At 35.8% G+C, this 144,179-nt stretch overlaps 6 protein-coding genes and 1 pseudogene across 12 annotated transcripts in view; 6 read left to right on the top strand and 1 right to left on the bottom strand.

Annotated features, from left to right (window-relative positions):
• Positions 1-32,864: 32,864 nt before the first annotated feature.
• On the top strand, positions 32,865-58,723 carry LOC123624863 (UDP-glucuronosyltransferase 2A1). Of its 5 annotated transcripts, XM_045533079.1 has the most exons (8): positions 32,865-32,916; positions 35,259-36,027; positions 44,480-45,109; positions 51,069-51,217; positions 53,754-53,885; positions 54,952-55,039; positions 55,499-55,718; positions 57,296-58,723. In XM_045533079.1, exons 2-8 carry the CDS (start codon positions 35,313-35,315, stop codon positions 57,573-57,575), a joined length of 2,214 nt encoding a protein of 737 aa, XP_045389035.1. In that variant the 5' UTR covers positions 32,865-32,916; positions 35,259-35,312; the 3' UTR covers positions 57,576-58,723. The 5 variants fall into 5 exon arrangements, with proteins under 5 accessions (XP_045389035.1, XP_045389036.1, XP_045389037.1 ...); XM_045533080.1 differs by lacking the exon at positions 53,754-53,885; XM_045533081.1 differs by lacking the exons at positions 32,865-32,916; positions 44,480-45,109 and having other exon boundaries at positions 35,265-36,027; positions 57,296-57,689.
• A 4,381-nt stretch (positions 58,724-63,104) lies between these two features.
• On the top strand, positions 63,105-75,508 carry UGT2A3 (UDP glucuronosyltransferase family 2 member A3). The gene is made up of 6 exons (XM_045533074.1): positions 63,105-63,849; positions 70,062-70,210; positions 71,316-71,447; positions 72,178-72,265; positions 72,665-72,884; positions 73,306-75,508. Exons 1-6 carry the CDS (start codon positions 63,126-63,128, stop codon positions 73,583-73,585), a joined length of 1,593 nt encoding a protein of 530 aa, XP_045389030.1. The 5' UTR covers positions 63,105-63,125; the 3' UTR covers positions 73,586-75,508.
• Positions 75,509-78,872: 3,364 nt separating this feature from the next.
• LOC123624862 (UDP-glucuronosyltransferase 2B4-like) lies at positions 78,873-89,657 on the top strand. Its single transcript, XM_045533078.1, has 6 exons — positions 78,873-79,596; positions 81,254-81,402; positions 84,534-84,665; positions 86,694-86,781; positions 87,683-87,902; positions 88,941-89,657. The coding sequence occupies exons 1-6, from the start codon at positions 78,873-78,875 to the stop codon at positions 89,218-89,220; spliced, it is 1,593 nt and encodes a 530-aa protein (XP_045389034.1). The 3' UTR covers positions 89,221-89,657.
• Positions 89,658-91,150: 1,493 nt separating this feature from the next.
• On the bottom strand, positions 91,151-95,674 carry LOC123624159 (annotated as a pseudogene).
• A 4,359-nt stretch (positions 95,675-100,033) lies between these two features.
• On the top strand, positions 100,034-112,173 carry LOC123624861 (UDP-glucuronosyltransferase 2B4-like). 3 transcript variants are annotated; one of them, XM_045533075.1, is made up of 6 exons: positions 100,034-100,802; positions 102,135-102,283; positions 104,933-105,064; positions 107,034-107,121; positions 108,028-108,247; positions 111,684-112,173. In XM_045533075.1, exons 1-6 carry the CDS (start codon positions 100,079-100,081, stop codon positions 111,961-111,963), a joined length of 1,593 nt encoding a protein of 530 aa, XP_045389031.1. In that variant the 5' UTR covers positions 100,034-100,078; the 3' UTR covers positions 111,964-112,173. The 3 variants fall into 3 exon arrangements, with proteins under 3 accessions (XP_045389031.1, XP_045389032.1, XP_045389033.1); XM_045533076.1 differs by having other exon boundaries at positions 100,079-100,550; XM_045533077.1 differs by lacking the exon at positions 108,028-108,247 and having other exon boundaries at positions 100,079-100,802; positions 111,684-111,963.
• Positions 112,174-117,692: 5,519 nt separating this feature from the next.
• On the top strand, positions 117,693-126,737 carry LOC123624858 (UDP-glucuronosyltransferase 2B4-like). The gene is made up of 6 exons (XM_045533073.1): positions 117,693-118,438; positions 119,924-120,072; positions 121,614-121,745; positions 123,776-123,863; positions 124,764-124,983; positions 126,254-126,737. Exons 1-6 carry the CDS (start codon positions 117,715-117,717, stop codon positions 126,531-126,533), a joined length of 1,593 nt encoding a protein of 530 aa, XP_045389029.1. The 5' UTR covers positions 117,693-117,714; the 3' UTR covers positions 126,534-126,737.
• Positions 126,738-142,427: 15,690 nt separating this feature from the next.
• The window catches only part of LOC123624868 (UDP-glucuronosyltransferase 2B4-like), a 12,966-nt gene continuing 11,214 nt past the window's right edge, over positions 142,428-144,179 (top strand). The window contains exon 1 of the mRNA XM_045533090.1: positions 142,428-143,196. Coding sequence (XP_045389046.1) covers positions 142,473-143,196 — 724 coding nt within the window. The 5' untranslated portion in view covers positions 142,428-142,472. The remainder of the gene's footprint in view (positions 143,197-144,179) is intronic.

Below are 144,179 nucleotides of genomic sequence, written 5' to 3'. Positions count from 1 at the left end.
ATAAAAGAAAGTAAAACACACATGCAGATGTATACAATTATACTTTAAATAAAGATATCCTATTTTTAATATGTGTTTGTTTTATTTAGATTGAAAAGCAAGAAGGAAGCTCTTTCTTCTTTCAGAGTTGTTTATGCTTTTAGGAACTGAGAAAATGATCTAACCAATCTCTTCCACTGCTATCCTGCTGGGAGAGCTGTTTTAGAGATAGCATAAGGCCCTAGGGATTCCAAATGGAGTAGAGTATAATTAACTCTTCATCATCAAATATCTGCATTGGGAGACCCTGAGAATAAAAGATTTCCTAGTAGCAAATAATTGTCTGATTATATCAAGGAACAGGGTATATTTCACCTTAGAGTATCTCTGTGAGATGCAAGAGACAGTCGGTACAATCATCTTCACTTAAATGCTAAAGTTGCCAAACACTTAGAGGATTAATGATTTGCTTAAGACTGATTAGGAGGAAAAGATTAAATACAAAAACTTAAAGTCATTTTTTTTTTGCATTTGACTGAGAGAAAAATGGAGACTACTTCTCTAGGTGAACGAGAATGTATTTTTCTTTTGATTTTTGGGAGTGTTGAAATAAAAAGGCATGAACATTGAGATTATGGTGGTATACATGGTGATAATATGATAATAAATTTAGAAATACTTAAGCTAGATTGGACACTTTCTACATGTGAGACAGCATAAAACGTATTTACACACATGAAGTTATTTCATTTATAAAATTTCAACAATGACAATGATTCTAAGAGAATCTGCTAAGATGAAGAGTCCTCCACTCAGTAACAAAGTTCATTTGCCCCAAACTATGTAATTACTAACTCTGAAAATTTCTAATAATAATATGAATTTCAAAGCTACTATTATTAGGTTGGAATGTAAATGTATGATATGGAAATCATAGTACCTCTAAGTATTCAAGAAATGTTAATCTTCTTTATTCATTTTCTTTAATATTGCACCTTGTCCACCATTTCTGTTTATTACATCTTTTTTTAAATTTCAATGGATTTAGGGGTACAATTTTTTGTCATTACATGGATAAATTGCATAATGGTAGAGTCAGGATTTTTAATGTACCCATCACTAGAATTGTGTGCATTGTTCCCAATAAGTAATTTCTGATCTCTTACCGCCCACCCCCTTCCTCCCCTTTTCTTAATTTCCAGTGTCCCTTATGCTACTTTATGGCCATCTTCCTTACAATTCCAGGCATAGACTAAGTTTGAGTCTTCCAGTTCTCTGATTAAACATGATCCCCATTTTCCTCTGTTTCTAATACTTTAATGGCACTTCAAATTACTCTCCCTACTCAAGACTCAGTGGCACTAAAGTCTTGAGTGCTGAGCACATAAAGCCAATCAGATAAGCACAGTTCTGCTTTTATTGAATATATAATGTAATGTCACATAAATTAAACAGGCAGCTCTAAGGCTATAAATATACTTTTAGCATGGCTACAAGATGCTTTGGAAATGCATAAAGGATACACGCTCTAATCATGAAGGATTTATTAGAAGAAGTGACATGGCAGCTGAAGGACAATTAGTCATCAGTTGGGGAAAAATGGAGCCTTATGTTCTAGGCAGAGGGAACAATATGTGTGAAGTTGTAGGTAAGTGAGTTCAAGTTAAAATAATTCAGAATATGTGGTGCAAGAAGTGAGAGGTAACGCTAGAGTCATGCATATGTCTGATATTAAAGAAACTTGAGACATTCATAAAGAATATGAGATTTTTGCCTTTCAGATTTAGTAACAATGAAACCATTCTTCAGGAGCTTTGTAAATACCAGATTTAGTGGAGTATTGGGGTATGTGCAGGAAGAGAATTCATGTTGTCAAGGAATGAGGAGTAAACCAGAAATGAGGAAACAGAAACAGCGTTTGTTTTTTTTACCCCTATGATTGAAAGATAGTAACTGGGCAGGATATCATAACATGAATGCTACTAACCTTGCCACTAGATGAGATTGATAATAGGAGTATCTTTCTCCTCTTTCTCCTTCTATACTTCCTTCTCCTTCTAATGCTACTGCTACTACTGCAACTCTACTAGACACTCTTCTAAGCACTGTAGATGAATTAGATCATTGATTCTTATAAACTGGTGATTTACCAACATCACTCTGGCTTACGAGTGTACCATTTACTAAAAGGGACAAAACTAGAATGAATAAAGCAGTTAAGAAGCTGTTGTTATCTGAATGAAAGAAGATGGCTTCTTAAGATGAACAGTGAATATGAGAAATGAGCAAATGAAAAGTGATTACCTGGACAGATCAGAAAAAGTCATGGAGACTCACTGAGGCATGTGAAGGAAGTGAGAGAAGACAAGGTTATAATCTGTGATATAGCCTGGTTGCCACTGACAAAAATAGCAAAATAGAAATCTTTCCCCCACCTCTTTGTTTGAGGCAGGGTATGAAGACAATGATAAGTTCAATTTTGGATGTGTCAAATTTGAAATGTTACAGGATATCCAAGGAATACGTCCAGGAAGCAACTTAATAGATAGACCTAGAACTCAGGGGACTACTCTTTTCTTAAATATAGAATTAGATACAAGAGCTTTCCTAGGGAAGAGGGTGCAGTGTTATCAGAAAAGAGGGTCTGGGATTTGGAGGGAGTGTGATCTCGATGCATACGATATTTAGGGAATGGGCAAGAGGAAATGAGGTCACAAATCACTCCCCAAAAGAGTTCCAAGATGTAAAAGAAGAAACCAGTACAACTGAAGCTAAGGTGCAAAGAACATTTCAAAGGAGGGAGTGGTCAAATGGTCAAGTGCTGTAGAAAAGGTGTATGCAATGCAAAAGAAAGTATTGCCTTTATATTTAACAGCAACATGATTATTCTTTGATGGCTTTGTAAATAGCATTATTTGTAAATGAGCATAGAATAGGGAGAAGGTAGGAGAGGAATCCATGTTTCCATGGGTTAGTGGAGTGAAAGGGAAGTAAGACAATAGAAACAGCAGGTATGTAAGTTCCTATAAGTAAGTTGGCTATCAAGGAGTAAAGAGAACTAGTACTTTGCATATGGTTAAAATTTAGTGAATTATTAGTAAACAAATGACAAGAAATGCCATGTGTTACTAGAATCTGTTTTGATTTTCTTCATTGTCATCACTTTTGATGTTGGCAAAGCTTCTAAGCTTAGCTCTTGGCACTGTACAAATTGCATGATCAACTTCTCAGGATTTCAGATTGATCCTGGCCTTCAATTGTTTATGCAGGAACTGGACAGTAAGTTCCTTAGCAATTTCAGTCATGCATAGGACTTCTACCTGGGTTTATTTTATTTATATGTCTGTTATTGGGAAATTACATTGTATTTTAATGTGTGCCTTTCCTGGCCACTCTATTGTGATACTAGAGACATTGTCTAGGCTTGAAACCAATATTCTTAGTAAGCTGCTGAGTGTACACCATAAAGCAACATGAAACCAGATATTTTACACTTATCCCATTTAATCCTCATATCAACAATGTTGATTGAATATTGCATCCCACATTTATTGGATTGGAACTCCAGTACTATGACTGGGATTCCATATAAATTGTAAAAACGTAATTTGTACTTAGCACTAAAGCACCAAAGCCACTGCTCTGTTTCCACACAACACATCATAATTCCATAAGGAATTATGGATCTGCTAAGCATCGCCTCTCAGGGCTACTATATTTTCAAAAAGTCAAATAAACTTTGTCCTCCACTCTATTTTAATTTTTCAGAACTGTTGAGACATTCGTAGAAATGTTCAGACAATAGCTAAATATCTAAGTCTTTGTTAGGCTGAGAATATTGATATTTATATGTGCAGATCCACATGTAGAGAATTTTAAATCTTTGACCTGGATGAGGTTATTGAAGGAAAATTTACAGAGTAGACAAGAAGAATGCTGAAGCTCAAGGTGAGGCTTATCACAGTTAGGTGTAGACATTCATTTATCTGTTTTTTTAATGTCTGAATTCTAATTATGATTTTTCCCTTATCATTGATCTCTTCCCTCTTTATCTTTTACCATATTTTATTTTTCTTCATGGTACTTCTCTCCACATGCTATAAAATCTATTTCCTTTGTTTATCCAACTTTATATTAGACCGTAAGCTCCATAAGAGTAGATATTTCGTCTGAGAATTTTCCAGTACTATCCACACTATTTGGGGCTATACTGCAGTAAAGAATTCCAAACACCAAATTTCAATGGTATCTGAACATATAGACTCCAAGGCCTCCATGTCAGTGGAAGAGAGGACTGGAGGATTGAGGAGTTTGTTTTACATCACCTATGTCCCTTTTGCCAGAACCCAGTCATACGCTCCCAATCAAACTGCAAGGGGGCTGAAAATTACAGTCTTTCCCCATGTACCTAGAAAGAGGTAAAGGTGTTGTGAATCACAGCATTTTCTCTGTCCCAGCCCCTGCTCTAACGCCAGCACCTGGAATAGTGTTTGGAACCCAGTATTTCCTAGCAAATATTTATTTAATAAATATGTCATATCTTGTTATATGGAAAGAAGAGAAAAAACAAACTCTAACCGTGGACTTTTTAAACTTTACATTTCATATACTTTCTTTTCACAAGCAGATATCCATGAACTTTAGTGAATATTAACAGGAAGTATTACTGTACCAATGGCACTGAATCACAGCCCAGTGGTGTCATGCATTTATTTCTAAGGTATAACAAACACAAGAATCAACTTAATATTACCTGTTTGTGTGGTATTTATAAATCCCAAGAGCTTTGGTAAAAGCAAAAAATAAACAAAGAAAATGAGTATCTTTAATTATATACTTCTCAGTGATGCTCAGGGATATCCTGGCGCCAGCTGCATATCACTGTCTTCTCATTTTCGGACAGAGCAGCTGTTGAAAGTGTACCTAAGGGCAGGTCAGTGGATACCCCATTCTGGTGGAGACTAGCCAGAAACCCAACCCACTATATCCTGAATTCACTTGCCCAGATATAACCCTTGGGGAATTAAATTATTCAAACTGAAATCTGTCGGAACTTTAAATTATTTTGAGTCTTGAGAGGAGTATGGCGATGTGGCTTGAGTCATGCAGCACGCAGCTGCAACTTCTGTTTTTTTCCTGTAAATGATTAGAAACAACTGAATGGTATCAGATCATTACCTGTCCTCACTGTTAAGTGTGCCCCTGACTGACAGACAAAATGGACTCCCTGTGCCAAACTGAGGTGCTTAAAGTTAAAACAGAACAGGTGAGGGAGAGGTCACGTACTCCGTGTTGTCAGAAAGATGTAATGAAAGTGTCACAAGATTTCTCTTTCTACAATCAAGCCAAAACAGTTCCTGTTGTTGAATGCCAAGATAAACTGTGGCTGGAATCCCCCTCACCATTGGCTACAAGTTGGAATCCTTCATTTGCAAAAACAGACCTGATCAAAAACTGGGGTGAGAACTTCTCTCCATTTAAGCCAGACCCTGCCTTTGCTCTTTGGAGAGCACACTTTCAATTGTGCTGAAGGCTATGTCTTCCCAATCGGCAGAATTTTTTTTTTTTCTTTTTTTTAGAAAATAAAGTTCTTCCTTTTTCCTTCAAAGTTTTCATGGTCTTTTTTAACATCATGAAATGTTTATGCAGTCTTCCTTGAAATGTAGCAAGCTGTAACAAAATTAAATATGCACTGGCTTTGTATACAAAATGTTGAATCCTGTTAAAGTTCGTTTCTTCCTATGTAAGTGAAGCCTTAACTTCCCCACTTGGCGGCACTGATCTCATTCTTTTGAGGACTGGGTTTGCTCAGTGGCCATCCTGGGTTGCTGTCCCGGGTTGCCATCCTCACTCAAGCTTTGTGCTCAACTAAACTTAATTTTTATTTTCTGACTCTCATTAAGGTTGGTGCCCTGAATTCTCTAGTTTCTTACCATGTAATTTGGCAAAGTATTTTATGTTATCTTCCTCCCTTTCTGCACTCTAAGCACACAGGTCTGATTTCTCTCTTCCACCATAGAGTCTTTGTTACATGCTATTCCCTGGCTAGAAATTTCTTTCTTTCTGCAAGTTAACTCTTGCTCATTCCTCAGGGGAAATGTTTCTAAGCAGATTTATTCTGTAAATGCTGCCATTTTTATTGCTATGCCTTTGCTTCACAGCACTTATAATGATAGAAAATTTTCAATTGAGTGCTGTGGTTGACGTAGGGGCCGAGGGAAAACTTACCCTTTGCCCTCTGAAGGTTCACCAAAAACCAACCAACAAAAGGCAGATTAATAGGAGAAAAGGCATACAAAATTTTATTTTAACATGCATGACATGGGGGAATCCCAGGAGAATGATTACCCAATAACTCAGTGCGGTACCGAAACTTGTACGTGCTTTTTTTCATAGAGGAGAGAGGAGATGGGGAATGAAACCAATTCTTCTGGGGCAGTAAATTATTAGGGAGAATGAATGAAAGGTGGGAGACAGATATGACAGGTGAGAGGTAGAGTTGCAAAGGACAAAAGCTTGTCTTATTACGCAGATTAAGTCACCCAGTTAATCTCTTAATAATCTTTTAGGCATAGAAATATCTTTTCTGTGGTTGATCTGTCTGGATTATTTGGTGAGATCCTCAGGTTTTAAGACAATTGCATTTTTTTGGAAAGAGGCTTTCTTGATCAGATCAGGAAATTATAGAGAGAATCACTTCCTGTGCTTAATGGGGAGAAAAGGTTAGAAGGATCTTGATTCTGAGGCAGCGTCTAAGATCTCTCAGCATGTCAAAGCACCAATATTTGGGGTCTCTCTTTTTGAGCTACAACATTGTTCAGTATCTCACCCACTTGCTTGTAAGCACCACAACGATAGAAAAGCATGTGTTTTTTCCTCTCATCATTAGAATCCCCAGTTCCCAGTGTCTGCCAGAAATTAAATAATAGCATTCAATAAATATTTTTGAATTAATTTTACTTTCAAGACGTCGTGCTTTACGTTAGTATGTATGAGTGTGATGAAAATAACAACAAAATCTACTGTTATGAAACACAAAAAACTAGCCAAGGTCCTGTACATTTTGCCCTTTGTTCGCCGGTATTTTTAACATAGTGGAAAACACGATTGGCAAAGCTGTTTATTTTGTCTACTAGAAATGTTAAACTTTTCACAAGCTGCAAGAATGGGAATAGACGTGTTTACATTGGGTGAAGCAAGGATGGTTGGAATCTGGCAAACATTATTGAATTTAATACATATTAAAGAAATTTCCAGAAATTTCTTCCTCCAGGACTTTTTTTTTTTTCTTCAGGGAGAGTATATGTGTGTGTGTGTGTATACATATATATCTTCTAGAACTTCTTCATCACCATAGATGAGTTTTATATAAAGAGTCATATTAAAGCACAAAGAGCCTATAGCTAATGGGATAAATTGTAAACCAGGTAAGTTTTCATGCGGTAGGAGCAGGATGGAGGACGGGTGATCACACAACATATCGCTAAACTTATTGTAACACAGTAGCAGCCCCTCCTCCCATAGATATGGAAGTGTAAAATTGAGAGTGGGGAATACATAACAGAGGGTATGGCTTGAAAAAAAATGGCAAAAGATGTTTTCTGCCTCTTTAAAACTTCCCACACTCTTTCTGGGAACTGAGACCTATATCACTGCCTCAGGCAGGTGGTCTGGAGGGGCAAGGGAATGTCTTTTTTCCTTTTTGTTACCGGAGATAGCTCAGCTGAACTGTATAGGCTTATCACATTTCCCAAAAAAAAACACTTTGCTGGAGCAAAGTGAATAGTCATGAATAGTCAGTTGACAAATGAAAAGTGCCAATGCTATATAATAAATGAACAGCACATAACACACAGTATTATAATCTGATGCTGGTGTATCTGAGTAACGACAGTACTATTACCATATTGACTTATTTTTAAAATTTCATGAATGCTACATTTTATTTTAAATCTAGTTTCCCCAAAATGGACAACATGCAGAATGTCTTCAGGAGGAAGTTAGTGGATGTTTAGGGTGTTCCTCTCTTCTGGAGCACAGCCGAGGAGTGGTCCAAGGTAGGTCATTTGAGGTCCAACCAGATGATGTTCTAATCTCCACCTATCCCAAATCCGGTGAGCCCGTTTCGTTTAGCTGTTCTAGTTATTTAGGTCATGATTCATATATGTAAACCCACTGATCTGCTGCTTGCTAGTCAGGTCTAACCTGAGTTCATTAAACATTTGTCAAGGGAACACTGTTGGTGGTTAGTGGGAGACAAATTCTTTTTCTATTCTGAAAGGCTAGGAATTGAATGGAGGCTACATCTGAGACAAAAATTAATGCTGTTGTCTTGTTTTTTTTTTAAATTCAAATAACATTATCAAAGCTGCATATATATGTGATTTTGGTACATTTATATATATTCTAGAATATATATAGTGTATATTAGAATATATATAAATCTTCTATACATTTTGATGTTTAAATATTTTGTTTTCATATTTAAACAACTGCTGACCTCAGTATACAATCTCAGAAAGGAGAATTTCAGAGGGCTTGGAAAGAATCAGTAGTTTTTATTTTTCCAGGTCTATTACTGACAGAGTCTCTGATTTACCCAATGATAAATATACAAAGAGAGTATGGAGAAATGAGGCTCTCTCTCTTGCCTTTTATGCAATTAAATTACTTGGACCCTATCATCAATCAACTGTTTAGTTCCTAACCTTCTAAAGTCAACTTTCCTTAATATCCCTATCTCGTTTCTTATAGGAAGAAGTTTTTAGTAACTGTATTGACTACTGATCTTCCTTTTAGATTATACATATCAAAATTATTTCAAAGTAATGTTTAACAAGTTCTGAGATGAAAGTCCTGAAAGTGGGGAATCTAATCTACCAAAATCATAAACACTGCATGAGAACAAAGGGTTCCTACTAGGAAATAAACAAATAAATGCACAATGAAGACCTCTATAGATATTAGAAAAACAAGCTCATCTTGGCAAAGCATCTTTTTTTTTCATTACTACTTTGCATTGCTCTCCTAATAGTTCACCAAACCAAAAATTAAGATTAAAACCACTTTGTATTTCCTTGTTGAGATAAGTGTTTAGAGAAGGGGGGAAAGCAGACACTGAGAATGTACGTGCTTTTTTGTTTTTGCTATCTTTAGATGTATTCAAAAGAAGAAAAGCATTTAGATAATCTTTGAGCCAGATAAGGTGGCTCTTGTATGTAATCCCAGCCAGCTATTCAGGAGGCTGAGGTGGGAGAGGATTATTTGTGACCACAAGTTTGAGACCAGCCTAGGTAACCTAGAGAGACCCTGTCATCAAAAATAAAAATAAATTAGACAGGCATGGTGACTCATGCCTGTGGTCCTAGCTGCTTGGAAGGCTGAGGTGGAAGGATTGCTTGAGCCCAAGAATTCGAGGCTGTAGTGAACTGTGATCATCCCACTACACTCCAGCCTGGGCAACAAAGACTCTGTCTCTAAAAATAACTACCCGATTAAATAAATAATTAAAAAAAAATCTTTGGACTGTCTCCTTACAAAAATAGTTCATCTACAATATGCTCTTCGAATCTGAATTTTTTCTGACATAGTAAAAGCTAGATGGCTACACATAGCTTGATCATGTGCTCTTTGGTATATTTTTTGTTGTTGTTTTTCCCTTTATAAGCTGTTGTTAACATGTCTTAAAGTTATTAATATATCAATGCCTTGTTAATTTTATTAAAAAGATCCAAATTAACTATCTCCTTATATGAGCTAAACCTTGTGTTCTTTTTCTTTTTCCAAAATCATGGAAAACAAACTTTTCCAATACAAAGCATACAAAATAGCTAAATTGGCATTTTTTTCAAGCAGACTTCATGAGCCACAATGTGAACCGCTCACTGATAGGAGATTAAATGGGTTACATTGTACTTTGGATTTAAGTTTTTATTTATTTATTTTGTAACAAATTATTGCTTAAGCCTAAGCCAGATCAAGCAGCAAAAGTTCAAGGATGTTGATATTGATTTGGCTCATCTTTTTTCTTTTTCATACTGTAATTGTCAATGATAGATTAGGAGAGATTGCCTAATATAGGTATTCATGATTCAGGGACAAGAAAGAGAAAGAGTTGACCACAAGAAAGGACTGAAAAAGGGGCCCTAAAGTACTCTAGCATCTGGAACCACTCAAATGTGCATCCACATGTAGAGCACTCTTCAAAAATATTGCTGTATACATGGCTTAATTAACTGATAAATTAATTAACTTAATTTTTTAGTTACCACCTACTATAATTTAATTTAAAGACTATCTTTCCATCTTTGGTAAAGAGAAGAGAAATGGGAACAGTAAAGAAGATATTTTCTTCACATGTCTTATAATTATTTTTTGGCAGTACCTCTGTAACTTGATCATTGAGTGCTATAGACAAGTGCATCGTAGCCTCGTACGCTGTAGATTCATTTCTCAAAAGACTGGTGAGACAGGATATCTTAAAGTGGCTTGATCCACTCTACTCAATCAGAATCTACTGTCTTTTGTTTGTGAGTGGCACAACTGTCAGCACATATAAATTCTCAAGGTTCTTTTCATTTTCCTTCTTCACTCCTCTTTCTTGAGTCTTACTTGTAGAACATTTTAATTAAAACTTACGTGTACACAATATATATGTGTATGTTCAAGATAGATAAGGATCTCTTCTCGGTAAGGGAAGAAGAAAGACAGGAAGTAAAAATAAAGAGAACATTTTTGTTTTAGATATTGTTATACAACTTCTTTACCTACATCTATTTATCCTCTTACATGCTTTTGGACACATAAGTTTACACTTTCTTCCATGTTTTTTCCTTAGGAACAACCTGGGTCAGTGAAATATTGGATTTGATCTATAACAATGAGGATGCAGACAAATGTAAACCGGATGCCATATACAACCGAGTGCCTTTCATGGAACTTATAATTCCTGGAATTATTCCTTATATTCCTGGAATATTCAGAAAAAAATACAACTTATAATTCCTGGAATTATAAGTTGTATTTTTTTCTGAATATTCCTTTTCAATATAGGAATAAATCTTTTTGTGATGTCTGGAGGAGTCATGATGGAAAACGATACAGATGAAGCTTGGACAGTCATTAATAAATCACAAGTGTCTATAATGGAAGAGTCAGAAATTGGCTATACCAATGCCTATATTATACTCTTCCTCCACCCAAGGATAATATCTGCATAAGAGCAGGTTTTATGTAGCATATTTTTTCTTTAAAAGACAGGTGGAAGTCTTCAAGGTTTAAGTATTGAGTGATCACTATGTAGAGAAAATTCACTGTTTGATTCAATATAGAATCATATATAGAGCTAGTTAGCTGATATTTGCAAATTGAAGGAAAAAGTTTGTGGGAATATTTGGGCTTTCATTATTAATTTTTTTTAAAAATATTGGTCTGAAAATTTGAATATGGGAAAGATGGAAGGGGATTTGAAATCCTGTAGTACAATTTTCTCATATAGTAAATAAGGAAAAAAGGAAGATAAATGAAGGAAAAATCTGGACAATTTGACTCTTGACCTACTGCTGTTTCTGCTTCATCACAGTGTTATATATCTGAGGATTTTATAGACACTTATGAAGATGATAGTCCACTGTTGTACCTAGGTAAAAATCAGTCTAACAGAGAGTTTATCATTTTTTTATCTCATTGTAGATTTTAAGAGTATATGAAGTCATATGACCATTTCAAGCCATATAGTAGGGTTTATAGAAAGTTTAACATACATTGTAAATGAGCTTTATAATTCTACATTTATAATGTAATTTTTTAAATTTTTGTGATTGTAGGTATTGAGCAGTTGAAAAACACGCAGTCTCCTAGATTGGTGAAAACACACCTACCTGTTCAACTTCTCCCTTCTTCATTTTGGGAGAATGATTGCAAGGTAGCAAATTTTAAAGAAAAATAATAGTTATTTGCTTGTAATTTTATTTTTTTTTACCAATTACACAGAGATGCATGATGAAGGAGTACAACCCTGGGATAAATCATTGCAAAAGTAATAAAGTGGCCCTTGTATCCCAGGGATCAAAATAACACCAGTGGACACCAATGCTGTAGGGAGCAATTACACTCAGTGCCCAAGTGCTAAGAACCTGTCAGTGTCATCAAAGATGGCTGTCACTTTCTAAGTCCTTTGATTCACTGTCAACTATGTGTTAGATATTCAAATAATCCCACAACTGCTTCTTCATGGTTTGACATAATTATAATTTACAAATATGGGTTTATTATTGGTCATAGTTTATAAATTGTATGTAATTATATATTTAGGGATTAAGTTTAGGCTTCTTTTTTAATAAACATTTTTATTCAAGTATATCATTTAGGAAGAAAAGTCCCTAAATCCTAAGTACATACCTTGCGTCCTACATAGCATATAGTCCTGTAGAATACCTCAAGCAGTGGGAGAAAGACAGATACATTTGAAAAATAATTACATATCAACAAAGTAAGTGCTAATATATGAAGTCAAAAAGATTCTATCAAGGTTGGTGCAAAAGTAATTGTAATTTCAGACTGAATTTTAAATCATTATAACTAGGCTCAAATACATCTTTATTAATCAAAATAGAAACCATTACAATCAACACATTTTTGCCTACGGGAAATAAGTCTTTGTTTATTCCTGTAGCGTAAAATTTTGTGCTTTTGGATTTGACAAACTCTTGGAAAGTATTTTCTGCATCCTGTCAGTTGTGGCAGTGTTTTCCTTGCAAAAAGTTGTTGAGATGCTTGAAGAAGTGGTAGTCTGTTCGTGAGAGGTCAGGTGAATATGGCAGATGAGGCCAAACGTTGTAGCCCAATTCTTTCGACTTCTGAAGCGTTGGTTGTGCGACGTGCAGTCGGGCGTTGTCGTGGAGAATTGGGCCCTTTCTGTTGACCAGTGCCAGCTGCAGGCATTGCAGTTTTCCGTGCATGTCATCGATTTGCTGAACATACTTCTCAGATGTAATTTTTTCACCGGGATTCAGAAATCTGTAGTGGATCAGACTGGCAACACACCACCGAACAGTGACCATCCTGTTTAGAGGATCACAGTTATAGTGGTGAATCCCACACTTATCTCATACTTCACATGACGGCATTGGTGGAATTCGCTCTCTGATTACACTGTGCTTCGGTGCATGATTTCTGTGGTGATTACATTTCTACTCCAACAATTCCTGTTTATATATCCTGTGTCTGAAGGAAAGTTGGGTCAAATATTTGTCTCAGTGGTTTGACCTTTCTGTTATTGTTGGTGGAACAGCAAGTACAGGAAAATAATAGCTGGTACCACTCTGGTGGTCTTACAGTAATGGTCTTGCATTATTCAATTACATAAAAAGTGGTGAAAAAATGATGTAGCTAAGATAAGAATTAATCTCTTATTAAGAAGGAGGTTTAATGTAAGCCGATTAAAAGATTGAATTCCCAGGAAGAAAAACAATCTACACACAGATTATTTCAAAAGGAAATGAAATATATCCATGCTGTGGAATTGAAGCTGAGTCTTTTAAGCCAAAGGGGGTAAATCTTTTCCTTCTTTCTTGGGTCAAAGTTCATTGCTTATTTGTTCTCAATTACTTTATTACACTCACTTAATTACACCTTTTCTATCCTTAGACAAATACCTCTCAGTGCATTCTCCAATGTAGAATCAAATGTCCTACTTATTTCAAAATTGGTGCTTTGCATCAAATTCTAAAATTTTAGAGACTCATATTTTAAGTATGAAATTCCAAAAATTATTTAGACTTTCTCTGTTGGTAGCTTGGAATATTATATAGTTGACTACACTCTTTCCTCAAAAATACAATTATGTCCATCATATTTTTTTCATTATCTTAGATTTGTTTAACTGTGTTCTCCTATGCAAATGAAATATGCAAATAAGAAAATTATTCTTCCTAGATAGAAAAAAAAATTGAAATGGGAAAGCCACCCGTCTGTTTTTCGGCAAAAAGAAAATTTCACCCCCTATTGAGCAAATTACTATGTTTTGTCGCACGATGATTTAATAAAATTTAGAATTTAATTAATGATTAAATGAAAACCCACACTTAAAAATGTAAAAATAACAGCATATTGTTTGGCTGAAAGATCTTTTGTTCACATTGGGTCATAACTTGTGCTTTCTCTACTAAGACATCTTTGGCAATAAGCCAGCACTAAACCCTGTATTTTCTCTAGCTAACAGGTGAGAAGAATTATCATTTAAATTACAGAGTTTTGTTACTAAGAAAATAGATTCTTCATAGAATACATGCTTTTTTAAAAAAGAAAAAATTACTTTGTTTTATTTACTTATTTTTTTCATGAATTTTTTTTTATTTCAGCATTTTACGGGGATACAAATGTTTAGGTTACATATATTGCCTTTGTCCCACCTGAGTCAGAGCTTCAAGCATATCTATCCCCAACACTGTGCACACCGCACCCATTAGGTGTGAGTATAACAATCCCCTCCTCCCCCCTCTCACCTGCCCAGCACTCGATGAATGTTATTACTAAATATGCACATAAATATTGGTCAGTTAATACCAATTTGATGGTGAGTACATGTGGTGCTTGTTTTTCCATTCTTGTGATACTTCTTCACTTAGTAGAATGGGCTCCAGCTCTATCCAGGATAATACAAGAGGTGCTAGATCACGTTTGTTTATTGTGGCTGAGTAGAACTCCATGGTATACATATACATGTTTTATTAATCTACTCATATATTGCAAAGATGTGTAAACAACCCAAGTGCCCATCAATAGACTTTTGTTGTATTTTTTCTGATCTAATACTCTATATTTCAGGTGGGAAATTTAATCGTTTTTTATATTTTGCAATTACAGATACATTTGGATTTATTTTAACTGTTTTATTTTTGTACTTTATATTTGTGCTGGTTTTATTATACTTGTTTTATTCCGGCTTCTCTTTTTTCTTTTTTGATTTCTTACCTTCTTTTGGACTGATTTTTCTCTATTCATGTTTCTACCTCTACTTGTTTGGAAGTAGTATGTTTTACTATTTTTATTTTGTGAGTAGCTTCTCTCAAAATTTTCCATGTATAATTAACAAAGTTTAAAAATAATCAAAATCTTTAACTTTCCTTTCTGAATAATATAAGAAACTCAGATTCCTTTTCAATGTCCACACGTCCCTTCAATTGAGATTTTGCTAAACACAATTCAAATTCCACAGAGATTTTCTCACGGCACTTAAGAATGTTATTCTACCATGTTCTGTCTCCATTGTTGCTTGAGAAATCTGTTGACAGCCAAATTGTTAACCCTTTACAGTTCATCTTCCTCTTCCTTTCAAGATTTTTTTTTTTTTCATTTTTGCGGTTTGCAGTTTCACAGCATGTGCCTGCATGTGGATTTTTTTTTTTATGTATACCATTTGTTTGATGTTGTACATCTTGAGCCTTAGAAGTCACAGATTTCCTCATTTTTGGAAAATTCTCATTCACAATTTCTTTAAATATTTTATCTCCATAATCCTTTTTATTCTTTCCTCTCAGAACTTCAGTTACACGTTAGAATTTCTTATTTTATCTTATTCCACATCTGTTACTCTTTTTTTAAATGTTCTTTCTTGATGCATTCGTTTTTTTATCATTTCAGCATATTACAGGGTACACATGTTTAGGTTACATATATTACCTTTCCCTGCCTGAGTCAGAGCTTCAAGCATGTCCATCCCCCAGACGATGTGCACCGCACCCATTAGGTGTGAATATACCCATCCCCTTCTTAGTGCTGTACAATTTTACTGTTTTATTACTTACCCACCTGTCGTAGTCCACTCAAGCTGCTATAACAACATACTATAAATTCAGTGGCTTATAAACAATAGAATTTTATTTCTCACAGTTCTGTAGGCTGGAAAGTCTGGGATCAAGGTGCAGACATTGTTGGTATCTAATGAGGGCCCAGATTCTGGCTCATACAGCCTTTTAGCTGTGTGCTCACGTGGTAGAAGGAGTGAGTAGTTTCTCTCTGGACTCTTTTTTTTTTAAATTTTGTTATTATTTGTTTTTTGAGACAGAGTCTCACTCTGTTACCCGGGCTAGAGTGAGTGCTGTGACGTCAGCCTAGCTCACATCAACCTCAAACTCCTGGGCTCAGGTGATCCTCCTGCCTCAGTCTCCCAAGTAGCTGGGACTACAGGCATGTGCCATCATGCCTGGCTAATTTTTTCTGTATATATTTTTAGTTGTCCATATAATTTCTTTCTAAATTAGTAGAGACGACGTCTGGCTCTTGCTCAGGGTGGTCTCGAACTCCTGAGCTCAAATGATCCACCCACCTCGGCCTCCCAGAATGCTAGGATTACAGGTGTGAGCCACGGCGCCCGGGCTCTCCGGACTCTTTATTAAGGCACTAATCCCACTCATGAGGACTTTGCCCTTACAACCTAATTACCTCATAAAGGCCTCACCTTCAAATATCTTCCCTGAGGGTTAGAATTTCAACATATGTTCTGTAGATGTCTGTTAGACCCATTTGTTCTAGAGCTCTGTTTAAGTTCATTATTTCTTTGCTTATTTTTTGTTTGGAGAATCTGTCCAGTTCAGACAGTGGGGTGTTGAAATCCCCCGCTACTATGGCATCAGTGTTTATCATGCTATTTCGTTCATACAGGGCTTGCTTTATATATCTGGGTGCTCCTATGTTGGGTGAATAGATATTAAGAATTGTTACGTCTTCTTGTTGGATTTTTCCTTTCACCATTATATAGTGACCATCTTTTTCTTTACTTTTGCTATTTTAAAATTTATGTTGTCTGAAATCAGAATTGCTACCCCTGCTCTCTTTTGGCTTCCATTTGCCTGAAAGTTTGTTTTCCAACACTTGACCTTGAGTCTTAAAGCCTCTTTGTGGGTGAGATGCATTTCCTGGAGACAGCTTTGCTTATTTTTGTAAAAGGACAAGCAGAAAAGATAATCCAAGAACTAACAAAATTGGTTATCTAAAGAATATGGGTGGGAATGAGAGGAAGGGTTGGGGGGCATGAGAGGAAATTTTTCTCATGGTATAATTTCTACTTTGGGATCATGTTTCTGTTTTATATAAACAAAGAAATAAAATGTAAAAATCAGCAAGGATGATGGGAAATCCTATAATAGAATACAAACAAAAACAAATGTATCTAACTGTATTTCAAATGAATAACATAACCAAATTGAAGGGGAAAATAAAAAGAACTCATCCAAGTAAAAAAAAAAAGAATTTCAACATGAATTTTGAGGCGATACAAACATTCAGAACATAGCACTATCTACTGGACTTTTATTTCAATTGTTTGTAATTTTAAAAATTTTAGTTTTTTTCTTACAGCTGCAGAGTCATTTTGATAGCTTAATTTTCATTAATATCTTATTTCTTAAATATTTTATACATAATTAATAAATTCTATATCTTATATATGCAATATCTGACAGTTTGGAAAGTTTGTATTCATTATGTTTGTTTCTGCAATCTCTATTTTGTAGTAGATTATTTCCTCCTGAGCTATATAATTTTATCATGAAGTAATAATTGTGTGAACTTTATATGTTGGAATCTTAAGGGACTCATATTTAAGACAGTTTTTTTCAAAGAATATCTACATTTCCTTCTATTAGGCATCAATGACCACTACCAGCGTAGAGGAATGTTATTACAACTTTAATATCTGGGTTCCAATTTGCAGTCCTATGTAAGCAGCACATATTTAATCATAGACTCACATGCCCACAGGCTTATGGTTATAAATTCTAAAGTGTATTATGATTATCACCTCAGAACCTTGTTAGGGAAAGTCAGGTTTCATTGTAGGGTTTCTCTGATTTCATTAGCTCTGCATTGTTTGCATTGATATAATAAATTCTATTTTGTTGTGGAGAGATCATCTAAACATTTTATTTGCCACGCTAAAAAATCCTGTTTCTGTGTTTTCATTTTTCCCTTCCTTTGGTCACTGCCAAAGTTACTTCACAATGGCCCCAAATAAAAGATTCATGCATATCATAACAAAAAAATTAAAAAGCAAGAACCCCATAGAATTTAAAAAATGAAATTTGAAACAACACTGGCTTCATCTTGTGGAACTTACTGATGAATTGTGATGGTTTTTGTTACAAGCAACACACTCCCAAAACTGTGCCCATGAGACCAGACTCCATTAGTGTTTAGCTGGAGCAAAACTGGGAAAAGAAAAGGAATAGTTTTATATTAAGGGAGCTCTAATAACTACAAAGCCATATGTTCTGCTTCTCTCTAGGCCCAGCCACAGTCTTCATTTTCAGGCAGTGTCAGAGAAGGGTAACTAACATCTGTGCATATATGGCTTTGACAAGCAACTGGCACTGGTATTTGTGCTCTACTTACATTCCCTTGTTAGATAGCTGCTAAAGATTATAACATGAGGCCTAATAAATCAAAACCATAGCTTAACTCAGCAATTCATGGTATACTTTCCTTTGGAAAGCAAATAAATTTTCAACAAAACAGAAGTTACAACTCCCAGAGGATACACAGGATCTATATTAAGAACTTCTATGTCTGAGGCACTATAATGCTTTCAAAATTCCTGAGAGAAAATTTGGTAACAACAACAAAAAAAATGTGAATAGTGCAGGGAACGATGGAAACTTTGGATGTTTATGGTATATGAGTTTTTGAGGTTGAGATGTTATGAGAAAAGAGGATAGTAAAAAGTACCAAAGAAGGAGAAGAATACACACATTCACCAAAATTTTATGTCTATATAGATACATAGTAGTAGTAGGCATCGTTGTCTTGCCTAACCAAAAAAACTTCCCTTTATTGAGAAAGAAGAGAATATATTGCCCTTGCCCCCCCACCCCTACCCGAGTCAGAGCTTCAAACTGCCTTTAAACTCATGTGTTTATATTATTTACATTTAAAGTAATTATTGACATTTTAGGACTTATATGTACCATATTCAATTTTAGTTTTTTATTTGTTCCCTCTGTTTCTCATTCCTCTTGTTCTTTGTTCTTCTATTCTTTTCATTTACCTAAACTTGTTTTAGAGTTCCATTTTGATTTATTTATAATATTTTGAGTATATTTCTTCATATAGTTTTCTTAGTGACTATCCAAAGTATCACCATAAATATTCATAATTTATCACAGACGATGAGTGTCAACATTTTACCACTTTAAGTGAAGTGTAGATATCTTATTTCAACTTGAGTCCCTTTACCGTATTCATGTCTTAAGTATAGTGGCCTAAATGATTCCTGTATATAAATTGAGTACCTCATCAGATGATGTTGGAACTTTTGTAAAACATGAATAAAGAATCTCCTCAGGTGAAGGATAATCTACTATGTTTACTTCCATTTTTACCTATTCACTTGTTCTGTTTCCTTCCTGAAGAGTCCTTCTTTCTCTTGTCATTTTCTTTTTTTTTTTTTTTTTTTTTTTTTTTTGAGACAGAGTCTCACTCTGTTGCCCGGGCTAGAGTGAGTGCCGTGGCGTCAGCCTAGCTCACAGCAACCTCAGACTCCTGGGCTTAAGCGATCCTACTGCCTCAGCCTCCCGAGTAGCTGGGACTACAGGCATGAGCCACCATGCCCGGCTAATTTTTTTGTATATATATTTTTAGTTGGCCAGATAATTTCTTTCTATTTTTAGTAGAGACAGGGTCTCACTCTTGCTCAGGCTGGTCTCGAACTCCTGACCTCGAGCGATCCACCCGCCTCGGCCTCCCAGAGCTAGGATCACAGGCGTGAGCCACCGCGCCCGGCCTGTCATTTTCTTTCTGTTTGGAGAGTTTATGTTGTAAAATTTATGTGTAGATCAGAAGATCATTGGAATGCTTTATATATAACTCCATTATTGCTTAAATCTGTGTTCTCCTCTGTTTTAAATAACATCCTTACAGATACACTACCCCAAATATGTTTGTGTTGATCCCTCAGATATATTCCAAAGAGCTATTTCCATCGGTGAATGTAGAACAAAGTGTGATAACCAGGGAAACATCTTTGTCTAAGGGAATGTTTTCATTTAAAGGATTTGCAATTTTCATCAAACCATCATGGATTAATATATGTTGTAATTCAACAGGGTATATTTATGTTTCATAAAATAGTAAAAGTAAATAATTTCCTTCAAGAATATTGGTGATACATTAAACATTTATTCATTTTTCAAGTAAATATTTATAATCACCCACGTATGAGAGATTAAATGTAAATTTATATCCAAAAGTATTACTGTTAAAAAGATGGCTTAGGGATAGTATATGTTTAATTTTAATGTTATTCTTCTCACCTAAATTCCAAATAAAGTACAAGTTTAGTGAATTCGTGGAAAACAAGTATCCTGTGAGTATCATAGGATCTTTGTTTATAAATTCTGGGAAATGATACTTACCAGCTTCCCATTTCACAATTTGGTTATGCTCATGACCAGTTGTTTGTATAACTTCCAAAAATAATTCATCAAATAAAATATGCTTTGACTATTGATCCATAGTGATAACACTATGACCTAGGACCATTAGAGACAAATGAGTTTAGACAAAAAAAAAAAAAAAAAAAAATTAGCCCTTCTCAGAATACGTCTTTAAAAATTGGACTTTGTTTAATTATATGCCACTTTTCCAGTTGGGAATAATTACTGAATTTTAAAAAATGACATTTTAATGTATTCACATACAAGGAAAGTCTTTCTTTAGGACTTCTACCTTTTTCGTTGGTATATATTAGCTTTTCCTTTACATGGCAATACTTAATTCTTTCATACTTTTCTTGTTTATTTTTAGGGATTGCTGGTGACTGGAAGAATCACTTCACAGTGACCCATAATGAAAAATCTGATGCCATTTCTAGAAAGCAAATGTCTGGAATTGCACTTCAATTCCACACAAAGATTTAAAGTGCCTAAGTTGCAAATCTGAAGAAAGGACAGATGACCTGTAGTTTATTAAAAAAGAGAGCAGTTAAGACTTGACTTGGGCAATCAAATGGATTTATAAAAAAGAAAAACGTCCTTTTCAAACTTTAATTTTTCAGCATCATTAACTGGGTCCCAGTGTTTTTCCTTTGACTCTGAAGTTCCAAATTCCCTAAAGCTAAGGTCCATTGTTACCTTTTTGTAGGCTATTTCTGCTATTTGTTTAGGCTAGTACTGACAAAGAAGAAATGACTTACCCTACTTTATCTCTCACATATTTTGACTTTGAATTAAGTTTCCCTCCCCACTACCATGGTCCAAGAAATGCTGTTTACACACTGACACTATATTTATTAGCTCTGCCCCAATGTCATTTTGCTAAATATTTGACCCAGGACACTTTGCTCCACTGCTATCTACTGGGTTTCAAGTTGTTCCCTGAGTCATAGCTCATCTTCTTGAAGTATCTCTATTTGCATAACAAGGTTCATGCCCCAGATCATGTGGTTCAGATTTTGGAAGTGTTATTTCTATACCATAGCTCATTTCCCAGTCTCTAAAGAACAAAGAGCTACATTAGTCCCTGTAGGGTTCTTCCCTGGGAACTGGAGCTGCACTCTGAGAGCCAGCCCTGAAGGCTGGGATGTGCTCCCTATGGAGAGTCTTCCCCATCCCAACAAACCCTTCTAAGCTCCTGAGAATCATGATTTGGGAACTAAAATTACTTCATCATATGTCTGAACAGATTTGGATCCCTTAAGAGCACCTTCAATATGCCAGATAACATGATAGCCCGTGCTGAAAATTGACTCATCTGGTGCCCAAGGGAGACTCTTTAGGCTGAATCTTCACTCTGCCCTCCTGACCCACTGTCCCTTCTACTTACTATCCCACGCTTATGTATATCTGCTTGGTCTCTTTGATAGATGTTACCCTGGAACATTTGTTTCTCAACTCCAGCTTTGCCTTACATGAAGTTATTTATATCTTCATATGCAGCAAGATCTTTTGCCTACAGATCTTAGTGCATGTGCCAAATTACATGCCAACCTACAGTTCCCACACTGAAGCTGGGTTAGAGTGCCCTGGGCCCTGACTTGTTCTATGCTGGGAGTGGGGCATATGACCCATTATAGACCCCCCCAGAGCCATAACTGAGATAGCTGTGGGTTATAGTATTTTGATTTTACAGGTGAATCTCTGGTGGCAATCTGGAATAGCTCCTTAAGCCTGTAACTTCTCTCCTTTCCAACCCCAACAAAGGATTGATCTAGTGGCAAACTCCAATCACTAGAAGTGATACACTTATAATTATTGAGATAGTTGCTTCTACAGATTTATTATAATATGTATTATAAATAATTTCAGGGTATGAAAACTGTGTTTATGTTTCTCAGAAACATTTTATAGGAGTTAATCTTAAATACCTAGGGATATTGTGACCTAGCTCCAGGTTTCTCAAACACTCTTGTCAACAAGAAAGTAAACTCAGCCAAATCATCGATCTATTTGCTTTATACTATTTATTAATAGTAAGTTAATGTGGTCTGAATACATACAGACTTCTGCTAGTGTATGATAGGAAAAAATACCTCTGAACTAGCCTTTAGTCTATGTAAAAGATAGGCTACACCAATTGCCTTCACTAGGAAGACAAAATAATTTTTACTTTCCCTAGTTTTTCTTTATGGAGATAAATATCTGTAATTGGACTTTATTCAACAAAAAAATTGGTAAGTTTTAATTATTCTCCAGGTATTTTTCTATGCACCAAGTGTGGATATAAAAGTATTAGATTTTCCTTTACCTTTTTAATAGTTTGTTCCTCTTATACATTCTTTGTTCTATGATTCAAATGTTACCACCCTGATTCACTCAGTCGTCAATTCATGCTTGACACTACAAAGTAGCACTCCTGCTAGAATTCAGAAGTACTTGATGTCCTTTTAAATCATTCAAAAAACTGTCACCAAATCAATTTTTCTAAAGCAATGCATTTATCATTATTTCTCCTACTCAACAATCATCAGTATAATTTCCAAACAAAGACACTTACAATAAACTCACTCTAATGTTTTTCTCTAACTGAAGTGTCATGATATAAGGACAGGGATAGTCTCACTAATCAACTCAAGTGCTGTTTTCCAATAAGCCAAAGCATAACTTAAAAAAGCTTTTCATCACAACATAGTCACTCAGATTCAGACACTCAAAGGGAAGTGTCATGTATTCCAATATGTTTTGTTCCTAACTTATTCATTTCCAAGAGTCCTTCACTCCCCTTTCCCACTCACCCCCTGTTCTATCTGATAAAAATTACATTCTTTGAAGCTTTTAAGGGTTGGGTACTATGCCTCATTTTACCATTAATCAGCAAAGCACACCTCTCCATATCTTGTGATTCTTTTCATACACAGAAAACTAGGTAGTATAATATTTTCCAAATGTTTGATAGTAAAAATTTATGAGAAAACAATTATTCACATGGAGATCTTCAGATAACTGAGAAAGGACAGAAGGAAAAAGAGAGAGGCTGATGGAATTGGCAGACCCATGAATAGGTTGATTTTAGTAAGCATCCACACAAATCTCTCATTTATTATTTATGATCACTAGAACTGTTATTTATGTGTAAAATTTCTGCGTTATTGATTGAGACATTATTTTCAGCAGCAAATAATCTTTTTTAGCTGCTATGTAATGAATACAATATAATTTATTATATTTTGCTACAGTAGACTTATTGATGACTATTTGGTGGCTGTTTGTATGTGCCATTAAGACTTTTAAATGACTTATATTTTGACATCTTATGTCTGCTTTTGTGGCTATATTAATTTTCCACTCTCAAAACTTAAGGACTTGAATATCTTTGCAGAAATTGGAACATGAAAATTCACAGCTTTTGCCTCACTTGTTAATAACTCGGAATATTGTTTTTTTTGCATGGAAAGGGGGCTACATCAGGGGGAGATTGCAGGTGACCCTGAAGCTCAAGCAGCATAGAGCAGAAGATAAGAGCACAGAGTCTTGAGTAATTAGAGCCTTTTTGGAATCCGATCTCTGACGCTACCTAACCATGGAACCTTGAGCAAGTAACAACTTCTCTGTGCTCAATTCCTTATCTGGAAAACGTAGACAATGAGTAGTTCTTGCAAAGACGAAATTGAATAATACATAAAACAATTAGAACAATGCTTAGCATACTTCAATGTGCTCTTTCAATATTAGCTGTCATAAAGGAAATCATGGTTAAAATCTTAAAATTTTATTTATCTAAATGGCTTTAAGGTATCAGATTTCCTGTCCCACAGTGTTACCTGACTTCAAAATGTGCAAATGTCTTTTAAGTTACTGCAAGATGAAGAGGTCTGTCTTCATTACTTTACCATTGTTATTTCGTTGTTTGCTACCAAGTTAAATTTTCCATCTATGTCAAGTATTCCCATGTAAGACATTACTGTCCAGTACTAAATATTTTCAATGAAAGTCAATGATCATTATTCAAAAGAAAAGTACAGGAAAGCTGTATAGATTTGAATAATTCTGCAAATGAAATACAAATTGTGATAATCCAGCCTTTGAAAAAAATATAAAGGAACATATGATACAGTCACATAGGTGGATTGGAATTTCTCAGTGGGAATTTTATTATGTGGGGAAATCTACATTGTTAAATTTAGCATTTGGGTATTATGTGCATTCACACATATGTCCCTACCTTTGCAGGGGCACTGCCTGAGAACCTGTGAAGACTAGATTTCACAAATTGTGAATGCTTTTCCTCTATATACCACGTCATATTTGGTGCTTGTTTATAATCTTAAATAGTGATGGCAATAGCATAGTTCAAATTCATCTAGGGTAATTTGAGTTTCAACTATTGAGTTTAAAACTTACTAATTAGAAAGGAATGTCTCTGGTAAAACGCACAGAGTCCCAATGAATGATTAATAAGATAGTTTTGTAATTCAGCCTTTTCACAAGATGGGCACTCACTGTACTCTGTCCTGTTCTCTTCTATTCGGGGAGGAAGAAAACAAGCTGTCATAAATCTTATGGGAAAACTTCTCATGCAACTTTGAATATGGAAAGAAAAGGAGAAGAGAGAACAAAATATTTTCTCACAGCTTGGATGTCCTTCCTTCCTCTAGACCTATTAGCAGGAGTACCAAAATTGCTGTGCATATTAAAAGCATATGTAAAGAAAGAAATATTCTTGTGGTTTCTCCCTCGAGGTTCTCATTCAGAAAGCTGAGAGGAGGTCCCAGATTATGCATTTTATATATACACCAGAAGATACTCAATGGCTGTATTATCTATTGCAAATTTCAAGTAATGAAGATGAGCTACTCTTGTTTTTCAAATAACTGCTACATAGAGAGATAGACAGATTTAACAGCTAGCAAGGCAGCCCTTTTGTACTGATTGTATTCAGGTTTAGAAATGCAATAAATAAACAAAATGGACAAATAAAACCAATGGTTTAATGTACTTTTAATGAAAGGGGGAAGTTCAGTGAATCAACTCTGAGCCTTTAGCCAAATATACACTGTGTCTCAAATATAAAAGGAATGGGTAACTTTCTCAGGAGTTTGCTCAATGTGTAAACTATTCGTTAGTTTTAACAATTAGTATAGATTGGGTTTCATTGAGGACATTTTTCTTATTTCCTGGATAATTATTCCTTCCATTGTATGAAAGGTAAGTTTCTGAATAGATTAGGATTTGTAAAATATACTCTCCCATTATTTTACCTGAATTGTTCTTATTGCCATATTTTGTGGTCTTCGGCTTGGAGAATGCTGGGTATTTGCAACACAGCAAAAATGGGGGAAAAAAAAAGTAAACCAGAAAGAGATAAGAATAGATAATAAGATAAATAGATATGGTAAAGTCTTTTCAAAGCATCCCAGTGGTCCAGGTATAATAAAGACACAAAAGTTCTACCCTAATATCTGAATTTTCTATGGTCAGTGAAGTTTTACTTTTGTTGTTGTTGTTGTTGAAGTATAACATATACACAGAGGAGTGCACACCTGAGACATACCCTGATGATTACCAGAGAAAATCCTTAACAAATTTAAGGACAAATGAAATTATTGCAGAGTAGGTGAAATGAAACAGAAAAAATGTTTTCGTATTATGTATATGATTCTATCTTTACCCCTATGTTACTGAGGCAGAAGATGGGTATAATCTATATTTTTCCCTTAACAATTTACATAGTTAGCAGTTTGGAACACCATCTTTATGACTTGTAAAATGGCAAGCAAAGTTAAAATGAAATATGAAGTTATTTTAAACACATTGATGTTCCTCTCTACTTTGAGGACTTTATGCACAGAATATATAAAAAGTCTTTCTTCTATTTGTTTTTAATCCCTATTATAATATCAAATTTTTGAAATATTATAATATCAAATTTGAAATATTGTAATATCAAATTTTTGCAATGGAGTGGCAAATGAGAATTTCATGCTGGATTTTGGCTTTTGAAGTATTTTTTTGGCCAGCAGAGTTTTCAGCATTGTCATTATGCTGCAGTTTTTGTTTGTTTGATCTTTTCTTTTTTAAGAATTTGGATATCTTTAGCTGTTGGCATTTAGCTTTCAGTTCAACACAAGCCCCACTACTCTCTCTTGCTTGCTTTATATTAATACTTATGTGACTTGCCTAGGGCCCTAAATCATTTTGTTTTTTTGTTACACTAGAAAATTTTCATCTAAATTCTTCTCTAAGGTACATGGTTCCTCTCAAAGCAATTTGATATTAGATTCAATCCTATATTTGAAGCTGAAATATATTATTTTGTTAAACCATTCAAAAATTTTCTCTGTTATCAAATACACACACACACACACACACACAAATATAAAACTAACAACAGGTGGAAAAACAAGGTACAAAAGTAAAATAAGCTTCTTCTTTCAATAAAAAAAAAATCCCAGATTAGCATCTGGATGCTTTCAATAGCTAGGCCCATGACCTTGACCAGTTAGTTAGCAGGTCTGATTCTATTCCCAGATTGCTGAAACTATTTCATAGCATTATTAATATAATGGAATAAAATAAAATATTAATAGTATGTCATGTGCAAAATCTCATATACAGTACATAAAAAGCACATAAGAAATAGTAATTGCTAGCATTAGTATATTTTGAAATTATATAATGAAGTGGTACATTAGAGTTGTTGTTAATAAGATTGTGGTCTTTGGCATTTCATGTCAGGGTGATATAGGTCGGGTAACTTAACCTTTGTCTCAGTTTCCTTCCCTGTAAAAATAAGCACAACTATAGTACCTACTTATGGGAGTGTAATGAGGAAAGTTAGTAAACATGTCAGACTCTTAGAACTGTGATTCACGCATAGTGGGTCTCAATAAATGTTACTCATTTCATTAGTGAATATTCAGAGAATCAATACGTTGTTATCAGTAGATACTGGCCTGGTACAAGCAATGTTAACTCTGAAAGCAACATAATTTTGTCTACAAGCAAGCAGGAGACAATTGTCTAAAAATGAGCATGACATGATGGGAAACACACACACAAACATAGAGCAAGTGGATTTTGCATAGAAGAGAAAGACTAGGAGTATCAATTCACAAGCTTCTGATCAGTATAAAGAAGGAAGAAATACATTTGAAAATAATATATTATCAAAGTTTTGATGTAGTTTCTTACATCAGTAAATTTTTTCTGGAGTTTAATGAACAGAAATGTATTTTTAATTTTTTTAATTTAAAATAAAGGTGAGAACCCCAAATTTCTTACCGAAAATAAAAAATTAGAAAAAAACGGATCTTAATCAGAGAAGCATATACAGAATATTGACTCACAGTTGTTTCTATAAAATCCATGTCACACGCACACCATGGAATGTAAAATTAAATATGATTAGTATAAAGGTGCACTTAAAAACACATTGAGCAACAACAAAAAGAAATTACGAAAAGAAAAGAAAAGGCAAAGGGTGACAAACTCAGACTTGCCTAGAACTGGGAGGCGGTTATAAACTCCTCCTGCCTTAGGCAAGCAACACCTTATTTTGTAGCTGTGTTGATTCTGCCCCATTCAGCTATCACAGGTGTGTTTAGTTCAAAGCATTTATACAATGAAATTTCCCAGAGAGTGAGAACATTCTGACATTGATAATAATGAGGTACTGTGTGATATGGTTGCCAAAAACAATGTTATAAAAGCCAGCTTTATAGATCCTGTAAAGTCTAAAGTGAAACCCAAGGAAATAAACAAGAGTCTAATTTTATGTTTTATGGATTATTAGAGAAAAAAGAACAGTCATGAAAGCCAATATCATTTGGTTATTCTTTTTCTCAGATGAAAATAATCTTACAGGATTCAATGTCACTAAAGAAGTATAAGTAATTTTCAAACTGAATTCATGCAGAATTTTTCATTTTGTCCTGTTCTCCAAAAACCAAGTAAAATTATTTACAACTCAGAATACAGTTCATTAATGTTTTGTAAACATTATAAAATGAAAAAAAAAACCAGTTTATTCTTTTTCCTTTCCTTGTTAAATTTCATTTCATCCACAATATCACTATATTCTTGCCCCTTTTATCCCACTACATGTTAAAAATAATTCCAATGACTTTACCACATTTTCCGGATAATTTTTAATTTAAAATCAATGCATGAAAACCTTATAGCAATAAGTTAGAAAATAAATTTCCATCCTTAAGAAAAAACACTTATCATTTTTTTAAAATGCATTTTTTTAAGACAGGATCTCTCTCACTCTGTTGCCAGGGCTACAGTACAGTGACACTCTCATAGCTCACTACAACCTCAAACTTCTGAGCTCAAATGATCCTCGTGCCTTTGCCTACCAAATAGCTGGGAATACAGGTGCACACAACCACTCCTGGCTAATTTTTAAATATATATTTTGTAGAGACAGTGTCTTGCTGTATTGCTTAGGCTGATCTGAACCTCCTACCCTGAAGTGATCCTCCCACCTCAGCCTCCCAAAATGCTAGGATTACAGATACATTTAATGAGTTAACTTTTGGAATTTTAAACTGAATGTGATAGCCTAAGGTAAAATACACAGTCAAGTTAGAAATTCTGAGTGACAAAACTTAGCACCATGAATTGAGCAAAAATACTTAGGATTGGACTGCTTAAGTAGCTACGTGACTGACTGTCAACTCACTTCATTTTTTTGTGTCTAGTTTCTTATTCCTCACAATAGGAATAATCACATCTAGTCTGAGTTCGATTCTCCACAATCACCAAATCACTCCCTTCAATAAGAGGAGTGTTAACACATTAACTGCCATGTGAAGCAAAACCTGGGCAAAACCTTGCAGTTGGTTCATGCAAATCTTACGTGTTGATGTTGTTATTGTTACAATTCATATTGACAATTTAATTCGAAAAATGTGGATTAAATTAGATTTCAGCCTGACAAGTCAAGAAAAACATTTTACCCTTTATGAACTACTTTTCAAGTTTTCACAGTACTCTTTACACTATCAATTTTCAAATTTCTATATTACTTTTTTATTGAATAAAACACAGAAAACAAGAAAAACAAATTTTTTCATTAAATTAGAAAGGATCATTTTGTTTTCAAAGTTTTTATTTCATTTTTGTAACAAAACACTGTGGCCCCAGAGGAAATAAATTTTTTTCTAGTGTGTCAGTCAATGTATGAAACATTACCAAATGTGATTCTTCCATAAGTATGGGTGCCGTCTGGGAAAAAAGTCAAAATGTCTCCACAGGAAGAAGATGTTGCAGGTGTTCAAACAGGTGGTTTGCATGGAGGTAAAAGAAGAGGTGAGGTTTGGTTTGATTAGACCTCACATCATGCAGATTTTGGTGTAAAGAAATTTTCTAACTATAAAAACCAGAGAAAAAAAGAGTAGAACTGTGGTAGTGTGCTTTCTTTACTTAGGTTCTTTTTCTTCAAGGACATTTATTGTCAGTAGCCAGTAGCAAATAGGAAGTGAGGAAAAAAGTCAGGAAATGGAGATTAAAAAGAAGTTAGGAAAAAGTATAATGAGCACTCAAAAGGTATAAAAATCTAAGTCAGATATTGTTGCGTTGAAGATTTAAAGTCTTATATAAAGATCCCCAAAGATTAGGATTACCCAGGTAATCTCTGTACAGAATAATGATTATTCTATTTATGTTTCATTAGAGCTTTGAAAATAAGTTTTGTTGCAAAGAATCTCTACACTAGTTCTATCCAAACTGCTTGGGTTTGAAGAATCTCAGTTTCTTCTTCCCCTAGATATACACAAAATTATTCTAAAGTGCTTTTCAAATAGTAATAAAAATACACACATAGAAATATGTAATAATTTTAACAAATATAGAACCCTACACTGGAAAAGTCAGGAAAGGTTCATAACATCTGGTCAAAATACTAAACAAAATACTAAGTGATTCAATTAAGAGTGGATATACAACTTGCTGTATAATAAAATCATAAATATCTTTATTACTTATTGTAATATTTTGATATTTTTCATCTGACATATATTCATACATATCTAAAATACATACACACACAAAAGCAATTCAATAGTATTTTAGGTTATCTACTTTTTTTTTTTTTTTGAGACAGAGTCTCACTTTGTTGCCCGGGCTAGAGTGAGTGCCTTGGCGTCAGCCTAGCTCACAGCAACCTCAAACGCCTGGACTCAAGCGATCCTCCTGCCTCAGCCTCCTGAGTAGCTGGGACTACAGGCATGCACCACTATGCTCGGCTAATTTTTTTCTATATATATTTTAGCTGTCCAGATCATTTCTTTCTATTTTTAGTAGAGACGGGGTCTTGCTCTTGCTCAGGTTGTTCTCGAACTCCTGAGCTGAAACGATCCACCCACCTCAGCCTCCCAAAGTGCTAGGATTACAGGCGTGAGCCACCGCACCTGGCCGAGGTTGTCTACTTTTATGTAACAAACTATCTCAAAAAATAGCGATGTAAAACAAAACCACATTATTATCCTCAAAGATGCTGTGGATCAGGAACCCAGACAAAGTGAAGAGAGATGGCTTGTTTCTGCTCGCTAGTGTTGGGGGACACTGTGAAGCTTTGCTCCCAGGTCATCCTTCCAAGGGCAGACCTCAGCTGTCGGCACATGCACCCTTCGCTTGAAGGACAGGCAAGTGGTGACTTTTTGCTTGAAAGATAGGTTGGGGACAGAGCTTCAGCTTGAGGCTTGGTTTGTCCAAATACATTTACGTGAGGCCCTTCTGGTGGTGAGTGGGTATGGGTGGGAGTGTGGGCTAGGGTTTCCATTTGTCCTCTTGTCCTGGCCTCACAAATGTTAAAAATGGGCCAGTTCCAGGCTGTTTTTTATTTGGTAAAAAAGCAAAAAGTGGTCAATTATAAAACGACTCCTCTTCCCTCTTCTTCTAACAAACTTATGAATTTATTTTTCTGACATATGAGTTAGTAGAGATGAAAATGTTAATTTATTTTGGCCTACGTGTACCAAAATTTGTCTGAATAAAAGGTGCAGGATATACAGTCATCCACAGGAGTACCTTCCACCCTTAACACACCAGCTTAAAACTCCGAGCACACATTCCAGAGGGACACTGTTGCACAGTGGATAGGGCATATAGAATGGCTTTACGTACAGCACTGCATGGAGTTAATCATTTCTAGGAAAAGTGTTTTGTTCATGCTGGTCTGAGGACTACAAAACAGGTACAACTAGAAAATGTTCCAAAATATGTGATTTAAAATGAATTTCTTGATGACTATTGATTTATAGATGGTCAATTACACTTAAATGAAAAGCAAAGCAATTTCACCATTTACTGTTCTCTTGATAAAAATAGTACTAACTTAGATTAATCCATATGCCGATGCTTTTCAGAGACCAGACAGAGTGAAAAACGGAAAAGAAACAGTGATATTGGGGTTAAGCTAGTCAGTGTAGGTCTGGCTTCAAATATCCCTGAGCTCTATGAGGGTCCTTTCTGAGAGACAGAATCCTAAGGGTTGATTACTCGGGACTTTCAAAGCTTTTATTGTCACTGTTTATGTCTTATTTTTGAGAAATGGTTAAAAGACTTATCTTTGGGTTTTTTTTTTAAATCATTTATTTCCAGCAAAATACTAGAAAGTTTGTTGATAAAATATAGTGCCCCCTTGTAAAAGTTGAAGAAAGAAGGATAGCACACGAGGGCTGTCCGGAAAGTATCCAGCCATATCATATGAAAAATTATATTATGAACGAAGGCTGGTTACTTTCCAGACAGCCCTCGTATGTATGTGTAAGAAGTTTGCAGATCTTTTGGGTTAGTTGCTTTTCAGGATAACGTTAACTTGAAAGAGGAAGTGCTTTTGTTAGGTTTGTCTGTGTGGATGTTCCCTGGTCCCCCGGTTCCCAGTGTCAAGAATGAGTAACGGTAATGGTTGCACAAAGAATCATAAGAGTGATTTGCTTTCTCAAGGATATTGCATAATGAAGGTGTGCAACTTTAAAACATTTATTGATCCTGATTTCTACCTTTTTAATAAATGGCAAAGAGCACTACAACTACCCACTCCTATCATTATAAAGTTCAGCTAAATAAATAAAGACACTTATTAAAAAATTATTTGTATAGTTAATAAGATAATTTTATGTTGCCTAAGTTTGAGGGATATTAATTTCACATACTTTTTAATGATCATCCTAAGACTATTAATTATTGTCAATCATTATTTTAGATACATACAGATATACTTCATTGTTGGGGAGGAGTAAATTCTGTGATAGCAAAGGCAGAATTCAATGTGAATAGTTGGCCAGGAACTAATAGATGGTTAAGCCTTTAACAAAAGGTTAATGTGCTTCATAATGTAATGGGTGGAGAATGCGATGTATAAACAAAAATTTGTATAATCTTTTCTCCATTTAAGATCACATTTCTCATCATATTATACTTACCCAGTGAGGATTTATTTAAGTGCAACTTTTTCATAATGTCAAATGAGTGCTATTAAAGTACCAGTAGGAAACTTCAGGTAAGAAACTTGAAAACCTCATGATAATCAATGTATAATGTACATTTGGACTTATTTTTTATTTTCTTCTAAAGGAAATATTAATTATTACAACGTTGTGGGTTAACTTTTGGTTTGTTTCAATGCTTCCAATTAAATAAGTTTTTCAGTTCTATTTCAAAATAATTTGAGGGGTTTTATTCTCCAGATTTTATACTTCAGAAAAATTTTATAAATAATTGAAGGAACTGTATGATAGAGCAGAGAACTGAGAGTTTTGTCTAAGTGTGATCTCATTGGCCTCTTTAATGGTTCATCTCATACCTCTAGTTCCTACCAGTGGAGAGTTAATTTGTTCCTTCAGTAGTTGACAGAAAAAGTAACAAATAATAAATTTATACTGAAATATGATGAAGACAAGATGATTCTCACAAATGACCACTATGGTTTTTTAAATAACATGTGTATAAAAGGATGCAAGATGTCAACCTTTGGTGGGTACGTTCTTTTCTTAATACTGTGGAACGGACTTTTAAATACTTATCTATTTTAAATATACTTTAAATACATATGAAATAAATTTTATGCAAAATCTAATTTACTTATTAAAAAAGAGATAGGAAACAAAATTTCTCTAGAGAAAATTCTATTGTGAAAGTCATAACCAACTTCGGTAATGTAAATACCTTGCTTGCTCCCTTGGTGTGTAATTAAACAAAGTACATCTTTCATTATCATTGTCTAAGATAACAATATTTGAATATGCTAGCTTCCTTTCAAATGTTAGCTTTTGCTCTGAACTCACTAGATTTCACCAATATATTAATCCGTTTTTTAGCTATAGTCTCTTTGAAAAATTTTCTGGCAAGAGCAGAGCAGCTTTCAAATGATCAAAGTTTGCTGTCAAGCAACTGTGGACCAGGCTGACACCAGCAGGCAGAAATCATGCACACACCATCAAATCTTCCCCAGAAAGCCTTGAAATCCATCCACAGCAATTGTGTGATCTCTCTGTTAAGCTCTAACAGTACTTTGTAAAAGTAACTGTTTGAATGAAACAGCCAACACTTCACCACAGATTATCTTTGGTGATAGGAGAACTCAGAAGAGATAATTTTATGACATCACTAAAAATTATAGAATTTCTCATTTCAAGAGATTTAGTAACAAAAAAGACTCACTCTGCTTATTCACAGACATCTGTATACACATGCACAATTTTCATAGAAATCATTTTACTGTGATAACTTGATCCAATATCATCCCATGTGTGGTACACATTTGATGTGTCAGCATGTTTTAAGCAGTCCGTGGTTCATATAGATCCCTTACAGTTGATAAGGAGGCATGATGCACTCTATCCTAATGGTTGATACATTAGGCTCTGGAAGCCAGACACACTTGAGAGTGTTACCACCAGTTCCTTTCTTATTTTGCTATATGAACTTGGCAAATTACTCAAGGTCTTTGTCAGTAGCTCCTTCTTCACTAATGTGGGAATAAGTATAGTACCTGCTGAACTGGTTATTTTTAAAATGAGAAATAAATGAGATTAACGTATGTAAAACACTTTCCACAATGTCTGACATACAGCAAGGGCTTAATAAGTGCTAGTAATCATTAAAGTCTGAGTCTAGATGTAGAGTAGATGTTATTCACACAGGCTAGCTAGCTTTTGAGTAGCACTTTTGGTAGAAGGATGCTTGAATTCGTAATTCTCTTTAAATAGCCCCTATTCACTAGTAACATTACCCATAATCTTTTGCATATATTACTTGTACATATTTTATTTAAATATGACATTTTCTCAGTGACTAACATAAAATGTTTTCCTAAACATATTATTAAAATAGTAGTAAATATTACATGTACTATATGTACTAATACTTCACATTTTTATAAATATTCTTTGTAATAATCTTATCTATAATAATGATCCTAATGATTTTAATTTTTACCAACTGAATTATATGAATGTATTAAATATTGAAAAACTTACAGAATTAAAATGCTTAGATCTCTGAATGAATTTTGGTCCTATCTGAAATTTCAGTACCTACACCTGAATTTAGAATTGAGATATACAGTGGCTTCATGTAATTTAATGGTCAAAATTTAACAATTATGAGACACAAAGATAGGGTTGAAGGATCAAGTTTGAGAGAAGGATTAGACAGCAGGAATTATAACCAAAGCTTAGGCAACAGGGTGAGAGGTAAAACACATTACCCCTAACCCTGTAATTGCCATAGAATATGGAGCTAATATGACTAATATTATTTGCTTGAGAGAATACTCTTAATGGGTATGAATGGTTTTCACCAAAACTAATAATTTTTTGTCTTTCCTTTTTGCTTGAAAAGCAGAGAGACCCATTTGTTTCCTGTCTCATCCAATCTTCTGTGTCAAGCCACATCATGTTAAACAAGCTTCTGCTGTTGTCTCTTCAGATGAGTCTCCTAGAAACTATTCTTGGTGGGAATATTCTGATTTGGCCAATGGAAGGTAGTCACTGGCTAAATGTTAAGATAATTATAGATGAGCTGATTAAAAAAGAACACAACGTGACTGTCCTAGTTGCCTCTGGTGCACTTTTCATCACACCAACCTCTAAGCCATCTCTCACCTTTGAAATTTATAAGGTGCCCTTTGGCAAAGAAAGAATAGAAGGCGTCATCAAGAACTTTGTTTTGACATGGCTGGAAAATAGACCGTCTCCTTCAACCATCTGGAGATTCTATCAGGAGATGGCCAAAGTTATCAAGGACTTCCACATGGTGTCAGGAGAGATCTGTGATGGTGTTCTTAAAAACCAAAAGCTGATGGAAAAGCTGAAGAGTAGCAAATTTGAAGTTCTGGTATCAGATCCAGTATTTCCTTGTGGTGATATAGTAGCTTTAAAACTGGGAATTCCATTTATATACTCCTTGAGGTTTTCTCCAGCCTCAACAGTAGAAAAGCACTGTGGGAAGGTACCATATCCTCCATCCTATGTTCCTGCTGTTTTATCAGAACTCACCGACCAGATGTCTTTTACTGACAGAATAAGAAATTTTGTCTCCTACCATCTACAGGACTACATGTTTGAAACTCTTTGGAAACAATGGGATTCTTACTACAGTAAAGCTTTAGGTATGTAACAATTTTTATTTTATTATTTGAATTTGAACAAACATAACTTTGTGTCACCTCTTCTTTAATTCCCTGTGTCTATTCTTTTGTGACTCTACATATTAATGCACTATATATTACTAGCACTTGATAGCAGGAAAGAAACTAAAAGACACTACACTTCAGAACTACAGGGTGCTGTTTTCTAATTTTATGAACTTGAAGGTGCCAACTAAATTCTTTTTTCAAAAAACAATTTCAGAATATTACAGGAGTACAAATGCTTTGGTTACATATATTGCCTTTGCACTGCCCAAGTCAGAGCTACAAACATGCCTAAGCCCCAGACCTCATGTATCATACCCATCAGGTGTGAATTTACCCATCCTCTCCACTCCCCTCCCGCCTGTCTAATGCGCTATGAATGTTACTTCCATATGTGCACATAAGTGTTGATCAATAGTACCAATGTAATACTGAGTACATGTTCTGCTCGTTTTTCCATTCTTGCGATACTTCACTTAGAAGAATGGGTTCCAGCTCCATCCAGGATAGTACTAGGGGTATTAGTTCCTCATTTTTATGGCTGAGTAGAACTCCATGGCATACATATACCACATTTTATTAATCCACTCATGTACTGATGGACACCTGGGTTGTTTCCACATCTTTGCAATTGGGAATTGTGTTGCTATGAATACCTGCATGCAGATGTCTTTTTTATAGAATGGCTTTTTTCCTTTGGGTAAATAACCCAGTGATGGAATTGCTGGATCAAATGGTAGTTCCACTTTGAGTTCTTTGCGGTATCTCCATAATAATTTCCATAGAGGTTGTACTAGTTTGTAGTTCCACCAGCAGCGTAAGAGTGTCCCATCTTTCTGCATCCATGTCAACATTTGTTGTTCTGGGACTTTTTGATAAAAGTCATTCTCACTGGAGTTAAGTGATACTGCATTGTGGTTTTAATTTGCATTTCCCTGATGATTAGAGATGTGGAACATTTTTTCGTATGTTTGCTGGCCATTAGCCTGTCTTCTTTTGAAAAATTTCTGTTCATGTCCTTCTCCCACTTTCTAATGGGATTGTTTGATTTTTTTCTTGTTGATTTCCCTCAGTTCTATATAGATTCTAGTTAGCAGCCCTTTATCAGATGTGTAGCATGTGAATATTTTCTCCAATTCTGTAGATTGTCTATTTGCTCTGGTGATAGTTTCTTTGGCTCTGCAGAAGCTTTTTCAGTTGATCACGTCCCATTTATTTATTTTTGTTGTTGCTGTGATTTCCTTGGGGATCTTCTTCATAAATTCTTTCCCTAGACTGATGTCTATAAGAGTTTTTCCAACATTTCCTTCTAGAATTCTATGGTTTCATGTATTAAGTTTAAGCCTGTTTTCAATAGTTTTCATTAGTTGATTTTTGTGAGAGGTGAGAGGTGTGGATCCTGTTTCAGTCTTCTACATGTGGCTATCCAATTTTCCCAGCGCCATTTATTGAATAAAGATTCCTTTCCCAAATGTATGATTTTGTCTGCTCTGTTACAGATAAAATGGCTATGTGAGGATGATTTTATATCTGGGTTCTTTTATGGATAAAATATAGTGACAAATACCTTAGTTTAAAAATAGGACTGGGTCTCATGTAGATATTACATTGAAAACACAAATGCCTAGAAACTTCAGTGGCGTGTGGAGAAAGCTGGGAGAGATTAAACTTTCTGTAAGCCTATTATTAATATCAACATGTGTGTATAGGTTTAAGAATATACATATATATTCATAATCTCTGATTATTGCTTAATAAACATTAATGCTAATAAATAAATAAAACATTTTAAGGCTTTATCATCATTTTTTGATAATGCATGTATGTCTCTCCGATGGTAACTTCATTTCTATGTTTTCTGCTCTCCTATTGCATGCAGATTGTTTGCTATGTTTCTGCTTTCATACCTAACATATTACTTAAATTGTCCAAGCAATGCACTTACATGGTGTAAACATGATTATCTTCCCAGGTATCTATTTCATAATTCAGTTACGGCTCATACCTTATGTATGGTCTTAGATATTGTGTATTTAATATTTCACTTAATTTTCATGATAAACCTCAAAAATACAGACCTAAACTCAATGATAATCAGATAGAGGTGGAATGTTTTCCACTTTTGACAAGTGGCATTTCTCTGAACGTTATTAAATTTTTTATTGATATGTAAAAGATGTATGTATTTTTAGAGTAAATGTAATATTTTGATATAATGTATGAATGTAATTGGAATATCAATCATCTTTAATATTTTTATTTTCTTCATGCTAGGAACATTTGAATTATTCTCTTCAACCTATTTTGAAATGTACAATAGGTTATTTTTAAATATAGTCACCCTGCTGATATATCAAACACTAAGTCTTATTTCTTGTAATGGTATATTTGTAACCATTTGTCAATCTCAAATCTTCCTCCTCCACTCTTCCAGACTGTTATTCAGTTTTGAAGCTTTAACTTCTCATCAACATTAACAAATTGATTTTTGCGCTTTCATTTATTGTAATGAAATAATAAAACCAAGATTCAAACAATATTTAAATAATTGAACATTTTCATACACATACTGCAGAGTTGGCAACATTGTTTGCTATATGAAACTTGTAAGGCCTAGAGATGTATATTAGCTAATGAATGAGAATCTTAAATACTATTAAAAATCATTTAAAGATGATAAAGTGCAGTGTACAAAACCGTGGGTTCCGTGAATGTTGGAAAGAGAAAAATTTGAGGTTTCAGTGTACTGATAGCTATCGACATACTGGCTTCTTTTCTACAAATCTCTATTTTAAAAAGTTGTAAAGTTGATCTATATAAATTAAAATAAATTTGGGTAGATTAATATGTGCATGAGGATGTGAGATACAAACGTGGATGAATGAATATGACCAAAACCTGCTGAGACTATTGTAACTAAAGTAACACTGATAAAAAGTTATTATCTCCTCTGAGTATGTTAACTAGCTTGCCCAAAATTCAAAAACAGAGTTTATCTTCTTGGATGTAAAAGAAGACCTAGTTTTTCTGTCATTGGGAGAAAAAGAGCATAACTACAATTATAGATAAACATGCATGTGTCCTGGGAAGATAAGAGTAAAAAAGCAGCAGCATAGGGCGAAAGCTGAATCTTAGTAACAATGAGGAGAGAGGAGAAAAAAATGAAAATGGTCTGAAGCAATGAAACTGTCAAGACTGCAAACCCCCCCATGTCCTCATGCATGTGGTAGACAACAGTGACATCTCAATATGTGCAGCACCTTAATTCATGTAAGAGCAAACTGTATATGGACAGTTCCTCGGTCACAATATGTTTACATTTTTAGCCCATCACTTCTGTTTTTATCAACTACTCATCGCCAACCTTGGGATTCTAATTCTCATTATTACAGTGCTCCTTATTCATATTTTCCCATGCTGGCAGTCTCAGAATTACCTGTTCCAGTGGATTTTGCCTGTAAATTAATGCTGGTAATAAAAACACATTGTTCTCCCAGTCCTAAGATGTGAGACTAATCTTTCTTAACGATTTGTTCATGAGAATGTAATGAAGATTATATTATAAAGATGTTCTTACCCTCCAGCTTTGATATATCATGTTTCTAATCAAATTACACTCTTCTGGCTTAGAATGACTATTTAAATTTGTCTTCCCTTAAACACAATATTCTTATTGATGCCAGGGACCTGAACACTTACATTCAAAAGACCAGGTAAGAAATGAAAGTACCAAGATGGTGGAGTAAGTCATTTTTTTGTGCAAGACTTTGTACATGTGGAATGAAAAATGAGAATGATAAATGGAACTGACTTGTAAAAACAATGTCATTCAATTTGCAATTTGGATTGATTTTCTACTTTTGCTTAAAATGCTCTAATCAAAACTATTGCAACAGATCAATGTACACTCAGTTCTCAAATTTTCATACCTGAGTAAATATACAGACCTACTCTCCCTAAGATTACTTCACTGCAGTGGAATGTAATTAGAACCTCAGAATGAGTCCTTAGTCTCTGCTAATTGCTAGGAATTGGATGTTATAATGTCAAAGTTTCTCATTTTGTTTCAGATCATGGGTATTTATCTCAAACCCATAGATATCATAATAGTAAGAGCAGCATGTATTAATCTCTTCCTAGGCACTAGATACTGTGATAAATGCTTTATTTGTATTCTCGCTTAATATTTGCAATAAACTTTTTGCAGGTTATGGGAGGAAAAAAACCTGTTATCACATGAGAATACTGAGGCTTGAAAATATCAAGCATGTTAAAATCATACAACTACTAATTTGAGAAAATAGTATTCAACCTAAATTTTACTCACACCAAAGCTTCTATGTCATATCCCTAGTTCTAGAAATGTTTTATTCTCTTTTTAAAATTTCAGGTGGACACCTTAATTGTTGAGAATATTTTAGGTTAAACCTTTAATTGATACTTTTCTTCTTGACAATATATTTAGCTTTGGAAATCTGTTATTCTACTTCTTGTCTATTTTTGATTTTCTGAATGGAATTTTATTGAGCTATGTTATTACTAGATAACTATTCCTTAAGGTCTCCATGTGACTATATTGTCTGGGGTGGATTGCCTGGGCCTATCTTTCTGGCTCTAAGACAGCTTCCTAAACACCCTCTAACTGAAGGTAAGAAAAGTCTTCAGCAGATTTCAAATATGTTTGTTTAAAATCCAACCAGGCAAATTTTGGTTTTGTTTTCATATTAACAAAAAAAGCTACCAAAATTTTGGACAGATTTAAGGAGAGAATAATGTAACATTTTTATGACAGTAAAGATACTTATAATCCATAAGCATTACATACTGTTACCAACAGCGATTTACCCTTCAATCGCTATAATAACTAGCAGACATTTTGTGAATAATACTTATATATTAGATTTATATAAATATGTAAGAATCTATAATATTATTATATATAAATAATTAGGTGAATAATCTCTAAGAGCAAATGACATTATTATAACAATAGATTCCCTTGAAAATATATTCAATTCAATTAAATAGGAAAACCAGCAGATCTTCAAAAAAAATGACCATAATATCCAGCATAAACTAGAGGCTCTCTGAGCACAAGTAAATAACATAAAATAAAGTTCTAGAAATGTGTATATCCTTATGGTGCTTGATTTTCAGTAGTAATTTTAAAGAAGGAAACAACATATTAAAGTCCTTCCCCTGAAGAGTAATAATTTCTATTTGGGTCGTTCTTTGTTTTTCTTTTTTCTCTTTCTTCCTAATCTTTGTCTTGCTTTCTCCTCTCATTCCATCTTCCCACCCTCTCTCATTTTTTTAAAAATTTAAGTTAATCTTGAAGGGTCAGAATCTTTCAAAAAACCCTCTGGTGGCATTCCCTTTGCTACAATAACCCATAAGCTGAAGAACGGCCACAGGCATTGCATTGGAGAAGGGATTGTCTGTGGGGCATCAAAAATTCCCACAGATGGCAAACATTCTATCTGTTTTGCTCCCACTTATGAATGTGTATCAGAAGAAAAGGAAATGGAGGTTACCATTTTAATTAGTATAATCTTGAGTATTATATCTGTATATTTGTTAAAGTAAATCATTTGTGAACTTAGTACTCTACACGTTGTTAATAACATCATTTGTGATGTGCCTCAAGACTGAGCATGACTGACTTTTGTTGGAAAACTCACAGTTTGGGAAATTCTGCATCGAAGCCTAAGTGCCCCCATCTGCCAGTGTGGGAGGAGGGGAGGAGAGGAGGAAGGTTAAGGCAATGAGATCTGATTAATTTGATTATTTAAAAATAAGATTCTCTTCCTATACTATCATATACAGCTAACATTTATTGAGCTCAGATGCTGTTCTGAATAATTTGCATGTATCATTTCACTTAGTCCTCACAAGTACTGGAAAAAGGTGTCATTGTTCTCACCATTTTGTAAATGAGGAGCCTGTGTAACTTGCCTGAGGTTACAATCTAGAAAGTGGTGAATCATCTGATGTCAGACTCTGGTACTAAAACAAAGAAAAATATGAAAGTACATCTAAATTTCAGCTTTCCAAGAAGTAAGTAAATGTCAATCAAGAAAGTCACATAAATCTGAAGCTCTGATGGGAGGCTAAAATTTTAAGGTTACTGAGGAGTCAATCAATCATTTTCCTAAAACAGGATGAAGACTGGTTTGCAGGCTTTAGTGGCGTCTGGGAGACAATGAAAAAAGCACAGGTAAATCCCAGCTGTCTAGTGCAATGCTCAGGAAGCCACAAAGGAAAAGGATACCTTCAGGCAAGGTCATATCTTTGGGGGCAAAAAATTTTAAAGAAGAACTTCATATAAAAATGTTGTTTTAAGAATTTTTCAACTCAAACTAGTAGCGTTATACACATTTTATTTTTCTTCACTATTTTGTTGTCCTGCAGAAATCACTTGAGTGACAAACTGACTCTTTGAAAACTTCAATATTTTTCCTAATTCCAGGAAATTTAGGAGTACCTACATGCATTGGAGATTATGGGATATATTTTGATAAGTTTTTAAGTGTTGTCATAGTAATTATTAGTAATGCATAATTATTATATTTTGCTTATATGTACCTCAGTAGTTGAACAAATCTAAATATTTTACAGATTGATTTCTCTTTATGCCGTGTATGATGTTGTGCTTTTTGTTATTAAAAGGTCATGACAGCAACAGATTTCTTGACAAAAATATTATTGAAAATTCCCCTAATGAGGCTTATTTTAATGGCCATCAAGATTAAAGTCTTCTGTGGCTGTTTTATTTCAAAACTCTAATTAATTTTAAAGGCACAGCAACTATGTTCAAATTGAAGCTGACCCTTGACAGGGCATAAATGCAATAAAACCACTACTCTCTCTCCTCTTTCCCTTTGTTTGTTTTCCTGGCCCTTTTCTCACTCAGGGCCTGAAATTACACCATTCAAGGGCAACTGTATATGAAGCAAAAACCCACCACTTAATTTTTATTCTTAATTTCTGATTTCTATCCTTCTACTCTCTTACTTTGTTCTTATTTCTCATTTGAATGGTAGCTTCTAATGATTTAAAAATAGTGTCATTATATTATCGCAATTCTTCAGTTTGGGATTCACTAAGATCCACAGCTGATATCACTTTACCCATGTCTACGTAGTTGTTCTATAGGCGGCCCACTGATTTACCATCAATCTTTAGGCAAATTTATTACACTACTAAAATACTACATCCTTGTTCTGAACCAAGCAATTTGTAAAGTAGCTTTGCAAATATTACTGATAATCTACAAAATGATATAACAAATTAGTGTAATTATCTCTCATATCCCTTTGAGAACACTGAGGATGAAAGGGTTCAAGTAATTCTCTAGGGTCTCATATCTTGTAAAAGGACTGTTTTTGAATCTGGGGAGATTGAACTTCAGTGTCTACCTAATTTAATCTACCTCACAGCTAGGAGTGAAAATAAACAAAAAAAGTGTGGGTGTGATTCCTCAGGGTGGCAGACCCTGTCCCCTTGATTTGTATATGAAAATGTCGTATGTTAGAAACCAAAAAATTTCCTTTAACAATGGGGTAGGAGACACTGACTAATTTGCTGTAGAGAAGAACCCTGTCCTCTATCAAATGTGTAGCAATTTACTCAATAAACCAATTAATCTAAAATATCTTAAAATGTTTGAGCAAACCTCTTAGTGAAGCGTTTTTTTTTTAAACTTTTCTTTCTAAATATGATCCTTGAGGAAGTGATAATGTTGGTCCAGCAATGAGTCCAATTAATGTTTTTATTATGATCCCAATAGTTCTACTTTGTCATATGCTTTTGTGTCTGCAACTCATCTATGGTTTTGTTATCCATGAAACGAGGGAAATAACTTTTGCCACACAAAATCATGAAGAAGACTGGATATGATAATCTATGCAAAAATCCCTAATAATGGAGACATGCAACTTGAAAGTACCCTAATTTGACAAAGTGCTTTTTTCAGTAAAAGATTGTTATTTTTCTTTTAGTCTAATTTTGGGAAAGATATATTATATTGAAGACACATTGTATAATTCATAGTTATTATCACTGAATATACAGACACTGGATTTATTACCTCCCTGCTTCTTTTTCTTTAACATAGGATCAGATTTCATTTCTGTTGTTGGAATAATCATGCCAATCCATAGAAGAATTTGAATTATATTGTTTTTCTTTTAATCTGTAGATTAACTGATGTATGATTGAGTATAACCATATCATTAAATATTATTTTATTTGAAAAATAAATCTACCCAAATGTGCTTTGAAGATTTCTTTTTGTCTTAAAAGATCTACGGTAGGATGGTTTCCATAGTGGATATCACCATGCCTAAGAAGTTTGTCCAGCTGCTGGTTTTTAATCTGACTCTGATTGAAATTGTTCTCAGTGGGAATGTGCTAATTTGGCCTACAGATGGTAGCCATTGGTTAAATATTAAGATCATTCTAGAAGAGTTGATTCAAAGAAATCACAATGTGACTGTACTGGCTTCATCAGCAACTCTGTTGATCAATTCCAGTCTGAATTCTCCTGTGAATTTTGAAGTGATACCTGTTCTTTTTAAGACGAGCGATATAGATTCCTTAGTTGAACATATGATAATGCTGTGGCTAGACCACAGACCAACTCCTCTCACGCTGTGGACTTTCTACAAAGAACTAGGAAAACTCATAGACACTTTTTATCGAATTAATATACAAATCTGTGATGGCATATTAAACAACCCCAGGTTAATGGCAAGACTTCAGAAAGGTGGTTTTGACGTGTTGGTAGCAGACCCAGTAACAATCTGTGGTGACCTGGTTGCTCTGAAATTAGGAATTCCATTTATGTATACCTTGAGGTTCTCTCCAGCCTCAACAGTAGAGAGACACTGTGGAAAAATCCCAGCACCAGTCTCCTATGTACCTGCAGCCTTGTCAGAGCTCACTGACCAGATGACCTTTGCTGAAAGGGTTAAAAATACCATATCTTACCCACTGCAAGACTATATATTTCAAACCTACTGGGGAGCATGGAATTCATACTACAGCAAAGTTTTAGGTAAGTGCTTCTAATTTTCTCTTGTTAGTAACTCCAGATATCTTATTTATTCTTATTGTTCATACAGCAAAAAGTTTCCATCTCAATGCATGTGCCAAGCTGAAGTAAATGTACTTATTATATTTCTGTACAATTCCTTGATCATTCTTTTAGGATAAATTCCTAAAAATTGAAATGGTGGGATTAATATATATGCTAGTGTTGCTCTTTTTTGTTTCCTTTTTAATTTTTTGAGATAGCATCTTGCTCTGTCACTTGTCCTAGAATGCAGTGGTATCATCGTAGCTCATAGAAACCTCAAACTATTCGGCTTAAATGATCCTCCTGCCTCAGTCTTCTGAGTAGCTGGGACTATAGGCATGCACCACCACACTTAGCTAGATATTTTATGTTTGTAGAGATGGAGTGTCCCTATGTTGCCCAGGCTTGTCTTCAACTCCTGGGCTCAAGCAATCCTCCTGCCTCAGCCTCCCAAAGTGCTAGGATTACAGGTGTGAGCCACCACTCCCAGCCCTATTGTCTCTTAATGCAAATAATGTAGTGCCTTTTTAGGTAATAGCTTTTCAATGTGTAAATTAATCTTCAAATATAAATGAAAGTATCTTTTACCAGGATAAATTATGGTACTGCCAAAAAGTACCCTGGCAAATATTTTGAGGTGATACATGACTTATTTTCCCTCCTTTGTTCTTCATTATTTTCTTTGACCGCTGATAACTCTAAAAAGCATAGATTTGGGCATTAGAAAACCTGAGTTTATACCCTAACCTGCCTCTCACGATCTCTCCATCCTTAGGCTTCTCTGAGTGCTTCATTTCTCTGTTTCCTTTGGCAAGCCTCACGTTTCATTGCCTCAGAGATTACTCATGAGGTTCAAACATAATACTTCCAACTGCCAAGGCCACTTCTGATTTGTTGTTTATATTTTTTTCTCTTTCTTTCCTGAGGCTTCTTTCTTTTATTTTGTTTTCTTCTCTCCTGAATGCTTTTTTTATCCAGATTTGTAAATAATAGCCAGCGGCATTAATTAATAGCAGGAATTCACAGCCCATGCTGCCAATGGTACTTTATTACAGAGGTAATGTGCAAAATATTGTTCTTTTATACATTTTTGGCTTGCTTTCCTCCCTGCCTCCTTTCCTTCCTTCCAGTTTTTCCTTCTTTCTTTTTCTTCTTCCCTTCCTTCTTTCATTCATTTCTTCCTTCCTCCTTTCCTCCTTCTATGTGTAATAAAAGTATTTATTGAACATCAGCCAGGTGTCTGCCATTTTTCTGGGTACCAGGAATACAACAATGAGCAAAACAGACCAATATCTCTAGCTCCATGGAGCTTACATTCTAATAAGAGGAGACAGACAGTAAATAAAATAAATATATAAAATATACAGGATGTTAATATTAGACTGTGATATGTGCTATGTAGTAAAGTAAGAAGAATAGATAGTTCTGAGAGTGGGGTTGTGCTTTTATACAGAGCAGCCAGCAAAGGTACCAGCTGAAAGGATGACTGACCTTTGATCAAACACTGAGGGAAGTGAGAATGAGGTCCAGTAGGATCCCTGGAGGAAAAGCATTTCAGGCATAGGTAAGAACAAGTGTAAAGACCTGTGTGCGGCAAACCATAAATGCAGGAATACCCTTACACTAACTTGATCTTACTCTTAACTTTCACTAGTAGAATTTGTATAATGTTTCTTTCTTCTCTTGATACTGGAGTACTCTTCATCCAATTTCTGTCAAACTTCTAAACTTCTTCATAGAATTGGTCTAGAGGGAAGATATTGAACATATAACATATAAATAAAACATGCCAGGTACTTAAAATGTGAATGTTTTTGAATGTATGGTAATCAGATTTGTATAAGTAAAATCTTATTTTTATATTTTCTATAATGTAAGTTAACTACATTTCTTTATTCTGGATTTCAAATTTCATATGTCTCAAAAAGACATTTTGCTTTAAATTTAGATGTTATTCACATGATTGTGGCCCAAGACGTTTGAAATGTGTTCTATAATTCTCCCTGCTCCTATGTATATAACATGTACTGACTAATGCAGGTACTGAATGAGATAACAGTCTATATTGAAAAACAACTGAGGTTCTGGTTTCAGGTTCCACTGTTAACTGTGTGATCGCAGACAAGTAACTTGAACTCTTTGAATTATGGGGCTTTCTGCTCTTTAAAATGGGGATTTGATTTCGCTGTACTCTTCAGGAGCATTGTGTGGATATGCCTTGTCAATTGTAAAGAATTATATTAAATATTATTGACACTGAACTAGTCCAGATGCTGCATTGACAAAACTCCAATTGCACTGCCATAGGGCTCTGTAAATAAAAAGCAGTCAATATACATCTGCAAAAAATAAATGTTCTCTGCTATGTACTAAGTCTTCCTTTTGAAAGGAAGCCATGACAAATTAGTGTGTGAAAAAGCCCTTGCAAAGCAGAAAGTTCCCAACTTCTCATCTTTGCAGGATAATAATTTAGTTTCAGAATTACCACCTTTTGAGAAATTAAATATTGCATTTACTTAAGTCCTTTATGCTTCTCATGTTACTACGCATATTTGAGCGAAAAAGAACTACCTTGAATATTTTATCTCAAATTGAGGTATACTGTGAAGAAGAGCTGGTAAAATCCAATTTGTCTTTTGTTTTCAATTATATTCCTAAAGTATTAGGAACACCTGGTAAATGAAAGTGATACAGGCACCTTATATTTTACATTATTATGTTTGAACATGAGAGATTTAATAACATGTCAAATTTCTGTGGGGTTTCCATTACAATGTTTGTTTTTCAGTTCTGTGTGGGAAAATAGAGTTTGAAAAATGATATGTTGAATTGTGGTAAAGAAAAATCTGAAATGTCTTGAAGGAGATAGAATTATATAGCAAGGGCATATTTAACTGCACTGGTTAAAAAGCCTGTTTTCTGTATCAGCGAGGAAATCATAAATCTTATGGATGAAGTAGATAAAAACAATCACCATTTTTAGAAATGTTTCCAATAGCTAATGGAACAGGGATCTTAGGGAATATGAAAATCATTGCTACTTCTATCCAGAAGTGAATCTATTAATAAATAGATGCCGGCCAAATGCTCTGTGTGACACTTTCAAATTGCACTGAACTCTCCCTCCTCTTCTGAGAGACCTGCTGAACAGCAAGCACATAGATAGTTCTCACTGCAGGATTTGGGACTAACCTCTGCTGCAGCTACAGAAAGGCTAAGGCCTTGCTTGAACACTGTACTAAAAATGGTTAGGCAAGCAAGGCAACTGGATGGCTCCATTTTTGCCTCTGTCTTTGGGTTCCCAGTCTTTCTCCATCCTTCAGTGCAGTGCACTGAAAATCAGGAGAGCGGAAAGCCCGGTATTAATCTATACAACGCTTGGCATCATAGCCTACTTTTAACCTTCAGTGTCATGTTATCCCTCGTAGAAGATTAAAGCAACCTTTGTGCAAAGTAATATGGAGATACCTCAAAGAGCTGCAAGTAGAACTACCATTTGATCCAGCAATGTCATTAGTGGGCATCTACCCAAAAGCACAAAAGACACTCTATAAAAAAGACATCTGCCCTTGAATGTTTATAGCAGCACAATTCACAATTGCAAAGATGTGGAAACAACCCAAGTAGCCACAAAAAACAATGCTTATCCTGGGTAGAGCTAGAGCCCATTTTACTAAGGGAAGTATTCCAAGAATGGAAAAACAAGCACCACATGTGCTCACCAACAAATTGGTATTAACTGATCAACACTTATGTGCACATTTAGTAGTAACATTCATCGGGTGCCAGGCAGGTGGGAGGGGAGGAGGAGATGGGTATAGGCACACCTAACGGGTACAGGGTGCACTTTCTGGGGGATGGGCATGCTTGAAGCTCTAACTTGGGTGGGGCAAAGGCAATATATGTAACCTAAACATTTGTACCCCCATAATATGGTGAAATAAAAGATGAATAAATGAAAGATTAAAAAATAGAAAAGAAGTCAAATAATTTGATATTGAAACAGGTAACACTGGTTTTCCTTTATAAAACAGAAAAATAGTGTTATTATTTTACAAAATGGAAAAGTAGAGAATGCTATATTACTGTTTTCTATATCTAGAGAGTTCAAGAATCCTTTTATGGAGAGCAGATGCAAGTTATTAATAGCATTTAGGTCATATTTTTAGCTCTGCCACTTAGTCATCTGGTCTTTAGTAAACATCACAGTATAGTAATTTTTACCTGTACACATGTACATATATGTATAATTGGTATCTGATGACTTTCAGGCATTGTTAATATAATTTTTCTTATTACATGGCTGGATAATTTCCTGACAGCCCTCTATAATGTAATATTATGTATGTATGTGTCTGTTGCAGAATTTCATTGCTCCCTAGGTTTTAGGTTTTACATAAAGCTTGTATTCCTTGATAATTATTTATACATTTTTATAGATCCTTGTTGTGCAGAAATGGATTATTCATTTTCTTTGGTTTAAATTACACTACCATCAATGGTTAAACATGAAAAAGGTATTATATTTGTTTGTTTCTTTATATTTATTTTAATAACAGTACACATCTGGCTACCTATCACCAGTGGGGAACTAGAACTTTATTTATGGTTTATGCATATTTTATACTTCTCATATATCTGTTCCCATAATTCTAATCCAGTTGTAACCACTATATTAAATTTATGTTTATAATTTTCCTTTTAAAAAATAATATGTAATGTTATCATGTGTCTGTGTACATAACATTACTAAGATTCATCCATTGGTTGCATGTACTAATAGTTCATCAAATTCACCTAGAGATTTAGTAATCAAGGCAGGATATATTATAGTACACTTGGAACAAGGCATCTAGAGGACAGCAATACATTGTCTTAGAAGATGTGAGGTGAGTTCTCATCCACTCTGGCAATTTCAAGGTAAGTGTCCTTGGGCATTGCTTCTTAATTATCAAATTAAGGCTTTAGGCTATAAAACCTCATACAGAAATTGAAACACTACTAAGTGGTGACTCTAGAAAGAGGTTATTCACCCTGGGATGTATGTGATCACTGATTTTGATTAGAATCTTTAATAAGAAAGTATTCTAGGATTTTCTTCTCTCAGTTACAAAACATGTTTTCTATATGTAAAAATGGTTGACATGGTCATTTGCAGATGCTCATTCTTCTCCACAAAACTCCTAAAACTAACACTTAGAATCTGTTCCTTTAAAAAAATCATTTAAAGGTAACTCTAAGGTAAGTGGTGTTACTGGTTTATGTCTATTTGTATGTCACATCCCAAAGGGGAGTTGTATTGGCTATGAATTATTCAGAAAATTCACACTAAGAAAATAATGGCAAACCAATTTAAGTGATGGGATTTGACTCAGGAAGAAAGGATAGACTGAGGATGGAGGGATCCTTCAACAATTTGTGTGAGTCCACAATTTATGTGAAAGATGTATTTCTGACTGGAAACTGGAAAACCGTTAAGAGAAGAATTGGTCCTGATATGGTGGAGGTAATCTATTATCTGCCATTTAATTGGAGAGAGAAAATGAGTATTAAATTCATCAGTAGTTGGAATTATACTAATAATTAAGGTTTTGGTTGATTTATTGTTGTGAAATGACACTTACATATTACTTTTCTTTCACTAACCAAAAATCCTCTCTCCTTTCCCACATCCCAGTCTCCCTTCTTTCCTTCCTCTCTGTTATTTCTCCTTTCCTTCCTTCCTTCTTCCCTCCTCACCCCCTCTTTCCATCCCTCACTTCCTCCCTTCTGTCTTTCTTTAATTTCTTCTTCTTTTTAACATATAGTTATAATAAGTACTCTTATGCATCCAAATTAATTTTTTCCTTAACAATTTTTCAGGAAATTAGTAATACATTTTTCACTCAGGAAACGTGTATGCTAATTCTCTCAACACAACTTTGTTCATTTTCTTCAGGAAGACCCACTACGTTATGTGAGACTATGGGGAAAGCTGAAATTTGGCTAATCCGAACATATTGGGATTTTGAATTTCCTCGTCCATACTTACCTAATTTTGAGTTTGTTGGAGGGTTGCACTGCAAACCTGCCAAACCATTACCTAAGGTAGGTGTATGACAGTGGAGGATTTTATGTACCTTATAAAAAAATACCCGATTTTCCTTTAAAGTTTATAGCCTTAGTAATAGATAAATGCTTCTGGAAATCTTCAGTTTACCACTCCTAATCTATTTTCCTCATTATGCAGGTCTTCTATGAGTAATATTTATTCTTTAGTACCTTAAATTGAGAATTTAAACTGAAGAATGAAATAATTCCAATGGTGTGTTACAAAAATATTGGTGTGTCTATAATGTGGATACTGGATGGGAAGGACAGAAAACAAACCATGGAAATCACTAAGGATACGGCCATAGTCTTAATAACAAGCCTGATAGACTTACAAATAGGAACATTTTACCAAATTTGAGAGATAAAGATGCGTCCATGAGAACCCTTGAGTAAATTCCACAGAATTTGGTGAGAGAAAGTCAGTGTTGAGGGAAGACATGGAATGAGGTAGGGCTCCTAGATTTTAATCTTGAGGGTTTATTGGATCTTGGTGACATTTTCTGTCAGCAAACAATTGGTGGTGGAAAAACTCCCTTGAGTTGACGATGATGAGTTTAGTTTTGACCTATTTAAGGAGACAAAATAATTTTTAGGTGATTTCTAGAAATCATTTTGGTAGTACAAAGTCTCAGTCTCAGCAGAGAGCATTAGAAATAAATTCAGAGTCATCAGCATAAAATAGAAATCATAAAACTGAGAGATTCAAATATCATATTGGTTCTATAAGACCATAATATTAGGGGTTTTTTCTGGAGTGAAAAAAATTGTATATATACCACATGCCAAAATCTTCAAAGGATAAATGTGAAATGCCAGAAATGTTAGACAGAAAAAGTATTGAGAAGCAAAAGACAGTATTAGATACACATGCTAAGAACAGTACATTTAATGATCAAGAGGGAGTTAGGAGGCAGATGCTCGTTTATTTCGTTTGTAGGCAAACATAATCTCTTTAGACAGTTGCAGGTTAAATGGTGTTCTCAGAAGAGTTCTTTATTTCTATTTTATTTTAGTATTCTGAATATGCGTTTCTTACCATTAAGGTATGACTGCAAGCAAGTTCTGTTGAGTCTTGTTATTAGAGGAGATGATATACCAATATCTAAATAAAAACAGATAAGAGAAATGACATATCTGTGATATCCATGGCTCACTGTATGATAACCCATGCCATGCTGTTATCTTTATCCTCCCGTCCCTACTTCTCTCTCTGCCTGTCTGTATCTCTCTCTCTCACACACATACACACACAAACACACACACACACACAGAAACACAATTTCACAGAAACAATTCAGACGTATTTTATAAGAGGGAGAAGTTTTTTCATTCCAAATTCAAATTATCTATTATTGTAGACTTTGGGAAATATTAATACTCATCTTGTATTGTATTTATGATGGTAGAATTATGCCAGTCATCGAGTACACAGAATAAAAAGCAATGAGAGACAGTCAAATCAAAAATGTACATCAGTATGGTAGGTGTATATATTTGGTTTGTGTGTTATTTTACTCAATCAGTAATCTGTATGGAAGATGAATCAGAATGGTAAAACACCAGTTCCTGGGATTTCAGAGATATTCTCCTGACGTTAACTAAGCTAAAAATAACAGTCAACTTCCACTTAAGATATCATCCTCCCCCTAATAATTTCACTAGTCATAAACTGAGAAATACAGTGATTCCAGGGTAATCACAAATATAATAGTTGCCAGGGAATTCAGGCTTTATCTCTAGAAAGTGGCACAGAATATTATGTGAAAGGCCCCAATTCCAGACTTTGTAGTGCCCAGAACACTAAGTGATGACCCAGGGAATTTCATTTGCAGAGGAATTTATATTTTCCTTCTGTCCTAAGGCTCAAATTAGGGCATATAGCTACTGTCACACTCATACATGAGTTTGTACATTAGGGAAACAAGAGAAGCACTGCCTCATAAATGTCATTATGATTATAGTTGAAGATTAACTGTGTTATTTTCTTCTTCTAAATTATGTTACTATATACATCATATTTCTAACAAATTTATTCTTAGCCTTATTAATGAGGGAAGGTATAAACTTGAGTAAATGATCTTGAATGTCTAACAGGAATAGGTAGATCAAATTATTAATAATTTATTAGATATAACTGTCATGTTAATAATTTTAAAAGCCTAGCTCAGGACTCTATCTTGGAATTCCTTTCAAAAATACTTGTATGAGTTTGCGAACAACTCTGTTGGTTAGCTGAATTAAGCCTTGGGAGTAACAATTCCGTCTGCCATAAGAAGAGCTGCCCCTTGGTGTCCATTTCTATAAAGGTTTAGGTTCCATGCTTTTACATGTAATCACTGATTATATATTAAAGCCAGAAACTTCAGAAACATATTTCCTCCTAATGAGACTAGATGCTTCTCCATGTCAGAAGACAGACCAGTCTATCTCCTCTGACATTTCTTAACTTTACCTATTTAAATGTGTAAGTAAAGCTTTTTTTCCCCCATGATGCTGCACCGTCATAACAGTAAGAATGTTATGTTTACAGGAAATGGAAGAATTTGTCCAGAGTTCAGATGAACATGGTGTTGTGGTGTTTTCTCTGGGATCAATGGTCAAAAACCTCACAGAAGAAAAGGCCAATATTATTGCCTCAGCCCTCGCCCAGATTCCACAGAAGGTCAGTACCGCCTCTTATCCTGGTAGGCAGCATTTTACAAATTGAAGAGACAGTGTATTGGTGCTCTTTCCAGACGAAAATTGAAATTCAGTATCCACTGAGTATCACTGGCACCAGCTATAAGTAAGATTTTTAAACCATTAAAATAATGTGTATAAGCACATTAAATCATTTGCTTACTGAGCCTGGCATTAATATTACAATATGCTTTTTTGTAGTCATTTATTTTCATATGAAACAGATACGAAGGCTAGCTCCCACTGACTTTTTACTATTAGAAATCTTCTGTTCTGCCCTGACTGCTCCTGACAGTTCTGAAATATGTTAGCTCCATAGTCCTGGAAAAGAGAGAGTTTATATACAGAGTGGAGAGAAATTATGCTTAAAAATATACTTCAAAGGTATAGGTATTATTAAGGTTCCTTCAAAGTGTAGTTGGTTTAGAAATAGAAGCCTAGGTTCACTTAGTGTTTCTGTGAATGAATTGAATAATCTTCAGCTAAAAACAATTAAAATTCTAATATTGTTTTCAAAGAAAATGCATTTTCTAATGTTATTCAATATCAATTAACCTTAATTTTTATCACTACCATTCCATATTACTTCTCTTTTTATACTCCTATTCATGAAACATCCAAGGATTCTTTATATTTATATATTGGTTAAAGTACATAAATCTTATAATGATTTTTAACCCTCATCTTCTGATTAACTAGTTCTGTTTATTTTCTTTTTCTTTACTCAAAATCTCACTTCTAAGCAATGTTAAATGACTAATATCAAAATAATATTACTATATTTAATAGCCTATTACTACAAGCCTTTACAAAAAGGTAGATATAAACAAACCTCTTGTACATCTCAATGTTTGCAAACTACCATTTATGTAACACCTTCTCAACTATCACCTAAGCTGAGTGGCTATGTAGTATCTAAATTATTCTACAGTCTTAAAATGCCCTCATTGTGTGGGCATTGGTTACTGAGCCTTGACAGTACTATGGAAACACAAGCTTTTTTGTAATCATTTATTTTACTTGCAAAATTAAAGCATCATCTTCCATAGGTTTTATGGAGATACGGAGGGAAGAAACCAGCCACATTAGGAAACAATACTCAGCTCTATGACTGGATACCCCAGAATGATCTTCTTGGTAAGATATAGGGAAAGAAAAGCTGGACAGTTGGACAATAGACAAGTAACTGTTTAACAACAAATAAATTCAATACTTTTTTAGTAATTTAAAATTTGAAACCCACTTTTAGAGGAGATATTATTAAATAATTAGCCATTAATTTTACAGATTCATGCTTCCTCTGGTTCACAAAAGAGCATCTTCAGGGAAGACTCTCATCAGTCTTCAAGTTTCATTCTCAGTTCATATATCGCCTCCTCAGTAATGCATTCCCAGAAAGTGCAGAGGGTGTTAATCCCTGATGTCCCTGGGATCATAGTTTTCTGAAATAGCAATGCCCCATGTACTCAGCTTATGTAGAAAATATTTCCATCTTCAGTGAGTTATGCCATAGTTTTTTTTTCCTTTTGTCTCTGAGATTCTACTAATGTCTTATAAGGAAATGTACACCCACTTCTTACTCTATCCACAAACTAGGTCATCCCAAAACCAAAGCTTTTATCACTCATGGTGGAACTAATGGGATCTATGAAGCAATTTATCATGGGATCCCTATGGTAGGAGTTCCCATGTTTGCTGATCAGCCTGATAACATTGCTCACATGAAGGCCAAAGGAGCAGCCGTGGAAGTGAACTTGAACACAATGAGAAGTGCCGATTTGCTCAATGCCTTGAGAGCAGTCATTAATGAACCTTCGTAAGTACTATGGCTTTTAAAGGCTCACCTAACATTGATTATGTTATGCATGATACCAGAAAATGTCCAGTGTTTTACACCTTTATAATTGATTTATTTTCAAATAACAATTATAGTATGAGCAATATAAAAACCATTTGTTTCATTGCCAAACTGTTTAAGTGATTTGCTAAAATTGGAAAAAACAAGAAACCTAAGACTTCAAATATTCTTTCAATATTTTTTCCAAAATAAATAATGTTATGATTATATAAATTCTCAGATTTTTTCTGAATAATCTGCTTAATTTTATAAATAAGTGAATAAGTAAATAAATGAATATTTAAATATTATAAACCATTCAGTAAGTGCAAAATGGAATTGATAGTGTGCCCAATATTAATCATTCAGAAATAATTGTTATTAATACTGAGTATATATCATCAATTAGACTATTACTGGAATGTTAGTTAGCCGATAATTTGTTTCATTTTATTAAATAACAGAGTAAGTCCGTTCTGTGATTCTTTTTCACTTTAATGCATATAATGCTCATTAAATTTTATCATGATTTGAAAACTATTGGTGTCAAAAGACAGAATCCTAAATACTCTTAGAAATTTCCAACTAAATACCTAAAAATTATTTAATTGAAAATACCTATATATTAACCCTAAACCCAGTACCACCTCAGAAATTATCTGGAAACACAAGAGTATAGGGTATGGTACCTACATATATGGACATGTTTGTATCCATTCTGTTATTCCTTAAAGAAATTAAGGGCCATACAAAATTGCATTTGAATTCATAAACCACAGTAATTGTAATTATTCAGAATATTTTAATATATATCAGTCTTAAAAACATTACTGTATGATATAATATGAATTAATGAATTTATGAGCATGGTTGATGATTATCCTACTTCATTTATAGGAAAGCATGCTTTATTTTTATTTGGATTCACATGTACAAACTTATTTATCAAATAGACAAACTACAGAATGGGAAAAATTTTTGCATACCTAAGTATTTTTATTCAATCTTGACATTGCAAATAGAGACACTATCCTTTCCCTCAGAAACATACAAATGTGTGCAAAAAAGTGGATATCACAGTGCCAAGATCTCAGAATTGCAAAATGACTTACTAATATTGACTACCAATTTCTTTTGTCTGTCATGTGAACTAGCCAGCCATTAGGGAACATGCTTATAGATGTTTTAAAAGATGTTGTTCCACAATATTAGCTTATGTACCATCTTGGTCTTGAAACAATCCTGGATGCTATAATTCACACAGTATCACAATTATTTCTGGAAAAATTATGCTATACATTCACACCTGGCTTCTACTTTTTTCTATGTCTGCATTTGACCACATTGTGTTAACACTATATAAAATTTCCTCCACACCCTCCCATTTATAGCTCTTAAAATCCTATGCAATTAGCAAAGTTCACGCAAGAATTATACTTTTTCTCAACGTATCTATGTCCTTTAACTTGCATAACAAGGAACATGCATCACATATTTAGTTTTAGTAAAACAAGCCTCCAAACTGTCTAATTTCTGTCTATGAATTTGCCTTCCAGTTATAAAGAGAATGCTATGAGGTTATCAAGAATTCACCATGATCAACCTGTAAAACCCCTGGATCGAGCAGTCTTCTGGATTGAGTTTGTCATGCGCCACAAGGGAGCCAAACACCTGCGACCAGCTGCCCACAATCTCACCTGGTTCCAGTACCACTCTTTGGATGTGATTGGGTTCCTGCTGGCCTGTGTGGCAACTTCCATGATATTAGTCATGAAATGTTGTTTGTTCTCTTGTCAAAAATTTGGCAAAACCGGAAGGAAGAAAAAGAGAGACTAGGTCAAGAAAAAAAGAAAATATATCTTTCTAAATTTGGCAAAGTCCGGAATGGAGCAATCCTGTTAATTTGAACCACAAAGAGCTTAACAAAAGCACATCTCCATCCTGTTTTCAAATTTTCCATTTCTCTACCTTAGCCTGAAGATAAGCCTAGAATTCAATATGATCACTAACTAATAAGTGTGTTCCATTCTTCCTTTGTCTTTAAGTAGCTGGCTTTACCCTTTTCCTTTTCCTTTTCTGACTCAGGCACATTATCTAATTTTAAATATATTATATTCATAATATTAATATTTTCCTTATGTGTACCTTAATTGCTGACTAACAGTATGCTGAATCTTGGGTAATGCACAAAGTATAAGTAGAATTTGTCAGATATCAGGAAGCTCAGGAGAGTCAAATTCACAAGTTTCTGGAGACTATACAAAGCAGGGACCCATCATAGGAGATTAGTGTGCTATGAGAAGAGTAATGATTTTATTTTTAATAAAAATAATCTGATTGCTCAATGTTACGGGAATTAGAGCATGACTTTATAACTGTGATAGTGCATCACTATTAAATGTCTAAAAATTTTCATTGAACACATCTAGATCATCATGGTCTAATGTGCCTGCATTTCTTCAACAAATATTCTTGTGTTTCTTTTAGTGGAAGTTTGAGCACTGTCCTCAAAACACAGATCAATTCAGACATTTTTTTTTCTCAAGGAGAAAGTCAGCAATATGTTAAAGGTGAACAGATCATTTTTAGAGGACAAAACAATAAGAAATATAGAAAAAATATAAGTTTGATAGAATTTTTAGTTCATAGTACAAATGATAACCTTAAATGTCAATTCATTAACATTTGATTAATGTTAATGAACCAAACCAAAAAATTATGAATACACAAAATCTGTAATCAATACTTATAATCAAAAGTTTAATTTTCTGTCAAAAACTAGGAAATATTTACTTGGAATTTGAGATCATTATTTTCTTGTCTTTATCTTCTACATATTTCAATTCATCAATAATTGTTATACTAAGTATATATTAGTCTACCAGCTTGCCCAAATTTTAAATATATTCTATTTGTAATATGTTACAGTAAATATTTATCAATGCAAAGCTCTAATTGAAGGCAAACATTAATATTTGGATCAACTCTGAATTAATTTGACAAATATATTAAATATTACATTTTCTTTACCATGTATAAACTTAATGACATGTCTAACTAAAGTTTTAATTCCAGTATTTGATATATAATTGAGAAGATCAATAATATTGATTGGCTTAGCGAAAATTTTGAAATCCCCCTTCATTTCTACGTGATGTATTGAAATTTACTTCCATTTAAAAAATAACTACAGGACAGGAACACAAACTTCTTAAATGTGTATAATAATGAAAATGCAAATAAATTGTTAAAAAACTTTTTGTGAAGACTCAAAATGTATTTGTTCAATGTTAGCTTTTTAAAAAAGTGATTTCCTTCTTGTGTTTTGAGAATTACAAGTTTCATTACATTTTGAGAAGAGCTCTTTATGTTTGCCATATGCCCAGTTTGTTTTCTGCAATTAGAAAGGTGCCAATGGCTAAGATCCAGTGAGTTGTGGACTGGCCGTCCCTGGGGATAAGCACTGCGTAGACTCTCAGACACCCATTTGGTGTCTGACGCTGGCTACTCATTACACATGAGACTTACTGCCACTCACTAGACTCTGCTCACTGGATTTATCTCCTCCTACTCTCTGGTATTCTGCTGGTCTCTTCCTTTGCCTAAATATCATTAGAAGCCAGTTGCAGCTGGGGAAATTCCTGGGGGATATAAATTACATCAGTCACTGTAACTTCAGTATGTACCTGGATTGAAAATGAAACAAACACACAAATAAACCAAAAAAAGCTGAGACTGGATTTCCCTTAACAGTCATGAAACTGTTCCCATGAAGAAATTCTCAATCCTAACGCAGAGGCCAGGCCACATCAATGAAAGTACTGCCACATAGCTCTTACATTCTCAGCACTTAGAGCTGCACAAGAGGCTGTTTCATAATTTCACTTATTTTCTTCCTAAATATTCCATGTGTCCCTTAATCTCTGGCAGCAGCTTCTCATGTCAGGGTTCTTTAATTGGTAGGATGGTTCAAAATTCATCAACTCCAAATCAATATGAAGACATGTAATGTCTCAATAATTTCCCTCAGCTTTCCACTGACCTTTATTACTGGACATCAGAGAATTAAGATGCATGCAAGTAATCTACTCAATATTAGATGTAATTTTGCCTACACTTAACATGTTTTAGCAACATAGTTTATCTTTAGTATTTTGGATAAATCAACAAATAGCCGGGACAGTAATGCCTTTTCTGACTGAATTGGAAGCAGAGGAGCTCAAAATAATTCCAATCTAATAAATCACAGCCATATGCTTGGGTAGAATTATGACTCTCTTGAGGACTACAGCCTCCAAACTACCTGACTACAGATTGTAATAATGAAAACTTATTACAAGCTTATCCAAGGGAAAGAATAATAGGATTGATTCCCACTTTCAACTTCTAGAGTTCTGGACCCTTGTATACAAACTAAAATAAAAAAAAGAATTCTATGTCAGGCCATGATTTCAAACATATACCACGTCCTTTAAGATAGCACTTCGTATACTTGAAGTATTGTTTCCTAGTCAGAACCTTAAAGAGCTGTAATTTGGTATTAGAAACTTGCTAAAATGAGCAAATTCCATGGAAATTAGACCCTACTGCATTTTTTGTCTATAAATATATTTCTTGATCATACTTAATGTTGACTCAAAAGGTTTTTGAGACTAACCTGATATTCCTTTATTAAAAAGCTCCAACAAATCCAAAAAAAAAAAAGAAAAGAAAAGCCTATATGGCCAATAACTACTCTAGCTATTATCCGAATAATCAAGACAAGTATAAGGAAACTAAAATTTATTTTGCAAATGTATTTGTCCTACTAATTTGTCTTTAATAGATACGGGAAACTGGAGAGAGAAAATCATGTTTCACAAGAAACTGTAGTAAACCCATTATTAAATTCTAACCGTGACTTTTGTGTTGAAGTTTTAATTATTTGCCTACAATTTGGACTTAATCCTGAATTTTTTTCTGGCTACAAGTCTCCAAATAATGTTTTCAAATTTTTCTTCCATTTTTTATGACTTGGACTCAATAAAATTGCTACTACGTCTTTCTTGAAGTCTTGCAAGTGTACGTTGTGTCACACAAACTCTAAGCAAGAAAACCTGTCAGATTGTCATGGCCTACTTCCTCTTTAGCTGATCATATTTTAAGTTTAATATCTAGACATCTCATCTGGATGCCCTCCAGGCTCTAAGGAAACCACATTAAAAACTGTTCCAAATATTAACTTTTGTTTTTATTCTGTTTGAAAGCTCATGTGCAATGCCAGCTCCTGGAATGGGGCACAGCACTTTAATCGAAGTGATCTATACACAGGACTAAGACCCTGACTAAACAAGATACAGGATGATGTTTCAATTTGCTCTTTTCCACTTATCCTAATTTGTTTTTTCCTTCACTCCTTTGTCTATCTCTAAATAACTCCAATCCAAATTTCTCACAAACTATCAGCTTAGCTTTTTTATATATGAAATTTTTAGTTTCAAAGTGAGGACTGAAGGAAATTAGAAATATTTTGCTCCACAGTATATTTCTTTGATATAGTTTGAGATGGCTGCCATGAGTCTCACAGATTGAAGTAATATTAAAAAAATGTCTTATGTCAGGGGACATTTACATCTGTAGAGAATCTTCATTACTACATCCAGGTCTGGCCTTACCTGATCTAGGAAAAATTACCTGGGAGTCTGACACCTTTAAAGGTCTGAAAAGAAGCATTTACCTTCTATATTCTCTGTGAGCTGCTGCCTATAAGGTTTCATTTACATAGCAAGATCACCAAGCCTCTTCCTTTCTCCTTTCCAAAAACCTCTTTTACTACTTCCAAGATCCCATTCTTTAAAACAGTTGTACTTCATTGAAAACTGAGTGTTTCCAAGTATATACATTAAATAAATTTGTATCATTTTGCTCTTATTAATCAATCTGCCTATGTCGGTGATTTTTCAGTGAACCTTTATGGGGTCAGGGGCCTTTGCTACCTGTAGTTTGGTGAACCTTGGGGGGGGTTCAGTGGCCTTTGATCCCTATGATACCTACCAAAATACTCCCCATAGCTATCCAAATGTATTACTATTAAATTAGTGGGTATTCCAACTGGACATGGGATATGCCATACATATTCTCCTAAACCATTTGGCACTTTGGGGTTAGTATGGGATGGATGTGTGTTTGTGTGTGTATGTTTCCGTGTGTGAAATATTAACACCAAAGATGTTTTTTCCATTTCATAACCTATCTGGGTAATAAAGGTATCTCTACTTTGTGTATTTTATTAGTAAGGTTAGGAATGCTGAATCAACATTTTTTTTTTTTTTTTAAGGCAGAGTCCTGCTCTGTCACCCTGGCTAGAGTGCCATGGCGTCAGCCTAGCTCACTGCAACCTCAAACTCCTGGGCTCAAGCAATCCTCCTGCCTCAGCCTCCTGAGTAGCTGGGACTACAGGCATGCACCACTATGCCTGGCTCATCTTTTCTATATATTTTTAGTTGTCCAGCTAATTTCTTTCTATTTTTTTTTTTAGTAGAGATGGGGTCTCGCTCTTGCTCAGGCTGTTCTCGAACTCCTGAGCTCAAACGATCCGCCCACCTCAGCCTCCCAAGTGCTAGGATTACAGGAGTGAGCCACTGCCGCACAGCCTGAATCAACATTTTACTGATTGTAGTGGGAGGAGAAACTTGCCTTTGGCCCCAAAAGTTTGCAGAAACATCAACTCACAGTTAAGGCAGATTAATAAGAGAATGGTTAATTTACCAATACCATGCACATGGGGAAAATCACATCGTGATTACCCACTAAACTAATGAAGTTCAGACATTTTTATACCTGTCTTTTGTCGGGGAGGGTAAATGTGGAGCACAGGTAATTCTGTTTAAGGGTGACTAATGGTACTAGGGAGGACAAATGGATCTAGGAGACAGATTGACTTGTAAATGATTCTCTTTGAAAACTAAATTAACCTGAGAGACAGGTATTGTGTTTAAAACAACTTGGGCCAGGTCTGCTTGCATTCTTCATCTTCTTTCCTGCCATATATTGAAGTAGCAGGGAGAGGAAGGGAAGTCAGTTGCTCCCTTTGATCTTTTGTTCAGGTCAGTCCAGTTTATGCAGATAGAGGAAAAGCCTCCTCTAAGGGACAATTAATCTCTAAGAACCTTTAATTCAAAATACTCTTTATGCCAAGGAGCCTTATTTTGAGGTAAAATTTTCAGAGCTCCTTCATGATATATTGCATTTCTGTTTGATTTTCTCAATAAATATTTAACTTGCCATCGAACAATGACCTTTAATCTTAAAAGTTAATTTTTAACTTCCTTGTCTAAATTACCATTTCAGTTCTGTGCCCATTAAACACGCAAGGTCTGTAGAGCAGCGTGCGAGGGAGCTGCTGTCATGACGCCTGGGAAGTGGGCTTTGGCGATTCTGCTGACGCTGCTCTGCTGGGCTGGCTGTGGATTCTGTGGGAAGGTCCTGGTATGGCCCTGTGACATGAGCCATTGGCTCAATATGAAGTGCATTCTGGAGGAACTGATAGAGAGGGGCCATGAAGTAACTGTGTTGACCCCACAACAGACTATTCTCATTGACTATAGAAAGACTCCTGCAATGAAATTTGAGGTGGTCCATACGACAGAAGACAAAAATTATCTTGAGAATTCAACTAACAAATTTCTTGACCTAGTTCTTAATGTGTTGCCACCCTTACCAGCCTGGCAATCAGCAGTAAAACTGAACGATTTCTTTATTGAATTGAATGGATATTTTAGAGGTCGGTGTGAGAGTGTCGTCTACAATCAGACACTCATGAAGAAGCTGCAGGAAACCAACTACGACATACTGATTACAGACCCTATAATGCCTTGTGGGGACCTGGTGGCTGAGGTGCTTGCAGTCCCTTTTGTGATTTCACTTAGAGGTTCTATAGGAGGCACTATGGAAAGACACTGCGGGAAACTTCCAGCTCCACTTTCCTATGTACCTGTGCATATGACAGGACTAACCAACAGAATGACCTTTCTGGAAAGAGTAAAAAATACAGTGTTCTCAGTTTTCTTTAACTTATGGATGGATTATAATGACTTTCATTTTTGGAAACAGTTTTACAGTGAAGCGTTAGGTAAGTGAGTCTTCCTTTCATTGTAATCTAGTTAACAAAAGAAATACGGAGATGCAGACATCCCTGATGGGTGGAATGTCCCCCTCAATGTCAAGCAGCTTTTGCTCAGAGAACTGACACGTCCACAGGTTGCTCTTTGGCAAAGTCCTGTCCCACTCCCGGGGTTCTCATGTCTCCACCCTAACCCTCAATAGATTTGGTACTTTCTTTAAATAGTCCCAATCTGTAGCACAAATTTGTGGGAGGCACAGATTGTGATTCTTGATTTTATACAATTTCTATAGGAAACGGTGCCCACCATTATTATTGCTCTCAAAAACTTCAGAAGAGTCTTCAAAAAGTCCTCTGTGGACCATTTCATCATGGCTGGTTATATTGAAACATTTCCTAAGATGCTTTGCCTTCTTGGATGTTTGCTACGCAAAAACTAGAAAAATAGATTTGAAAATATTTTGTGTTTTGTGGAGTAAAAGATAGTAGAACTTTTATTTCACTGATGTACACTTATTTGACTTATTTTTCATTTGACTTACTTTTAATTGTTTGCCTTTTCTGCCAAAAAGAAGTCTTTATTTTGTAATTTTTATACATTCAGCTGTGATCTGAGCTGGTCAATGCAAGGTAGGTTTCTCCTCCAACTATATTTGAAAAATATGTAGAAACATAAAGAAGAAACAAAAAATCATATGACACAAAATATTATCCAATTTAATCCACTGAATTCTAAAAGATAACACTGTTTTATGGAATTAGTGTTCAGAGGAACCCACATCAAATATCCTCAAGTTTAGACATAATTTAAATTTATATGCATTGATTTTTTTCTAATTAAGTAAGTATTCATTAAGCACTGCCTAGCTATAGACAACCTGATAGGTTCTATAGATATAGGTAAATGATATAAGGATTCTGGGCTCAAGTCTACCCTCAAAGATGAATTGAAAATATATAAATTTAAATAGGTAACTACCAAACTTTAATATGATAGGATTATAACTAAAGCACCTTGGTAAGATTCAAATTTTCAATAGCATGATAAAAGTGTTGTCAAAGGGGAATAAAGACAGAAAAGGGCATTTTTTCCTATAAGCAAAAGAGAGTTCTGGCCATGGATTCAGGAAATCCCCAAGAATTCTTTAAGAACCTTTTCACTTGATCTTTGGGTAGCTTTAAATAATAGATTTTTTTGATAATATTTATATTGTACTTCCAACTGAATCTATTATCATATATTTTATAGAGTTATAAATTATGATTATTAATCAGATTTATGTATATTAAAAATACTAAAGGAATAGGAGTATTAGTCCATTTTAATTTACTGTTTTTTATACATCCTTATATTCAGGCATATTTCATTTTATTAGGCTTTATTATGCTTCACAGATATTTCATTTTTGATAAATTAGGTTTGTGGCAACTCTATCAACACCTATCAACCCTATCAACAATGGTGTCTGTCAACACCTTTTTCCAATAGGATGTGTATACTTTATGTCTCTGTGTCACATTTTGGTAATTCTCATAATTTTTCAAAGTTTTTCACTATTATTATATCTGTTATGGTGATCTGTGATCAGTGATCTTTGATGTTTCTATTATAATGATTTTGGGGTACTACAACCCATGCCCATATAAGACGATGAACTTAATTGATAAGTATTGTATGCATACTGACTGTTCCACCAACTGGCCATTCTTCCATCTCTCTAGTCCACCTCAGGCCTCCCTATACCTGGAGACACAGCACTATAATATACAATGGGCTCTAAGTGTTCAAGTGAAAAGAAGAGTAGCAAGTGTCTCACTTTAATTCAAAAGCTAGAAATGATTAAGATTAGTGAGTGCTATAGTTTTTAGATATGGTGTATTTATCTCCACCAAATATCATGTTGAAATTTGATCCCTTTTTTTTTTTTTTTTGAGACAGAGTATTGCTCTGTCACCTAGGCTAGAGTGCCATGGCATCAGCCTTGGTCACAGCAACCTCAAATTCCTGGGCTTAAGCAATCCTCCTGCCTCAGCTTTCCAAGTAGCTGGGACTACAGACACATGGCACCATGCCTGGCTGATTTTTTCTATTTTTAGTAGAAGTGGGGTCTGGCTCTTGCTCAGGCTGGTCTCGAACTCCTGACCTGTAGCAATCCTCTCACCTTGGCCTCCCAGAGTGTTAGGATTACAAACATGAGCCACCATGCCTGGCTGAAATTTGATTTTTAATATTGGAAGTGGGGCCCAAGGGCAGTTATATGGGTCATGAGGGTGGATGTCTCATGAATAGATTAATGGACTCCATGGTTCCATTAGGGAGGTGAGTGGCTTCTCACTCTATTAGGTCCCAGGAGAGCTGCTTGTTAAAGAGTGTCTGCTATCTCCTCCCTCTTTCTTGCTACTTCTCTTGCCATACTACTGTTGCCCTTGCCAGCTCTCATTGCCTTCTACAAGAGTGGAAGTAGCTTGAGGTCCTCACTAGATGCAGATGTCAGTGCTATGCTTCTTGTACAGTCTTCATAACCAGGAGGCAGATCAATTTCTTTCTTTTTTTTTATAAATTATTCCATTTTAGGTATTTCTTTATAACAATGTAAAATGGACTAAGATCCTGAGGAAAGCATGTCAAAGACAAGAAAACCCTAAAGTTACATCTCTTGTTCCAAACAGTTAGACAAATTATGAACATAAAGAAAAAGTTATTGAAGGAAAGTAAAAGTGCTACTCCTGTGAACATACAAATGATGAAAAAGCAAAACATATTTTTTACATGTATGGAGAATGTTTTAGTGATATGGATGCAAAATACAACCAGCCATAACATTTCATTAAGTCAAATCCTAATCCAAAGCAAGTCTCTAATTCTTTAATTACATGAAGGCTGATAGAGATAAAGAAGCTACAGAAGAAAACTTTGAGGCTACAAGAGATTGGCTCATGAGTTTTAAGGAAAGGGGTTGTCCCCATAACATCAAAGTGGAAGGTGGAGCAGCAAGTGCTGATGTAGAATCTACAGCAAGTTATCCATAAGATCTTTCTAAGGTAATTATTAAAGGTAGCTAGATTAAACAACAAATTTTCAATGAAGCTGAAACACCCTTCTATTGGAAGTAAGCTTCAAAAGACTGATTGACCCTATTCTTTGGGGCTAAAGCACCTGGTGACTTTATGCTGAAGCCAATGCACATTTACCATTCCAAAAATCCTAGGGCCCTGAAAAATTATGCTAAATATACTCTTCTTGTGATCTAGCCATTATATAAAGAGCCTGACTGACAGCACACCTGTTTACAGCATGATGTACTGAATATTTTAAGGCCCATGTTGAGACCTACTGCTCAGAACAAAAGATTCCTTTCAAAATTCTCCTGCTCATTGGCAATACACCTGATCGCCCAAGAGTTCTGATGGAGATGGACAAGGAGATTAATGTTTTCATGCTTGCTAACATAAAATCCATTTTTCAGCTCATGGTACAAGGTGTAATTTTGAATTTGAAATTTTATCATTTAAGAAATACAGTTTGTAAGAATATAGTTATCATAGATTGTGATTCCTCTGATGGATCTGAGCAACATCTTTCTGGAAAGGATTCATCATTCTAAATGTCATTAAGAACTCTCATGATTCATGGGAGGTGGTCAAAGGATTAACATTAACAGGAGTTTGGGAGGAATTGATTCCAACTCTCCTGGATGATTCTGAGAAGTTCAAAACTTCAGTGGAGGAAGTAACTGCAGATATGGTAGAAATAGCAGGAGATCTAGAATTAGAAGTGGAAGCTGAAGATGGGACTTAATTACTGCAATCTCATGGTAACACTTGAATGGATGAAGAGTTGCTGCTTATGGATGAAAAAAGAAAGTTGTTTCTTGAAATGGAATCTACTCCTGCTGAAGATCCTACGAACATTGTTGAAATGACAGCAAAGGATTTAGAATATTATATAAACTTGGCTGTAAAAGCAGCATCAGGATTTGGGAGGATTAACTTCAATTTTGGGAGAAGTTCTGCTGTGGGTAAAATGCTATCAAACACCATCACATGTTACAGAGAAATATTTCATAAAAGGAAGAGTCAATCAATGAGGCAAACTTCATTGCTATCTTATTTTAAGAAATTGCCCTAGTCACTCCAACCTTCAGGAATGATCACCCTGATCAGTCAGCAGCCATCAACAACAAGGCATGACACTCCACCAGCAAAAAGATTAAAAACTCACTGAAGGCTCAGATGTGTGTTAGTAATTTTTAGCAGAAAAATATTTTTTAATTAAGATTTATATTCATTAATATGTTTACATTCATTAAAGTGTTTACATTTTTTTTGGACATGGTGCTATTGCATACCTAATAGACTCCAGGATATTGTAAACATAATTTTTATATGGACTGGGAAACCAGAAATTTGTGTGACTTGCTTTTTGCAATATTTGCTTTATTATGGTGGTCTGGAACAGAACCTGCAATATCTCTGAGGTAGGGCTGCATGACATTACAAATAAGACATAATATTTTTTAGCTACCTTCTCTTTTCTTTGATTACCTGTATTCTTGTTATTGTGAACTAACCCTTTATATATCAAATGCTTCTAATTGCTTAAAACTGAGTCATTCTTAAATGAGGCCTAAGATCATGTAAATTAAAATCACCTAGGGGTTGGTTATCCAGGATGTATGTGAAGCATAAAGAAGAAGAAATCTAGAAGACGTAAATGTACTTGCTTGGAAGTTGCAAGATGGCTCTGCTTTAATTTCTGGCAATTTCAAACTAATCATCTTCACTTGGATTTTATGACCTCAGACATAATTTCAAACACTAAAATGTTATGATTGTGAAAGGAGGCTTTCCACTCTGTGGTATATAGCACCACCAACTTTGATTAGAATTATAAAGAGAAAAGAATTCTCATTGAGTTTTTCCCTATCAGTTGCAAAATATGATTTTGTTTTTGTTTTTTGTAAATAGAAATAATTGACTTGGTTATATGCAGTTAGTCCTTCTTAGATTAAAAACCTAAGATTAATACTTAGAACGTGTTTCCCTTCAAAACACCTCATTTGAGGGCAATACTGAGGTAAGTTTGTGATAGTCATAGTATGTCCATGTGTATCTCTCAACCCAGAGAAGGACTCCTCATGGGTAAAAATTAGTCAGGAAATTCTTACTAATAAAATAGCGATCCTTCAATTAAAGTGACAAAATATTGTACAGAACATTAAGGTGGACCGATCTGGGCAAAATCCTTCAAAGATATATCCCTGACTAGAGATTAGAAACCATAGAGGTGTGATAGGTTGCAAATGTTATGGGACTAATCTATCATCTGCAATTTATGTGGAGTGAAAGAAAAGAATAATAAATTTATTTATAGTTTGGAGTTGTGGTTTTTTTTATATTGTAAAGATGCATTTACATATCATTGTCTTTATTTATTTTTTCTTTCTCTCTTTCTCCTTTCTTCCTTGCCTTCTTTGTATTTCTCTTTTTCTTCTTACATTCTTTTATTTATTGTTTCACTAATTCCTCTTTCTATTTGACTTCTAAAGGTTATGTTATTCTAGAGGACATAAATTTATTTTTCCTTTGATAGTTTTTTTTTTTTTTTTTGAGACAGATTCTCGCTCTGTTGCCCGGCTAGAGTGAGTGCCTTGGCGTCAGCCTAGCTCACAGCAACCTCAAACTCCTGGGCTTAAGGGATCCTACTGCCTCAGCCTCCCGAGTAGCTGGGACTACAGGCATGCGCCACCAATGCCCGGCTAATTTTTTCTATATATATTTTTAGTTGGCCAGACAAGTTCCTTCTATTTTTAGTAGAGACGGGGTCTCGCTCTTGCTCAGGCTGGTCTCAAACTCCTGACCTCGAGCGATCCACTTGCCTGGGCCTCCCAGAGTGCTAGGATTACAGGCGTGAGCCACCATGCCCGGCTTTCCTTTGATAGTTTATTAGAAAATTAGTGGTACAATTTTTTCATTCAAATTATACACCGCTAATTCCTTAGCCATGTGTTCCTTAGCCATGGCATGTTCCTGTAGTCCCAGCTACTCAGGAGGCTCAGGCAGGAGGATCATTTGAGCCCAGGAGTTTGAGGTTGCAGTGAACTACAATGATACCATGGCACTGTGGCCTGGGCAACAGAGCAAGGCCCTGTTTCAAAAAAGGAAAAAAAAAACAATGATATGCTAATTCCTTTCACCCACTTGTTATTCATTTCTTTTAGGAAGAACCACTACATTATGTGAGACTCTGGGGAAAGCTGACATGTGGCTAATACGAACATATTGGGATTTTGAGTATCCTCAACCATACTTACCTAATTTTGAGTTTGTTGGAGGATTGCACTGTAAACCCGCCAAACCTTTACCCAAGGTAACACTATTATGTTGAGGGATTTTCTGTACTTTGTGATATGATACCTGTGTTTCCTTAAAAGATTACAGCCTTAATTTCAGAAACACGAGCTGAATGTCTTCAGTTTGTCACTCCATATTAATCTTCCATGTCATAGGGATCCTTGTGGGTACTATGTAGATTGTTTAGGCATTATATTGAAAAATTAGGCAGAAGAGTGACATGAAAGAAGTGCATCTTAAAATATCAATGTTACTATACTGTGGATAGTGAATTAGAGTAACAGGAAATTAGAACCATGGAGATTATTAAGGAGACTGCTCTAGTTTTCCTTGCAATTAAATTGGGGTTATGAATAAACATTTATCATAATGGTAGACAGACAAACATACTTTCATAAGAGTTTGGGGTATATTTCACAGGGTTCAGTGAGTAAGAAGAAGTGCTGAGGGAAGAAAAGGCAGTAATAATGACTCCTAGATTTTCACTTTGAGTGTTTAATGACAGTGATGGTTTCTACTGAAATGGGAAACACTTAAGGTAAAATGTGTTTGTGATAATACAATGAGTTCTGTTTTGTGACTATCCACTTAGAAGAACCAGTGGGAGTTTCAGGTGAAATTTTAGAGAAATACCTTAAACAAAACAAGGATTTTTTTCCTCTCTTGAGTTCTGGTTAACTCAGAGTGGTATTCTTGTATTTGAATAGTTACTAGTTATACTTTAGTGGTGAGAATTGATACCGGGAGATCTATTTTTCCATCTTGTTGATAGTATTCCTCAAGGAATATTTTTATGCATTAGCAAACCATTATGTTTTTAGGATTTGATGTCAACCAAACATGAAAAGAACTGTGCTCTTATCACTTATTTTTTTGTACAATGATTTGATTGTGTTCCTTTTCTAGTAATTAATAATGTATTTAGGCCATATGTTTCACATACAGACTTCTTCTTAAAGAGACTAGATGGCAAGTCATGCCAGCCTACACGTACAATGTACCCGAACACCTGACAACTCCCTCAAATCTTTATTTTACAAATGTACCAAACTCTATCTTATTCTTTGTGATATTGCACCTTTGTAGTGCAAAAAAAAAAAAAAAAATGTTTTTCTCTGCAGGAAATGGAAGAATTTGTCCAGAGCTCAGGTGAAGATGGTGTTGTGGTATTTTCTCTGGGGTCGATTGTCCCAAACCTTACAGACGAAAAAAGTAATCTCATTGCTTCAGCCCTTGCCCAGATTCCACAGAAGGTCAGTCACTACCACCTCCAATCCTGATAAGTAGCTATTCAAACTGTGAAGAAAAATGTGAATTTCCATTTGAACTTGAATCTCATTTTCCACTTAGCATAATAGGCATTAATTAATATTAAGTAAAGATTTCATAAAACATTACAATAGTGTATTGGGTGCAATCGATCATTGTTCTACTGAGCCTCCTGTTGTTATGGAAAGACCTCACTTTGTTGTCATTTGTTTGCAATAGAAATGAAACATTGAGTTCTTACCTCACATTTTAGGATTTGAAATTTTAGGGCCTGTGTTGACTATTCCAGAGAAAGTTCTGAAGTGTCTTAGCTCCATGGAACAAAAAAAAAATGAGGAAAGAAATATAACAAAGAGAGGAATTATGCTTAAGAATATTGTTCACATATTTAGTTGTATTAGATCTCTATCCAATAGGGTTAGGCATAGAAGTAGAAGCTTAGACTTATGCACTCTTTCTAATTAATTAGAGTTTCCTAGAGTTAAAAGTCTATTATAATTTTGATATTAGAGTCTAACTGCATGTAATAATTTATGATATTCAATTAATTTTAACTTTGTTATTACCATAATTATATGTTTCTACTCTTTAGATAACGGTATTTATGAACTATCCAAAAATCATTTTATTTTTTATTTGATTAAATTACGTAGAACTCAATAATGCTATTATTCTGTAGCTTAACTTGTGAAATACATGGATTATATTCCACAGGTTTTGTGGCGATTCGAAGGAAAAAAACCAGCCACATTAGGAGCCAATACTCAGCTCTATGACTGGTTACCCCAGAATGATCTTCTCGGTAAGACTATGAGAAAGTAAAAACAAGCAATTAGATGAGAGACAAATTGAATATCTTTTTAACAGCTACTATATTCCAACAAATATTTAAAAATTACAGAAGTATATCATTTTACCTCCAATTTTAAAGTAGATATAATTAAAGGATTGGCCATTTATTTTGGAGGTTCACATTTTCTACTGTTAAGGTAAAATTTTTCAGGCAATGCAGTGGAAATTAATGCCTCCTTTCCTTCAGATAACAAATTTATCTGGCAGCAATGCTCTATTTGCTCATCTTTTGTTGAAAATGCTGCCTTCTTCAGTGAGTTATCTCATAGTTTTTTTCCCTTAGGTCTCCCAAATTCTTTTGACACTTTATAATAAACATCTTACCGTTTCTCATCCCATTCCCAACTAGGTCATCCCAAAACCAAAGCTTTTATCACTCATGGTGGAATTAATGGGATCTATGAAGCTATTTACCATGGGGTCCCTATGGTGGGAATTCCCATATTTGGTGATCAGTCTGACAACATCGCTCACATGAAGGCCAAAGGAGCAGCCCTGGAGGTGAACTTCAACACAATAGCAACTGCAGATTTGCTCAGGGCTTTGAGAGCGGTTATTAATGATCCTTTGTGAGTACTCTTGCTTTTAAAGGCTTACCTGTCATTCATTATGTTATACATCCTACCAGAAACTGTTAGAGATCATACTTGCACACTTTTCAAGGAATCTTTTTCCACACTCTTAGGTCATTCATCATCTTGGCTGTGGAATAGTTCCTTCTTGGAAAAGTTAGATTTAGATTGACAATTGGCTAAATAAGATTTTTTCCATGTCTTCACTTTACCGCACTTTGTTAAGAATATATTTATTTTCAATGTCCCCCATATCTGTTAAATGCTATGCAACCAACAAAGTTCATGTCACAACAAGATTAATCTTTTCTTGCAACAAGCTTTTGGCTTGAATAACATATATCACATTTTACCTACTTGTTTTTAATGAAAACAAAACCAAAACTTTCTAATTTTCGTAAGTGCTTTTGCCTTCCAGTTATAAAGAGAATGCTATGAGGTTATCAAGAATTCACCACGATCAACCCGTAAAGCCCCTGGATCGGGCAGTCTTCTGGATTGAGTTTGTCATGCGCCACAAGGGAGCCAAGCACCTGCGGGCAGCTGTCTACAACCTCCCCTGGTTCCAGTACCACTCTTTGGATGTGATTGGGTTCCTGCTGGCCTGTGTGGCAACTGCTATATTCTTGGTCACAAAATGTTGTTTATTTTCCTGTCAAAAATTTGGTAAAACAGAAAAGAAGAAAAAGAGGGAATAGATCTTTCCAAGTTAGGCAAAGGCCTAAATGTAGCAATTCTGTTAATTCCAGCTGCAAAGAATTTAAAAAGAATGTGTCATCTTCTTTTACTTTTTATATTTTCCATCCTATTATTTTATACTAGCTATATAGCCTAGAATTCAACAGATCATCAAGTTACGATTGTTTTCTATTCATTCTTTTTCTTTCTCCTGGTTTCTTTACCCTCTTCTCTTACTGGGCTGACACGTGGACACTGATGATTCTAAAACGTCTTATTCCTGACATCATTATTTTCATGATGTCACCAGTTTTTTAATTGATAGGTTGACTGACAATATGTAGATTCCTGTGGAGTTCACAAACGTGAGCTGATTTCAATAAATGTAGAGAAGTCAAAAGAGTAAAATTCACAAGATGCAAACCATACAAATCAGGGAAGTATCCCTCCAGATTAGTTTGTTATGAAAAATATAATGGTCTTTTTCAATAACAATAATAAGCCCTTCTATGTTCCCAACATTACTGGGCTTAGAACATGAATTGTTAATAATGGTGATAGGATATTACACTAAAAGTATTTACTATATTTCCAGAGAGCTCATTAAATATCATGGCTTACATTTGTGCCTTTGGTCAACCAATATTTCTTTTGTCCTTAACATGAAAGAGCCACTTCTCATTAGTGCCACCAAACAATAAAAGGAATCAATCTTTTCCCGGGAAGAGAAAACATCAACAAGATGTTCAAGGCAAATAAATTATTTTGGAAGAAGAAACTATTAGAAATATAAAAATAATTAATTTTATGAAACTTTTAATTGACTTTATGCATGGTAAACTAGATTTAAATGTGTATTCCTTAAAAATCACTAAAATTCATAATTTCTAATATCTAGTTATAATCAAAAGTATAATTTACTGTGGGAAAATAAAGAGGTATTTACTCTGAAAGTAAGATTATTATGTGCTTTTTCAGTCTCAATCTTCAGGAAATATAAATTTATCAAATAATTGCTTACATGATAGGAATTTAAGATGTTAGAACTCCTGCTTGACCAAGAATGTGATATATTGAATATTTAGCCATGTAGAGCTCTACATTAAACTGAATATATTTTAAGCAATCTTACATTAATTAAACAAATATATTACATTTTTTAATTTTGTTTACACCCTCATAATCTTAATGATATGTCTACTTAAAGTTTTAATTTCAGTATTTGTTTTATCAAAGTGATAATTTGTTTACTGAAACTTTTGAAATTCTCATACATTTTAATGAAGTATACTCACAAGTTATTTCCAGTCTAAAAATAGCTATATAAAAGAAAACTGTCTGCAGTTTGTGTGTACCCCAGGGGTATCCTCAAATTTTGGCTAAATAAACTTTCATTGATTGAGATCTTTGCCTCAGCAACTTATCATGGGGCTGTCAACCAACATTTTAAATTAAATAGTACAACCATACAAAGTTATGAAGGAAATCAATATGTTTTACCTCAAAATATATTTCTTGGGCATAGTTTGATTTGGCTGCTCAGAGGCAGCAAGCAGAAGTAACCCTGGAAAGCCCTGCTTTGTGGGGAAATGGGCATCAGTAGAAAATCTGCATTGATAAAGCCAGGTTTTCTCTGAGGCTTTCACTTGTCCTGATTTAGGGAAGATTGACAGAGAGTCTGACATTTTAAAGATATAAAAGTGTCACTTACCATCTATTCTCTGAGGGCTGCTACCTGTGAGATTTCATTTACATAAGATGACCACCTTTGCTAGTCAGGCCTCCTCTTCTAAACCTCCCATTACCAGCTTTGCCACAAAACAGCCTCCCTTCTTTCAAAATGGTATATAAGTTTCTGCACCCCATTGGGGGTTCAGAGTAATTACTCTGTGATTCTTCCTTGTGTATACATTAATAAATGTGTATGCCTTTTCACAAATTAATCCCCCTTTTGTGAACTGATTTTTCAGTGAACCTTCACAGGGTGAAAGAGAAGATTTCCCTCAGTCAGTGAAAGTATTCTTGTATATGATTTCTGAATTTGCAGAAGATGGTTTCTTGGATCACCTACAGGGTGCAATAAATAGCTCCACACTCAGGGGAGCCATGTCTCCTTCTTACCCTGCCCACTATCAGATGTTATGTACCAGGAGACAGCAAAGATCCACAATCCTGCTAGTGTCTTGGACACCAAGTGAGGTAAAATCTCTCTTATCAGGTATCCTATATTTCACCTTGTCAAGCCTCATGTTTGTAGTTGTTCCTTATGCCATTTGCCACCTGGTCATTTGTGGCATTGTTTATTTTTATAAATCTATTTCCAAAGCATTGCAATTACATAAATAAATATAAACCTTCCATCTAAAACATTAACCCAATTCCACAGGAAGTAGGTCGATGACTATGTCACCCCTCCTCCCATAGATATGGAAGGATAAAATTGACAGTGGGGAATATGTAACAGGGAAAGACCTAGAAGAGTGTGAATGTATTACAAGATGTCTCTTTAAAACCTTCCCCACTCTTTTTGAGAATTAAAACCTCCATCACTGCCATAGGCCAGTGGTCAGGAGGGGCAGAGAAGTGTCCTTTGTTCTTTGTAACACAGGAGATGGCTCAATGGAACTGTCTGGGTAGAGGTCACTAGATTGTCTTCACTGGAGATGGGATTGATCAGAAGCATCAACTGTAGTTAAATAGCAATACCTTGAATATCCTCCCTTTAAATGCACTGTATTTCTGCTAATAGAGAGGAAGCTGGCATTATAAGACAAGAGTCTCCATCCTCCTCATTTGCCAGCAAATTAATAAACCTCCCTTTCCTTCTCTTCAGAACCCCTGTCCTCGTTCTTCTGATGTGGCCTTGGGACAAGTACTGAACTTCTGGTAACACTTGTAGTCCCAACTAATCTGAAAGCATAGGCTGGAGGATCAATTAAGAGGAGGATTTCAAGCCTGGCTTGGGCAAAATAGGGAAACACCCACCTGAAAGAATAAAAAAGAAATAAAATTAAAAGAAATAGCTGAAATAATCTTAAAATAAAGAAGTAAATTGGAAGACACACTTCCTACTTTTAAAGACAAATACAAATCTATGACAATCAAGACAGTGTGGTAGTTTGTGGGACAGGCATGGAGGTAAACATATAGATCAATGAGATCAGATGAAATCAGTTTAGGAACCCAAATAGATATCCACACATTCATAGTTTTTGGTTTTTGCTCCTTTTCTTATTGGGGGGTGGAGTCTGACTCTATTGCCCAGGCTGGAGTGCAATGGCAGGAACATAGCTCTCTGCAACCTCCAACTCCTAGACTCACACCAACCTCCCACCTGAGCCTATCAAGTAGATAAAACTACAGGTGCATGCCACCATGCCTGGCTAATTTTTCCTTTGTCTGTTTTGTGGACACATGGTCTCGCTATGTATCCCAGTCTTGTCGGGAAGTTCTGGACTCAAGTGATTCTCCTGCCTTGGCCTCCCAAAGTGCTGGGATTATAGGCCTGTGCCACCATGCGCACTCTCATATATGGTTTTTGAAAAGAGTGACAAAATTATTTAATGGGAAAAGAACAGGTTATTTAACAAATTGCTGGTTAGAAAATTGATTATCCACAAACAGAAGTATAAAGTGAACCCCCTACTTAAGATTCTCAAAATCGATCAAAAACTTGTTTAAGGGCTAGAACTATAAAACTCTAAAAATAAGACATAAAGATTAATCTTTGTGACCTTAGATTTGCTATTAGTTTCTTAGATATGGCACCAAAAGCAAAAGCAATCAAACTAAAATAGATAAATTTGACCTCATCAAAATAAGCAATTTTTTGCTTCAAAGGACACCTTCAAGAAAGTGAAAAGAAAACAACCAGAACTGGATAATATATTTGCAAATTATATGCCTAATGAGGAACTATTATAAAGATATATTTTAAAAAATACAACTCAATAATTAGAAAAAGAAGCAAATCAAAAATGGGCCAGGGATTTGAATCAAAATTTCTGTCAAGAAAAAATATACAATAGCTGAAAAGCACAAGAAAAAAAGGTCAGCAACTTTAGAAAATAATGAGATAATCAACTTCAGTCCCAATGGTTATAATCAAAAGATATATAAACAAAAGTTCTTGCAAGGATGTGGAGAAATTAAAAGCCTCACACATTGCTGGTGGGAATGGAAAATGGTACAGCCATTGTGGAAAACAGTCTAGGAATTCCTTGAAAGGGTGAACATACAGGTAGCATATGACCCAGTAATGCTACTTCTAGGCATATACCCAAGAGAAATCAAAATACGTCCACACAAAGCCTGCACATGAATGTTAATAAGCAACAATGAACACTATAACAATGTTAACAAAAAATAAATAACATTCATGTTTATTAAAAGTATAATAAGAAGAGTCTATATTGATAACATATTAATAATTTTGGCTTTTATGAAAGCAAAAATTGAACAAAATCAATGTCCATCAATTGATAAATGAATAAATAAAATGTGTGTATCCGTATAATAGAATACTATTTGGCAATAAAAAGGAACGAAGTCCTTCTATAAGGGACACCATACATGATCCTTTTTAAATATTATGCTAAGTGCAAAATGCAACTCATGAAGGACCACATAGTTATGATTCCATTTATCAAATTGTATGGAAAATGAAAATTTATAGAGACAGAAAATTAGATTATTGGTTGCTTAGGGCACGGGGATGGAGAAATGCAGGGTGGGGAGATAAAAGCTAAAGTGCACAGGGTTTCTTTTAGGGAGATAAAACTATTTGTTGTAGTAGATACACAATTCTACGAACATATTTAGGAAACATGAAATTTGAAACAATAATGGTGAATCATATGATATATACATTACCTATCAACAAAGATTTATAAAAACAAATCTTGGAACCATGATATTCAAGAAATACGGGCTCAGCTACATAATTGCTTTATTTCTACTTCTGTATCAAGGGAGTCCACACCAAGGAGCCTCTCGCTTGCCACAATTTTTGACACTATTCTAAAATACATTACGTAAAAAGATTACTTGCACTTGCAAGGTCATCAAAATTAGCTGGATTATAGCACTTATGAACGTAAAAGGGAGATTAAACACACTGGAGCAAATATGAACTCATCTACCTTTGGTATGTCCACCTGCCAACCACATGCTCAGACTGTTCAGTTAATGTACCTACTTTGAAGCGTAGGAGTTAAATTTTAACTTGATTGATTTATGCTTGGCTATAAGCATGAGAAAGGGCAGAAGGGAACAGCAGCTTTAGAAGAACCATTGCCCTGCACCAGGATGGCTCTGCGATGGACTTCCCTTCTTCTGCTGATACAACTGAGTGGTTACTTTAGCTCTGGGACTTGTGGGAAGGTGCTGGTGTGGCCCACAGAATACAGCCACTGGATGAATATGAAGACAATCCTGGATGAACTTGCCCAGAGAGGACATGAGGTGACTGTACTGACATCTTCAACGTCCGTTGTTATTGATCCCAGCAAAACATCTGCAATTAAATTTGAAGTTTATCCTACAACTTTAAGTAAAGATGACTTTGATGGCTTTTTAAGGAGACTGCTCCATAGAGTAATATATGATCGTCCAAAAGACACATTTTGGTCACATGTTTCACAAATGGAAGAAATCATGTGGGGATTTTCTGAAGTTATGAGAAAGCTTTGTAAAGATGCAGTTTTAAACAAGAAACTTATGACAAAGCTACAAGAGTCAAAGTTTGATGTCCTTGTTGCTGATGGCATTGGTTTCTGTGCTGACCTGCTGGCTGAGATACTTAAAATACCCCTTGTGTATAGTCTCCGCTTCTCTCCTGGCTACATATTTGAGAGGCATGGTGGAGGACTTCTATTCCCTCCTTCCTATGTACCTACAGATATGTCAGAATTAACTGATCAAATGACATTCATGGAGAGGGTAAAAAATATGATATATGTGCTTTATTATGACTTTTGGTTCCAAATATGTGATATGAAGAAGTGGGATCAGTTGTACCTTGAAGTACTAGGTGAGTCATGTTTTTAATTGGTGGTTATTAATTCCTACTTTTCCTTGTACCTTGGAAGGAGAACTTGTATGAATATGAAGTCAGAAGACTATTTGTTTTGTAAATACAATTATAAAATGAAAATATAGACGATCTATCAATCTCACAAATATTATGGAAAGATTATAGGATCAGTTAGAACCTTGTGGCCATAATTTATATAGGACACTCCATTAAGTCATAAATGTACAAACTAAAGGAGTTAGTATTTTTTAAACAATCTCATATCTACTATACTATACATTATTTTCATGGCGAATACAAGTTAATAGACATATCAAGAAACACCTTGATGAAGGCAGATGTGTAGATTGAGGAGTTATATATTTTTCTAGCACAACCATCAATGTAGCATTGAAAAACTTGTTTCTCCTTGTGTACCTTATTTTCCTCAATTAGAAACTAAAATATTTTTTCTATATAAACAGAAGAATTCCTTCACAGTTGAGAGACGGGTCTATCTCAGAAATGGACATCTAAAATTTGAGGTTTCCAACATTTCTATGTTCCTTCACTAGGGCTTGGAGATTATCTGTTTCAAGGCCTAAAATTTTACTGATGTGTGAACATCCAAGTTTGTGTCTATATTTTATTAAATTATATAAATACATTCAGTAAAATATGATCCAAATGAAGGGGTAGCAAAAGCTATCCATTTCTATAATTTTTGAAAATTTCTAGCTGTTCTTCCTAAATATATTTATTATTAGGACTATTTTTTCTTTTCTTTTTTTTTTTTTTTTTTGAGACAGAGTCTCACTCTGTGGCCTGGGCTAGAGTGCTGAGGTGTCAGCCTAGCTCACAGCAACCTCAAACTCCTGGGCTTAAGCAATCCTCCTGTCTCAGCCTTCCAAGTAGCTGGAGCTACAGGCACTCACCACCATGCTGGGCCAATTTTTTCTATTTTTAGTAGAGATGGGGCCTTGCTCTTGCTAAGGCTGGTCTCAAAATCCTGAGCTCAAGCAATTCTCCTGCCTCAGCCTCCCAGAGTGCTAGGATTACAGGTGTGAGCCACCATGCCCGGCCAAATATATTTATCATTAAAATACTAATATTATTAAAATCTTCACATGAACCAAAAAGTAGTAGTAGGTACTAGGATTTCAACCATATATTCAAAAAACTCTTGATACACTTGGAGAAGTAAAGATCATGAGACTAGCTTCATATATTGTAGAAATTAAACTGAGTTCTTATTAGAAGGAATTTTTTATGGGTTTGGTGAGATTAATTCATAGTGGAACTCAAAGACTTGCTTAAATATATATTTGCTACTACTTCAGCTTTAGAAAATAAACAAATGCATGGGTAATTCCATAGTGGCTTATATTAATAATTATTGACGATTGTGAATATACTGATCTGAGGTTAGAGACATATCTCCTCTAAAATTCTCTTAACACTTTGCTTTCCTTATACACACAGATGAGCAACATATATAGTACATAGGAATTAAACTATTCTGTATCTTGACGTGTGTATGTATTTGTTTTATCAAAGTTCAAACAGTTCATCTATCTTTGGCTACATTATTGCAACTTCTTTCGGAAAATTACTTTTATATTCTCATGACAACTCTCTTGCGTCATCTTTCTTTTCTTTTCTTTCTTCCCTTCAGGCAGACCCACTACGTTCTATGAGACAATGAAGAAAGCTGATATGTGGCTTATTCGAAACTACTGGGATTTTGATTTTCCTCGCCCACTCTTACCAAATTTTCATTTCATTGGAGGACACCATTGCAAACCTGCCAAACCCCTGCCTAAGGTGAACATATTCCTATTTGTTTGGTTTTGTTTATTTAAGAGTTGAGGCTCTTCACCATTATTCTAGCTTAAAAGGAACACCATTCCTCACCAATATAAAGCTGTTCCCAAAATATTGACAGCAAAACTTAATGTTTACTGGTTTCACTCCAGCATTGAAATCATTCCTCATTGAGATCCCAGAGTTTTACCTCTTAGAGCATAAAAGAGATGATTTACCTTACCAGAGCAGGTGTTTCCTGCCTTAGGCCAAGTCTATAGGTTAATTCAATTAAGCTCCCAGGAGAAACTTTTGTCTCGACATCATTATTGCCTATTAAAGAAGCACAGGGAAAATGTACAGTGCATATGTAATATAGACCAAATGAATTCTACAACATGTATTGAAAAGTAACCTTAGATTTAATTTGCAAAAGAATTCTGCCAGCATATAAAATAATATTCCTTATGATGGAACATAAGAACCAAATACATTTTACTTTAATATCATACTTTTAAGACTGAAGGAAAAGCAAGCGTTTTTAGTGCACTATTATATGAACTTTTTTGTCTACCTTCTTATTAGCACCAACATAAAATTGAAATCTTATTCATAGATAAAACCTAATATTTATGTTTAATGCAAATTGCTTATGGTAACTTTCACAGGGGACAAAAGGAGAGGTAAGATTAAGGAAAATTCTGTGTAATTTATCCCTATTAATAAATTTCCCCATTTACTTTATGGAAATATGATAGTGCCAGTAGAGAGGGAAGAGAGTAGGAGAAGGAAGACAAGTGAGGAACAGGACAACTAGTAGTAAAATAGTGACAATTACTAATAATACCTGTTGCTACTAACTTGAATAATGATTTAAACTCAAGTCAATAGTTGTGAAATGTATTCTCTAATTATTTATACAGTAATTGTTCCCACAAATTGCTTAGTTTTCCCTTAAACATTAAGTTCTGAGACAATACACGTGTATTTTAAAATACTAAGATATTCGGCAAAATATATCAAGCATTTTGAAAATGGATATAGCTGTTAGTTTCACAGTACACTTATATGAAACTATGTAACCAAAAATAAATCAAGGTGGGCAGATTCAATATTTGTGGCAGATATTCCTAAAATAAATACTGGAAGTAATTTAAATATCTTACGTTAAAAAATATAAAGAACTTATGCTATGTGCATGCAATATTACTACAATAATTTTACAAAAAATAATTAGCCATAATTCAAGTTTTTTTTGAAACTGAGGTGCAAATGATGAAGAGAACAAGATCACATATTTTTCTATGATTAAAATGTATATTAAGTTTTCTAAACATATGTCACATAAATACATTGAGCTATATAAACAGAATAAAAATCATAATGAAACCACACGAACTTTAAATTGGGAATATCTCTGGGCAGAGAGTATGGGTGAAACTCAATACCTTTTTTTTTTAATTTTTCATGCTATTACAAAATTTTCTACATCGATCTTGTATTATTTTTATAAGGTTGTCACAGAACGAGATCAGTAATGACTCTGTAGAGAGGTTGTATTACCGGTATACTGAATGGATGAAGAAGAGTTTTTTTGGCTGTGAGACAAAACATTGAGCACAAGTTACACAAAATGTGGCTTCAGGTAACTTGAATCACACAGAATACCTGGATGTCCATATATTACATGGAATAGTATTAGTACAGTGAATCTCATATTAAAACTGATGTCATTTGGTTAAAACTGTATTTTTCACAGTTGGGAATTATTTTTGTCAACAACAGGTTTAAGCAGAAGCTTCATCCCAAGGATTAACATGTAAAAGTATACTTGTAACACTGGAAGGAATTGATCATCATTTTACACAAATAAAGAAACAATTACTTAATTTAATATGAAAGAAACAAGAAAAAAAAGAGTATATGATTTTGATGTGATATCCAGGAAACATTTGGTTCTATAAATTTTTTTTTTTTAATTTTTTCCTCTTTGCTTTTTTTGGTTGGTTTGTTTGTTGATTCTTTGCTGGGAGAATATATTGAGCAATTTAGAATTATTCCTGTATAGAATGTATTAAAATTTAAAAATTGGCACAGAATTGAAATCACAAGTCAGAGTAATTCTCAATCAATTCCAAGTCAGCACATATTCACCAGGAGTTTTATATACTGTGATTGAGCTGCTCAAGAGAGTGACCGGATACCCATGACAGAAAGGCCTGGTGATTCTGTCCATTGTGGCAAAGGGGCTCTCTGTGGGACACAGTGAGGGGATAATGACAGTCCCTCCCAGCTGGTTATAAATAGCACATCAATTTAACAATGTAATTTGAGGATAAAAAATTGCCTCATATTTAAATAATGACCTAAGAAATGTGACCATTCAATTATATAACTACATACCATAAAATTCTGTATTATAAATGAAATCCTTGGGGCTATTTCACTAAAATTCCAAACCACATTATCATAATCCTGAAATTCAGTGATTCTTAACGCTCAGCTATTTAGTGTGTAAACATTTGTGTGTGTGTGTTTGTGTGTGTGTGTGTGTGTGTTTTAGGGGAAAAGACGTGGAAACTGACAAACTTTAAGTGAGGTATAAAAGATTATAGAACTAAAGAAATATGGATATAAAATCATCCCAACTCTTAGTAAGATTTCCTCCTTGTCATAATCAGAGAATGATTCTAATGGCTGCAAACTAAAAAAAAATCTACGGAAAAATGCCTGAAATGAACAATAATGATTTAGAACTACAACCACATAGAATTAAAGCCAAGTGAAGCTACCTTTAATAACCTATATTGGTAAATATAATAATATAAGTGAAGAGTCTGGGTGTGATATTTTCTAACACTCTCTCTCCAAACTACATTGTAATAGCTCTGCTTTATTTCTTCTTCCCACACACATGCATACATACACATGCAAACACATATTTGCACAAATATCCATAATAGAAGCCATCTATCTCATAATACATATTTCTTTCCAAATAATCTTAGTGATTAGCTCAGTTAAAAAACAGCCCTTACTCTAATAATTCTTAATAATACTTGATTTTCTCTTCTTAGATGTTTTTAACAATCCTCTCAAATATGTTTCTTATACTGATACCTGTTTGTGATGGCCACATTCTTTCTTCACAGGAGATGGAAGACTTTGTCCAGAGCTCTGGAGAAAACGGTGTTGTGGTGTTTTCTCTGGGGTCAGTGATCAGTAACATGACAGAAGAAAGGGCCAATGTGATTGCTTCAGCCCTTGCCCAGATCCCACAAAAGGTTAGATAAAGTGCCTGATGGTGGACAGCTACTGAATGACTCTGCTAAACTTTGTAAAGAGCACAGCTACAGAAATTTTCTGTTCCAAAGCGTTAACTGTTAGGATAGCTCTAATTGTCTCAGATATCAGCTCAAAAACTAAAATATACATGGAAAAAGCTACAATAGTAAAGAGGTGGGTTTTCATTTATAATAACTTTGACTTTAACAGTGTGATCATAACAAACATACTGAAGAGGTCCAGTGAAGTTTTGGTATGATCATGGTATTGAAAGCATGTGCACAGAAATCAGCAAATTCTGCCCTGTCATTTGATGCTATTGCTGGCAGACTTCCCGAGGGCACAGTATACACTACAGATATTATCAGAAAGGAATTAAATTTTAGTGAGTATCTGCACTAGCACAATAACAATAAGCAGGTATTGAAAAAAGTCTGCAATGCATCGCAGTTTAGGCTTCCTATACGATCTGACCTTTTGTAACTCCTGTAAATTTGGAATAAGCCTATTTGGTGTGCTGTTCAGTTTGCTGTTCAGGGAAAGGATGATTGGGCTGAGAAATCACTACTCCAGGTACCCACCTAGCCAAGTAGATTTAGAGAAAGAGAAAAACTTGCCTGCCTTTCTGGACTGGGCCCTGATCTAATGAAAAGATGCAGATGGGATCCTGCCCTTAGGGCAGAACCTGTGCATTATATAATGTAGCCCCACAAAGACTCTGATCTCACCACTAGGTTAACAGCTCCTTCTGTTGAGGAAGGAGAATGGAATAAAGGAAGGAGTCAATCAGAATGAAGCCAGGAATGGGAAGAGGTTCAGATGCCACCTCCATAAAATAGAATAAGCACTTATTTTCTAATATACACAATACACTTGCAGCCTATGTGTATTCGTAAATTACTTTTTAGTTTCCCATCTGACATAGACTTCTCCTAATGACCTTGCTACTTTTCAGCTAAAAACTCTAAATTATTCTCATGCTCACATAGCAAGTAGAAGGTAAACACTTTTAAATTAAACTCCAGTTTATAAGGATTGCCTGGGAATTCTGCAATCACTAGCTTCTTTTGGTACTAGGCATGGAAATGGCTTAGCTATAGCCGACCATAGGAATCACTGCTGCAGCCTATCATCTATGTGTCAATGATCTATTAAGCCAAATTTAGCAAAATGCAATTTTAGACTTTTTCAACAGCTGTGTTGTTATTCATATATTTCCCACTGTCTCTATTTTCCTACATTGATAGAATTTCCAAAACTAGAAATAGTGATAATACTCTGAGTTTTTGTCAAAAATTGCCACTTAACCTTTTTCTTGGAAGAAGTGTTAACAACTTCTAACAGTAGTCATGCAAAGTATCAATGCAGCATCAGAAACTTTCTCACAAGTAGCTCATCTTATAGATTTTTTTGTAAGTCAAATAATGTCAAACTGTAAAGAAATTACTCATATAACAAATATATATAAATGAACTTCTAATCATATCTCTCAAATGCTTGAGGTGATAGATACCACATTAGCATGATTTGATTATTACACATTGTATTCCTGTATGAAGACATCACATGTATCTCATACATATGTACAAGTATTATGTGTCCAAGATAGTTAAAAATAAAACATTTAAAAGAGGAAATAAAAATATTATTATTAAATTTAGAAGATGACAGCTAGTATAAAATACATAAACAAATGAAAAGATCATTACTGATGCATGTTTTTTATATTACAATTATATTTGCTGTCAATTTCTTAAATACTTGAATCTACCATTAAAAATACCATTTTTCTACATTACTTAGAATTCTTCTATACAAAATTGACTATAACACTATGCATTTGAAATCTGATTATTCTATTTATCTAAAAGTTTCAGTAGTTTTCATTACTTAACAACCTTGTTCTCATTTCTTCATCTTTTATATGCAGGGGATTTAACTAGATGGTTGATAAACCCTTTAGAGTTTTACCTGCCATAACTTTAGAATTCCACCCATGGAACAAGGTATTTTCTTTATCCTAACAGGTTCTATGGAGATTTGATGGCAAGAAACCAGATACCTTAGGACCCAATACTCGGCTGTACAAGTGGTTGCCCCAGAATGACCTTCTTGGTAAGACACTGCAGAAAAAACACTGAATATACGACTAACAGCCAATTAGAGTGATAGTAGGTCAAGAGCAACTAAATAGTGAATATTTATTTCAGAAAACTCAAATATAAAACCTAAGTATTTTATGGTTATTTTCTAGCCCTAGGGGGAAAGAATACAGTATATCAGTTGGCATTTCGTTACATACACCTGTATTCTTTATGTCCATAAATAAAATATTAATATGTTTATTTCAGGTGTAATTGCCTCTCAGAAAATTCTTCAATAGCTTCCTGGGTTGTCTGTCTCCTATCTCTAGAAAGTTACCCCATCGTTTTCCCTACAGTAGGTTTATTTCACATGACACTGAAAAATAACAGGTCCTCTTCTATTACCAGTGACTCTGCATTTTCTATTGGAATAAATCCCCAGTCCTTATTACAGTGTGATAACAGCTCCACAGTGAAGTGTGGCCTGTCCTTCCTCTGATTTCGATGCTGCTCCCATCACACTCCCTGCTGCCTTGGACACTTACATGTCACACTCAGTGACTGCACTGTTTCTTTAAGAGAACATGCTCTTACATGACTAACCTTTTTCTTTATTTTTTTCCCCTGTTTATATTATTTGTACATTTTCTTTATCCAGAATGCACTTTTTCATTTGTCCACCTGGAAATCTTGCATTCATTTTTCCATTCTCCAATCACACACCATTTCTTCCATGCAGCCTTCACCTTCCTCTCCAGCAAAAGTAGGTGCTGCTTCCTCTGAAATATGAATGCAATTTCAGGGCAGTTTCATGGGCATTCTAATCTGTTATCTAGAAAACATTGCCCCTCTCAGTGTCCTATATTGTGCATTTCTCATTTTATTCCTAAGACTTGTAATGAATAATTTTGCTGAACTTCACCCAATTCTAGGTCATCCAAAAACCAAGGTCTTTATAACTCATGGTGGAGCCAATGGCGTCTATGAGGGCATCTACCATGGGGTCCCCATGGTGGGCATTCCTTTGTTTGCGGATCAATCAGAGAACATTGCTCGCATGGAGGCCAAGGGAGCAGCTGTTAGAGTGGACTTCCACACACTGTCAAGTACAGATTTGCTCAGTGCTTTGAAGACAGTCATCAAGGACCCTATGTGAGTACACTAATTCTTTTAAAAAGTGGTATTTATAGATATGTTCTCTTGTCAACAAGGAAGATGAGATTCATCCCTTCTATTAGTTGAATAACTTTGAAAGAATTTAAATGTTTTAAGTAACATGGAATCTTATTTTTCACCAGTTATTTCACATTGCATTGAACTCTATAAATTTAATGGGTAACCAATTAGTGCAAAAATGTTCTACATAAAAATAATTTCAGATATATAGATAAGTAAAAAAAGATGAATTTTTAAAAAATAAGACAATTCACAGTTAAAAGGAATAATGAACTTAGAAATATGATACAATATTTTAATTCAATTCCTAAAATTTCTGAATGTATTACTTTTTCTTATTCAAAAATTTACTTTTATATTATCATTATTTTAATACATTTGATAATGAGATATAATTTACAATGCATAAAATTTACCTATTCAGAGTATAAATTTAAATATTTTTAGTATGTTTACAGCATTTTGAAGCCATCACCATAATATAATTTTAGAGCTTTTTTATCAACCCAAAATAAACTTCATGAGGCATAGATGTCTTTTCCCATATACCCCTAACCATAGGGAAACACCAAATTTTTTTCTCTATGGATTACCCTCTCTAGAAATCTGCTATAAATGGAATCATACAATTTATAATGTTTTGTAAAGAGCTTTTTCATTAGGCATAATTTTTTTAGTTTTATTCATGTGGCTGGATGTATCAGTATTGTATTCCCTTTTATTGCTGTATAATTATATTCTTTTTTTTTTTTTTTTGAGACAGAGTCTCACTCTGTTGCCCGGACTAGAGTGCCGTGGCGTCAGCCTAGCTCACAGCAACCTCAAACTCCTGGGCTTAAGCGATCCTCTGCCTCAGCCTCCAGAGTAGCTGAGACTACAGGCATGTGCCACCATGCCCGGCTAATTTTTTTCTCTATATATTTTTAGCTGTCCAGATCATTTTCTTTCTATTTTTAGTAGAGATGGGGTCTTGCTTCTTTCAGTGTTGGAATGTTTATGTTTTTTTTTTTCCAGGTATAAAGAGAATGCTATGAAATTATCAAGGATTCATCATGATCAGCCCATGAAGCCTCTAGATCGAGCAGTCTTCTGGATCGAGTTTGTCATGCGCCACAAGGGGGCCAAACACCTTCGGGTTGCAGCCCATGACCTCACGTGGTTCCAGTACCACTCTTTGGATGTGATTGGGTTCCTGCTGGCCTGTGTGGCAACTGCTATATTCATCTTCACAAAGTGTTGTCTGTTTTTTTGGCGGATGTTTGCTACAGCAGGAAAGAAGGAGAAAAGGGAATAATTAGATTTGGGCTTGAAACTGTAATTGCTGCTAGATGGGAGTCCTTCAGTTTATTCGAGCAAGAAGAGGTTGTGATGTAAGATTCCCTTCCTCCTGTGGCAACTTGATTTTTCACAATCTAGTTTGTCAAATCAAAGTTTGTTTACAAAAAATGTGATACTTGTTTAAAAGTGAGAAATACTTTATGGTGAAGAGAAAAGAAAAACTGGGGGAAAATAAAGAAAATTAAACACAATATGGGTTTACATAGACATGTACTATTCTAATTTAGAAATTGCTGTATGGAGTTTTTTAATATATCAAAATTCAATTTGTTTTATCATTGTTAAGTGAATAGTGAAAATATTTAATGGATAGAAAAGAGAAAACAGAATTCCTCTACTTAAAAGTCCCTGGGGATGTTTGCCTGAAAAGAAAACCAGCTTGGAGATCCCAGATCCTCTCCCCTCACGATGTGTAGTCCTAAAACACACCCCAACTGCTTGCTTGCACATCTACGCTTCTGCGAATCTAGATCCAGCCATAGGCACTGCTACTAGGAGAGGAGTGACGTAGAAGCCGGGTGGTGAGAAAGAGGTCTCTCTTTTCACATCTGGGTGCAGTGAGGACATCAGGACCTACTTTGGGCATCTCCATCCCATTCCTCAGCAAGCTACACCACAGAGTTCTATTCAACACCACGACACTCAAGGCAGGAAGAGTGCCAGAAAAATCCAACTGAAAGTGGAATGCAAATTAAAATCTTCACAGCTTGTTGAGCAATCAGATCCATAATGCCATCCAAAGCGCTTTCAATCTTGATGTGGGTCTTCATTCAGAAGCCTTAAAGTGTTAGGTAGATAGTGAGGGATTCCGGATCTCCTAGGAACAAAAGTGGGTGCTATTTCCCCCATCTTGGTCCTGCTCAGCCCTTCCTCTCCATACCTGGGGGAGGAGGGAATACCCCATGAATCTGGCAATCAGAACTTGGTGCTTCAGCTGTAAAACTATGCAGAGGACTCTCTAGTCCATGGGTCAAGCCACATGGGTACCATAAAGTCCGGAAAATGACCTAGATCCCACATGCATAGGTAAGGCTCAGGTCAGGTGACTCCCAACTGCCTAATCAAAGTGGTTCCTTGATGATGGTGACCTCTGAACCACAAGGGAGGTCCCTATCTGCACAGTATAAAATAGGACACAGACCATAGCCAAGATCTCTCTCTCTTTGCCCTTCTTTTTGACTGCCCTGCTGTGACAAAGGGTCCAGTAGTCATCCATGGCATTTGTACCATGCTTTGTATACATATATCATGATCTTGCCCTATAATCCTGTCTTTCTCTCCTCAATAAACCTCATTGTCATGCTTGTGTAACTTTGGTGTGTCTGGTCTTTCTTCGACCATGGGTGTGCCAAGAACTGATGGTCTCAGACTGAAACCTAAGGGAAGGACTCATGATGTCCATGTCCAATCCTAACATGGCATTCACTTGTGAAGCACGGAGGTTGTATTCAACATTTGTTATGTGATAAACTAGAAATTTTTTTAAAAAGAATTTAATACAACCTAAAAATATTTCTTATTGGTCTTTGTTGTCCAGACTACCAGGGGAATACACCTACTTGATCTGAGGAGGCTATAGTGTGTGTGTGAATTAAGCCTTCATGGATCATCCATTCCAGCTTACAGCATATCACCAACACACATGTGACAAATAACCCAACAAGGGGCTTCTGGACCCACATAATAATTCTCACTAATCATGCAGGAAGCCCAATCCAATGGAAGCGCATATGGAGGAAAGCCTGAGATAAGACTTTGGCCCTTCCAGTTCTATTTTATTGAATGTAAGCTCACCCCCCTCAGACAGTGAGAGGCTGACTTGTCAAGGGAAGCTAGCATCATAAAACAGTGCATAATAGAAGTAACTGAACCAAGAAGAGACATTTGCTTCAATGATGTCATAGCCACTGGTGGCCACTAGGGAGTCGGACTGGTCATTCCTGTGTCAGGAGTAATGATTGTATAGGAGCAGGGCATCAAGAGTGTCATTCCAGAAACAGTGCTGTGGAGAAGAAATATACTCTAAATAACTGATTTTTACCTTCTGACTTCAGTACCTGGTAAGTTTGATTTTTTTTTTTTTTTTTTCTGAATTCACCTGTAATTGGCTCCTTTAAGTCACCTTTCCTGAACAAAGAGTCTGTTGTCTGGATCTGATCCCAGTCTTCTTCCTTAGCAACTTCAGGTAAATATAAAGCTGTAGTCAGACACTTTTTCATTGAAGAATTCAATTTGAATTTCATGGATCTCAGCTTCCCAGTCTACGTAATCACCAGCATCCTTAAAGTTAGTAAGGAGGGAGACAGAGCAGACAATTTAGGCAGACCCTCTTGAATGAGGAAGGGGAATCAGCTTTCCTTAAGTGCACTGGTTAACATGTATTCCCTGTGTCCTGAATGAAGACGATGGTTAAGAAGACCCCAATGCAGCCAGGAAGCCTCCTATCCTTCCCTGTCTTCCATGTCACAAAGAGTGGACAGGGGTCCAATGGAAGTTGTGGCTGAGGGAAGCTGTAGAGATGGCAGTGGAGTACGTTGAAGCATTAGCAGCACTTTTCTGTAATCATCCCCAGATTCTTAGTGGTGTTGGCAGCTCCTTTGGGCCAGGTAGAGGGATCAAAGGTCCTGATGCTGGATTCATTCCTGTGACCAAAGAGTTTTCAGGTCCCAGAGTTAAGTCTGATACATTCTGTCATCCACTGCTGCTCTCCACATGCTGGTGCTTTTGAAGACGTCCTGAACTAGAGCCAGGGACAGTTGTCCACTGTGTATTGCACTTCCAGATAATTTGGGCTTCCTGACCCTGCAACAGCCTGCTGCCATCCTGGGCTCCTGTGGAGGAACATGACCTCTTTTTCCCAACTTGATTCCATGCTCAAGGTCTCGAATGCTGCATAATCTACAATTAGAAAGTTTGTGTTGCCAAAGGAACAGCTACAACAGTAGAGGGAGCTATTTTGTCTCTGGAATGAAGTTTCTTCCTTATGATTCCATTCTTTCTTCAGGTACGTTTTCTTCTGGCCCAGATAGGGCTGGGGCAGACAGGACCTCTTGCACTTTGCCTCCTACTCTTCCTGCTTCAAGGAATCATGTGCCTGGGTGGGGGCTCCAGTGAAAAGCGGGCCCATGGGTGGAGCCTGGTGAAGAAGGCTGACTGGCAGAGGAGAAAGTGCCCCATTTTAACCAATTTAAAGTATACAATTCAATGGCACTTAATACTTATGTAATGTTGTGTAACTTTCACCAATATCTAGGTCTAGAGCATTCTCATCACAACCTTAAACCATCACTTAATATTTCTCTTTCCTTGTAGGGGCTGGGCCTAGAAGAAAGGATGGATGGAAAGAACGTGAGCAACGTGAATGAAAGGTCAGGTGAAAATGCCTGCCAGAAGCTGCTTGTTTGCTGAGTGCAAAGGTCAGCTAACCTAGCTGGTCAGCTAACAGCTGACCTGGCTGGAAAGAAAGCATGGATGGATGGTAGAACCTGAGGGTCAGGCAAAAACTCCTGCCCAAAGCTGCTTGTTTGCTGAGTGCAAAGGTCAGCTAAAAACAGCTGACCTGCATGGAAGTTGTTATTGGACACTGGCTCTGAACTCCCATTAATTTAAGGAGAACCCAAAGGTCACTGTGGCCCAACAGTGAGATAGGGGTTTATGGAAGCCAGGTTACCGATGGAGTGGGCCTGTTGTGTCCTAGAACCCATCCTAGGTTTGTCTCCCTTGTTCAGGAAAGCATAATTGAAATGCATATACTCAGAAGCTGGCAGAGTTCCCGCTCTGGTTTCTTAACCTAAGCAATAAGGGCTATAAATGTGGGGAAAAACAAGTAGAAGCCACTATAACTGCCCCTATATAGGAAAATAATAAACCAAAACAATACCACATTTTCGGAGGTATTGCCGAAATGTCACATTAAGGGCATAAAGTATGTAGAGGTAGTGATTTCAACACATCCTCATTCATTCACCTATTTTGACTGTGTAGAAGACAAATAGCTCTTGGAGAAAAATTTGGATTATCATAAATTTAACCAGGTGGTGACTTAAATTGAAGCTGATGTGCCAGATGTAGTGTTATTTACTAAGAATTATAATGTACCACCCAATATCTGATATGCAAGTGTTCATCTGACACATATTTTTTTTTCTTGATACCCATTAGTAAAGACCACCGGAAGTAGTTTTCTGTCATCTGGAAAAACCAGATATACACCTTCACTGTCTTACCTCAGGGATAGATCAACTCTGCAGCCCTATTTTCCAATTTATATCGCAGTAATTTTGATTGACTTTCTGTTCCAAAAGGCATCACAGTGGTCCATGACATTGATGACATTATGCTGACTGGACCTAGTGAGCAAAAGGTAGCAGCTACTCTGGACATATAGGTAAGATATTCGAGAGCTAAAAGGTGGGATATAAATTTACCAAAAACTCAGGAGTCCTCTTCCTCAGTGAAATTGCTAGAAGACCAGTGCTGTGGGACATAATTTGAAATCCCTTCTACAGTGAAGGATAATTTATTGCATCTGGCCCCTCCCACAACTAAAAAATAAATAATGCCTTGTGGGCCTCCAGGTACTGCAGGAAACATATTCTTCTTTAGTTATGTTATTCCAGCCTTTTTGCCAAGTGATCCAAAATATTTGAGTTTTTATCATGGCCAAGCGGAGAGAGTTCTGGAGCATGTGCAGACTGCTCTGCCATGTGAGCCAAGATTCAGCAGATCCATTGGTGCTTCGAGTGATGCTGACAGACAAGGATAATATTTGGAGCCTTTGGCTAGCCCATCCATAAATCACAGCATAGGCATTTAAAATTTTAGAGAAAAGCCTTGCTATTCTTCACAGATAACTACTCTTCTTTTGAGGGATACTTTTAGGCCTGTTAATGGATCTTAGTGGAAACTAAGCACTTAACCTTAAGCCATCAATTAGCCATGTGATGTGAGCTGCCCATCCTGAAGAGTGGCAATGGCCCCATGTTTATGAAATTTACTAGTCCTACCATATTTTCCACCATTGAATAGCTTTATGAAGACAGTGCCAGCTGGGTGACACACTAGTATGTGTGCATGTATGTGTGCATGTCTGTGTGCACGTGTGTGTGTTTACAAAAGATAACTAAGTGCTGAATTGATGAATGTACACATGTATACTCAGGATATGTCCTACATCATTTTATTGAACTTGACTCTACTAACTTATTAAAAGTTTAGATCGTATCACATAACATCCTGATTGTGAAAGTGATGCATTTACAATGCACCGTTAACATTAAAAAATGCTTTTAAGCTAAAAATTATCATCCGAATACATAGCATATAAAGACATATTTAATGTGAATAAGGTATTGCAGTCAGACCATGTAGTGCTGATAAAAGCCTCTGGTAGCAATAAGAAGTTGTACTTAAAATAAACTACAAAAACGTTATAAAAATATGGAGAGACTGCTGCATTTCAAACAAGACCTGTTCCACCCTCCCTACCATGGCCACTCTGTGACAAGATCTTCACCACAGGTTGGCAGAGAAGAAAAATTTTGAAATAAATTCAGAAAAAACCCAGAAAACCTAAATAGACTTATAAGAAAAAGAGATTGAGATTTCCTGGGAAAGGGGTAGAGCGAGATGCCTGAATAGAACCCTTCTGGAATCATCCGCCACAGGAACACCACATTGAACAGCTGTCTATGCAAGAAAGCATCTTCAGAAGTACCAAAAAACGGGTGAGTGAACGCGATAACTGGTTTTAATGTCATACTAAGGAAAGAGGCATTGAAGAGGATAAGAAATACAGTATGGCGCTGCCTATTCCACCACTTCCCAATCCCCCAGCAGGGCTGCACAGAAGCACAGAGGATCTTTGTGCTTGGGGGAGAGATAGTGAAGTAATTATGGGATTTTGCATGAGAAATCAGTGGTGCCCTGTCACAGTGGAAGACAACATAAGGTAGAATTCTGCCAGCACCCACAGAGTGAGCATTTAAGGCCAGTCCCAGACAGAGGGAATCCTCTGCCTCGGGTATAGGCAAATGACTACAAGCTAACTCCAAAGCTGTCTGACGCAAGCGTCCAGGGCCCAGAATAAATTTGAAAGGCAGTCAGTCCACGAAGACTGCAGTCCTTGTGTAAGTCCTGGTGCTGCACTGGTCTTGGAGCCAGGGCACTATGGGTGCATGTGACCCAGGAGACGCCAGCTGTGGCTGCAGAGGGAATGTCTTTCTCACCCCTCCCCCAACTCCAGGCAGAGAAGATCAGAAAGAGACTCCTGCTTGGGAAAAGGAAAGCAAATTGTACAGAGGACTTTGTCTTGCCCCTTGGTTATCAGCTTAGCCATAATAATAAAAACATAAGTACCAAGCAGATTCCTGAAGTCCCTGATTCCTGCATGGCATTTCTAGACCCGCCATGGACCAGAAGAGAACCTGCTGTTCTGAAGTATAGGACCTTATCCCGGCGGGATTCACCACCTAATAACTAAAGAGACCTTGGGCCTTGAATAAACATCAGTGGTAGCCAGGCAGTTGTGGCCACAGCATTTGGGAAGACCCAGTACTATTCTGATGTGAGGTGTGACTCTGCACAGTCCCAGATGTGGTGTCCATTGGAGGACTCATTGCACCCCTCTCCCAACTCCAGGAAGCCCAGCCCAGAGAGTGAGATTCCTTCTGTTTGGGGGAAAGTGAGCAAAGAGAGCAAGAGATTTTTCCTGGTAATCCTGTTACTGAAAACGACCCCTTTTCCATGAGGCCAAATCAGAAGAATGAGGACAAGCGACTTGGGGCGCAAGGAAAGAGAGTTTACTTTGTAAAGGAGAAAAAAAGCCACTAGAACTCACATCAAAATCCCAAACTTCCTGAACTTGGGCAGAAATATAGAGCTTTTGAAGGGAGGCTTCTCAGCTTCGGGCAATGACTGTGGTTAACTATTCTAATCATCATATCTCTGCCAAAGGCAAAGCCTGTGACCTCCATGCCACCTGGGAGCTTTATCAAAAGACTTAACCTGCCTCAGGGATGCAAGCCAGGCTGCAGTTCCCAAAAAGAGTGGGAGAAGTTTTAAAGAGACAGAAAATTTTTTTTCTCCCCAGACCATTCCCTGTTACAATCCAGGGAATTCTCCTGTATTTTACCCAAGCCCACTGAGGTGGTACCACTAGGAGTCTGCAAGAGTCACAGTATTGCTGGGCTTGAGGTGTCCCCTAGTGCTGATAAATTTGTAGTGGCCAAACATTTAGATCAAAGTCCTAAATTTCCTTTGAATACCTGCAAAGGAGGATGGGTATAAACAAGCCCAGACTGAATATTAAAATAAATATTATACCTAATTCTTCAAAGCCAAGACATCAATGAACATTCACAAGCATCAAGAACATTCAGGAAAACATGAGCTTACACACACACACACACACACACACACACACACACACAAACACACAAAATACTAAATAAGTCACCAGTGACCAATTCTGGATCCTGAAGTGATGAAGATATGTGAATTTTCAGACAGAGAATTCAAAATAGCTGTTTTGAGGAAGCTCAATGAACTTTAAGACAACACAGAGATGCAATCAAGAAGCCTATGAAAGAAATTTAACAAAGACATTGAAGTAATATTTGAAAATCAAGCAGAAATTCTGGAGTTGAAAAAGTCAATTGACCAAATTAAAGAATGCATCAAAGTCTCCTAACATCGGAACTGAGAACAAAATCAAAGACTCAATACCTTTCACAGTAGCAACAAAAAAAATAAAGTACCTAAGAATATATTTAACTAAGTAGGTAAAAGGCCTCTACAGGGAGAAATATGAAACAACGAGGAAGGAAATAGCAGAGAATGTAAACAGGTGGAAAACCACACAGTGCTCGTGGGTCAGCAGAATCAACATTGTTAAAATGTCTATACTACCCAAAGTTATCTACAGATTCAATGCAATCCCTATTAAAATACCAACATCATTTTTCACAGATATAGAAAAAATAATTTTACGCTTCGTATGGAACCAGAGAAGACCCTGTTTAGTGAAAGCAATCCTAGGCAATAAGAACAAAGTAGCAAGTATCAATTTACCAGACTTCAAACTATGCTACAAGGCTATAGTAACTAAAACAGCTTGGTTTTGGCACAGGAACAGGGACATTGACCAGTGGAGCAGAAAGGAGAACTCAGATATAAAACCACCCTCATATAGTCATCTAATCTATGACAAAGCAGACAAAAACATACACTGGGGAAAAGAATCCTCATTCAATAAATGGTGCTGGGAAAACTGGATACCCACATAAAGAAGACTGAAACAGGATCCACACCTTTCATGTCTCACAAAAGTCAACTCATGGTGGGTAACAGACTTAAACCTGAGGTGTGAAACTATTAGAATTCTAGAAGAAAATGTGGGAAAAACTCTTATAGACATTGGCCTAGGCAAAGAATTCATGAGGAAGACCCCAAAGGCAATCACAGCAACAACAAAAATAAATAAATGGGACCTGATCAAATTAAAAAGCTTCTGCACAGCCAAGGAAACTATCATGAGAGCAAACAGACAACCTACAGAAATCGAAAACCTGGACTCCAACTCCTAGACTCAAGCCATCCTCCCACCTCAGCCTACCAAGTAGCTAAGACTACAAGTGCATGCCACCACACTTGGCTAATTTTTTGTTTGTTTATTTTCTGGAGACATGGTTTCACTATGTATCCCAGTCTGGTCTGGAAATTCTGGTCTCAAGTGATCCTCCTGCCTTGGCCTCTCAAAGTGCTGGGATTAGAGGCCTGAGCCACCATGCCTGATCACATTTCTGGCTTTTGGCAATACTGATGAAATCATTTAATGGAAAAAGAGCACATTATTTAACAAAAGCTGCTGGGAAAACAGATTATCCACATACAAAACATAAAGTCAAACCTCCTACTTCAAATCATTTAGAAAAATTAACTCAAAATAGATAAAAAAAATTAAGTCTAAGTACTAGAACTATACAACCCTAAAAATAAAACATAGAGATTAATCTTTGTGACCTTGGATATGCTATCAGTTTCTTAGATATAACACCAAAAGCAAAAGCAACCAAATTAAAATTGATAAATTTGATTTCATCAAAATTAGCACTTTTGTGTTTCCAAGAACACCATCAAGAAAGTGAAAAGAAAAGACCAGAACTAGACAATATATTTGCAAATTGTGTGTCTAATGAGGGACAATTACCAAAATATATTTGAAACTACAACTCAAAAATTAGACAAATAAGTAAATCAAAAATGGGCTAAAGATCTGAATAGAAATTTCTGCCAAGAAATATATACAATAGCTGATAAGCACAAGAAAAAAGTCTCAACATCTTTAGAAAATAAGGAAATGTAAAACATAATGAGATATCACTTCACTCCCACTGGCTATAATCAAAAGATATATAATTAAAAGTGCTTGCAAAGATGTGGAGAAATGGAAACCCTCATACATTGCTGGTGGGAATGGAAAATGGTGCAGGTATTGTGGAAAACAGTCCAGCAATTCCTCAAAAGGATAAACCTACAGGTAGCACATGACCCAGTAATTCTACTTCTAGGCATATACCCAAGAGAAGTCAAAATATGTCCATACAAAGCTTGTACATGAATGATAATAAATAACCAACATTATAATGATGTGAATACACAATAAATAACATTCATGCATGTTAATAAATAACTTTTGGCTTTCATAAAAGCCAAAATTGAACCAAATCAATGTCTATTAATTGATAAATGAATAAATAAAATGTGCATATCCACATGATAGAATACTATTTGGCAATAAAGAGGAAAGAAATCCCTATATAAGGAATGAAATGGATGACCCTTTTTAAACCTTATGCTAAATGAAAAATGCAACTCATGAAGGATGACATAATTTATGATTGCATTTATCAAATTGCATGGAAAAAGAAAATTTATGGACACAGAAATTAAATTAGTGGTTGTCGCACCGCACTTGCCTGCAAGGACGACGCAACAATCCGGAGTTCTTCCAACAGTGGTTTATTGGAGCAAACAGCTTAGTTACATGGCAAGAGACCTCAAACAGGAAGCGTTGTAAGCTTATATGCTAGTGCAAGTAGTCGTGGCAAACGGTGGTTGGTGAGTGACTCCGGCACTACACCCAATGGCGGTCTTTCTGGGTGCCTGCGTCACCTGTAGTCAGAGGCCGCGCCTCACAAGTGGTTGCTTAGGGCAGGAGGGATGGAGAAATGCAGGGTGGGGAGATGAAAGCTAAAGTGCACAGGGATTCTTTTAGGGAGATAAAACTTTGTTGTTGTGGATGCACAATTCTTTGAGTGTCTTATGAAACATTTAATTTTAATCAATAATTGGTTAATCATATGCTATATACATAGCATATCTACAAAGTTTTACAAAAAAAAATCTTTGAACCATGATATACAAGAAATACTGACTCAGATACATAATTGCTTTATTTCTAGTTCTGTGTCAAGGGACTGCATACACAGAAGCCTCTATCTTGCCACTATTTTTGACAGTACTCTAACACATACTACATAACATGGATTACTTGCACATGCCAGGTCATCAAAATTAGCTGGATTATAGCACTTATAAACATGAAAGGGATATTAAACACACCTGAGTAAATATGAGCTCATCTACCTTTGGCTTGTCCACTTACAAACCACATGCTCACATTGTTCAAATAATGCATTTACTTTTAACTATATGAGTTAAATTTTACCTTGATTGATTTATCCTTACTCATAAGCATGAGAAATGACAGAAAGGACCAGCAACTGGAATAAAAAGCATTGCATTTCACCAAGATGGCTACGAAATTGGCTTCAGTTCTCCTGCTCATACAACTGAGTGGTTACTTTAGCTCTGGGACTTGTGGGAAGGTGCTGGTGTGGCCCACAGAATACAGCCACTGGATGAATATGAAGACAATCCTGGATGAGCTTGTCCAGAGAGGACACGAGGTGACTGTATTGACACATTCTGTTTCCGTTCTCGTTGATCCGAAAAATGCAGCTGGTATTAAATTTGAAGTTTTTCCTACATCTTTTACTAAAAGTGATTTTGAAGATGTTATCATCCAACTGGTCGATAAATGGACATATGATATTCCAAAAGCTACATTTTGGTCACATTTTTCACAAGTACAAGAAACCATGTGGGAATTTTCTGAAATTGTGAAAAAGCTCTGTGAAAATGTTGTTTTAAACAAGAAAATTATGACAAGGCTACAAGAGTCAAAGTTTGATTTGGTTCTTGCAGATGCCATTGATCCCTGTGGTGAGCTCCTGGCTGAGATACTTAAAACACCCCTTGTGTATAGTCTCCGCTTCTCTCCTGGCTACACATTTGAGAAGCATGGTGGGGGACTTCTCTTTCCTCCTTCCTACGTACCTGTAGTTATGTCAGAATTAAGTGATCAAATGACATTCATGGAGAGGGTAAAAAATATGATATACATGCTTTATTTTGATTTTTGGTTCCAAACAATTAATTTGAAGAAGTGGGATCAGTTCTACAGTGAAGTACTAGGTAAGTCATGTTTTTAATTGGTGGTTGTTAATTCCTATCTTTCCTTATGCCTTGGAAGGTGAGCTTGTATGACTATGAATCAGACAACTGTGTGTTTTATAAATGCAATTATGGAATGAAAATATAAGATGATCTATCAATCTCACAAATATTATGGAAAAATCATAGGATCAGTTAGAACCTTGTGGCCACCACTTCTACAGTACACCCATGAAGTCATGAATGTGCCAATTAAAGCACTTGGTATTTCTGTAAACAATCTAGTATCTACTTTATTACACATTTTTTTTCAACTCTAATAAAAGTGAATGGACACATCAAGAAACATCTTGATGAAGGCAGATGTGTAGATTGAAGAGTTAAACATTGTTCTAGCACAACTATTAATGTAGCTTTGAGGAAGTTGTTTCTCCTTATGTACCTTAATTTTCTTATTTAGAAATTAAAATATTTTTTCTGTATAACCAAAAGAATTCCTTCAGAGTTGAGAGAGGTCTATCTCAGAAACAAACAACTAAAATTTGAGGTTTCCAATGTTTCTACATTCCTTCACTATGGGCTTGGAGATTATCTGTTTTAATGCCTAAAATCTTACTGATGTGTGAACATCCAAGTTTGTGTCTATAATTTATTAAATTTTGTGTCTACATTAAGTAAAATATGAGCCAAATGAAGGGGTAGCAAATTCTATACATTTCTATAATTTTTAAAGAATTCTAGCTTCCATGTGTAAATATTATGTATTTATTCTTAAAATAATAATATTATTAAGATCTTCACATGTACCCAAACAAGTAGTATGTACAAGGATTTCAACCATATTTTCAGAAAAACTCTTTATACATTTGGAGAACCAAGGATCATGAGAATACCTTCATAAATTGTTGAAACTCTATTCAGTACTTATTACAATGAAGCTTTTTATGTGTTTTGTAGGATTAATTGATAGCAGAGCTCAAACATATGTGTAAATGTATATTTGTTAGTACAACAGCTTTAGAAAATAAACAAATCCATGGGCAATTCCAGAGTGGCTTATGTTAATAATTACTGATGATTGTGAATATTCTGATGTAATATTAGAGACATAGTCTCCTCTAAAAATTCGCTTAGCACTTTGCTTTTCTTATACAAACCCAGGGGCAACATATATAGTACATGGGAATGAAATCATGCCTATATATCAATATGTGTATATGTTTGTTTTATCAAAGCACAAACACTTTATATATCTTTGGCTACATTACCCCAACTCCTTTCAGGAAATTACTTTTATATTCTCATGACAACTCTCTTGTGTCATCAATGTATTCTTTTCTTTCTCCCATTCAGGCAGACCCACTACGTTCTATGAGACAATGAATAAAGCTGACATGTGGCTTATTCGAACCTACTGGGATTTTGAATTTCCTCGCCCTTTCTTACCAAATTTTGATTTTGTTGGAGGACTCCATTGCAAACCTGCCAAACCCCTGCCTAAGGTGAACATATTCCTATTTGTTTGGTTTTGTTTATTTATTGTAAGAGTTGAGGCTCTTCACCATTATTCTAGCTTAAAAGGAACACTGTTCCTCACCAATATAAAGGTGTTCCCAAAATATTGACAGCAAAATTAATGTTTACTTGTTTCACTCCAGCATTAAAATAATTCCTCACTGAGACCCCAGAGTTTTACCTCTTAGAGCATAAAAGGGATGGTTTACCTTATCAGAGCAGGTGTTTCCTGCCTTAGGCCAAGTCTATAGGATACCTCAATAAAGTTCTCTGAGGAAACTTTTTGTCTGGACATCATAATGGCCTAACAGAGAAGTTCAGAGTAAATGTACAGTCTATATATAATAAACATCAAATAAATTATATTAATTATATCTGAAAAATGACCTTAATTTTGAGTTACAAAAGAATTCTGCCAGCATATAAAATAATATTTCATATGATGGAGCACAAGAACCCAATATATTTTATTGTGATATCATACTTTTAACACAAAAGGAAAAAGTAAGCTTTTTAGTGCACTATCATATTAATGTAATATCTTAGGAAATATTTTTTGTCTACCTTTTTATTAGCACCAACATAAAACTGAAATCTTATTCAAAGATAAAACCCCATATTTATGTTGAGTACAAATTGCTTATGGTAATTTTCACCAGAGACAAAAGGAGAGGTAAGATTAATGAAAATTCTGTGCACTCTAACCCTATTAATAAATTTCCCCACCTACTTTAAGGGAAGATGATAATGCCAGTAAGAAGGGAAGAGAGTAGGAGAAGGAGGATAAGGAACAGGAAAACTAGTAGTAAAATAGTGATAAATACTAATACTAGCCATTGCTACTAACGTGCATAATGATTTGAATTCAAGTCAATAGTTGTGAAATGTATTCTCTAATTATTATATAAAGTAATTATTCCTACAAATTGCTAACTTTTCCATTAAATATTAAGTTCTGAGATAATACCTGTGTACTTTAAAATAGTAAGACATTTGGCAAAATATATCAAGCATTTTAAAAATGCATATAGCTGTTGGTTTCAAAGTATATGTATATGAAAGTATATAAACCAAAAATAAATCAAGGTGGGCATATTTAATATTTGTGGCAGATATTCATAAAGTTAATACTGACAGTAGTTTAAATATCTTATATGAAAAAAGGATTAAAAACTTATCCTATGTTCATACCATATTACTACAATAATTTTACCAAAAAAATAATTAATCAACCATAATGCAAGTTTTGTTGGAAACTGAGGGGCAAAATGATGAAGAGAACAAGATCACAATTTTTTCTATGATTTCAATTTATATATAATAAGATTAAAATTTTCTAAACATACGTCACATAAATACATTGAGTTCTATAAACAGAATAAAAATAATAATGAAAGCACATAAACTTTAAATTGAGACTATCTGTATACAGAGAGTTTGGATGAAACTCCATATCTTTTTCTTAACTTTTCATACTATTACAAAATTTCTTACATTGATCTTATATTACTTTTATAAAGGTGTCACAGAGTGAGATCAGTAATGAATCTGTAAAGAGAAGTTGTATTACTTCATACTGAATGAACGAAGATTTTTATAGGTAGTCAGCCAGTGAGACAAAACATTGGAATACAAGTCAAAATAATTCTCAATCCACTCCAAGCAAGCACATAGTCACCAAGAATTTCACATATTGCCAGTGAACTACTCAGGAGAATCACCAGATCTCCATGACAGAAAGGCCTGGTGGTTCTCTCCAGTGTGGCAAAGGTGCTGTCTGTGGGACACAGTGAGAGAATAATGACAGTCCCTCCCAGACAGTTATAATAGCACATCAGTTTCAAGTGTAATTGCAGAATAAAAAATGTCTCATACCTAAACAGTGACCTAGGAAGTATGATCATTCGACTATGTAACTATATACCATCTACTTCTATATATAAATGGAATCCTTGGGACTATTTCACTAAAATTCTAAACCACAATATCATAATCCTGAATAGCAGTGATTATTAACCTTTACCTATTTTGTGTGTGCGTGTGTGGGAAAAGACTGCCAAATTCTGACAAAATTTAAGTGAGGTAGAAAAGATTGGAGAACTGAAGCAATGTAGATATAAAATGATCCCAACTCTTGTACATTCTCCTTGTAATACTCAGAGAATGACTCCCATGGCTCCAAACCAAACAAAAATCCACAGAAAAATGCCTGAAATGAACAAAAGTGATTTAGAATTACAAACATATAGAACTAAAGCCAAATGAAGCCACCTTTAGAAACTAAATTATAATAGCAAATACAATAATAAATGGAGAGTCTGGTATAATATTTTCTAGCATTGTCTTTCCTAACTACATTGTAATAGCTCTACTTCATTTCTTCCTCCCACACACAGACATACATGCATACACATGCAAACACATATTTGCACAAATATGCACAATAAAAGCCATCTATCTCATAATACACATTACTTTCCAAATAAACTTAGTGATTACCTCAGTTAAAAAACAGCCCTTGCTGTAATAATTCCTGATAATACTTGATTTCCTCTTCTTAGATGTTTTTAGCAATCTTTTCAAGTATGTTTCTTATACTGATACCTGTTTGTGATGGCCACATTCTTTCTTCACAGGAGATGGAAGACTTTGTCCAGAGCTCTGGAGAAAATGGTGTTGTGGTGTTTTCTCTAGGGTCGATGGTCCGTAACATAAAAGAAGAAAGGGCCAATGTGATTGCTTCAGCCCTTGGCCAGATCCCACAAAAGGTTAGATAAAGTGCCTGATGGTGGACAGCTACTGAATGACTCTGCTAAACTTTGTAAAGAGCACAGCTGCAGAAATTTTCTGTCCTAAAGACTATCTGTTAGGATAGCTGTACTTATCTCAGATATCAGCTCAAAAACTAAAATATATATGGAAGATGCTATAGTAGTAAAGAGAAGGGATTTCATTTTCAATAACTTTGACATTAACTTTGTGATCATAACAAATACACTGAAAAGATACAGTGAAGTTTTGATATTATTAAATCTCATGGTATTGAAAGCATGTGCACAGAAATCACCAAACTCTGCCCTGTCATTTAATCCTATTGTAACAGACTTCCTGAGGGCACCATATACACTACAGATATTATTAGAAAGGAGTTAAACTGTAGTGAGTGTCTGCACTAGCACAAAAACAATAAGCAGATATTGAAAGAAGTCTGCACTGCATTGCAGTTTAGGCTTTCCATGTGATCTAACCATTTGTACCTCCTATAAATTTGGAATAAGCCTATTTGGTGTGCTGTTCAGGGTTCTACTCAGAGAAAGGATGGCCTGGGCTGAGAAATCACCACTCCAGGTACCCGCCTAGCCAAGTAGAATCAGAGAAAGAAAAACTTGCCTGCCCTGCTGGACGGGGCCTAGATGGAATGTAAAGATGCAGATGGGATCCTGCCCTTACAGTAGAACCTGTGCATTATAAAACGTGGTCTCACAAGACTCTGATCAAACCACTAGACAAACACCTCCTTTGGATTGAGGAAGGAGCATGGAAGAAAGGAAGGGGTCAATCGGAATGAAGGCAGGAATGGGAAGAAGTTCAGATACCCCTTCCATAAGATATAGTAGGAAAGTATTTCCCATTACTAATATAAACAATACATTTGCAGTCTATGTGTATTTGTGAATTACTTTTTAAGTTTTATATCTGACATAGAATTCTCCTAATGACCTGTGCTACTTTTTTGCTGAAAACGCAAAATACTTCAACACTGAAATAGCAAGTGGAAGGTAAACACTTCTAAATTTTATTCAGGTTTATAAAGATTGCCTTGGAAGTCTACAATCAGCTTATTTCAGTACTGGGCATGGAAATGGCTCAGTTATAGCAGACCATAGGAATCACTGCTGTAGCCTGTCATCTAAGTGTCAATGATTTATGAAGCAAAATTTAGCAAAACACAATTTTAGACTTTTTCAACAGGTGTGTCGTTATTCATAAATTGATCACCAGCTCTATCTTTCTACATTCAAAGAATTTTCAAAACTAAAAATAGCAGTGACACTCTGAATTTTTGTCAAAAATTGCCACTTACACAATTTTTCTTGGAAGAAGTGCAGTAGCTCATCTTACAGATTATTTTTGTAAATCAAATAATGTCAAACTGTAAAGAAATGACATATAAAAAGTAGATATAAACAAACTACTACTCACATCACTCAAATCCTTGAGGTGACAGCTACCACAATTATCATGATTTGAATGTTACACATTGTATGCCTGTATGAAGACATCATGTATACATATGTACAACTATTAAGTGTCCAAGATAATTAAATATAAACATTTAAAAGAAGGAATAAACAAAATATTATTAAATTAAGAAGATGAAAGCTAGTAGAAAATACACAAGTAAAATAAATGCAAACATCATTACTGATGTATGTGTTTTATACATACATTGTCAATTTCTTAAGCACTTGAATTTACCATTGAAAGTATCATTAGTCTATGTTACTTAAAATTCTTTATATACCAAAGTGATTGTAACAATAAGCACGTGAAATCTGGTTATCCTATTTACCTCGGAGTTTTATTAGTTCTCATTACTTTACAACCTTGTTCTCATTTCTTCATGTTTTATATGGAGCAGATTTAACTAGATGATTGATAACCCCTTTAGAGTTTTACTGTGCCATAAGTTCAAAGTTCCACCCATAGAACAAGGTATTTTCTTTACCCTGTCAGGTTCTATGGAGATTTGATGGCAACAAACCAGAAACCTTAGGACCCAATACTCAGCTGTACAAGTGGTTGCCCCAGAATGACCTTCTTGGTAAGATACTGGAGAAAAAAATACTGAATATATGATTAACAGCCAATTAGAGTGAATGTAGGTCAACAGCAACTAACATATTAAATATTTATTTTTGAAAACTCAAACATAAACCTGACTACTTTATATTTATTTTCAAGCCCTACGGGGGAAAGATAAACTATAAACGTTGGCATTTTGTTAGGTACTCATATTATTTATGACCTAAAACAAAGTATCTTTACATGAGGTGTAATTGCTTCTCAGATAATTTTTCAATAGCTTCCTGGGTTGTCTCTCTGTCTCCTATTTCTACAACTGCACCCCTACCCCTTTCCCTCCTGCAAGGTTATTCCACATGACACGGAAAAATAACAGTTGCTCTTCTATTACCAGTGACTGCATTTTCTCTGGGAATAAATCCCTAGGCTTTATTATAATGTGTTAACACCTTCGCAGTGAAGTGTGGCCTGTCCTTCCTCTGATTTCAGCACTGCTCCCATGATGCTCCCTGCTGCCTTGGACACTCTACGTGTCAGACTCAGGGACTGCGCTATTTCTTTAAGAGAACATGTGTTTGTTAATACATGCCCAATCTTTTTCTTTTCTTCTTCCTTTTTTATTTTTCACACATTTTATTTCTTTTATTGAAAATGTGCTTTTTCATCTTCTCTGCTTGCTAATCTTGTGTTCATTTTTCCATTCTCAGGTCACACGCCTTTTCTTCCATGCAGGTTTCATTTTCCTCTCCAGCAAAAGTAGGTGCTTCCTCCTGTGAAATCTGACAGCAATTTCAGGGCAGTTTCATGGATATTCTAATCTGTTATCAAGAAAACATTACCACTTTCAGTGTCCTGTAGTGTGTGTTTCTCATTTTATTCCTAAGACTTGTAATGACTAATTTTACTGATATTCACCCAATTCTAGGTCATCCAAAAACCAAGGCTTTTATAACTCATGGTGGAGCCAATGGCATCTATGAGGCCATCTACCACGGGGTCCCCATGGTGGGCATTCCTTTGTTTGCGGATCAACCAGACAACATTGCTCACATGGAGGCCAAGGGAGCAGCTGTTAGATTGGACTTTGAGACAATGTCAAGTACAGATTTGCTCAGTGCTTTGAAGACAGTCATTAATGACCCTATGTGAGTATATTAATTTTTTTGCTCTGTGGTATTTATAGATAGGTTCTCTTGTCAACAAGGAAGATGAGATTCATCCCTTTTTAGTACATTAATATTGGAAGAATTTAAATTACACAACCAATGTGAAATCTGCTTTTATTTTCTACCAGTTCAATGCAATTTCACAGTTGCATTGAACTCTACAAATTTAATGAGTATTCAGTTAGTGCAAAAATCTTCTACATAAAAATAACTTCTGATATATAGATAAGTATAATGGATGAATTTTAAAAAACAAGACTGAATTCAAAGTTAAAAGGAGTAATGAACTTAGAAATATGATAAAATATTTTAATTCAATTCCTAAAATTTCTGAATGTGTTACATTTTCTTGCCCCCAAATTTACTTTTATATTATCATCACTTTAATAGGTTTTGATAACATAATTTACAATGCATAAAATTCACCTATTTAGATTATAAAATATAAATATATTTAGTAGCTTTAAAGAATCATTAAGCCATCACAATGAGATAAGTTTAGAACTTTTTTATCAACCCCAATGAAACTTCACAGGGCATAGATATCTTTTGCAGTAAGCCCCTAACCCCAGGTAAATACCAATTTATTTTTGTCTCTGTGGATTACGCTTTCTAGAAATCAGACATAAATAGAATCATACAATTTATGGTGTTTTGTAAGTAGTTTTTTTCACTAGGCATATTGTTTTTAGTTTTATCCATGTTGTTGCATGTATCCATATTTTGTTCCCTTTTATTGCTGTATAATATCCTTTGGTATATGAATGTACCAGAATTAATCCACCCATTTATCAGCTCATGGGCATTTTGTTTGTTCCAATTTTAAACATTGTTATACACATTTTGGTGTGAAAATATGTTTCTTATATTATGGCAGTAGAAATTATTAGTGGAATTGCTGGTCAATACGACAAATTTTATTTATGAAAAACTGCCAAGTTGTTCTCCAATGCACATGCACCATTTTTCATTGGTACCAGCAGAATAGGAGGGTTTCAATTTCTTCATATTGTTTCCAACACTCCTCATCTGTCATTTTATTATAGCCATTATAGTGGGTGTAAAGTAGTCTCTCATTAGTTTTAATTTGTACTTCTCTTATGGCTAAAAATATTGAGCATCTCTTCCTGTGCTTACTGGTCATTCACATATCTTCTTTGAAGGAAGTTCTATTTTAATCTTTTGGACATTGTGTTAATTTTAATTTATTTTATTATTGATTTATAAGAATACTTTATATATTGTGATAACATCTCTTATCAGATACATGATTTTTAAATATCTTCTTCCATTCTGGATGTGTTGGTTTTATACATTCTCAATGATACCCTTTGAAGCACAAATTTTTAATTTTGATAAAATAAATCTTTAATAATTAATTGTTTCCATATTCCTCAGGAAATAATTTGGAAAATGTTATGCCTAAACCAGCTACTATCAATTCAGCACTTCTTACTACTATCGATAATATTGCTATATAAGGATGTATCACCTAAAGGAATACTTTAAAAAAATGGTAAACAATAAGTGATAAGAATACTTTAAAAGAAGGCAACAGAAAATTAGAAAATAAAAATAAAACAGATTGGAAAATTGAAGAGAAAATACAGAATGAGATGTTAGATATAAATGTAAATATACCAGTACTTGTATTAATATAAAATCTAAACAAAGAAAAGACAAAATAATGATTAAGGACATAAAGCATTTGAAGAACACAATATAAAAGTGTAATCTATGTGACATATGTTCAGATATTTATGTATAGCTTATATATGTACGAGATGTATATGTACATATGTTTATGTGTGTATAAACTGGAAATACACATTTGTCAAGAATATATAGAATAGTTATCTGACCTTACTATATAATGGGTTATAGATCACAACTCAGTAAATTTTTAAAGATTCAAAATCATAAAGATACATGGTCTAGCCATCCTATATATATGATTTAGAAATAGTCAAGGAAATGATAATTAAAAATTTTATATTTAGTAATTAAAAATATACTTTGATAAAATACAGAGTCAACAAAAATATCATAATTATACACACACCCTTGTCTCAGCAATTCCTCACCCAAATATATAAGAAGCAGAAATGTATAAATATATAAACCTGATGATACATATACTAGAATATTTATACCAGAATTATGAGTAGAGTCCAAAAACATTAGCATCATAAATATGTATCAATCATAATACGAAGAAATAATCTGTAGCATTTGTCAATCAAGGGTATACTACACAGCAATAAAATTAACAAACAACTGCTATAAAAAGATAGACACAAATCCAAACACACTATATGACTTAATGATATAAATAAGCAAAGCTAATCTACGGTGTTAGAAGTCAGGGTCATACTTAATTTGAGAATGGGGGTAGTGACTCAAATGGTCTATGAAAAGGGGATCCTACTAGGCAGTTGTGATACCACATGTCATGATCTGAGTAATAGGTACGTTGGCATCTACATAATTTTTGTGTTAATTTTTAGCATTTGAGCTGTTTAGAGTATGTACATTTATCTTATGCATTTCCCTTTTAATGGTTTATTTCAGAAGATATACAACATATTTTAAAACTCTAAGATCAAAAGAAAAATAAGCACACTATAAAAGAGGAAATCCTAGGGGTGCCACCATACCAGGAAAAGCCTCTCTGAGAGTTAACATTTAAGGGGAAGCCTCAAAAAGAGATAGAAGCAACCATTGTGTTGTTTCTGTGAAGAATGTTCCAAGTTAGGGAGAGAGGGGACAAAAAGTTTAAGGTGGTAAGGTGAGTACACACGTGGTAGCTAAAAGGACAAGAGAAGGACAACTTCCCTGGAAGAGAAGGTGTGTGGGGAAAGTGTTAGGAGATGTTCAGGGACTGACAATGTAGGGTTCTGTAGAATGAAGAACAGATTCTTAATGTGATAAGAATCCAGATGGAAATCTTATTCTCGGAGTGTAATAATATGACCCTTGTTTCATAGAAATTCGTTTTGGGTATTGGATAGGAAACAGAGAGTAGGAGATAGAAAAGTAAAGCAGAGAGACTTCTCGGGAGGCATTTCAACCACCATGACAGAATTCCCTTTGGAAACAACAAGATGATCATTCTCAGATTGCATTTCCACTATCTTGCTTACAGCACATGGAATGGTTCATAATATTTCTTCTGCTGGAAACATATTAACTTTCCCACTTGACCTCTCATTTTTCCTTTTAAAAAGTATTTTCAATGATAAAATTCCAATTTAAAATTTGGCTATGATGACCCAAAACATTCAAATTCTATGTCAATTTTGTGACATTTCCTTTGAATCATTTGTATGACACTTTTCAAAAACCTTTCATGAATTTGATATGGTTAGCCAATAAGCTTACTTTCAATGTTGGAATATTCATGTTTTTTTTCCAGATATAAAGAGAATGCTATGAAATTATCAAGAATTCATCACGATCAGCCAGTGACGCCTCTAGACCGAGCAGTCTTCTGGATCGAGTTTGTCATGCGCCACAAGGGAGCCAAACACCTTCGGGTTGCAGCCCACGACCTCACGTGGTTCCAGTACCACTCTTTGGATGTGATTGGGTTCCTGCTGGCCTGTGTGGCAACTGTTATATTCATCTTCACAAAGTGTTGTCTGTTTTTTTGGCGGATGTTTGTTACAGCAGGAAAGAAGGAAAAAAGGGAGTAATCAAGGTATGAAGCTGGAATCCCTGATAGATGGGGGTCTTTCAGTTTATTCAAGCAAGAAGAGTTTGTGGTGTAAGATTCCCAACCTCCTGTGACCACTTGACTTTTCACAATTTAGTTTGTCAAATCAAAATTTGTTTATGAAATAGTTGATACTTTTTTAAAAGTTAGAAATGCCTTACTGTGAAGTGAAAAGAAAAGCTGGGGAAAAATAAAAACATTAAGTATGATATGGGTTTATGTAGACATGTACTATTCCAATTCAGAAATTATATCAAAAATATATATTAAACTTTATCATTTACATATTGTACATGAACATGAGACCACCAAAATATCCTGTCTCAGTATTAATATTGTTTTACAGATGCTTAGAATTCTTTACTTCATTTTGGTACAGTATTTGTTAGTTTTAACTTTTGTTGAAAACTGTTCGATAATTAGAATTGCATAAAAACACTTACCAGAGAGAAACAGGCATAGATGACCTACCTGACTCATTGGTCACCAGATCATCCTAAATAGAAGAAAAAGTTTCAGGGAAGAAACCAAAGACCAGGTGAAATATGCTGGAAAGGTACCAGAACCTACCCTTACTGGAGATCACATGGGAAGAAGTCGTGGAGCAGAACAAAAAAAAGAAAGGTTTTGGCAGAGCCTAATGATTGAGGGTTTGAGCGCCTAGTGGAAGAGGCAGGTGGGAGTGTTGACCTTTCCTCCCCTCACATCTGTGCCAGTCTTCCAGCTCCCAATCTGTCAGAGAGCCCCTCTACCCTGACAAATCCAGGCCCTGTGGCCATCGCTGAACTGAGGGCTTCTTGGGAGCAGACCAGTGGGCTGTGGGCCCATGGAGGGTTGCTTCCCCCACCACATGCTCCATCTGAGATGGCAGGTGCCATAGTGCCTGCACACAGGCTGGGGGCCTCTATCCTGTGGGGGAAGTCACAGCCCCTCAGTCTCCCTTTTACTGGATCCCACACCAACATTCCCAAGAACCCATTTGGAATGAGATAAACTCAAAGGAACAGGGAGATGCAGGAGAGCAACAGCATTCCTGGAGTTCTCACCTGGGCGAGCTGCCTCAAGGGGACTGGGAAGTGCCACAATTGCTTTTTAAGGACAGAGGAAGGCAGAATGCACACTCCCTTGCACCAGCAAGCTTCTGGCTCATGATGCAAAGTTGTCTGCATCCCTACCAGTAGAGACATGAGTGCAGAGAAGTCTATAGGGCAGGAGAGTGACCGTACCCCAGAGCAGAAGCAGCGCCAGAACCCAAGAAGAGATGTGGAGACAAGAACCTCCCTCTTCCAACGACCCAATTCTGTGGATATAGCTGCCTCGGCTCCCAAGTGTGAGCTGTTGGCACAGGCGAGCCATGGGATGGCCAGTTCTGGCCTTGAATTGGGGGGAACATCCCCAGTAGTACTCTGCTCACTGTGCCTGAGCTCTGCACAGAGGGTGAGGCTCATTTCCCCTCTTTCATGGCTAGGCAGTATTTCACTAGCAGTCCTGACCTGGGAATCTCAGCCCTGGGTCTCTACATTGCTCAGTCCACAGACAGGGCCCCATTATTCAGCACGTACTCAGACCACACAGCCTTGGGGAACGGTGGCACCTGGGGGAACTGTAGATCTTCTGGAGCTTGGGCGTGTAGGCCAGGCTACTCTCAGCTGAGAGAAGAGTGCACTACGCCAGAGGATCCCTAAATGCAAAGAGGAGCAGCTCACCAGCTCCCCACCACTTTGGGCCTTCTCCTCCTCCTCCCCTCTCTTGGCCACTGCTGTTCAGACATATGCAGCTGAAGGGATGTTTCCATTCTGGACTGCTCTGTGTTTTGCAGGGGATAATTAGGCAGAGGCCCTTGGAAGTAGCTGCCCTGCCTCTAAAAGAACACCTACCACACACAGGCTTCCGTGGAGCTTGGGACTCACTTGTGTGCCTCTAAGAAGCCACAGAAAGTGCTTTTGTGTGCCACAAGGTCAAAAACTACTACCCCCCATGACGGAAGGTGGGGTTGCCAATTCTCTCCCCCAGCTCCCTGTGTCTTCTGCGAGGAGCCTCCCACCCCTGTAGGCAATTACTTGGCATGACTACACCTCACCTCCTAGGGCATTTCAGCCACAACCAAGAGCCAGTCTGGTAGCCTCGCAGCCAGGAAGTTGAGGTGAATCCAGCACCTCTGCTGCAGTTAGACAATGGCGGGAGCTGGGAATCTGGGTGCTTTCGTGATCCTGAAGGACAGAGACTCATGACACAGCCAAGAGAGAAAGCTGAAAGCAGCTTCTACATCCCACAGCTGCCTGCGTCTGCTAACCTCTTCGAGAGGTGCCCACCTCTTCTGTCCCAGGCACCCAGCGCATCTACCTTTCTCTTGCTTGAATATAATTCTGAAGCAAGAGATCATCCAGCCCATCACTATCACAGCCAGCACCTGAACCCCAGGAGATTTGAGACCAAGTTTGCCAGCTTGGTATCCATCTAGTCCCCCCAGGATTCAAGCACAGCATCTAGGGTCCTGGGAACTGGGAGCTATCTAACCTAGTCCACCAACACTGGCAGCTGAACACTCTGCCAAGGGTTTGAAGTCCAAAAGATATGAATTTCTAGCAACACCACAGTTAGTACCTACCAGCATGAGTGAAACTTCAGATTACCTCTCCTTTACACTGAGCAACAGAAATCCTTGTGGAGAACAGGTGAACTCCAAACCTATGTGTTTAGTCTGAGGAAAGAGGTTTCAGGAAAAAAAAAGCCAGGATAACTGCTCTGGGAATACCTAACTGCAGGCTGTTTCAACACCCCCAGATGATTGCACTAGGCCTCCAGCCAGGGACTGCAACATAAAAGGAGTTTTAGAAATGTCAGTTATGGAATTGAAAACATGTATCACAAGTAAGATCAACAGGTTTGATAAGAAGCTTGAAAACCAATAAAAAGTAATAAAAAATTAACGCAGGGGCCGGGCGCGGTGGCTCAGGCCTGTAATCCCAGCACTCTGGGAGGCCGAGGCGGGTGGATCGCTCAAGGTCAGGAGTTCAAGACCAGCCTGAGCAAGAGCGAGACCTCGTCTCTACTAAAAATAGAAAGAAATTATCTGGCCAACTAAAAATATATATAGAAAAAATTAGCCGGGCATGGTGGCACATGCCTGTAGTCCCAGCTAACCAGGAGGCTGAGGCAGTAGGATCCCTTAAGCCCAGGAGTTTGAGGTTGCTGTGAGCTAGGCGGACACCACGGCACTCACTCTAGCCCGGGCAACAGAGCAAGACTCTGTCTCAAAAAAAAAAAAAAATTAATGCAGGACCTAAATTAAAAATTTAGTAATAATATACATTTTTAAAAATATGATCAGAACTCTCAGAAATGTGAGTCATTTAGGGAATTTCAAAATACAGTGGAAAGTTTTAACAACAAACTAAACTGAGCAGAAGAAATAATTTCAGGGCTTGAAGAATACAGTTTTGAATAAATCCAGTCAGTCAAAAATAAAGAAAAAAAAAGCATAGAATTATTTTTTCTAGATCTGCAAAAAATGACATTGGTACTTATATAAGTATCGTATTGAATCTGTATATCACTTTGGGTAGTATAGACACTTTAATAATGTTGATTCTGACAATCCATGAGCATGATATGTTTTTCCATTTGTTTATATTCTCTGCAATTTCCTTCCTTAGTGTTTTATAATACTCCCAGTAGAGGTCTTTAACCTCCTTGGTTAAATATATTCCTAGGTACTTTGTTTTGTATGTTGCTATTTTGAAAGTTATTGAGTCTTTGATTTCATTCTCAGCTTGAATATTGTTGGTGTAAGGAATGCTACTACTAATTTGTGTGCATTGATTTTGTAGCCTGAGATGTTTCTGCATTATTTATCAATTCCAGGAGTATCTTGGCAGAATCTTAGTGTATTTTAGCTATAAAATCATGTCATCAGTGAGTGATAGTTTGACCTCTTTCTCTATTTGAATATCCTTGAATACCCTTCACTCGCTTGATTGCTCGTGCTGGGACTTCCAGCACTATGTAGAACAGAAATGAAAACCATGGGCAACCTCATCTAGCTCCAGTTCTAAGTAGGAATGCTTTCAGGTTTTTCCAATTCAGTAGGATGTTGACTGTGGGTTTGTCATGTATGGCTTTTACAATATTGAGGTATGATCCATCTATGCCTATTTTCTTAAGAGTTCTTATCATGAAAGAGTGCTAAATTTTTTCAAATTTTTTTCTACACCTATTCTGTATTCTCTAATAGAATAACCATAATCCAAAAGTTTTGTATACTGCAAAACAAGCTTCATAAATGAAGAAGAAATAAAATATTTCCCAGACAAGCAAACATTGAAGGAATTTGTCACCAGTAGACCTACCCCTACAAAACATGCTCTAAAGTGTTCTAAACACCAAAACAAATTGTCAATATGCACCAGTGTAAAACTGAAAAGGGAAAATACACAGCTCCTATAAACCAGTAACTCAAGGGAGAATAAAGAATAACTATTTCAGAATTAATATTTACTGGAATAGTATTCTCACATATCAATATTAATGTCAAATATAACTGAACTAAATGGCACATTTAAAGGTATAGATTGAGAGAATGGACAAGGAAATCACAACCCATATATCTGCTGTCTCCGTGAAACCCATTTATATTGTAAAGGGTATCATACACTCAAGATAAAGGGGTGGAATAAAATATTCCACTCAAGTGGAAACAAATAAAAATCAGACAGGATTAGCTATTCTTATATGAGATAAAACAGACTTTAAATCAAAAACAGCATAAAAAGAAAAGATGGTCATTATAAAATGATAAAAGGAACCAATCAAAAAGAATATAACAGTTATGCATATATATGCACTTAACAGTACAGCTTACATTTGTAAAAAAAAAAAAAAATACTACTAGACTTAAGAAATGAAATTGAACAAAATCAATGTCCTGAATTGATAAGTGAATAAAAAACTGTGTATATCCATGTGATCGAATACTATTTGGCAATAAAAAGGAATGAAGCCTCTATATGAGGGACACCATGCATGATCCTTTTTAAATATTATGCTAAGTGAAAAATGCAACTCGTGAAGGACCACACAGTTATGATTCCATTTATCAAATTGTACAGAAATTGAAAATTTATAGATACAGAAATCAGATTATTGGTTGCTTGGGGCAGGGGGGATGGAGAAATGCAGTGTGGGGAGATAAAAGCTAAGGTGCACAGGGTTTCCTTTAGGGAGATAAAACTATTTGCTGTAGTGGATGTGCAATTCTATGAGAACATTTAGGAAACATATGGTATATACATTACCTATTGACAAAGTTTTACAAAAACAAATCTTTGAACCATAATATTCAAGAAATACTCACTCAACTACATAATTGCTATATTTCTACTTCTGTATCAAGGGACTGCACACGAAGGAGCCTCTCATTTGCAACAATTTTTGACACTATTCAAAAACACATTACATAAAACAGATTACTTGCACATGAAAGGTCATCAAAATTAGCTGGATTAATGCACTTATAAACATAAAGGGGACATTAAACACACTTGAGTAAACATGAACTCATCTAACTTTGGTATGTCCACTTGCCAACCACATGCTCAGACTGTTCAGTTAATGTACCTACTTTGAAGCGTAGGAGTTAAATTTTAACTCGATTGATTTATGCTTGCCTATAAGCATGAGAAAGGGCAGAAGAGAACAGCAGCTTTTAGAAGAAGCATTGCCCTGCACCAGGATGGCTCTGCGATGGACTTCTCTTCTTCTGCTGATACAACTGAGTGGTTACTTTAGCTCTGGGACTTGTGGGAAGGTGCTGGTGTGGCCCACAGAATACAGCCACTGGATGAATATGAAGACAATCCTGGATGAACTTGCCCAGAGAGGACATGAGGTGACTGTACTGGCATCTTCAGCATCCATTGTTATTGATCCCAGCAAAACATCTGCAATTAAATTTGAAGTTTATCCTACATCTTTAAGTAAAGATGATTTTGATGGTTTTTTAATGCAACTGTTCCATAGAGCAATATATAATCCTTCAAAAGACACATTTTGGTCACATGTTTCACAAATGGAAGAAATCATGTGGGGATTTTCTGAACTTGTGAGAAAGCTTTGTAAAGATGCAGTTTTAAACAAGAAACTTATGACAAAGCTACAAGAGTCAAAGTTTGATGTCCTTCTTGCAGATGGCATTGGTTTCTGTAGTGAACTGGTGGCTGAGATACTTAAAATACCCCTTGTGTATAGTCTCCGCTTCTCTCCTGGCTACATATTTGAGAAGAATGGTGGAGGACTTCTATTCCCTCCTTCCTATGTACCTGTAGTTACATCAGAATTAAGTGATCAAATGTCATTCATTGAGAGGGTAAAAAATATGATATATGTGCTTTATTATGACTTTTGGTTCCAAGGATATGATGTGAAGAAGTGGAATCAGTTGTACCTTGAAGTACTAGGTGAGTACATTTTTAATTGGTGGTTATTAATTCCTACTTGTACCTTGGAAGGCAAGCTTGTATCCATATGAAGTCAGAAGAGTATACGTTTCATAAATGCAATTATAAAATGAAAATATAGATGACCTATCAATCTCACAAATATTATGGAAAGATTATAAGATCAGTTAGAACCTTGTGGCCATAATTTATACAGGACACTCCATGAAGTCATAAATGTACAAACTAAAGCACTTAGGATTTTTTAAACAATCTCATATCTACTATACCATACATTATTTTCATCTCTATACAAGTTAATAGACACATCAAGAAAAACCTTGATGAAGGCAGATGTGTAGATTGAGGAGTTATACATTTTTCTAGCACAACCATCAATGTTTCTCCTTGTGTACCTTGTTTTCCTTATTTAGAAATTAAAATATTTTTTCTATATAACCAGAAGGATTCCTTGACAGTTAAGAGATGGGTCTATCTCAGAAATGGACATCTAAAATTTGAGGTTTCCAACATTTCTATGTTCCTTCACTAGGGCTTGGAGATTATCTGTTTTAAGGCCTAAAATCTTACGGATATGTGAACATCCAAGTTTGTGTCTCTATTTTACTAAATTATATAACTAAATTAAGTAAAATATGATCCAAATGAAGGGGTAGCAAAAGCTATCCATTTCTATAATTTCTGAAAATTTTTAGCTGTTCTTCGCAAATATATTTATTAGTAGTAGTATTTTTTTTTTTTTTTTTGAGACAGAGTCTAACTCTGTCACCCAGGCTAGAGTGACACAGCATTAGCCTAGCTCACAGCAACTGCAAACTCCTGGGCTCTAGCAATCCTTCCGCCCTAGCCTCCCAGAGTGCTAGGATTACAGGTGTGAACCACCAGGCCTGGCCAAATATATTTATTATTAAAATACTAACATTTTTAAGATCATCATATGAATCAAAAGTAGTAGTAGGTCCTAGGATTTCAACCATATATTCAAAAAACTCTTGATACACTTGGAGAAGCAAGGATCATGGGACTAGCTTCATAAATTGTAGAAATTAAACTGATTCCTTATTAGAAGGAATTTTTTGTGGATTGGTAGGGTTAATTGATAGTAGAATTCAAAGAGTCGCTTAAATGTATATTTGTTACTACTTCAGCTTTAGAAAATAAACAAATGCATGGGTAATTCCACAGTGGCTTATATTATTAATTATTGATGACCATGAATATAATGATCCGGTGTTAGAGACATATTTCCTCTAAAAATTCTCTTAACACTTTGCTTTCGTTATACACACAGATGAACAACATATAGAGCACATGTGAATTAAATTATTCCTGTGTCTTGATATGTGTATGTATTTCTTTTATCAAAGTTCAAACAGTTCATCTATCTTTGGCTACATTATTGCAACTTCTTTCAGGAAAATAATTTTATATTGTCATGACAACTCTCTTGTGTCATCGATGTTTTCTTTCCTTCGTCCTCTTCAGGCAGATCCACTACGTTCTATGAGACAATGAATAAAGCTGATATGTGGCTTATTCGAAACTATTGGGATTTTGATTTTCCTCGCCCACTCTTACCAAATTTTGATTTCATTGGAGGACACCATTGCAAACCTGCCAAACCCCTGCCTAAGGTGAACATATTCCTATTTATTTTGTTTTGTTTATTATTGTAAGAGTTGAGGCTCTTCACCATTTCCAGCTTAAATGAAACACTGTTCCTCACCAGTATAAAGGTATCCCCAGAATATTGACAGGAAAACTTAATATTTACTTGTTTCACTCCAGCATTGAAATCATTCCTCACTGAGATCCCAGAGTTTACCTCTTAGAGCATAAAAGGGATGATTTACGTTATCAGAGCAGGTGTTTCCTGCCTTAGGCCAAGTCTATAGGATACCTCAATAAAGCTTCCCAGGGAAACTTTTGTCTCAACATCATTATTGCCTATTAGAGAAGCACAGAGAAAATGTACAGTGCATATATTATATAGACCAAATAAATTCTACAAGGTGCATCTGAAAAGTACCCTTAGATTTAATTTGCAAAAGAATTCTGCCAGCATATAAAATAATATTCCTTATGATGGAACATAAGAACCAAATATATTTTACTTTAATATCATACATTTAAGACTAAAGGAAAAGCAAGATTTTTTAGTGCACTATGCACTATTATATGACCTTTTTTGTCTACCTTCTTATTAGCACCAACATAAAACTGGCCTGGTGATTCTGTCCATTGTGGCAAAGGTGCTCTCTGTGGGACACAGGGAGGGGATGATGACAGTCCCTCCCAGCCGGTTATAAATAGCACATCAACTGAACAGTGTAATTTCAGGATTAAAATTGCCTCATATCTACATAATAACCTAAGAAATGTGATCATTCAACTATATAACTATATACCGTAAAATTCTGTATTATTAATGAAATCCTTGGGGTATTTCACTAAAATTCCAAACCAAAGTATCATAATCCTGAATATCAGTGATTCTTAACCTTCAGCTATTTAGTGAGTATGCCTTTGTGTGTGTGTGTGTGTGTGTGTGTGTGTGTGTGTGTGTGTGTGTGTGTTTTAGGGAAAAAGACTTGGAAACTCTAACAAACTTTATGTGAGGTTTAAAAGATTATAGAACTAAAGAAATATAGATATAAAATCATCCCAACTCTTACTAAGATTTCCTCCTTGTCATAATCAGAGAATGATTCTAATGGCTCCAAACTAAAAATATTTTACAAAAAAATGCCTGAAATGAACAATAGTGATTTAGAACTACAACCATATAGAATTAAAGCCAAGTGATTCTGCCTTTAATAATCTATATTAGTAAATATAATAATATAAATGAAGAGTCTGGGTATAGTATTTTCTAACATTATCTCTCTGAAATACATTATAATAGCTCTACTTCATTTCTTCCTCCCGCACACACACATACATGCATACACATGCAAACGCATATTTGCACAAATGTCCACAATGGAAGCCATCTATCTCATAATACACATTTCTTTCCAAATAATCTTAGTGATTACCTCAGTTAAAAAATAGCCCTTACTCTAATAATTCTTAATAATACTTGATTTTCTCCTCTTAGATGTTTTTAACAATCTTTTCAAGTATGTTTCTTATACTGATACCTGTTTGTGATGGCCACATTCTTTCTTCACAGGAGATGGAAGACTTTGTCCAGAGCTCTGGAGAAAATGGTGTTGTGGTGTTTTCTCTGGGGTCCATGATCAGTAACATGACAGAAGAAAGGGCCAATGTGATTGCTTCAGCCCTTGCCCAGATCCCACAAAAGGTTAGATAAAGTGCCTGATGGTGGACAGCTACTGAATGACTCTGCTAAACTTTGTGAAGAGCACAGCTGCAGAAATTTTCTGTTCCAAAGCGTTAACTGTTAGGATAGCTCTAATTGTCTCAGATATCAGCTCAAAAACTAAAATATACATGGAAAAAGCTACAATAGTAAAGAGGTGGGTTTTCATTTATAATAACTTTGACTTTAACAGTGTGATCATAACAAATATACTGAAGAGGTGCAGTGAAGTTTTGGTATGATCAGGGTATTGAAAGCATGTGCACAGAAATCACCCAATTCTGCCCTGTCATTTGATGCTATTGCTAGCAGACTTCCTGAGGGCACAGTATACACTACAGATATTATCAGAGAAAAGTTAAATTTTAGTGAGTATCTGCAGTAGCACAGAAACAATAAGCAGGTATTGAAAATTGTCTGCACTGCATTGCAGTTTAGGCTTCCCATGTGATCTGACCTTTTGTAACTCCTATAAATTTGGAATAAGCCTATTTCGTGTGCTGTTCAGTTTGCTATTCAGAGAAAGGATGATTGGGCTGAGAAATCACTACTCTAGGTATCCACCTAGGCAAGTAGATTTACAGAAAGAGAAAAACTTGCCTGCCTTTCTGGACTGGGCCCTGATCTAATGAAAAGATGCAGATGGGATCCTGCCCTTAGGGCAGAACCTGTGCATTATATAATGTAGCCCCACAAAGACTCTGATCTCACCACTAGGTTAACAGCTCCTTCTGTTGAGGAAGGAGAATGGAATAAAGGAAGGAGTCAATCAGAATGAAGCCAGGAATGGGAAGAGGTTCACATGCTGCCTTCATAAAATACAATAAGAACTTATTTTCTAATATACAGAATGCACTTGCAGTCTATGTGTATTTGTGAATTACTTTTCAGTTTTCCATCTGACATAGACTTCTCCTAATGACCTTGCTACTTTTCAGCTAAAAACTCTAAATTATTCTCATGCTCACATAGCAAGTAGAAAGTAAACATTTCTAAATTAAACTCCAGTTTATAAGGATTGCCTGGGAATTCTGCAATCACTAGCTTCTTTTGGTACTGGGCATGAAAATGGCTTAGCTATAGCTGACCACAGGAATCACTGCTGCAGCCTATCATCTATGTGTCAATGATCTATTAAGCAAAATCTAGCAAAATACAATTTTAGGCTTTTTCAACAGCTGTGTTGTTATTCATAAATTGCCCACTGTCTCTATTTTTCTACACTGAAAGAATTTCCAAAACTCAAAATAGTGATAATACCCTGACTTCTTGTCAAAAATTGCCACTTAAATTTTCTTGGAAGAAGTGTTAACAACTTCTAACAGTAGTCATGCAAAGTATCAATGCAGCACTGGAAACTTTCTCACACATAGCTCATCTTATAGATTTTTTTGTAAGTCAAATAATGTCAAACTGTAAAGAAATTACTTATGTAACAAGTATATATAAATGAACTTGAACTCATATCCCTCCAATGCTTGAGGTGATAGATACCACAATTACCATGATTAGATTATTACATATTGTATCCCTGTATGAAGATATTACACGGACCTCACATATATGTACAACTATTATGTGTCCAAAATAATTAAAAATAAAACATTTAAAAGAGGAAATAAAAATATTATTATTAAATGTAGAAGATGACAGCTAGTATAAAATACATAAACAAAGGAAAAATCTTTACTGATGCATGTTTTTTATATTAGAATTATGTTTACTTTCAATTTCTTAAATATTTGAATTTACCATTAAAAATATCATTTGTCTACATTGCTTAGAAATCTTATATACAAAATTAATTATAACACTATGCCCATGAAATCTGGTTATTTTATTTACCTCAGAGTTTTAGTAGTTCTCATTACTTAACAACCTTGTTCTCATTTCTTCATCTTTTATATGGAAGGGGTTTAACTAGATAGATGTTTGATAACCCCTTTAGAGTTTTACCTGACATAACTTTGGAGTTCCACCAATGGAACAAGGTATTTTCTTCACCCTAACAGGTTCTATGGAGATTTGATGGCAAGAAACCAGATACCTTAGGACCCAATACTCGGCTGTACAAGTGGTTGCCCCAGAATGACCTTCTTGGTGAGCTAATAGAGAAAAAGTACTGAATATATAACTAGCAGCCAATAAGAGTGATAGTAGGTCAACAGCAACTAACATAGTGAGTATTTATTTTGGAAAACTCAAAAACAAAACTACATATTTTGTATTTATTTTCTAGTCCTGGTGGGTAAGAATAAAGTGTATCAGTTGTCATTTTGTTGCATACACTCATATTCTTTATGTTTATAAACAAATATTAATATGTTTATTTCAGGTGTAATTGCCTCTCAGAAAATTTTTCATTAGCATCCTGGGTTGTCTATCTCCTATTTCCAGAATGTTACCCGATCCTTTTCCACACAGGAGGTTATGTCACATGACATTGAAAAATAACAGGACCTCTTCTATTACCAGTGACTCTGCGTGTTCTGTTGGAATAAATCCCCAGTCCTTATTACAGTGTGATACCAGCTCCACAGTGAAGTGTGGCCTGTCCTTCCTCTGATTTCAGTGCTGCTCCCATCACACTCCCTGCTGCGTTGGACACCTGACATGTCACACTCAGTGACTGCACTGTTTCTTTAGGAGAACATGTTCTTACATGATTAACCTTATTCTTTACTTTTTCTTTTCCTTTTTATATTATTTGTACATTTTCTTTATCCAGAATGCACTTTTTCATTTGTCCACCTGGAAATCTTGCATTCATTTTTCCATTCTCCAGTCACACACCATTTCTTCCATGCAGGCTTCACCTTCCTCTCCAGCAAAAGTAGGTGCTGCTTCCTCTGAAATCTGAATGCAATTTCAAGGAAGTTTCATGGATATTCTAATCGGTCATCTAGTACATTGCCCCTCTCAGTGTCCTATATTGTGCATTTCTCATGTTATTCCTAAAACTTGTAATGAATAATTTTGCTGATATTCACCCAATTCTAGGTCATCCAAAAACCAAAGCTTTTATAACTCATGGTGGAGCCAATGGCATCTTTGAGGCCATCTACCATGGGGTCCCCATGGTGGGCATTCCTTTGTTTGCGGATCAACCAGACAACATTGCTCACATGAAGGCCAAGGGAGCTGCTGTTAGAGTGGACTTCAACACACTGTCAAGTACAGATTTGCTCAATGCTTTGAAAACAGTCATTAATGACCCCATGTGAGTATATTAATTTTTTTGGTAGCTTGTATTCATAGATAGGTTCTCTTGTCAGCAAGGAAGATTAGATTCATCCCTTTTATTAGTTGATTAACTTTGAACGAATTTACATGTTTTAAGCAAAATGAAACCTGTTTTTATTTTTCACCAGTTATTTCACAGTTGCATTAAACTCTCTAAATTTAATGGATAACCAATTAATGCAAAAATGTTCTACATAAAAATAACTTCAGAGATATATGTATAAGTATAAAAAAGATGAATTTTAGAAAGTAAGACAGAATTCACAGTTGAAAGGAGTAATGAACTTAGAAAAATGATACAATATTTTAATTCAATTCATAAAATTTCTGAATGTACTTTTTCTTACTCAAAATTTACTTTTATATTATCATTATTTTAATAGATTTGATAATGACATACAATTTACAATGCATAAAATTCATGTATTGAGAGTATAAATTTAAATACTTTCAGTATGTTTACAGCATTTTGAAGCCATCACCATAACATAATTTTAGAACTTTTTCATCAACCCAAAATAAACTTCATAAGGCATAGATGTCTTTTCCCTTAAACCCTTAACCCTAGGGAAATACCAATTTTTTTCTCTATGGATTACCCTCTCTAGAACTCTGCTATGATTGGAATCATACAATTTATAATGTTCTGTAAATAGCTTTTTCCATTAGGCCTAATATTTTTTAGTTTTGCAGTGACTGAGGATGTAGGGTCCTATAGACCAAAGAAGAGATTCTCTCTGTGATGAGAATCCAGATGGATATCTTAGTCAGGGAGTGTCATGATATGACACTTGTTTCACAGAAATTCATTTTGGGTACTGGGTGGAAAGCAGAGAGTAGAAGACAGAAGAATAGAATAAAAACAGAGAGACTTCTCAGGAGGCATTTCAGCCACCCTGACACAATTCCCTTTTAAAAACACCTGGATGATCATTCTCAGATCGCCTTTTCACTAGCTTACTTACAGCGCTTAGAATGGTTCATAATATTTCTTCTGCTAGAAAGATATTAACTTTCCCACTTGACCTCCCATTTTCCCTTTAAAAAATATATTTAATGATAAAATTCCAATTTAAATATCAAGCTGTCTATTATGACTCATATTAAAATATTGAAATTCTATGTCAATTTTGTGACATTTCTTTTGAATCATTTGTATGACACTTTTCAAAAACCTTTCATGAATTTGATATGGTTACCCCATAAACTTACTTTCAGTGTTGGAATCTTTATATATTTTTTTTCAGGTATAAAGAGAATGCTATGAAATTATCAAGAATTCATCACGATCAGCCCATGAAGCCTCTAGATCGAGCAATCTTCTGGATCGAGTTTGTCATGCGCCACAAAGGGGCCAAACACCTTCGGGTTGCAGCCCATGACCTCACGTGGTTCCAGTACCACTCTTTGGATGTGATTGGGTTCCTGCTGGCCTGTGTGGCAACTGCTATATTCATCTTCACAAAGTGTTGTCTGTTTTTTTGGCGGATGTTTGCTACAGCAGGAAAGAAGGAGAAAAGGGAATAATTAGATTTAGGCTTGAAGCTGTAATCTCTCATAGATGGGAGTCCTTCAGTTTATTTGAGCAAGAAGAGGTTGTGATGTAAGATTCCCTTCCTCCTGTGGCAACTTGATTTTTCACAATCTAGTTTGTCAAATCAAAGTTTGTTTACAAAAAATCTGATACTTATTTAAAAGTTAGAAATATTTTATGGTGAAGAGAAAAGAAAAAATGGAGGAAAATAAAAAAAACTAAACACAATATGGGTTTACATAGACATGTACTATTCTAATTTAGAAATTATACCAAAAGTATTTATTAAACTTTACCATTCACATGTTATACATGAAGAGAAGACCATCAAGCTATCCAGTCACAGTATTAATATTGTTTGTAAATGTTCAGAATTCTTTACTTCATTTTGGTATAATATTTGGTAGTTTTAACTTTCGTTGAAAACTATTCAATAATTAGAATTGCATAAAAACACTAGAGAAGGAGGGGGATAGTGGGCCATCTGAGACATTGTTAACCAGATGATCTGAAATAGAAGAATCAGTTTCAAGGAAGAAAGCATAGCCCGGGTGAAATATGTGGGAAAGTTTCCAGAACCTACCCTAACTGGAGGTCACAGGGGAAGAAGTTGTGGAGCAGAACAAGAAGGAGAAAGGTTCTGGCAGAGTCTAAACACTCAGGGATTCAGCTCCTGGTGGAAGAGGCAGGTGGGAGTGTTGACTTTTCCTCTGTTCACGTCTGTGCCAGTCTTCCAGCTCCCAATTTGTCAGAGAGCCCCTCTACCCTGACAAATCCAGGCCCTGTGGCCATCGCTGAACTGAGGGCTTCTTGGGAGCAGACCAGTGGGCTGTGGGCCCATGGAGGGTTGCTTCCCCCACCACATGCTCCATCTGAGATGGCAGGTGCCATGGTGCCTGCACACAGGCCGGAGGCCTCTATCCTGTGGGGGAAGTCACAGCCCCTCAGTCTCCCTTTTACTGGATCCCACACCAACATTCCCAAGAACCCACCTAGACTGTGACAAACTCAAAGGAACAGGGAGATGCAGGAGAGCAACAGTATTCCTGGAGTTCTCACCTGGGCGAGCTGCCTCAAGGGGACTGGAAAGTGCCACAATTGCTTTTTAAGGACAGAGGAAGGCAGAATGCACACTCCCTTGCACCAGCAAGCTTCTGGCTCATCATGCAAAGTTGTCTGCACCCCTGCCAGTAGAAACATGAGAGCAGAGAAGTCTATAGGGCAGGAGAGTGACCCTACCCCAGAGCAGAAGCAGCGCCAGAACCCAAGAAGAGATGTGGAGACAAGAACCTCCCTCTTCCAATGACCCAATTCTGTGGACATAGCTGCCTCGGGTCCCAAACGTGAGCTGTTGGCACAGGCGAGCCATGGGATGGCCAGTTCTGGGCTTGAATTGGGGAGTACATCCCCAGTAGTACTCTGCTCACTGTGCCTGAGCTCTGCACAGAGGGTGAGGCTCATTTCCCCTCCTTCATGGCTAGGCAGTATTTCACTAGCAGTCCTGACCTGGGAATCTCAGCCCTGGGTCTCTACATTGCTCAGTCCACAGACAGGGCCCCACCTGTCAGCACATACTCAGACCACACAGCCTTGGGGAACGGTGGCACCTGGAGGAACTGTAGATCTTCTGGAGCTTCGGCATTTAGGCCAGGCTACTTTCAGCTGAGAGAAGAGGGCACTATCCCAGAAGGTCCCTAAATGCAAAGGGGACCAGATGATCAGCTCCCAACCATTTGGAGCCTTCTCCTTCTCCCCTCTCTTGGCCACTGCTGTTCAGACATATGCAGCTGCAGGGATGTTTCCATTCTGGACTGCTCTGTGTTTTGCAGGGGATAATTAGGCAGGGGCCCTTGGAAGTAGCTGCCCTGCCTCTAATAGAACACCTACCACACACAGACTTGCGTGGAGCTTGGGACTCACTTGTGTGCCTCTAAGAAGCCACAGAAAGTGCTTTTGTGTGCCACAAGGTCAAAAGCTACTACCTCCCATGAGGGAAAGTGGGGTTGCCAGTTCTCTTCCCCAGCTCCCTGTGTCTCCTGCGAGGAGCCTCCCACCCTGTAGGCAATTACTTGGCATGACTACACCTCACCTCCTAGAGCATTTCAGCCACAACCAAGAGCCAGTCTGGCAGCCTTGCAGCCAGGAAGTTGAGGTGAATCCAGCACCTCTGCTGCAGTTAGACACATAGGGCAATGAATCAGAATACAGAAACCAGAAAGAAAACCACACGCCTACAAGCAACTGATTTCTGACAAAGCAGACAAAATCCTACACTGGGGAGAGGACACCCTGTTCAATAAATAGTGCTGGAAAAATTAGACAGCAACAGCCAGAAGAAAGCAACTTGATCCTTATCCATCAACAACACAAAAATAAACTCATGATGGGTTAAATATTTACATTTAAGATCTGAAACCATAAAAATTCTAGAAGAAAACATAGAATAAACATTTGTGAATATGTGCTGAGGCAAACAATTTATGATTAAGACCCCAAAAGCAAACACAACAAAAACAAAAATAAATAAACGGGACTTAATCATACTACAACTTTCTGCACAAGACAATAAATAATCAACAGAGTTAATAGATTACCTATGGAATGGGAGAAAATATTCACAAACTATGCATCCAAGAAAGAATTAATATCCAAAATCTACAAGGAACACAAATAACTCATCCAGAAAAAAAAACAAATAGCTCCATTAAAAAATGGGCAAAAGCCATTAACAGACATTTTTCAAAAGAAGACATACAAATGGCCAGCAAACACATGAAAAAATGCTCAACATCACTAATCATCAGGGAAGTGCCAACTGAAACCAAAATGTGATACCACCTGACTCCTGTCAAAATGGTCATTATTGATGAGTCAAAAAATAAAAGATGTTGGCATGGATGCAGTGAAAAGGAAATGCTTACATGCTCTTGGTGGGAATGTAAATTTGTACAACCTCTCTGGAAAATAGTACGGAGATTCCTCATTCATAAAAGAACTAAAAGTAGACCTATCATTTGATCCAGCAATCCCACTACTGAGTATATGTCCAAAGGTAAAAAATTCATTATACCAGAGAGACACACGCACTCATATATTTCTCACAGAACAATTCACGAATGCAAATATGTGTAAGAGAGTACAGTGGAAGGAAGGTAACATAACTTCCAAATGTCAGCAAGAAAAGGGAATACATTTTCTCTATGTCTCTCTCTGTTTCTCCCTCTCCCTCTCTCTCTCTCTCTCTCTCTCTCTCTCTCTCTCTCTCTCTCTTTCCCTCTATCTCTCTAGCCACTCAATTTGGAGCCCTGTGTCATATCCAAGGTCCTCAGTATAAATACATCATTTGGTGGTGAGATACATGATTCATACATAAGTTGGCCCAATTGCTCTAGCATCTCTGGATACAATACCTTTTTTCAAAATGCTTGTATTTTTATATCACCTCCCCAACCTCTTCCTCTCCAGGCTATTCCATTTGTTTATTACTTGCCCAAGAATGTTATCCCTTGCCTTAGGCAGCTGCGGTTAGCACATTTAACTTCAAATGTTTTTTGCCAAATGATCCCTGGCAAGCCACTTCCACTTGCAATATCTAACTGCTTATTTCATATGACATATATATTGTAGATATTTTAGAATTTGCAAGCATTATGGACTCTTGCACCTATTCAACTCTGCCTTTGTAGCGCAAAAGCACCCATGTCAGATAAAAGAGATTCAACCACTTCACATAAAGCATATTCAAATATATAACTTTCCTATAAACTTTTATCTAAATTTGATTAACCCTTACTTTTCTAACTGTACCTCCGTTAGGACTTTATCAACAGGTTTTGTATTATAATATTTTGTAGAAGCGTTCCCCAGCCAGTCATAATATCCATCTCATAAGACATTTGGGAAAAGGAGAAAACTTCTTTACCTAAAGTCTGTTTAATCACTCTAATTTTCACAATCCTATCAACACTTACATTTTTATGTTCTCTCAATCTAATTGCAGCCCCAGTCAGGACTTCGCCAGTGTATCTTGGTATCATAGTGCATGGGGATCCCATATTAAGTAATCCCAGGAATTTCTCATTTTCATTTCCTGACAATTTCACCTTCTCATGTACATAAGGTTTTGGTTCCCCAGTAGTGAGTTGAACAAAGAGACCCTTGCGTTTTTCTCAATTTTTATCTTGATTAACCCACCTAAACATTGTCTGAAGCAATTGTTAATAAGCTTTCTCATTCTAATCTCTGAATTCCTGCTTTTTAAATTATTCCAAACTGTAATAAGTAGAGTAGATTTGTTTGGGGCTCTTTAAGGTGTGGGGACTTTCAGGGAGTCCGTTTGGTCCACCCAACCTGATAGTGTTAAGACCTTTGTTTTAACCATATTAACTTCCTTTTTTTTTTAATGCCATTTCTTAATAACAGTATAAAGATTTCCACCATGCTGGGATGAACCCATGACTCTCTCCTTTCTATTAATATTTCCTCTTAGTTTTACATCACTGGAAGGTTTTCTTTTGGGGTTTTTTGTTTTAGTCTTAGAAACAGGATCTTGCAATGTCACCCAGGCTGAAGTGCAGTGACATGATAATAGCTCACTGCGGCCTTGAACTCCTGGATTCAAGCCATCCTCTGGTCTCAGCTTCCCAATTAACTAGGACTACAGGTGTACACCACTATGCCCTGCTAATTTTTTATTGTAGAAATAAGGTCTTGCTATATTGCCCAGGCTGATCTCAATCTCCTGGCCTCACGCCATGATCCTGCCTCGGCCTCCCAAGTGCCGGGATTACAGGCATGAGCCACCATGCCTGATGTTTTTTAAAATAACTTATTTTTAAAATTCTACCTTTCATAAATTGAAAACTGGTACAGCAGACAATATTTCAAATTTCTAACTCATTAGTATCTCAAGTGTTGTTGTACCCTTGGTCACTGCATGGTGGTGTTTTACTTCTAATGCTCTCTTTTTTCTAATTGTTTCCCTGGCCTTAACCACACATCGTATGCTTCCTTGACGTATTTGTGAACTGATTCAATGTACTTATCTCAATTTTTGCTTCTTTCTATCCTGACTCTTGTAAACTGTGTGTCTTCGTTTTGATTGATCAATGCAGCTGCAAAGCTCACCTTCTCTGACCCAGGATTATTCATTAATTTTTACCAGTTTATCTGACCTTCCATGATCTCATTTCTTTGCCAGTCACTCTAAGCCACAGTCATCATGACTCAGGATTCCATAATTTTTGTTTAAGCATTGTTATTAGGAAAACTCACATAATAAAAATGTATAGAATACCTCACAGAACAGAACTCTCTTCTTATATACAGAACATTTTAAAAATTTACCATATGCCATGCCACAAAGTCAGTCTGAACAGATTTCAAGGATTACAATAATAAAAATGGATGTTTTTTTTAAAAGTACCTTCTCAGACCACAATGGAATAAAAGTAGAAATCAATAACAAAAGAAACTTTGGAAATGATACAAATGCCGTGAATTAAATAATATGCCTCTGAATGCCCATGAGAGTGAGAAAGAAATTAAGAGAGAACCGAAAAAAAAATTGAAGCTAATGAAAATTGAAACACAATGTACCAAAGCCTATGGAATACAGTAAAAGCAATCCTAAGAGAGGGAAGTTTATAGCAATAAACACCTACATCAAAAAAAATAGAATGATGACAAGTAAATAGTGTACTTCAAGGAACTAGAAAAGCAAGAGCAAACCAAACCCAAAACTAATAGAAGGAAATAAATGAGAAAGATAACAACAGAATTAAATGAAATAGAGACTAAAAATATAAAAGATAAATGAAATGAAAAGATTTTTTTTTTACACGAACAAAATCAATAAGCTAGTTGCTGGATTAACAAAGAAAAAACTAAAAAAGACCCAAATAAAATCAGGAATGAAAAAGGAGACATTCAACTGATACCACAGAAATGCAAAAACATCATTCAAAGACTACTACGGACAATACACTAACAAACTAGAAAACCTAGATGAAATGGAGAAATTCCTAGACACACACAATCTACCAAGACTGAATCAGGAAGAAATAGAAAACATGAACAGATCAACAAAAAATAATGAGGATCTATCTGTAAGAAAAATTCTCCAGAGAGGGAAAAGGGTGGATTAGTTGGGACCTCCAGGCTCACTGCTCCCAGAGAAGTAGGTGAAGACCCCGGGACGGCTACACACTAGTGGATCACAGCCCTACCTCCACCCCAGAACAGCATTGTGAATCTGCCGTGAAACAGCATAGATTACGCAGTGCAGGAGAAAAGGTGAACGCGAGATACGTTCACAAAGACTGGACAGTGCAAGAAATACAACAGGGAAGAGAGTGCAGCGCGGGAGGGCCATGCCCGCCCATGCAGCCAGCGCTGACCCACAGGAGGACGCCCGGCTCCCTCGCAGACCTCCACACCCACTCAGGCAGGAACATGCCTTAAGTCAGTGCAAAGTCATGATACAGGAGGACAGGCTCTGTGGAGAGGAGACAATAGCAGGAAACATTTGAAGTCCCAGTGTTCTGTGCAGGGACTGCACTGGGTGGGGGAGGGACTGGTCTGCACGGTTACTTCCTGTGACTGAGACTGCATGAGAGACTTTGGAGACAGCACCTCGCCTCTGGTGGGCAGCAGGACCAGAGCACAGGAGGTGAACGCGGAAAAGGGAGCTCTGACCGTGGAAACCGTGGGTAATTCAGCTGGCTCAGGGTAGGACAAAATGACCAGGGCCCTTTGGTAGGCAGATGTAAGACTGTGGAACTGTGATGCGGAGGTGACAGTTGGTGGCCTATTGATTCAGCCTGCCAAACTGGCTTCTGCCAATTCTTGAGTGGTCTCCCACAACACTAGCTCTCCAGGGGCGGGTGGCCTCCATCTCTGTGGTTCCCAGCCCAGGGACAGGGCTGTGCAAGGTGGTTTTGGGCAATACCCCTCCCCCAGCCTGGAGACTTTTGTGCTGGGTGCGGTGGACTCCACCCTTGGAGGTGGGGAAAAGTGAGAAAAGCCACTTTCTCTGCATGGGTGGCATGAGTCAACGAGACTTCGGTGTTGAAAAACAGTCGGTGACCTGGTGATTCCGTTCCCCAGACCAGTGTTGGTCAGCAATTCTCAAGTGCCTGTCCCTAACGCTAGTTCCCCAGGGGCAGGCAGCCGCCATCTTTGTGGTCCCTAGACCAGAAAGGTGGCTGTGCATGACAGTTTTGGGCAACAAACCTTCCCTGGCCCAGGGACTCTCATGTGGGTTGCAGCAGACTCCACCCTTGGAGGGAAGGAGAAGTAAGAAAAGCTGCTTTCTCTGTGTGATTGGCATGACTCTGCCGTCCTATGGTGCTGAAAAGTAGCTGACAGCCTGTGGATTCTGCCTGCTGGACTGGCTTAGGTCACCTAGTAAGAACATAACTCCAGGGCTTGCTCTCTGGGTTCAGGTGGCCTCCGGTATTGGGGTTTGTGGACAGGGAAGGAAAAACCAGGCCAGAGACCTCAGCAATTGCACCAATTGACCCCTCCCATCAGAAGCAGCCCTCCAAGTATGGTGAAAGAGCCCTGAATAACATGTTAAGTGGCTCCCCCTAGCAGCAGGTCAAGCAACCATAGAGGTACACAAACCCAGCCTTGTGCACACCGGCAGTGACCCACCTTGCCCCTACTTCCACTTTAATGGGGAACAGGATCCAAGCCACCCTCAAGAGTGGCAAGGCCCCTCCCAAAGATCAGGGCATTCGTATACCCCATGCGGGGGACCAGAGTCCACCACACAGACCTCAGATTACCTTGATATGTGCGTCCTCCACGCAAACTGCAATCGACGACAGAGAGTGTAACCTAATAGCTTACCATAGCGCCTTCCATCGGAAGCTTTTAGAGGGCAGGGAGTCACACACACAATGGCAACCCACCAGCTGCAGCTTAAGCTAGGGGACCTAGTTCACTAGTCTCCGTTGGCAAGATGTGAAGAGAACAGGTCTGAGGTAACCCAAATTGCTAAAATACCCCTAAAGCAATAAAGGACCAGGGTGCCTCTCCCCAGTACTGTGAAGGAACAATGCTTGGGGACTTGGAGATAGGGCCATAAACCAGTCCTAACACCATCAGTTCATAACCAAGAAGCCTGATGAGAAAGAATCAGCAAAAGAATGCAGGAAACATGAAAGATCAGAGAGAAATGTCACCCCCAAAAGAAATCATTAGATCCTCAACAACACATACCAACTTAAATGGAATAATTAAAATGACAGACGAAGAATTCTCAATATGGATTCTAAGAAAGGACTGGAACAGGAGGTAACCTACAATGGAAAACCTATCAGACCAACTGCAGACTTCTCAACTGAAACCTCATGAGCCAGAAGGAACAGCAGACACGTTCTCACTCTTCTAAAACAGAATACTGACCAACATAGAATTCTTTATCTGTCAAAACTAAGTTTCAGGCCGGGCGCGGTGGCTCACGCCTATAATCCTAACACTCTAGGAGGCCGAGGCAGGTGGACCTTTTGAGTTCAGGAGTTCAAGACCAGCCTGAGCAAGAGCGAGACCCTGTCTCTACTAAAAATAGAAAGAAATTAGCTGGACAATTAAAAAATATATGTAGAAAAAATTAGCCAGGCATGGTGGTGCATGCCTGTAGTCCCAGCTACTCGGGAGGCTGAGGCAGAAGGATCACTTGAGCTCAGGAGTTTGAGGTTGCTGTGAGCTAGGCTAATGCTATGGCACTTTAGCCTGGGCAACAGAGTGAGACTCTGTCTCAAAAACAACAACAACAACAACAACAACAAAAACTAAGTTTCATATATGAAGGAGAAAGAAAGACATTCCCAGACAAGCAATCACTGATGGAATTTGCAAAGACTAGACCTGCCCCGCAGAAAGTACTCAGACTTGCATTACACACTGAACAGTGCAATAGACACCCACCAATATAAGACTAGTCAAGAGCTAAAGTCCAGAACACTGACTCCACAAGGGATCCTGAGGTAAAACAAAGTAAGAATTTATCCAACAGTATGAACAGAAATCTACCCCAAATATAGATTCTCTCAATAAATGTGAATGGCTTGAATTGTCCACTGAAGAGACATAGACTGGCTGAGTGGATAAAAAAACACAAGCCAAATATCTGCTGCCTCAAGATATAAAGTCAACATACAATAAAAAAAAAATCAATAGCATTTCTATACACCAATAGTGAACTAGATGAGAAAGAAATCAAGAAGGTAATCCCATTTGCCACAGCCACACACACACAAAAATACCTAGGAATAAATTTAAGAAAGGAATGTCTCCTAGGAGGAAAATTATAAAACTCAGAAGAAAGAAATGGAAGAGGATACAAATTGAAAGAAACCCCATGCTCATGAATAGGAAGCATTAACATTGTTACAATGACCATACTAGCCAAAACAAGCTACAGATTTAATACAATCCCTATCAAAATACCCTTGTCATTATTCATGGAAATAGAAAAACAATACTAAAATTTATGTGGAAACAAAAATTAGCCCAAAGGCCAAAGCAATCCTGAGCAAACATGACAAAGCTGGAGGCATTACACTACGTGACTTCAAAATATATTACAAGGCTATAGTAACCAAATCAGAAATGCATTGATAAAAAAATGACACATAGACCAATGGAAAAGAATAGAGAACCTAGAAAGAAACACATATGTTTACAGCCAACTGATTTTAGACAAAGATGCCAAGAACATGCATTAGGGAAAGGACAGCCTCTTTAATAAATAAATAATAAATAGGAAAATAGGATATCTTTAAGCAGTAGAATGAAACTGGACCCTTATCTCTCATGATATACAAAAATCACCTCCAGATGGATTACAGACTTAAATATATGACCCATATTGTAAAACTGCTAGAAGAAACCTTATGGGAAAAACTTTAGAACATTTGTCTAGGTAAAGATTTTATGGCTAAAACCTCAAAAGCACAGGCAACAAAAACAAAAATAGACAAATGGGATTATATTAAACCAAAAACTTATTGCACAGCAAAGGAAACAATAAACATAATGAGAAGATAACCTGTTAAATATGATAAAATGTTTGCAAACCATTCATCTGGCAGGAGACAAATATCCAGAATATATAAGGAACCTGAACAACTCAACAGGAAAACAAACAAACAGTCTCATTAAAAACTAGACAAAGGACATGAATAGGCATCTCTCAAAAGAAGACATACAAATGGCCAGCAGATATATGAAAAAATGCTCAATATCAATAACCATTAGGGAATGCAAATCAAAATCATGATGAGATTTCATCTGATCCCAGTTAGAATGGCTACTATTAAAAAGATAAAACATAATATATGCTGACAAGGATACAGAGAAAAGGAAACTTTCATACACTGTTGGTGGGTATGTAACTTAGGACAGCCACTATAGAAAATAGTACAGGGATTTCTAAAAGTACTAAAAATAGAACTACTATATGATCCAGCAATCCTACTACTGGGTATTTAGTCAAAGGAAAAGAAATCAGTATATCAAAATGATACCTGCACCCTCATGTTTATTGCAACACTATTCACAATAGCAAACATATGGAATCAACGTATGTGCCCATCATCAGATGAATGGAAGAAGAAAATGTGTCATTTATACACAATGGAATACTTTTTGACCATAAAAAGAGATAAAATCATACCATTTGCAGCAACATGGATAGAACTGGAAGTCATTATCTTAAGTGAATAAGCCCGGCATATAACGACAAATGTTGCATGTTCTCATTCATATATGGGAGCTAAAGAACTTGGTCTCATGAAGAAAGAGAACAGAATGATAGCCACCAAAGGTGCAAAGGGTATTATGGGAGTGTTGGGGGTTGAAGAGAGGTTGGTTAAAGGGTACTAACATACAGCTAGAAAAAAGAAATGTTTTCTGGTGTTCAATAGCTGTGTAGGTTAACTATAGTTAACAAAAATATATTGTATATTTCAAGATAGCTAGAAGAGAGGACTTAACGGTTTTTACAACACAGAGAAGTAATAAATACTCAAGGTAGTGGCTACCGTAAATATCCTGACTTGATCATTATACTTTCTATGCATGTAATAACATATCACATTTACCATATAAATATTATGAAACAATTTAAAAATAAATGTATTTATATTAGTTGTTGTCATTGTTAAATGGATAGAAACTGTTACACGATTTTAGTCCTCACACAAATTACCTACTATATTTTTAAATGTAACATATTTCAACATAGATAATAAAAATAAAATTATTTCCTATTTAAACTATGCAGGAAATACATATATAGTTAAACCAAGGGCTAAGAAGCTAAGTAAGGCAGCTAGGCCAAATTTGGTCTGCCACCTGTTTTTTAATAATTGAGTTAAAAATCACAAAACACTAAATTCACCATTTTAAACATTTTAAAATATACAATTCACTGGCAATTTTTATATCTACAATGTTGTACTTCTATCAGCACACTCTAGATCCAAAGCATATTCATCATCCCAAAAGGATGACTGCACACATTAGACAGTCACTTCTCATTTCCCTATCCCCCATTTTTGCCACCTGGCGTTAAGTATTGGAATCATTCTATATTCAGCATTAGGGAATAATAGAATAAACAAAAACAACCAAGCAAACAAAAACATACAGAAACATAGCCTCAATCTTATGCTTTTCCTTACTTTTTAAATGTCATATTTAACCTTAAATTGCAATTCTCTGGTATGTAAAAATATGCCTATGCTGTTTTCTTATATATACACATAATGTAGAGTGAAATTGTACAAGAAAATCTTGCATCAGCCACTTCTCTTGTGGCAGTTCAAGAAGGTCCACAGAACAGCATGTAAGTAAAACAAAGCTAACTAATGAAGATACTTTTTAAAAACAACTATTTAAATTCTCTAGTCCTAATTGTTCTGAGGCCATATAGCAAAAGAAAAAAAGAAAGCATGCATTTAAGAAAATCTACTAAGGATTGGGCACAGTGGCTTACACTTGAAATTCCAGCAATTTGGAAGGCCTAGGCAGGAGGATTACTTGAGGCCAGGAGTTTGAGACCAGCCTGGGCAACACAGCAAGACCCCTTCTTTACAAAAAAATTTTAAAAATAGCCAGAGGTGGTGGTGCACAGCTGTAGTCCCAGCTACTCTGAAGGGTGAGACTAAAGGATTCTTTGAGCCCAGGCATTTGAGGTTGCAGAGCTATGATCATGCCATTGCACTCCAGCCTGTGTGACAGAGCAAGACCCTAACTCCAAAAAAAAAAAAAAAAATCTGCTGAATCCTGGTAAAAACAATAGCAGCCTGTGTCATTTGATCCACATGCTCACTTGGCCACTCTTCTAACTCTCACTGATGGAATTACCTCTGACTGTGCAGAGGTGCAGACAAGACAAGAGTTCCATTCCTACAGCTCCCATCGAAGGATATGGTATTAATATCTTTTCAAGAGGTGTTCTCAGCCTCATTTTCTCATATATACTCAGCTACGTGTTAGAGGCTAAATTTCAGGCAAACGTGGCCAAGAAGGGTCTCCCGTCTCAACTGAGCCATAGTAATATGGCAGAGGATTTCAGTCATTTCGAAGTAGATAAGGGAACTTCAGAGAACAGTTTCATCATGTGCTTTGGCAGAGACAGAGTGTTTAGAGATAAGGGAGGGTTAGCGAGATGAGGCTGCTAGTTAGTTCAGCATGTCAAAGCACTATATTTTAGGATACCATTTTCTGAGCTCCAACATTCTGCTGTGTAAAACTCCCCCAGAAGTTTTATACACTAAAAGCTGATTTGGTGGCCATGGAAAGAAAAATTGAGTTAGTAGCTTCATGGCAAGAGATTCCATTAAACCAGTCTCTCATTTCTGGGACTATGAAAGTTCACTTAAACATTTGTATTTCATTTCAGGAGATAGCATTATAGATGGGCTTTCAAAGCAAAGCATATATCATGCAGGCAAACAGGTCTTTAATAATAGGCATTTGTATAGGAAAAAGGAGAAAGAAAGGTTAATGTCTGGAGTAGCCTGTAAGTTTCTTTCTTTAAACTCAAGAGGGAAGTCATTTGAGAAAGTTTTTAGATTTGGGATTTCAGGCTCATTTTCAGTTGGAGCAGAAGTAGGCAGTGGCAATCTGGCAGATTTTACTGGTTTTTAGTTTGCATGTCACAAAGTTTATCCAAATACAAGCTGTTGTGATTTTTCTTTAAAGCTCAGTCGATCTATTCAAGTTTTCTGTTCTTTTATGGCACTTATTTTTTCTTCTGATGTCTTTCTATTGACTTTTCTTTGGTGTAGAGAAGTTACAAGACATACATTTGTTATTGGTAAATATTCTAGAATCCTGAGTATGACGGTGGCTCAGAGCAACTGGCAAAGAAATGAGATCGATTAAGGTCAGGAAGACTGGTATAAATTAATAAGTAATCCTAGGTCAGAGGGGGTGAGATGTTTGAAGCTGGATGGGTCAATCAAAAGGACATGCAGGTTGCAAGAGTCAAAACAGAATGAATTGAAAATTGAGATAAATATATTGAATCAGTTCACAAATTCCTCAGTGAAGCATAGCATGAAAGGTTAAGGTCAAGAACTACACAAAAGCAATTTATATAACCACAATGTTTGTACCCCCATAGTATTCTGAAATAAAATAAAATTAAGAAAAACGATTAGAAAAAAAGAGAGCTTTAGAAGTAAAGCAGATAATCAGGAGGGCACTAATGTAAAGTGTTAACAAATAACACATATTTTAATCAGCTAATTGGCAATTTCTAATATGTTAGGTGATTCCTGTTGAGGGCTCAGAGAGTCAGTCAGAAAATCTGAGAATTCACTAATGCTCTCTACTGCTGATCTTGTTCGTTCTTTTATTCATCTATTCAATTATATTTTATTTCATATAAACAATAGCATTTCATATAATTGGGGAATCCATTTCTGATTTTAATAATATCCAAATAGTTGTTTTTGTATTCATTTTTCTTACCTCATTCAAATATTGTCTTATGTCAATGATTCTTTTATCTCTGAACATTTGAGTCATACTTATTTTAAAAGTGGTGTTTTATTGTGGTTTTGACTTTCGTTTCCTTGGTACTTGATGATGTTAAACACTTTTTATGTGCTTACTGACTACTGTCTATTTTGGGGGAAATGCCTGTTTGTCCTTTGCCTACTTTTTAATTGGTTTGTTTTATCCTTTTGTTATTTAGTTTTAAGAGCTCTTTATATATTCCTCATATAGGCCCCTCATCAGATGTATGATTTGCAGATATATTCTCCAATTCTGTTTGCTGTGTTTTCACTTTCTTCATGGTGTCCTTTGAAGCTCAAAAGTATTAAATTTTAATGAAACATATAATTTTTATTAAAAATTATCTATTTCTCTATTAGTTACTTGTGCTTTTGGTATCATATCCAAGAAACCATTGCCAAGTTTAATTTCACAAAGATTTACTCATTTACTCATTTTATTTTCCTAATAGTTTTATAGTTCTATCTCCTACATGTAGGTTTTTAATTCCTATAGAGTTAATTTTAGAATATGGTGTGAGATAAGAATCCACCTTTCTTCTGTAGTATGTGAGTATCCAATTTGCCCGGCACAATTTGTTTAAAAAAATATGTAAATAAAGACAACCCTTCTTTTCTCTATTGAAGTCTTTTTATATCCTTGTCAAAAATAAGTTGACATTACAATGATGGTCACATCTATTTTATTTAATTATCTACATTAATGTCTATGCCAATATCACATTGTCTTGGTTATTGTGGATTTGTCATTGGCTTTGAAATCGGAAAATGTGAGTCCTCCAACTTGGTTCTTCTCTGACAGTACTGTGATGGCTATTGAGGGCCCTTTACAATTCCATATGAATTTTAGGATCAATTTTTACAAGTTTATCAAAATGGTCATTGAAATGTTGGTCAGAATTTCCTCTAATCTGTAGATAACTTTGATGGTTATTATCTCTATAATATTAAGTATATGAACATGGAATGTTTTTCCACTTATTTTTTCTTAATTCATTTCTTTGAGCAATATTTTGTAGTTTTGGTGTACAAGACTTTCACTTCCATGGTTAAATTTATTTATGACTATTTTGCTCATTTTGAAGCTATTGTAAATGGATTTTTTTTCCATTGCTACTGTAGAAAGAAAAATACAACTGACTTTTGTGTGATGCTCTTGCATTTTACAACTTTTCTGAATTTGCTTATTAGCTCTAATAGTTTTTTTTATGTGGATTCCTTATGATTTCCTATATATACAAGATCACATCATCTGTGAATAGAAATAGTTGTGCTTCTTTTCCTATCTGGATGACTTTTATTTCTTTTTATTGTCTAATGATCTGACTCAAACTTCGAGTACACTGTAGAGTAGAAGTGATGAAACAAGGCATCTTTGTTTTCTTCCAAACCTTAGGAAAAAAATCTTTTTTTGTTTTTCACCAAAAAATATGATGTTAGTTGTGAGTTTTCATAGACATTTTTTATCAGGTTGAGAAAATTTCTTCTAACACTACTTTGTGAAGGGTTTTAATCATGCAAAAAAGTATGTGATTAATCTTTGTATGTTGAACAATCCTTACATTTCTGGATAAATCACAGTTGGTCATAGTGTACTTTTTATATGCTTCTGGATTCAATTGGCTGTTACTTGCACATGCCAGGTCATCAAAATTAGCGGGATTGTAGCACTTATAATTACATGAAAGGGACATTAAACACACTTCAGTAAATAAGAGCTCATCTACCTTTGCCTTGTTCACTTATAAACCACATGCTCACATTGTTCAAATAATGTATTTACTTTTAACTATATGAGTTAAATTTTAACTTGATTGATTTATCCTTGGATACAAGTATGAGAAATGGCAGAAAGGAACATCGAGTGTAAAAGAAACATTGCACTTCACCAACATGGCCATGAAATTGGCTTCAGTTCTCCTGCTCATACAACTGAGTGGTTACTTTAGCTCTGGGACTTGTGGGAAGGTGCTGGTGTGGCCCACAGAATACAGCCACTGGATGAATATGAAGACAATCCTGGATGAACTTGTCCAGAGAGGACATGAGGTGACTGTATTGACACATTCTGTTTCCATTCTTGTTGATCCGAAAAAAGCAGCCAGTATTAAATTTGAAGTTTTTCCTACAACTTTAACTAAAAGTGATTTTGAAGATGTTATCATCCAACTGGTCCATAAATGGATATATGATATTCCAAAAACTACATTTTGGTCACATTTTTCACAAGTACAAGAAATCATGTGGGAATTTTCTGAAATTCTGAAAGAGCTCTGTGAAAATGTTGTTTTAAACAAGAAAATTATGACAAGGCTACAGGAGTCAAAGTTTGATGTGGTTCTTGCAGATGTCATTAGTCCCTGTGGTGAGCTCCTGGCTGAGATACTTAAAACACCCCTTGTGTACAGTGTCCGCTTCTCTCCTGGCTACGCATATGAGAAGCATGCTGGAGGACTTCTATTCCCTCCTTCCTACGTACCTGTAGTTATGTCAGAATTAAGTGATCAAATGACATTCATGGAGAGGGTAAAAAATATGATATACATGCTTTATTTTGATTTTTGGTTCCAAACAATTAATTTGAAGAAGTGGGATCAGTTCTACAGTGAAGTACTAGGTAAGTCATGTTTTTAATTGGTGGTTGTTAATTCCTATCTTTCCTTATGCCTTGGAAGGTGAGCTTGTATGACTATGAATCAGACAACTGTGTGTTTTATAAACGCAATTATGGAATGAAAATATAAGATGATCTATCAATCTCACAAATATTATGGAAAAATCATAGGATCAGTTAGAACCTTGTGGCCACCACTTCTACAGCACACCCATGAAGTCATGAATGTGCCAATTAAAGCACTTGGTATTTCTTTAAGCAATCTAGTATCTACTTTATTACACATTTTTTTCATTCTAATAAAAGTGAATGGACACATCAAGAAACATCTTGATGAAGGCAGATGTGCCGATTGAGGAGTTAAACGTTGTTCTAGCTCAGCTTTTAATGTAGCTTTGAGGAAGTTGTTTCTCCTTATGTACCTTAATTTTCTTATTTAGAAATTAAAATATTTTTTCTGTATAACCAAAAGAATTCCTTCAGAGTTGAGAGAGGTCTATCTCAGAAACAAACAACTAAAATTTGAGGTTTCCAATATTTCTACATTCCTTCACTATGGGCTTGAGATTATCTGTTTTAATGCCTAAAATCTTACTGATGTGTGAACATCTAAGTTTGTGTCTATAATTTATTAAATTATTTGTCTACATTAAGTAAAATATGAGCCAAATGAAGGGGTAGCAAATTCTGTACATTTCTATAATTTTTAAAGAATTCTAACTTCCATGTGTAAATATTATGTATTTATTCTTAAAATAATAATATTATTAAGATCTTCACATGAACCTAAAGAAGTAGTATGTACAAGGATTTCAACCATATTTTCAGAAAAACTCTTTATACATTTGGAGAACCAAAGATCATGAGAATACCTTCATAAATTGTTGAAACTCTATTCAGTACTTATTACAATGAAACTTTTTATGTGTTTTGTAGGATTAATTGACAGCAGAACTCAAAGATATGTGTAAATGTATATTTGTTAG

This window comes from Lemur catta, chromosome 19 (genome assembly GCF_020740605.2).
Source record: "Lemur catta isolate mLemCat1 chromosome 19, mLemCat1.pri, whole genome shotgun sequence".
NCBI classification, from domain to species: Eukaryota; Metazoa; Chordata; class Mammalia; order Primates; family Lemuridae; genus Lemur; species Lemur catta.
This window is presented reverse-complemented; position numbering and strand designations above follow the sequence as displayed.

Excerpts from the sequence above, each read along its gene's own strand:
- LOC123624862 (XM_045533078.1), top strand. The coding sequence starts at position 78,873 with ATGGCTCTGCGATGGACTTCCCTTCTTCTGCTGATACAACTGAGTGGT. Across the intron at positions 81,403-84,533 it reads CTGCCAAACCCCTGCCTAAG|GAGATGGAAGACTTTGTCCA; the intron begins GTGAACATATTC and ends CTTTCTTCACAG. Across the intron at positions 87,903-88,940 it reads ACAGTCATCAAGGACCCTAT|GTATAAAGAGAATGCTATGA; the intron begins GTGAGTACACTA and ends TTTTTTTTCCAG.
- LOC123624863 (XM_045533079.1), top strand. The coding sequence starts at position 35,313 with ATGTTAAACAAGCTTCTGCTGTTGTCTCTTCAGATGAGTCTCCTAGAA. Across the intron at positions 36,028-44,479 it reads TTACTACAGTAAAGCTTTAG|ATGGTAGCCATTGGTTAAAT; the intron begins GTATGTAACAAT and ends TTTGGCCTACAG. Across the intron at positions 51,218-53,753 it reads CTGCCAAACCATTACCTAAG|GAAATGGAAGAATTTGTCCA; the intron begins GTAGGTGTATGA and ends TTATGTTTACAG.
- LOC123624861 (XM_045533075.1), top strand. The coding sequence starts at position 100,079 with ATGGCTACGAAATTGGCTTCAGTTCTCCTGCTCATACAACTGAGTGGT. Across the intron at positions 105,065-107,033 it reads TTGGCCAGATCCCACAAAAG|GTTCTATGGAGATTTGATGG; the intron begins GTTAGATAAAGT and ends TTACCCTGTCAG. Across the intron at positions 107,122-108,027 it reads GCCCCAGAATGACCTTCTTG|GTCATCCAAAAACCAAGGCT; the intron begins GTAAGATACTGG and ends ACCCAATTCTAG.
- LOC123624858 (XM_045533073.1), top strand. The coding sequence starts at position 117,715 with ATGGCTCTGCGATGGACTTCTCTTCTTCTGCTGATACAACTGAGTGGT. Across the intron at positions 118,439-119,923 it reads GTTGTACCTTGAAGTACTAG|GCAGATCCACTACGTTCTAT; the intron begins GTGAGTACATTT and ends CGTCCTCTTCAG. Across the intron at positions 124,984-126,253 it reads ACAGTCATTAATGACCCCAT|GTATAAAGAGAATGCTATGA; the intron begins GTGAGTATATTA and ends ATTTTTTTTCAG.
- UGT2A3 (XM_045533074.1), top strand. The coding sequence starts at position 63,126 with ATGACGCCTGGGAAGTGGGCTTTGGCGATTCTGCTGACGCTGCTCTGC. Across the intron at positions 71,448-72,177 it reads TTGCCCAGATTCCACAGAAG|GTTTTGTGGCGATTCGAAGG; the intron begins GTCAGTCACTAC and ends TATATTCCACAG. Across the intron at positions 72,266-72,664 it reads ACCCCAGAATGATCTTCTCG|GTCATCCCAAAACCAAAGCT; the intron begins GTAAGACTATGA and ends ATTCCCAACTAG.